At 37.3% G+C, this 144,179-nt stretch overlaps 6 protein-coding genes across 13 annotated transcripts in view; 3 read left to right on the forward strand and 3 right to left on the reverse strand.

Annotated features, from left to right (window-relative positions):
• Positions 1 to 608: 608 nt before the first annotated feature.
• On the reverse strand, positions 609 to 22,364 carry LOC309483611 (uncharacterized protein). The gene is made up of 3 exons (XM_082149512.1): positions 22,100 to 22,364; positions 20,928 to 21,005; positions 609 to 6,172 (listed from the first exon to the last, which is right to left on the reverse strand). The coding sequence occupies exon 3, from the start codon at positions 5,775 to 5,777 to the stop codon at positions 4,041 to 4,043; it is 1,737 nt and encodes a 578-aa protein (XP_082005638.1). The 5' UTR covers positions 5,778 to 6,172; positions 20,928 to 21,005; positions 22,100 to 22,364; the 3' UTR covers positions 609 to 4,040.
• A 2,751-nt stretch (positions 22,365 to 25,115) lies between these two features.
• fpr1 (formyl peptide receptor 1) lies at positions 25,116 to 27,838 on the reverse strand. Its single transcript, XM_082149516.1, has 2 exons — positions 27,735 to 27,838; positions 25,116 to 26,873 (listed from the first exon to the last, which is right to left on the reverse strand). Exon 2 carries the CDS (start codon positions 26,858 to 26,860, stop codon positions 25,742 to 25,744), a length of 1,119 nt encoding a protein of 372 aa, XP_082005642.1. The 5' UTR covers positions 26,861 to 26,873; positions 27,735 to 27,838; the 3' UTR covers positions 25,116 to 25,741.
• Positions 27,839 to 63,932: 36,094 nt separating this feature from the next.
• Positions 63,933 to 67,627, forward strand: has1 (hyaluronan synthase 1). The gene is made up of 5 exons (XM_082149612.1): positions 63,933 to 64,056; positions 64,258 to 64,956; positions 65,080 to 65,305; positions 65,765 to 65,897; positions 66,069 to 67,627. The coding sequence occupies exons 2-5, from the start codon at positions 64,273 to 64,275 to the stop codon at positions 66,742 to 66,744; spliced, it is 1,719 nt and encodes a 572-aa protein (XP_082005738.1). The 5' UTR covers positions 63,933 to 64,056; positions 64,258 to 64,272; the 3' UTR covers positions 66,745 to 67,627.
• Positions 67,628 to 74,124: 6,497 nt separating this feature from the next.
• Positions 74,125 to 114,574, reverse strand: spaca6 (sperm acrosome associated 6). Of its 7 annotated transcripts, XM_082149517.1 has the most exons (13): positions 113,261 to 114,574; positions 108,939 to 109,030; positions 104,557 to 104,660; positions 101,968 to 102,180; positions 99,088 to 99,197; positions 82,998 to 83,084; positions 82,246 to 82,317; positions 81,925 to 81,948; positions 80,404 to 80,481; positions 79,785 to 79,885; positions 78,628 to 78,784; positions 78,349 to 78,529; positions 74,125 to 75,293 (listed from the first exon to the last, which is right to left on the reverse strand). In XM_082149517.1, the coding sequence occupies exons 4-13, from the start codon at positions 101,970 to 101,972 to the stop codon at positions 75,194 to 75,196; spliced, it is 915 nt and encodes a 304-aa protein (XP_082005643.1). In that variant the 5' UTR covers positions 101,973 to 102,180; positions 104,557 to 104,660; positions 108,939 to 109,030; positions 113,261 to 114,574; the 3' UTR covers positions 74,125 to 75,193. The 7 variants fall into 7 exon arrangements, with proteins under 7 accessions (XP_082005643.1, XP_082005646.1, XP_082005645.1 ...); XM_082149520.1 differs by lacking the exons at positions 101,968 to 102,180; positions 104,557 to 104,660 and adding an exon at positions 87,462 to 87,520 and having other exon boundaries at positions 113,261 to 114,571; XM_082149519.1 differs by lacking the exons at positions 101,968 to 102,180; positions 104,557 to 104,660 and having other exon boundaries at positions 113,261 to 114,571.
• Positions 114,575 to 120,024: 5,450 nt separating this feature from the next.
• On the forward strand, positions 120,025 to 125,884 carry LOC309483556 (maternal B9.15 protein). Its single transcript, XM_082149448.1, has 5 exons — positions 120,025 to 120,205; positions 123,126 to 123,306; positions 124,141 to 124,278; positions 125,073 to 125,343; positions 125,591 to 125,884. Exons 2-5 carry the CDS (start codon positions 123,134 to 123,136, stop codon positions 125,783 to 125,785), a joined length of 777 nt encoding a protein of 258 aa, XP_082005574.1. The 5' UTR covers positions 120,025 to 120,205; positions 123,126 to 123,133; the 3' UTR covers positions 125,786 to 125,884.
• Positions 125,885 to 129,318: 3,434 nt separating this feature from the next.
• kcnn4 (potassium intermediate/small conductance calcium-activated channel, subfamily N, member 4) overlaps positions 129,319 to 144,179 on the forward strand; it is a 25,467-nt gene continuing 10,606 nt past the window's right edge. The window contains exons 1-4 of one of the 2 annotated variants that reach the window (XM_082149515.1): positions 129,319 to 130,024; positions 134,395 to 134,490; positions 138,972 to 139,426; positions 139,795 to 139,930. In XM_082149515.1, the coding sequence (XP_082005641.1) occupies positions 129,740 to 130,024; positions 134,395 to 134,490; positions 138,972 to 139,426; positions 139,795 to 139,930 (972 nt within the window). In that variant the 5' untranslated portion in view covers positions 129,319 to 129,739. The remainder of the gene's footprint in view (positions 130,025 to 134,394; positions 134,491 to 138,971; positions 139,427 to 139,794; positions 139,931 to 144,179) is intronic. The other variant, XM_082149514.1, reaches the window with a different exon arrangement.

Here is a 144,179-nt window from a genome sequence, read left to right on the forward strand (position 1 = left end):
CCAAGGTCAAAGAAAGGAAAAACAATATTTGTATGCATAAAAACAATGAATAATTTTGATATGAAAAATAAATTCAACAATTACAAGGCCTTAGAACATAATTATCTTTATTTAAACAAGTGAAACTCGACTTGCAGAAAATTGGTTACTGATGTATGAGAATATTAAAAATGTTTTGCATCACTAACGTTACTTAAAAAAACAAAACAATTTGTACATATAAATTATATTTAGGGTTTCCTCTTGTGTAGAGACTTGGGCTGTTTCTCAATATACGTTCTTAAGAGATCTTGCGTCCTTCTCTCGTACTACATCAACAGCCGTCAAAGTTCAATTCCAATTTTTAAGAACGCAAGTACAGAAAACACATGAAAGTACCCGGATGTGTTCTTGATATCGAGGATGCATTAAAAGCAGACTTGAGAGAATCTAACCGTTAGAAATCCCAGAAGACACTGCGGGCGGTCGTCGTACGGAAACCTGTAAGCTTTAAACTCCTCGTTCTCACTTAAGAGATTCCCACAGCAAACTCGCAAATACGTGTTAACTCGTAAAAGTTAACATATGTTTGTTCCTTTTTAATTTTAATAATGTGATAAAGACCTGAAGAAAGCCGACAGTATTTTTATTGGCATATTAAAAAAATATCTTAACATTGACAAAGGATTGGTAAAATGAAACCTATTCATTTTCACAAATACACGTGGGAAAATGTCTATAATAATAAGAAATAAATGTTTTAATAGGTTATGACACTCTTCTGTAATGTTGTGTTTTTGTGCATTGGCTGCTACTTATAATATGCTGGGACAGTCAGTTGAGCAACAAGATCACAACACATCTTAATTCTCATAAATATGCGTTCTGTGTCCTCGCGTCCTTCAGAGTTTGTTCTTTCAAGGTCGCCTGGCAAGATCAGTCTCTCCATGAGAACGCAAGTCCGTTCTTTGCGTTCTTGGAATTGAGAAACAGCCTTTGACTCCAGTGTGGTGTGGCTTATTAAAATCTAGACTATTGTTATAAAAAATACATAAATACATATTTCCCTAACTGCACCAGAAGTATGCTCTTAAAAAAACTATTAGCAAAGACTGTTTGAATGACATGAGTAATTCCAGATTAAAAAACTTCTGCTTTGTTCTAAATGTTCAAAGTATTTTTTTTTAATTCAGACACCATGGGTTATTATACAGGTCCCTTTGGTTCATGCATGCACATAGCATCAATGCCCATTTTGAAAAAGAATTCAAAGAGCACATCCAAAAATTGGAAAAAGCAAAAGAGAATTTGATGACATTTTTATAAACAACAAATGCAACATACAAAGAAAAAAGTATTCAGTACATCCGAGAAGTCTATAGAATGCTTCTAACGCTATAAAAGTACAACACATGAAGACAAAAAAAAAAACGAAGTGTTAATTACCATTTAAATATGAGCATTCTGATAATGCTGACATACATTATACATCTTCATTATTGACACACTCTTTTAATGAACAGGTTTGGCATTTCTCTGGGTATTCCAGTGTCTTAAAGTGCCCCTATTATGCTATTTTAAAGTTTCGTAATGTTGTTTTGGAGTCTCATTCAACAGGTTTACAAGCATCAAAGGTAAAAAAAAAACTTTAAAAAAGTTAAATTTTTTCATAATATAGGCTACATTTGCACATCAACACATTTTCAATGATTCTCAAACGACTCGTGAGATGAATCAATCTCTCTAAATCCCTCCTTTTTGCGAGCTACTCTGCTCTGCTCTCGTCGAAACCGTGTACGTACATCGCGCGTCGAAAACAAAAACTCCCATTGCCATAACGTCAGCTCTGCTTGTCCTGAGGCTTCTTACACCTTAAACTAAATACAGTAAAGAACAATGATGTCGATTTTACCATATTAATCCGACCGCAAGTGCGATGATGTAACATTTAAAGAACTAGTCATTCAACCCAAACCTCCATCGCAGGGACGACTCGAGCAGGACGATGTTGCAACTGTTTAGACTGATTTATACTTCTGCTACGCGTTGGTTTTCATTTATAGTTTTGCGTTGTTGTTCGCTTTGACGCACAATTACACATGCAGAGGGAGCATGTAAAACCCGAGGGAGGGCTTCTAGCAGACCAATCACAGCGCTTGTGTCCGCGTACAACTGATGCATTGTTAAGGCTGATTTATACTTCTGCGTCGGACCTACGCCGGAGCCTCTACGCTGTAGGCAACGCGTTGGTTTTCATTTATACTTCTGCGTCGCTGTCCGCGATGATGCGCAATTACACTTGCAGAGGGAGCATGTGAAACCCGAGGGAGCGGTCCCAGCAGACCAATCACAGCGCTTGCGTCCGCGTAGAGTTGACGCGTTGTTACATTTTTGGAGAGGTGCACGTCAGGGTACGCGCGCTACACACAGCCTACGACGTAGCTACGGCGTAAGTTCGACGCAGAAGTATAAATTGGGCTTTACATTTTTGCAGAGGTGCACGTCAGGGGACGCGTGCTACACAGCCTACAACGTAGCTATGACGTGAGTTCGACGCAGAAGAATAAATTGGGCTTTATTCCTCACCATCAACAAACTGATTATTTTACTCGTACTTATTTACAGAGTATGTTTCAAATTTATTGCGGTGAACATGTAGAAACTATCAATAACAGTGCATATTTGCCAAGCTCTACGTTGGTAAAACAAATCTTGCTCCATGCTTAATCTTTCCTCAAAGTAGTGAGAACGACAGACAATCTGCATTAATAGACAGTTTTAGTTAATAGTGGCCCACAACTGATTAGCACAAGTATTTCAGTAAGACAGTAATAATGTGAGTTAACCAGTTAGCAGGAGATCTACACAATATAAAACTCAAAACTAAGTATTTTGAACACGATCTTTCAAGAGCAAGCGGTTTGCGAATCCTACACTGAACTCCGAGATTTGAGAAGCAGTCGTCAGTAAAATAAAGGGAACACAGCAACAGTTTAGGATTATACTGCTGTGGTATATTGTGGTAAAGATGAATTTTGACCACTGATTCTTCACATGCTCGTCCTTGGGCAGTGAAAAAAAAAAACTGGCTTAACCTTCACATTGTAGAGCACAGCATCTTCTCAACATGATGCTATCCAGTATCTACCAGAATCAGCTGCAGGTTTGAGGGGGTTCAAGTTTTCCCTGGTGTCTGTGCGCGCAATATGCTAATGTTTCGTCTTGACCTCACAATGAAACGGCTTATGACTCGTTGAAAAACGATTCATTTCATTGACTCTGAGTCGACGCTTACTTTTGAAAGACAACTTTATATACAGTGCATTTTCAGATTTAAAACTTTGCAGGATGTTTTCATTCACTTAGAGCTATGTTACACACTACATGAAAGGTCATTTTCAAAAATTCATAATAGGGGCACTTTAATATCAGAATCTTAATACCATACTATTCAATGATTTTCTACAGAATGCTGTGCTTCCAACTTTGTTGCAACTATGGGAGACCCTTTCCTTTTCCAGAAGTACAGTGCCGGCTTGCATGAAGACCGTAATGCCTTTGTGGTAAATCAGAACAGAAAGACATCTTCCAGCATCAGTCCCTTACCTCTGATGCTCATACATTTAATTTCAAAAGCATGACAAAAAAACATTAATCTCTGCTTTTGGTGCTGTATCAGCCTCCACACTCTTTTGAGAAGGAACATTGCTGAAGAGACTTGCTCCAGAAACAAGAGCATCAAGGAGGTCAGCCAATGACATTAAACAAAAGGGTTCTAAATCCATTTCAGAGGTGTTCGGGGTTAGGTCTGAGATTTGTGCATGTCATTCACATTCTTCAACACCTGAATCAGTAGACCAACGCTTTGTGCAGAGTCATTGCCCTGCTGGAATAGAAAAGAGTCCTCGCTATTGAAACAAAACTGAAAGCACGCAATACTCTAATATAGAATATCACTTTATAGTTGAGAATTAAGATTTGTCTACACCGATGTTACTGGAATAGCCAAACCTGTTAATTAGAAGAGGGTGTCCATATACTTTTGACCATTTTGTACATCTCTAAGTCTGAGAACATTCAGTAGACTCATTCATTATTTCCGATGACATAACATTATCAGCATTTTTATCAGGCTTTTTAGCATCAGCATCTTCCTGTTGATTTTCGGAATCAACTACATTGGTCTCTGGAGCTTTTGTGCCATCATTCTCAGAGTCTCCTTTATGATGATTCTCAAGATGGCTATGTAAAGCAGAGAGGAATGTGAAGCGGCTTGGACAGAGAGGGCAACTGAGCAATACCTTGCAGGGACTTCGCTTGTGGAAATACACATGCCGCTTATAAACACTAAGTAGCCCAAAGACTCTACAACATTCCTTGCATTTGTATTTCATCCTTGGTGTGTAAGTTCTCGTATATCGAGAACCAAATAACCGGTCATCTGCCTTGGACTCGGGCTGATTTTCTTCTTCAAGATCCTCTTGTTCACTATCACTTTTTGTTTGTGTTAAAGCTTTTGCAGGTTCCTGTTCACCGCTTTTAACCTCATGTTCTGTCTTTGACTCCCCAGGAGCCTTAGGTTGAAGCGCTGAACTGTGGTACATGGCCACATGCCTTGTGACATCACATCTTTGTGGAAAGTGTCTTCCACAATAGACACAGGCATGCAGAGTACCCTTATGGTACCGCATATGACGAGAGAGACTGCTTGAGTGCACAAACACACGATGGCAAAGTTTACAGGAGAATATTTTACCACTAAAATTGGCTCTGCTCATTCCTCTATGTCTTCCTCTCAAGCTTGGTCTTAGTGGCTGCTTTTGCTGTTTTGCAACCATTTGTTGCATTACACCATGGTACTGCGGTTTCGTTTTAGCTGGTAAATCTGAAGAGTCCTTTAACTCAACCTCATCTGGATGCTGTGTTTTGTGATGTTCTCTTAAATCTGAAATTTGGTTGAAATGTTCTCCACACAGGCCACAACGACATGGCTCATTAACTGAATCACTGCCATTTTTCTTACTTTCTTCTTCCCCAAGTGATTCATGTTTTTGCATTGCTTCAGTGGTTGGCTTGTTGACACGAGAATGACCGTTTAGGTGGCTTTGCAAGTCAGACAACCAAAAGAAGCGTAAGCCACAGATTTTGCACGGATAAGACCTGTCCATGCTATTTTCTTGATCTTCCCCTGATCTACTAGTCTTGGAACCAATAGATCCATGCCACTGTTTTTGGTGTGACAGTAAGGTCTCTTGTCTTAAGAATCGCTTTCCACAGTGTCCACAGCTGTAAAAGCGTTCATGAGCATGGTTTTGAAGATGGCTCTGCAAACTCTCCCTGTCATTAAACACCTTGCAGCACAGGGTGCATTTGAGCCCCTGCTCAAGAGCACGGTACTGCTGATGCAGTTGTAAGCTTTTTGGGGTTTTGAACACTTGTCCACATCTTTCACATTTAAACTGAGCATACTGCTTCTCTGGCATCTTGGATGAAGTCAAGGCTTCTTGATTAGGGGGTTGGCACCATAATGATTTGGTTGAAGGTTTTCCAAACAAGAAAGTAAAGTTAGATAACACAGATCGATCAACCACAGTAAGCATTCCGTTTTCATGGAGAGCAACCTCAATGGATGCGTTGATACAACTACCATTACTTATGCTTAAACCATCAGAGGAAAATAAGCCATTAAGTCCATGAATGGCCATGTGTTCAACTAGTTTAGGGTACTGACTAAACCCTTCGCCACACTCTGTGCAGATGAAGGCATCTCCTCCACCAAAGTCCATTGAGTACGCCATCCTGACAAAGCCAAATGTAGATTCTTTTGACTAATAAATTTCAATGGTTTAGGAAACTGGGAACATGATTATGCAAGATGTTTAAAAAATATAACTTGGACTATTGGAAATATATTCCAGGAAATAAAATGTTAACATCCAATAAAAAAACAAACAAAACAAACAAACAAATCACAGCATCTCTAAAATGGCAACTCTGCCAACTTCATTAAAACAGAAAATTGCATAAAGGATTAAAAATCGATCCTTAAAAGTCTTTGATTGTCATATCAATCATCATCACTTCTCAAATTCTGTAGGAAAATGTGGTCTTTGAGCATAATGCAATGATGTAAACCTCATTAGATATGGCCTGCCTTGTTTCAGGTGCTGGCGAGCAATTCAGATATTGCCATCTGGAAAAAAAGAAAAGAGGAAAAGTAAGACAAATAAATGTAGTGGCAAGTGATGTTTCTTTAAGAAATTGAAAGTGAAAATGTAAAAAAAAAAAAAAAAAATTCTATGGAAATAGATTTCCCAAATTGTTGTGAATCTAGACTGTCAATAAGGATTAATTTTAGTACATTTCAGTTATAATATTCATTTTACTTACGAAAGAAACTCTCTCTCAGAAAATACTGTAAATTATGCAGAGAAACTTTAAACTTGGCACATTACAAAATGTTAATTTTATAAATTAATAACAGGGCCCAAACTGTTCCATTGCCATTTATATAACAAATATTTATTAACACTAACAATCAAAAACCAAGGCTCCTTAAACACTTCATGTATTCCCCTGAAAAAGTAAACTGTTTCTTTCAAAATAGTGAAAGCAACAGAATTTCTATAGAACAGAGAGCAGAAGCAAGTTCAACACTCATTTTAGAAATACAAATATGAAACAATTTGTTTATATGGTTGAATTTGATCATTAAAGTTAAGTAGCAAAAACAGTGGTAAATAAAGAGAGATTAAATTTGTATTGTTTAACATTTAATTATCATAGATTTGCATAGTTATGCATTTTTGTTTCCCTGTGTTTTTAGTAATTAAGGAATATTGATTCTGTTACTTGCAAATGAGATCAGTAAACAGCACCTGTTGCAGAAATCAACTAATGTCTATGTTTAAGAAACATATTCAGTATATTTCACAAAGATTGTAATATAAATCTATTGTAATATAAATTGTTGAATCAAACTCTTACATACTGTGCAATTAATATATAATAAAACAAAACTTTAAATGAATCACGATTGTGTTAATCTTTTAACCTTATTTTCTCATTTACTACAAAGGAATGTATTGCAAATTCAACAAGATGTAAAAGATTATAAATGTTTAAGCAAAACGTGTAACTATATGCAAAATGGATTAACAAGCTGTCTGCATAAAATATTGAGCAAACATTCACACTTTTGGTTATGTGAGATTAGGGCTGGGTGAAACGGTATCGGTATTTTTTTTTTTACGCTACACCATTGTCGGTAATGATAAAAAAAATGCTATTTATAAAACTATATTTTCATTAAAAAGCGCGTGCATCACCCGTAGATCTTAAACAGCCTATCAGATGTTTTGATAAATCAGCATGCTACCATTGACAAGCAAACAACCAATGAGATCTAAACAGCCAGATTGCATTGCCGCATTGACATCCCAATATCTCTTGCAGTTTTCGAGGTTTGTATTAGGGATAGGCATTCGATTGTTTGTTCGTTTGTTCCAAAATAATAAATAATAATAAAAAAGAATCATGTTAAACAAAAACATAATAATACTTTGATCTGACAGGTTTTGTAAAAATGTAACTCAAAACTATCCAAGGCACGGAATCGAGAAAGAAGGTGAGAGAGATTAGCCTACCTAACAATTAATTAGGCTACTTAAATTAGGCTTAAAGGGACTATGTGTAGCTTTTTAGGTATTTTATTATCTAAAATCAATATTTGTATTCATAAATATGCCCTCAATGGTGTACAAATACCTATGCCAATGATCAGACTAATCCTCGTAAACGAAGAATTTATTATCTTTATATACATGGGACGGGTAGGTCCACGGAGGCTTCCATGTAGTTCCGCCATCTTGAAAAACTATAATAGCAGAGAGGGACAAAAAGTACTAGGCCAACGCGTTTCCACAACGCGTTTTTGTTCAGAACCAGCGTCACGTGACTGAAGTCAGCAGAAGCGGAGGCGCAGAGCAGTGAGAGGCGCTTGTCACTGCACCGGCAAGTTTAAAAGGCTGCACTGCACGGTTATTTATACACCGTTCATTCATACATATGCTGAGTCACAGGATAAGGAGTCCTCGTCGTCGAAAAAGTCCAAAATAGACCGTAAAAGGAAACGTGACCGGAGATTACAAAAACAAGGGTTAATGTCGGGATAGCTAACGCAGGAGAAAGCTTTCAAAAGAGACGCTGAAGTTTCCTGCTTTCTTCTCGACAGGTAAGTCAATGTTACGGCCTTAATTACAAGTAGTGATGGCCAAATGAAGCGTTTCGAAGCATTATTGCTTTCTGATACAATTGTGTCGAAAATGATTCATTACTCGAAGCTTCATTCAGATAGAAATTGCAGCACCATCTCCTGAAGTAAATGTAATGCAACAAAGCTGACAACCATAAAATGCAAGTAGGCTTATTACGTGTTTACCGAGGCGATCAAAGCTGAAACAGTGTTAGTGCTGTGAAACTCATTTATGTAGGTGCATTTTACAGATACTGATGAATTTCATGTGTTCACCTTGATAATAAAACATTAAGCATGATGTGTGTGTGTGTGTGTAATTATTTCTTTAGACAAGGACAGAAGATCAAACCAGCTTAAAAAAAAGTTGGAAACCATCACAGAAATTCTAATGGTTTCTATTAAAATACCAATAGGAACCATTGGCTTTTACTATTTAAACCACTACAGAATTCTTTTTTGTAGTGTGTTTGGGACATATTCCATTAGGATTTAATGCCCTCACCAATAGAACCCAACACATATCAGAGACCACTATAATTCCCATTACAACCAATAAAATTCCCATGAAAACCATTAAATCCAATAGAATTTCTGTAATGGTTTCTATAGTTTTTTTTTTAGCAGGGCAGTATCATGTGTGAAAGCTTTATCTTGTTTAGCTGTGGGAAGCAGAACTCTATAACTTGTTAACTGGTGGGACTGATATTTTTGTATGTTGAAAAGGATGTGCTTGTGTAACTGGTTGTACTTGTATAATGTAGCAGAGGGTTTTTGAAGTTTCTGTCTTTGATGCATGTTTTTATGTAACAATGTTCATATGTTCTCTAATTAATAATAATAATAAAAAAGAAGAAATACAGCCGCCAGGTTTCAAACCTGTCAACACTGGATTGGGCTGTCAAAGCAGTCAGGTGGTTCACTACAGGAGTGAACCAGTGTGTTTGCTTCAGAAGTCATTTTCACGTGACTAGTGACGTAATGATACAAGCTCCGAAGCAGTGGTTCATTGCAAGGACCGTTCGAGTTTGAAGCAGGACACGGAGACTGACAGAATAGACAGAGCAGGTTACTTATGATATAAAAAAATCTCAGCTCTCAGATTCTGTCACTTTTATTACGAAATTCAAACAATATATACTGTTTTGGCGCTTGTAAATGTGACGCGAGTCACGACGGATCCCTAGCGGCACGTGAACCGATCATCTCTAGCTAGATGGACAGGAGCCGCTGTCTAAATTTGTTGATCACCATATTAAGAATTTAGTGCATAACCTGCCCTCGTTTCTAAAAGATACCACCGACTTTTTGGTGAAATTGTCAGGCATTGGAGAGTTGAATCCAACCGATGTGTTGTGTTCCATGGATGTGACCAGCTTGTACACTAATATCCCTCACGATGCAGGCTTAGCAGCCTTGGAATATTATCTACAGATAAATGAAGTACCACATACAGAGTTTATTTTATCATTAGCTAATGAAGTTTTAACGAAAAATTATTTCATGTTTCAAAATAATTTTTTCTTACAAACCCAGGGTACCGCCATGGGTTCTCCCATGGCTCCCAATTATGCAAACTTATTTATGGGCAAATTTGAACAGGATTTTATTCATAACAATAATCCTTTTAAACAACAATTAAAAGTGTGGTACAGATACATAGATGATATTTTTTTTGTGTGGTCAGGTTCAAAAGAGGAATTGTCCGCCTTTCACGGTTTTGCTAATACGAGATTGCCCTCTATCAAATTTACATTGACCCATGACGATACGCTCTTGCCCTTTTTGGATGTTTTAGTGAGGAAAGTAAAGAATGTGTTACACACTGAAATTTATCGTAAAGAAACGGATCGTAACTCTTTTCTGCATTTCCAGAGTTTCCATCCACCTGCTCTCAAACGCAGTTTGCCCTACAGTCAACTATTAAGAGTACGCCGTATTTGTGATGATGATGAGGTGTTTGAGCGACAAGCGAATGAATTATGTCAAAGATTTATTGACAGGGGATACACATATAATTTAGTACGTGACTGTTTGGAGCGCGCACGCAGCATCCAACGTACTGATCTGTTGACCAAACGGACCGATCAGAATAACACTAACACTACAGTGAAATGTGTATCCACTTATGGTCAGATCTCAAAGAGCTTAAAGAATATTGTGCATCGCCATTGGCACATTCTAAGCAGTGACCCGAACTTGGGCGACACGTTCCAAGATCCGCCGCGCAGCTGCTATAAACGTGCACCCAACCTCAGAGATCAGCTAGTGCGCTCGCATCTTCCTGCGCCAACTCACTCGCCTTTTCCCTTTAGAATACCACACGGGAATTTCAAATGTTTGAATTGTGCTGCTTGTAATTTTATGATCACAGAAAATACCTTCACACATCCAAAAACAGGCAGGGTGTATAAAATAAAGGGCAGAATCACATGTCTATCAACTTTTATTGTGTATCTACTAACGTGTCCTTGTGGTTTATTTTATGTGGGCAAAACAAAGCGACAATTGAAAACCCGAATTTTCGAACACAAATGTGCCATCAGAAAGAATGACGATAAATCATCAGTTGCAAGACATTTTAATTCTGTGGGACATAATGCCAACATGCTCAAATTTATGGGCTTGGAGCTGGTTAATCGGCCTCCAAGAGGTGGAGACCGTGAGAACCTCCTCTTGCAGCGAGAGGCTTGGCATATTTTTAATTTGAACACTTGCATCCCGCATGGGATGAATGAAGATCTGACACTAAGCTGCTTCTTATAAATGCAGGTTAATACCACATGTGTATTGAATGTGTTAAAACTCTTTATGTATTATGAGTATTATATTGCAGTATATAGTGACACTATTGGTCCCGGTATCACTTTAATATTATTATTTGATGATGATGACGATGATGGGTGTGTCAATGATAATGGGTGTGGGTATTTAAGATTGGTCACAAGCTTCCCTGATTGCACACTGAAGAAGGCACACGCCGAAACGCGTTTGTGCAAAATAAACGTTTTATATGCATAGTGCGGCCTCTTTACTTTGTTAAAGGGGGAAGGGACATATTTGATCTGTTTTTGTTGTTGTTAAGCTCAGTGTTTTAAGGTGTTCTTGAACATTCCTGTCCTTGTACTGCTGCTTCAGGCAAATTAATTGTGAGTGTCCTAAACATTTGAAATAATATAAACCAGTGGTTCTCAAACTTTTTACACCAAGTACCACCTCAGAAAATATTTGGCTCTCCAAGTACCACCATAATGACCAATATGAAAATACAGTAGCGTAGTAGGCCAAACTATTCAGCTACGGTTATGCACAGCTCAAAAATGAGGCAGCTTAATTTTTAATAAGAATATTTATTATTGTCAGCCACTTTAAACATTGTAAGAACACAGTTTGAACATTAACACTGCACTGTGCTGCTTGCATACAGGTAAATAAAAAACTTGAATAATGATTCAATTCAAATGTATTGCACCTAAAAGTGAAATAAAAACTGTAGCTTACTGTACTTAAAATATTAAGTAAAAAAAAGTACTGTACTTAATAAAAAATAATAAAAAAACACAGGCTGTGTATTGATATTTAAAAATTTTAAACGTACATTTAAAATATTCTGGCTGACCCCTGTGAGTTTTTCAAGGCGATCATTATTTAGAATTTTTTTTTTTTTTGGCGATCATTATTTAGAACTGATCACTTTATTTTTTCCATGGTGACGCGTCATTGCTTGTCACGTGACACACCGCAGCCACAATAGCGCTGAATGACTAATGATCTGCTTTTATTTCATTTTTTTAATTCTAAATATTCACAAATTTGTTAGCTATGGCACGAAATATTTGATATTCTGATTGTCAAATATATGCAAGTGGAAGTGTTATGTTTTTTAAACACCTTTATAACGATCGCGTTAGTTAAGCTATATGTGCGCCGTCATGTTAGTTTGTGCCACTGTTCAGAGAATCGGATCTGTTGGATTTACAGAACGTGAATTCATCCACTTCTCTCATGAAAATACATGAAAGTAAGTGGCCGGTGAACTGGGAAAATAATAGTTAACTTTAAAGTTACTTACACAATTTGATATGAATCAAATGTGTCGTCTAATTATAATGGGAATTATTATTATTTCCGCTTCCATAGACATCAGTGTGTATTTTACAAATTCTAAATGTATTGTTTTTTTTTAATAGTTATGTGAATTTAAATATCTGAAACCTAAAATTAACATTATGTGGTTTAACACTGAATAATTGTGATATTTGACAGCGCCTGAGTGGCGCGCGTCCGTCTGTGGCTCAGCGCCAGCCAACTGCGAAAGCACATTTGAATTTAGCAGTTGATCACGGGATGCACTGGCCGTTCTACTCACACCGGTGTAATCGTATCGTACGCTCCAGGGACCAGCCAAGACTGATCACAAAATAGACAGTAAAAGATCACACCGGTTTGATCTTGCGTGCGAAATTCAGTGATTCCTCTGCGTACCACTAGACGGAGCCTGCGTACCACTAGTGGTACGCGTACCACACTTTGAGAACCACTGATATAAACAATATGATGTTCAAACTTTTGACTGTTTTCTTTAATAACTTCATAACACAATACTTGTACTTTTACTTTCAGTACTTGAGTAGTACATTTTAAAATAAACTACTTGCAATACTTAAGTACAAAAAATGTTGAATACTTTAGTACTTCTACTTAAGTGTTTTGCTTAAAGAGCACTTCAACTTCTACTCAAGTCACTTTTTTGATAGAGCACTTGTACTTTTACTCAAGTCTGGGTCTCTAGTACTTTATACATCTCTGCCTCTTCATGATTCTTCTTTTGAAATTAAAACGGAGTATTGCGTCAAATATTGCCCCTGGGTGGTAAAATGTTTAATTGCTGCCACAGTGAAATTCATTTCATTACTTCAAGACTCACACCGCAACGCAACTTGCATTAGTTTAATTGATAATAAATTAACGTGATCGACGAAATTCTTAATGATCAATTATCGATCGTCGATTAATCATGCCCATCCCTAGTTTGTATTGTCTTAGGGGTGTAACGATACACGTATTCGTATTGAACCGTTCGGTACAAGCTTTCGGTTCGGTATACATTACAAACTGAACGATTAGTTGGACCATTTTTCCTGCTGGTGCGACCAATATTGCCGTTGCCCAAACGTAATGAAAGTGGAACGAAACTGCGCTACTCATTATTTTGTGCTTCACAGACCGTTTATCAGTTTGGACCAATGTCAGAGCAGCGCGTGTCGATCTTGATCAAGCGCCACTGTTACTTCACAGCGCTAAGAGATCCAGTAAAGAACGCATTCGAATTTGCCACTGAAGTAATAACATCGCTGCGAGATCTAGTGAGAAGAATTACAATTTCTCCGTTATTAACGGATCAAACAGCGCTGACGTGGAAACCAGGAGAAACATTGTGCCATGAATGAACCATTTTCGAAGGGGATTACAAACTACTTCCTTGGTTCACGTTTAATCAAGTCTATTATATTCGTATTCTTTACTGTCGTAAAGTAGAAAAACGCTGTAGGATAGATGGTCTACCTTTTTACTTGCACATCAAGTTCTTTTTAAAGGGGTGGTATAATGCACCTTTTTACAATATGTAAAATAAGTCACTGTTGTCCCCAGACTGTGTATGTGAACTTTTAGCTCAAAATACCCCACAGATAAGTTTTTACAGCATGTTAAAATTATCCCTTTTTGAAGGTCAGTAAAAACACGTCGTTTCGTGTGTCCCTTTAAATGCAAATGAGCTGCTGCTCCCAGCACAAAGGGCGGAGCTTCAAGAGCTTGTGTGTGTTTTAGCAGCTCCGATTACCTCAAACAGACAAGCACTAAAATGTCAGAAACTGTTCTGCCTTTTATGTTTAAACTTGAGTCGGACAATGATGGAGAGGCTGACATGTAGAATGCAATGGGACGTTTCTGAATGGTTAGTTAAATTGATGTTGCTGATGTGGTTAACTATCTTCAATTAGCATATTCTGTCATGATAATCTATAAAATCACTCGTGTGGGACCTGTTGTAAGATGCCTACAGAGTGACATGCTATTGCTTTTGTGTTACGTACTGTATTGCATGTGTTACGTACTGTATTTGAATGTGAAAAGATGGATGCGACGGCTTGAGCAGACTCACAAATGTGCTCTACTACAACTACTCTTCTCAACATGGACTGCGTGTTCCCGGGGGGTGGGGTTTATGTAAATTTGAGGGTTAGTGACGTTACTAACCCGGGAGGAATGTCGTGTACTCCCTACAAGCCGTTTGTTGTAGTCCTTAAAAAATGTTTTCTTCAAAAGCAAATATATTCCTTTGCTTTGAACTTTGAGCATTGTAACTTTGCAGATGTTGTTTATGCTCGAACAGCAACATTACACACTAACTAAAGTTAGAAAGTTAGAAAAGTGAAATAATAAATCAACCACCCTTTTAACACAGTTTGTGCTTGTTATTAGATATGGTAAGGCGCGTCAAGTTTATTCGTAAACCGCGTTTCACACACGCGGGTGATTTTTAGTTTCGCCTTCTCTGGCAGCGCAAAATCAAACATACCCTAAATGCCTTGCCCTTGTGGAAGATAAAATTCGCTCTTCAGATCTTTTACAACAAGTAGAAAACATGAAGATATCAGAAGATTGATGGTCTCTTTCCTGCTCGTGTCCCACATCCCTCTCAAAGCGCAGAGCGGTAGGCTTATAGGCTATGACTCATCTTTGTGTGAAATATAATTTCATATTATTATTTATTATTCATATTATTATTTCATATAATTATTTTTAACTATTATATCATTTAAGTTACCATTATTTACTGATATTTTTTTCAATGCTTTACAGGCAAACTGTTTCTTTGACGGAATTGCTCAAATAAACTGTTTGTTGTTACATGTCTGTTACGAAATGGATGTTTAAGCCTTGTTTATTAGGCTATTATATTTTTATTTCTATTTCAAAACAACCCCCCAACCATCACGGGTAGTTGATCTATTACCACCGCGGTGGTAGAAAACTGCCACCATCACAGCCCAAACATTCACCATAGATTTAACGTAGTATTACTAACTGTAACCATGGAAGTTTGGCAGGAATAGTAAAATGCTTTCAAGTATGTCACATATCTTTTTCCAGCACTTCAAACCTCTAATATTATCATATTTAAATGTTATTTTTAATGTGATGACCAAAACATTATTTTATTCATCCTTCAAAGTAGGGCTGGGCGATATGGCCAAAAAGAAATATCACGATAATTTTTTTTATATCAGTCGATATCGATAATTATCACGATAAAAGTCAAATCTTTATTTCTTTAAAGTTTAAAGGCAGATTTTTGCTCCTAAGTGAAAGTTGTAGAAACCAGAGTGTTAACTGTGGTTATAAACTACTCTTTATTGACAGAACATATGACAAACACTTGCCAAACTGGTGAACATTTCACAAATCTGAGGTTGAACATTTAAACATTTGTCATTTTTCCTTAACAAAATAACAATATTTATAGGACAATTTCTTAGTTTCTGCATGTGCACATTTTTTTTTGGTAAAAAAAATTGACTGTTTGAGTTTTATTAAACTTAACCATTGGTCATCCAGTATCATGCATTTAGATCATGACAACCACAGATGAAACCAGGCATAGCCTATAGCACCTCACTATCATGGCAAAAGGTAACTTTATGGTTTCTATGGTATTTGTATGAAAAACAGTAGCCTAAATACATTATTAAATTCTGTAATTATATTCCATTAGTCCTTCAATACATTGTCTACATTAATAATATAATACAATTCAATATGTATATCCCACATTTCATGGTGCAGTTAATATTACTAGGCTAACGTTACAGTAAATCCATGGTAAATGATGGGAATTTGTAGACGGAAAAGCCTTCCGACTGTATCGTTGCGCACAGTGTTGCTCCTGTTTGTCAGCGCTGTTTCATCTGCCTTTAAACTGGTTTAAATCGGTTTAAATCACTGAGACATTTGTGTTCCTCGCTGAATTCAAGCGCTTCTCACTGGATTTCGTGACCGAAACCGATCAGAGTAAACGCATCTGCTCCAGATCTGCTCTAGTGAGTTCGCGCTCGCGCTGCCGTTTGGACTTTGAGCCGAGCGGATTAATGGTCTGTGTGGCGCGCGGTTCAAATGAGTTTAGTTCCGCTTTTGGCGCATAAACATTATCGAACATTTTATCGACCTTGATATCGTTTTATCGAGAAAAATTATATCGCGATAATTATCGTTATCGTTTTATCGCCCAGCCCTACTTCAAAGATAAAACTAAAAGTTTCAAGACGTAGGAAAATGCACACTTCTTGAAATTATTTTTCTTTTAATAAATATATATTATTTTCATTTCATTTATTCATTTAGCTGACGCTTTTATCCAAGGCGACTTACAATTGCTATATATGTCAGAGGTCGCACGCCTCTGGAGCAACTAGGGGTTAAGTGTCTTGCTCAGGGACACATTGGTGTCTCACAGTGGATTCGAACCCGGGTCTCTCACACCAAAGGCATGTGTCTTATCCACTGCGCCACTACCACCCCTTTATTAATTTTTTTTTTTTTAAAGGAACTTTCTCTGGCATACCGAACTGTGTCGTATCGAACCGAACCGTGAATTTTTTGAACCATTACACCCCTACTTATTACAGATGTTGATCTACTGTACCTCAAAGTTTGCCTTGATTGTTCTTCGTTTACACTTTTACATTGCACACATTTTGTAACATTTTATTGAAGTTCAAGAGTTTCTTTAACACTTACTTTTTTATCTTAATATAAGACCAAGATATTTGTTTACTTTTTTTTGACTGCTAAAACTAATATAATTTGTTGTTTGCCTTAATGTAGAAAAAAAAGTGGTTTAAATTCAAACTTTTCTAATTGTCTTTAAAAAAAGAAAAAAAAAGTGGTTATAAAAAAGTCAATACCGAACGATCTGAAACGTTATATCGTGATACATTTTTTAGCTATATCGCACAGCTCTATGTGAGATACAATTTCTCCAATATTCTTGTTACAATTCTGCACTACACTTACATAAATCAAATGGTGAAACACTCTTTTGACACATCTTTTGAAATGTTTTGTTTTTATTAAATTAAAACTAGGACTGTCACAAGATTGAGAAAGTAATTTAATGACTTGTATCATAATTAGCACACAGTACCTTTTAAGATAAGGACAAAATGGAGAAAACTAATTTGAACTAGCAGTACAATATATGCAAAGGCAGATTTCCATGGTGCTCTTTATCATTTTGCTCTTGGTGTGAATGGATCATTTGTCTGCAATTCAGTTATCTTTTTCGCATCACAATTGCTGTGAAAGGGCCTTAAAGGCCCTGATCACAACTGAAAGAAGCATTTTCATCAATCCAATCCCAAGTGGACACCACTTATACAGGTGTAAATGGGGTCTAAAAATGATTTGAGCTTGTCCAATTTATACTACTTCCAGAGGTATTCAAAAACTAATTTGACCGGATTGCTTTTGTATAGACGCTCATGTTGTAGAATGCTTTCGAACAACCACAAAAGACTGCTTCTCCACCTACTGACCTAATGCAAAAACATTATGGGAAGCGCGCTAGCCAGACGGATTTGAACTTTGTCAGCTGAAGATTTAAGTTTGGTTTGAAGATGAAAAACGTACCAAGCACAATGTTTTAACATGCACTTCAAGGCATATCAGAGCAAAAACAAAAGTTGATGCTCTCCATATGTTTTTCCTTCGACTCCTTTCACATTCATATATAAATTGATTAAGCTTACTTCGTCCATTAGATCAAAGAAATCCCATACATTTACCCACCCATAAACCCTCCTCTCAAAGAAATCAGGACAGAAGTGGTTAAAAGTGGACAAAAGAGACAGATTAAAACACCAGGTGTAAACAGGAATGTGTCTTCTTCGGCTTCTTGTGATTCGATCGTCCAAAACACATCTTAATACCAGGTTTAAACAAAGAAAAATATCATTTAAACTATTAAATGCTATAAAGTTAGGCTGCTCTGGAGTCAATGGCCTGTTTACACAATGGGCTTACTCCAGGGTTTTTGCAGTGAGCAGAATTCAGAAGTTTCTGAACCATCATATTAACGAAAAAACTGTTTTCCTTACACCGTTTAAGAGACTAAGAGAAATCAGTTTAACAAACCACGGGCCATATTCACCAAAAAAAAGGCTAAAAGTTGCTCATAATTTTAGGTCCCATACGTTTTTAATCTAAAAGTAATTCACAAAGCATTTTAACGGTAAAAGCAGGGTATCTGCATTTATTTTAATATCAAAATTAAGGCTTTTTAAGACCTGCACAAAAAAATGTATACTGTATGAGAAGGGTAGGGTAATGTATATGGTAACATTAAACAGTAAAATGACAAACTGATTTACAGTAAATGTTTTATAAATAGATTAACCTCACATGTTAGGCTTTAAACCATTTTCTAAGAAAATGATACTTGATGACTTGGCATAAGTCGACTTGCGTAGGCCGTCTGCCGGAAGCTTGTTATTGGGGTTTATAAAGTTTTAAATATGGATATTTTTCTTACACGAACGCATCGCTTTAGAAGGCCTTCTATCAATGTTTTCCACGTTCATTGAGTTAGTTCGTGGAGTAAATATGAAGGCTATAATCTGTGTGCGTACACAACTTTTTTTTAAATGGCGGGTGCTGGTGTTTCGCATACGTGTACACTAACGTCACTGATAGTTCCTATTGTGCTGGGTTAGACCCTACTCTGAAGTAGGAGCTAATTTAGTTCCCCCAAAGGAGTTCCTAGAACTAAAATAGTGATAGAGGTTTTTTTTCCATATCTCACAGCCCTAATGTACATGTGGAACAGGACTGTAATATAAAGTGCAATCAACTTTTCTTGTACCATTTAAGATCAAACTAAATTTGATCAAACTTATTTTAAGACTTTAGGGAATAAGACTTATTTTAAGGACTTGCAGGGACCCTGTAGCTCCTAAACTCAGAAGAACAACTTAGAAGCAGTGATTGACAGATAATCGGTTTTACCAATATTTCTCTCAATATTTAAGCATTTCTCCATTATCGGGTATTGGTTTTGATATACTGTGTGATTTAGCCTACTTTTAGCAAACATCCTGACGTTTAGATGAATATGTAAATATGTGCTGTGCGCTTAGTCAATAACAAAATGAACAAAAATAACAGCGGCGAGAAAACAGCCGTTAAAAAAAGCATCTGATCACATCGACGTGGGTACGTTTGCACGAGCTCTGCAAAACAGCACTCCAAGTCAAGTTACATTTATTTAAATAGTACTTTAACAGATTGCTTAAAATCAACTTTACAGTATTAAATATGAAAAAAATTACAGAATTACAACTTCAGTTTCTACTATAAAGCAGTTCTCCAGTGCGTTCGTGTTTTTACTCGCAGACGTCTGACCTTAACGGAGTGAACTAGGAATGCACCGATAGGATTTTTTTTGGCCGATACAATAACGATTTTAACAAACAATTATTGTCTGATTCCGATATTTGTCACTTGCTCTCTTTTTTGAAAAAATACTATTATAAATTAGGTGAGTGGATGATTCAGCAGCAAAAGTTAATCTAGAAAAATCATGAGTGCACAGTAAATTTATGGAATCTGAACATTTAGTGAAAAAAATTATTTAGTGGGGAACAAATAAAAGGTCAAATGGTCCACATCGATCTTTGTATTATTATAAAATACATTGATGAAAAACAAGTAAATACTATTTATATATACTATAAAATGAAAAGACATTTCTTTTAAATGTATAGCGCAGCTTTTTAATGAGACAACAACATATGATAGCCTATCTTGTTTTGTCCTGTTAATAATCTTTTATTGTGCAAAAGTATTATAATATGAGACAAAGGCACTAATAGACTGGCACTTAGCGCTTATGCACATCCCATGTGCAGAATAATGCGCTTGAAGCAACATGGAGTCACGGCATGCAGCACTTCACACTGGAAAGTTCAAAGCACAAAGGGATGCTTAGTCAGAGTATTATATCTATGCAACAGTTTATAGAGCCTTTTCTTTTAACAGTTTTAAATTTCAGTTATGTTTTCAGTTTCTCGCGTGAAGAAAAATACATTGTGCTCTGCTCTCTACTCCAGCAATGTGATCTAACAGACACACCGTAGAAAGATGATATGGTTTAGAAACAGCAATAAACTCTAGCAAGATAAAACTCTGAATTCTTGATGATACACAAGTTGCTGGGGTGTGACCTTGAAAGGGGCATGCCAATTTGAGACATTGCAGAAACACTATTCTATAATATAGATAGCCTAATGCAATATATAGCCTAATCTCTATAGATTCAGCGAGCAGAAAGCAAGTCTGTAGTGAATGGTGCAAAGTTAATTACTAAACTTTTACTTTTTTTAAAAAAAAGATGGTTGTAATAAATAAGAGATAGAAATGAATAACTTTCATCATTTTAAATTCAGATGTTATTTGGGTTTATGGTTTACAAAATAATTATTTTGTTTTGTTTAGGCTACTTCCTTGTTACATTTCCAATTTGAATGTGTGATGAATGAGTTTAAGCCAGGTACACTGTAATGCAGAATTTCTTCAAATAAAAATAGTTTTATAAAATGTACACAAGTACATAGTACTCAGTTCAACTTTTACTTACTGCAATCCTGATGTTTTTAAAAGCGATCACTCCCTCTTTTTTACAGCCAGGGCGAACACCAAAAACAACACCGTACTTCTAAAGAAAAAAGACAAAACACAAAAATGGTATTAAAGCTGGTATCTAACATAACTTTGTACAGGTTTATGATAGAACACAGAACAAGGGTCTGGCAAATTACCTTACTCTATTTAGAAAACGTTAAAAAAAATTGTGACATCTTACATGATGACAAAGAATTTCATGCACAGAGGAGAAACGCAACATAGCAGTACAGATATAACCTCATAAAGAGCTAAAAAACAATGATAGTTACACAACACAGACAGATGCTGAAAATTACATTAACCTTACATTTATTTAGCAGGCTCTTTTATTCAAAGCAACTTCATAAGCATGTTTGCCATGGTATATTCAAATTAAAACAAATATTACCAATGAGAGAGTGAGAGAATATTCACAAGATGGTTTCTGTAAATACTCGTGGCAAGTTAATCTACTGACCTCGGCTGTCCTACCAAAGTAACATATATTTTATCTAGAACACAGAAACAAACAAAAACAAAAAAACACTTCAAAGTCTTTAACATTGTATTTTTTTCCTAATTTGAGCATAGTTTAGCTAAACCACTCCGTCACAGCCAGAGAGATCAGACTCAACTTCGGTCATAGAATAATTTTGACCAAACGTGTAGTTACTTCGTTTAGATTTTATAACAGCTAATTACATTATTTGAACAGCAACACGTTATTTCTGATGTATTTTATGTTCATTTCATTTAAGGAAGATATTGTGGGCTCTAAATGAGTCAAGCGACCAGCAGCCAGCTTAACTTATCGATCTCAAAATGAAAACATGTAACTTAACGTTAATTTTATCTTAACAAAAGTGATTTGGCGGTAAATGTACACATCTATAAGAACAGGGAGATTATGGGAACATTTACGTCTCTAACCAAATAAAAACAGCAACGATTTAACGTTACAGACGCAACACCGTCACATTACAAGCCTAAACAACACGCTACGTTAGCAAAGTTGATTTAATTGAAGGTATATGCTACCTAAGTAAAACCAAAACTGTTATTTATGCGTAATTTAGAAAAACAATTCCATGCTTTCATAATACAGTATCTACAAATAAAAAAACAACACGTGTTTCCGCGAATTACCTCGTCGAGTAATAGATGTCACTCTGAAGACGTTCAAACGCGAGTAGCAACTTTCCGTTTCCTTTTTGTTTTGTGCTAAGTGAGCTCCTTTGTGAATTTAATGTTTATCGTACATTTGTTTCGTTTTTTGAGCAGTCCACAAGATTATTTGTTTGTATATCCCAAAGAGATCTAAATCCTTGAGAAAGAGGCAACACAAGCGGGTGGGAAAGAATAAACGAAAGCTTCCTTTTAGCCTTCTTCTTCGCGTGAGGTTGGCTTTGCTGCATTACCGCCCCCTACAGGACTGGAGCATAGACCGCCAGCGACTGGGAGCACTTAATGGGAAATCTATAAATCATTGTTGTTGCATATTGGGTGCATGCATGTAATAGGTCTATTTAAACCAGTTTTTTCAGATAACTTGGCTCTGCATTATGTACTTTATAGCATATATGTTTGTCTGTCCTGGAGCACTTTAAGATGATTTTGTAACATGAGGCTAACTAGAATGCACAGCTTTTATTTTCTGTGAAAGCTCAAATCTGTATCTTGCATGTGCTGTCCAGTGTAGGAGGGTAGTTGTCATGAAATAGGATATTTTGGGAAACTAATATGCGATTTGCAGCGTGCAGTCAATTATTTTTGATATATAATTATGCAGCTTTATGAGTTTGTGAGACTAAATTACATATATGTGCTTAACTCGTTTTCAATACAATATAATCATTTGAAATGAAGACAGAAAAATCATGTTTCCACCCATTCTTCTAAACTAAAAAAAAAACAACAACAAAAAACACTGCCAAATGGATTACTGTCATCTACTGGACATGTAGTACAGAACAGCTTTTAGCGGTGAGATAGTCTAATATTCTATCTTGATCAAAATGTAATTCATGATGATCTTGAGGGTCTGTTTAATTGGTAGGCCCAGGGCCAAAAATGTTAAAAGCAAAATGTCCCTGCCAGATCTCTGTGTCTGTATATGTAGTTCAGCAAAATGAGTGCTTCCCTGAAACTTCAGATTTGAATCAAATGATAAAAAAGACATGAATGCATTTTTATATTATGTACCGCCTTAAATTCTGGAAACGTAATCCTGAGGGATAATTTTGGGCATACAAAAAGAACAAGTCATGTACAGGAGGAGAGAACAAAGAATATACTACCATTAAAGCAAGTAAATATCCAATTAAATAATACATTTCATAAAATCAAATATCTTATTAAATATATAATATGAGATATTTCACACTATTCAGATAATGGATTGCCTTCAGTGTGAGTGTTCTCACTGCACTCTGTATTAGTTCATCATTTTTCTTCTTACTATGTGTTTAAAACAAGCAAACAAGTGTTGTGACAGTCTAGACATTGTGTCATAAATTCTCATTTCTCCCATTGTACCTGAATAGCAAAATAGTCAGAGGTAAATTAGAACCTCTTAGTACCCGTTTCAAAAACTGAAATTTAACAGACCATAATTCAACATCATTTCATGAATCTCTTGTGAGAGTTAAGATTTCAGCTAAAAAAAAAACTTACACTTACGGAAATGTTAACAACAGTTTAAGTGATAGCACTTACTTTCTCTTTCTTGGAAATTTAAACAGCAGTATCTCCCATTCTTAAAAAGTATTGTTGCATTTAAATGTTTTGCTTTTGTTTTGCCTGCAGTTTACTTTTTTCATTTTTATTTTACTTTTATTTTATTACTGACCTGTTCTATAATCGAGTTGAACAGAAACAGCATGCATGAGATTACAGCTTTCAATCTAAAATGACAAAATGATTCTTAACCCCTTAGCTGTCACCCCCCTTTTTGAGAATGGACATTAAAATGCACTATTCAAGCTTAAATGGTTGTAATTCAAGAATGCTTTGGAGTATAGACCCAAGTTTGGTCTTGTTTTAAAGGGAACAAAATGCAGATTATTACTGAGGTGAAAGCACTTCAAAAAATTAAAGTATGAAAAAGTTATGGAAGTTTAAATTTACATTAAATCAAATAAAATTTATTTAATATTTTTCTTTTATATAAAATATATATTTTACAAAATATGTTTTACAAAAAAAATTACTATAAAATCAAAGCCATATATCTAACCAAGTTGTGTTCCAAATTTGAAGTTGATATCACAAAAATTGAAGTTCCCATGAGATTTTGTTTAGGCGTATTACCAAAAATAGCCACCGGGTGTCATTGAATTCCATTGAATTTAACTGTATGCATTCTACCATAACAAATTAATACATTTCTGTCCAAATATCACTTTTGTCACAAAATATGCAACTTTGAGACTCAGACCTTTCTGACAATATGTGTTCTGTCAAGATTAGAAAATATTTTGATCATAAATTATGAAACATGACGCCCAAAAGGGGAGGAGCCTGATAAGATAATTTAGAGTACCGTTTCTATGGTAACACAATGTCCAATTTCAAAACAGTTTTCACAGGATGAATTCTGAGATCGTAAGCTTTCAAATGATACCTAATTTATGATATCTACTAAAATATGTGATGTAATAAAAAAGGCAATAAAAAAGATAATATTATATTTTAGAGGATAATATGTATATTATACTTTTTAGAGGATAATATTATTTTATAAAAAAATTTATTGACAAATACTAGATTAAATGTTTTATTATGAACTTTTAGCTTGAAAACCAAAGTTTCAATTATTAAAAGTGTGTGCGTCGACTTTTTGTGACAAACGCCACAGTTACGCCTGTTATGATGTAGATTTTTTGAGGTGCGCTCTTGTCATAAATTCATCTATTACTGTTCCGGCATAAATTGTAACAAAAAACAGTGCTGAAATATCTATTAAGGAGTCTTAGACCTTTCCAACGATATATAGTTTGTCATGACTAGATTAGGATTTAATAGTAATATAGTGAAGTAAATTTAGGTTGCCCGTATACGGGCAGGTGACAGTTAAGGGGTATTCAAAATCTCAATATTGAATTGTATATACAGTATATATTATATTGTCATGTTATGGAGATCCAGAACTTCGTAGACAGTGTAAGCTGTGACAGTGTAAGAAGTTTATTCATCTTCAGCTTTATTTAATCTTTGAAATACATCAATAAACTTAATACTATTTTTTTTATATGAAATAAAAGATGCTTTATAAAAAAATATGTGCAGACAATACAGTAAAGAAATAACAAAAAAAGCTACTTGCATCACATGCATAATTCATGAAAAACTTTTTAAATTGCTCATATATGGCATACAATACCAAGTTCAATTTATGTGTGTCAAATACTTCATGGGTATACTTCATGCTGGAAACCTATTGTATTTAAAAGGAGGATTTGGGAGTTTCTGTCAGGTTTAACTCACGTCTGGGTACAAATTTGTCTCCAAAATACAGTTAAGTAGGTACACACACAAATGTAAATAATAATTCTGCATTAAATAATTATTTCCCCATAACAGCAATTAAGGCAGTGTTTTGATTTAAAGCTTCAAACTATAGTTATATAGTTATAACTGACTATAACTGACAAAATTCAGTTATAACTGAATTTCTTTTGGTCCAGTTTCTTCAGGTTAATGTGTCTCACTTCTATTTATGATGACGCTAAATCCACATGAGACACTCTGTAAAGTCCTTCTTTAGAAAAAGTGCTTCATGTTATACGGTTATACTTCCGCATCAGAGAAGGACTTGCTCCCGTTCTCTTTGTTACGAATGGTGGGCATTGAATTTGTGCAGGTATTTGTGCGTGAAACTTCCTCTGTGAAAGCGGTTTCCAAAACCTTCAGGATAGACTTGCGCACCTTGTCTTTAAAGTCTTGTCCCATGAAAACATACAGCAATGGGTTCAGGCAGCTGTTTAGGAAAGCCAAACTGGTCGCAATGGGAATTCCAACAGTGGTGACATATTGCAGGCTGGAGCTGAATTCAGCTCTCATGTGGTGTACCATCTCAATAAGCACCAGGATATGGTACGGAGCCCAGCACAGGAAGAAGGCAGTGATCACAGCAGCAATGATCTTGAAGGGACGTCCAGTTCGGCCAGACATTGAGCGGTTTCTTCTGAGACGATGGATGATGACCGCATAGCAGGAAACAATGATCACAAAAGGCAGCACAAAGCCTATGAGGAAACGGGTTATGATCATGGCTCTATGCCGTAGAGTACGGAGCGCCACTACCTCTGGTTTCTCATAGTCATCAGAAAATGCAAAGTTGTTGAAGCAGTTAATTTTGTTTGGGCTGTCGTGGTCGGGTGCAATGTCCTTGAAGACGAAGTAGGGTGAGCTCAACACCAGGGCGAATAACCAAACTCCAAAGCTCACCACAGAAGCACGGCTCACATTCCGATGATTCTGTGCCCATATCGGACGCACCACAGATACACAGCGGTCAACACTGATCACAACCAAGATGTACACACTGGCAAACATGTTGAGGAAACTGAGAGTGCTGTTGAATTTACACATGAACTGGCCAAAAGGCCAGTGGAAGCCCATAGCCGTGTAAGCCACGCTGAGTGGGAGGAAGGCAGTGAAGAGGAAGTCTGCTACAGCAAGGTTCAAAAACCAGACCGTGTTGACTGTCCTTTTCATTTTGAATCCAGTTACCCAAATTACAATGCCATTTCCCACCACTCCAAGTACAAAAGCCAGACTGTAGACTATGAGTGACATGATGTTAAGAGATTTTCCGAGCGGCGTATCCTCATAATCATAGTCATATTCATCTTCAGATAAGTTGTAACCGGGTGAGGTCTCTGTAAAATTGGATTGATCCATCATTGTACCTTCAAACCTGGATTGACAGAATGAATATGGTATTTAGTAAATAATTATAAGCCATCAGATATAGATAGACCGCATCTAGTAAAAGGAATGTACAACTAACATGTAATTCTGATTTGGTCCACTGGAGGCCAGAATTTGAGTAGTAAAGTAATGCTTTGCCATTCAGAACATCATCTGAAAGCACTTTCTCTATTCTGCCTTCTCAGATGTAACATTTTACATGTGAATTCTCCATCAATAAAAATCGAAAGTATATTAAAATATGTCTGTATTTTAGTGTTGTACGGCGAAGATGTGGCATCTGTCTTTACAGTGAATTAAACTGAGCTCATTCAAAAAGGTCAAAATAGGTCAATACAATTTTTTCTGTTTGTAAATTAGCTCATTCTTTGGCCAGTATAACAGACATCAAGGGCGTGTCATTTTTGCATAACACAGTTTTCCTTTAAGAATATGAACAAAATCAAATTGTGTAATATTAGGCTACATGAAAAAAAAAAAAAAACAACGTAAAACTGTGATCCATGAAACAATTATTCGTTGCTTAGCTGTCTACAAAATGCTGCTGTATGTAGACCAGATTTATTCGTCATATAAAAGCACAATAGACCATTTACTTTTAAAACATATTCCCTAGACCTAAACGGTTAGGCTACAAACATGAACAATACAAACGATAGACCATGATAACTTAAGTTTTGCTTTGATCTCTGTTGTAACAGACATCTCAGTTGATAACTACAAAAAGGTGCTCAAATGACTAAAATATTCATACATTTGAGATTTAAAGACATTAAAAAATGTGAGTTAATGACTCCTAAAAGTTGCATTTAACAATAAGATAATCATATGAAAGCGTGATGCTTACCTAGTGTTGCCTAATAAATGGCTTCCACAAAATCATAAAGAAAATAGCTCACACCTGTGACTCGCGAGAGAGCAAAACTGCAATAATCTCTCTTGTTTGTTGTCGGGAAAATCATTGAGATGGTCCTGGCTGCAGCCTGCAGATCGGGGCGGGGCTGCACTTGGGGAGGGGCTGCACGTGTCGCCCCGCCCCATACATACTCTGATTGGTTCCATCGTCTTTCATAGGCATAAATGATAGAAAATGTGTTCGTAGTTGGTGTAGGAAGGAGTAGGCTATATGTCATTTAAAAAACTAGAAAAGCTGTGCTGTTTCACAAGGCCTTCATTATAATGCACAGAAGGGAAAAAAAATAATTAGCCTAACTTGTATGCCTGAAATGACTGTTTTGCTAAATTAAGCTGTTTTTTAGGCTAACGCACCCCATAACATAAAAAAAAAAAAAAGGTTTATTATCCATAGCAAGAGGGTCAGGTCTTCAGGTAGAGGAATGAATTATGAATTAAATGACTTATGATATTTTGATTATTTCATATCACCATAGTATGAGAAAGGAAATGAATCATTAACATGACAAGACGTTACAGAAAGTGTTTTTGGTCATGCAGTTGTATGATAACTAAATTAGTCTGCCGTGTTATTGTTATGTATTTATGTGTGTGTATGAAACTTTCATTTTCTTCACAAAATTGCAAAGCAAAATATCAGACTTTTTTCTATTTCAGGAAAACAATCTTTTAAGTGACGAAATCGAGAACTTTAAATATGTAGGGGAGACCAGGGATGGTTGCAATACTTTTTGCATTTCTCTCAGTTACTCAGAGACTATTTGAACTAGACCAACCAAATTTGTATGTATTAAACTTGCATCTGTCTGCTAATTACCCATGCCATTTAAAGATGATTACATATTATGGCATATGGGACGTCACTATTGGAAGACAGGGGGGGCTTAGCCCCCAGGGTATTTGTAACTTGCGTTTATAGAAAATCTTACCGTGAATTTGAGTAAAAAACAACTATGTATATGTTAAGCTGTATTTGTCTCTTCAACCCTGTTACCCTAGTCTCAACCCCGTCACACCTACATTTTTATTAATTATTTTTTTTAAGTTTATGAATAAGTAGCCTAATTTAATGTTTGTTGAACTTAGTCAGAAATGTTCAGAGCAATCATAAGAAGTTAAGCCACATATTTGATCAAAAATGATGAGGTTGCTGTCGCAAAAAATGCCCATTTCAGTATTGCATAAGTGTAAAATTATATGTAAATGTTATGGTGCATGGTACAATTTCTGGTAAGCTACGCTTTTTTATTATTTCAATTCAAATATTGTGATTTGATTTAATATTGACTCATTTGGATAAATATTAGGAAGCCTACTCAAGATAGGCGTTAATTTTTCTCAAGAAAGAAACAACTCACCTAATGCTGTAAACATACAGAGAGCCCTATCAGCTGGTAGTATTATTTAAGGTTAAAAATAACTCAAATTAAATATAATGCGTTTTTTTATTATAATAACAACTTTATTTAATGATATAAGTAAAAATATAATAAATATGTAATATAGAACACATATTTAGCAAAATACTCTCTATAGCTCTTTTTTTCTTGCCAACTATATACGTGCTATTATTATGTTCATTAAATGGCTTTCCTAAGGTAAATGTGACATAATTGTTCTCCAGCTATGTTATTGACCTCTTCACGCTGATAAAAAACACTGATTGATCGATATTATGAATGAGCCATGAGGAATTTCGGTAAGTTGTTGTAGCCTACTACTGTATTTTTCAACAGTGTTCGTGTTTTTTTTTACTATTAGCTAGTAGAGATGATCGGTTCACGTGCGCTAGGGATCTGTCACGTCACATTTACAAACGCCAAAACGGTAATTATTGTTTGAATTTCGTAATAAAATTGACAGAATCTGAGAGTTGAGATTCTTTTATAACATCAGTAACCTGGGCTGCGTTTCCCAAAAGCATCGTAAGCCTAAGTTGATCGTAAAAATGATCGTACGACTGATCTTAATATTACGGTCTGTTTCCCAAAAGCATCGTAGCTTAAGTAGCACTTGAAAATCTTCGTAGATCTACGAGTGCTCTGGAGTAATCGTACATCACCAAGTTCATCGTAAGAAGACAGATTTATGAGGACACCTGCAGGACAACCGACAGATTACACCTTTAACTTTATTCAAATGCAATGTGATTATAATATAAGGTTTGATTGTACTTTATTGTACACTTTATTACTCTTTTTTTTGTTGTTGGTTAAATTAATGTATAAATTAAATAATTAAAAAGGTCAGAAAACAAAACAAAAAATAGAAATAATTTAATCTAATAATTTTAATCAAAATTAAATGAATGAACAAAAAATAAATAAAATAAATCCTTTTAATCTGTTAAAAATTACATCTTTGTTTCACTCTATCTCGTCTAAAAGGACATTAATTTCATCTTTTTGAAAGGAATCTTTATTTTTTATTTTATTTTTTAGCTATTTTGTCAGTGCCTCCGCCTGTAGGTGCTTTATATAGACTTGTCTTGATTGCTAATCCACAACAGATGACAATTATTAGGTTAAACGTTCCATATAAGGTTATGTTTCAGCACTTCACGAATGGACAGCGACTCTTAAGTAGCACGTAGAGCGCATTCTCGCGCGTTCATGTTAAGTGCATTTTTGGGAAACGCTCGTGGAATTGCTGCGAGCGTTCGTAACCTTGCACGTAGAAAGCGCTCTTAAGAGCTAAGATACATCGTTATCGGGAAACCCGGCCCTGCTCTGTCTAGTCTGTCGGTGTTCTCTTTTCTTCGCGGTTTTTCTGTGCGTGAGAAAATGGATGTGTGGCGTGAGAGCGTGTGAAAAGTGTCAATCGCGTGAGTCTCACAGTGAATGCGTGAGAGAGTTGGCAGCTCTTACGACTCTTTGTACTTCTGTCCAACTATTTTTTGTAGCTGGATATATATCATTTGTTGCGTCTAAATATGAATGAGGATACGGTTATTGATAAATCGAATTGTTATTGTTGTTCTTATTATCATTTAGGGGGGCTTAGGAACATTTTGGGGTAGCTTCAGCCCCCCTAAAATAGGCCTAAAGACGTCCCTGGGCATATCGTTCACAGTATTTATGGAAGAAGCCTTGAATGGAAGAAGCCAGATGTTGCAACTGACCCCAACCCAGGGGACAGTTGCAACACAACCATGGGACGGTTGCAACATGTTAAAAAATACCTTAAATTTAATTAATTCACTTTAGCTTTTTGTCTCAATGAGCAAGCATTCTGAAAATATTAACTGTTTAAGGCCTACTATAATATTATAGGATTATTTATTTATACAATAATATTATTGTAGCCTATTATTTATTTATTTAGTCATATTTATCAAATAACAGTTATTGAGTTTTGTTTGTTTATGTGTAGAACATAGGCCTACATAGACTCAGTGTGCAGGTGTTACAGATGCATCAATCTCTCCATATTTCAGTGTCAGACAGGAAGAATTGAACAATTTGCAATGCCACAAACTTTTATTAAACATGCAATTTATAACTTGTTTCAACCGTCCCCAACCCTATCAGCCATGACAGAACATCATATGCCTGCTAGACACACTGATTTTGACACATGCTAACCATGTCAGAAGTCAATAAAACAATTATTCAAAATAAGTTTTGATTAATTCATACAAAATGTCAGGACAGTATGACAAAAATACATCTCATGAAAAAAAAAATTACTTTCATACCTCCAAAACAAGTTTTGTTCAATAAATGCAGCAGCAGATGTTGAATATGTCTTCTGTCTTCTTGGTGGGGGGAGGGTCTAACTGTGCATGTGCAGTATGAGTGTTATCACGCTAGCTTGTTTCTGATTGGAGAAAAATATTGCAACCATCCCCTGTTGCAACTGTCCTTGGTCTCCCCTAGCCTAGTTAAGTTGGCAAACACATGCACCTGAAATTGTCTCAGATTCTCAGAATAAGTGTGCTCAGTCTAGAATATTATTTGTGTGGCATTAGACACTTGCGACACTCTTTTACATAACTGGACTGATGACATTCGCTTATCAATCCATGCATTACTCTGACCTACACCAACTACGCCTATTAAAGATGAATGAACCAATCAGAGTAAGAGTGGGGCAGGATGACAAGTGCAGCCCCGCCCCGATCTGCATGCTGCAGCCAGGTGTATTTTTATTTCTTTTATCATTGAAAAAAATGGAAGGTTCAACACAAAAAGAAATAAACAATAACAAAATTAAACAATAATAGTAAAAAAAAAAATATATATATATATATATATATATATATAATTATTATTTATTTTTTACTATTATTGTATATATATAAAACTACAACAGATTGTATATTACAAACAAATTATACACTTTTATTGCATTTTGGGGTTTTTTATTACTGAGGGCATCTGAGAAGTATGAGCCAAGTGTAGGCTACTCTTTTTTTTTTATTTGTTTATAAATTTTTTCAGCAAAGTGTACTTTAAAAAAAAATGTTTTATTGAATTTTCAAAATTACAGAATTAAATATCAAGTTTTTGTCACATTTCTTTTACACATTTTGTAAGTATAACTTGAAACACAACAATAATTTAAATAAAAAGGAACAAACCAAAAAAAAACGTACAAATAAAGGGCATCACAAACATATGTTAAATTAATTTAAGAGAAATATAGTTATTTGGGCTTTTCGATTTTTTAAAAACTTTACAGCCTACATTTTGAAGGCTGCTTTAAAATGAGCAAATATGGGTTTTGAGTATTAGGCCTACTCCATTTAGTTTGATGAATATAACATTTTCCTAATAACAAAAACAAATCGATAACATATATTTTTCTTTTGGAAAAGTCATATTCATTTGTATGAAGAAAAACAGATGACAAATCTAAGTGTAGGCTACTTGAACTCAATCCCCGTTTGGGGTGACGTCACACCACCACAACCTCGTTTTATTCAGTTGTTGTTGTTGTTGTTGTTGTTGCTGCTGCTCCTTGATTTAGGCTATCACAGTTTTATACTATTTTTCTCGTTGGTTTTCTCTAAAGCGGTGTGTTAATGTCCACAGATTTGATAATGTCAGGCTAATCATTATTGAAGATCACAAGTTTCTTATACGGGTTATAACTTGCCGAATATTTCCAGCATTTGAGAGCCATGCATGGAATGAGTGTGGTTTCCCGAATGCGGTAACGCAAGCTGCCATTCCTTGACACAACAGCAAGTTTGGAGTAACGAGTGAGGCGAGCTCTCATGTGAAATATCGAACCACACGACGATGTTCAACAATTTTAACGGCTTAGAATAGATCTTTTAGATCTATACACTGGCAATTTACAGTGGCTATACAAAATATCCACATTCAAAATAAATCGATATATTTATATAGAGTAACAGAGTGGTCAATGTGCATTTACTTTACCTTAGGAACAATGTGCATTTAGGCCTACTTTTAAATTGTAACATATGTAGGCTAGCTATAAGTTTAGCATTATGATGCATCAGCCATGCCAAGGTATTATGAAATGAATAGACACATTTGCTAAATAGTTGTTATAGAACAAAATGTAAAATGATCCAAAGAGGCCATCACTTCTGCAGTTGACCCCCAACCTGGGGCAAGAAGCCCCTACAACTAAACGTTTACAGAATGTATAAATTACTTTTGATATAATTCTTATTAATATTTATATATTTTTAAGTGCCATTAATGTAAAATAGTAAATCAACTATTCTATTTAAAATACAATTTTGACAATTTAGTTGAACATTTGAATAACTGATGTCAGACAAAGCAGAATACCAGTAAAAGATATATCTGAGAAGTAAAATTATATGACATATATACAGTCATAAAAATATTTACATATCTAATTGCCCATATTTTAACTGAAGAAATGTCATAGTAGCAACACTGCGAATGTAAATGTAATGATTTCACTCAATTAAATGTCTGAAATGTGCATCTAATTCATGGAAATACTGAATAATAACAGCATTATTAACAATAATTATTAAATTAAAAAAATAATAACACTAGTAATATGTCATCCTGGGCCTTCTGTGCCAATTCTGGGGGAACTTCTAAGCAAGCTGCCATGTATTTAAATTATGCAGTAGCAGCCTATAATGAGTATACATGTACATGTGTATGGACAGTAAAGGATTGTTGTCTTAAACAAACCATAACATCACATAAACTTACATAAATAGTCAAGACAAGGGATGTTTATGGAATACATTTTTTTTATGGCATTCACGCGCTAACTTCTCTCTGTCCCGTTCACTCGGATGTGCGTCATTGCTTATTGCACGAGTGCCCACTACTGGCGGAACTCGTGCATAAGTTTAAACGGAACGCACTAAGCCCTCGATCACTTGGAATTCACAATGGAGCTGATTTATTATTTAAACCCCTTTTTACTTATGAATTTGTTTTATGCACCATTCTATATGCATGTAAGTTGTTGGAGAAAATATGTAAATATGAGCTGTTGGAGAAAAAAAAAAAAAGTCAATAGCATAAACTTTGACTGTGAACATAAGGTAGCTACAAGTAATATGCGATTAAATCTCAGCATAATTAATAAATTATACACTATTATGAGATTAATTCTCAAAATAATGAATATATCATACACTTTACTGTTAAGCGCGATCTGCTGTGACGTCACAATCAGGTTGAATTGTGTTGAATTGACATAGAGCTGCTTGAAGTGTACATCGGAGTAGACTCTCTCCCTCTGCCATAATCGAGGGGACGAGAGCCTATCCACATAAACTTCCCTCACCCACTTGACAAAAGTGGAACTCACTTCAAAATGGCGGCAATGATTCCCCTGAGGGGAAGTGCTTAGGGAAGTTCACGAGTGTATGTCTATAAGCGAAGTGGAACGCACACTTGGTACATGAAACATGACAACGGTAACCAGATTCAGATTCAGATAACTTTATTAGTCCCCAAGGGGGCCATCAACAGACCAACAGACTAATTAACAAATTAATTAGGCCCCTATCCATTCCCCCATGCATGCTGGGAAGAGTGTGAATGGGACTGAACCACAAAACCATTTTTGTTTTATAAAGGTTGCATTAAGATGCACATTGCTTCCTGAAAGCAGTAAGTTGATTGAAACTTCTAAGTAATCACAAAAAAATACAATAATCAAGTAAATCATTTTAGCATGTTTTACTTTTCTAATATGCTTCAGGTGATCTAGTGACAAATGACATACATGTAGTGAGTGACACAGTCAAATCCAAAACTGATTGGAATCCTCCAAACGATTATTCTTCCAGAATTCCATCACCCAACAAATGTAGTATGCATTGTCTCTCTTTATTTGGTTTTCCCGAAATGTTTCGTGTTTTCTTCACTGAGCAAATCAAATTTGTGCTTGAGGTTCAAATGCAGACCTATTGACTGGTTAATGAGTGAATATTATGCACGTGTCTATTTTATTCTTCTCAACAGGACATATGACAAGTCAGTCGCTGCATCTGTTGGCGATTTACTGTGGTCACAGCTGCCCTGTGTCATGGTGTCTCCCTTTATTTGTCTTATTGTATTCAAGGCAAAACATGACCAGCAGCTTGTAAATATAATTATTATTATTATTATTTTATTTTTTTGAGTGGGCATGGTTCCCAAGAGGCTTGAGATTATTTATATGACAGATACATTAAACATATAATTTTTGGTAATCATGTCAAGATAAATGCTAAATCAGATCCACATAATACAGGCCAAATATTTATGTGTTTTCAAAGAGGTTCTGGAAACAGTCAATGCTGACACAACCTACAATAGGGTTTCTGTCAAAACTGGTCCTTTTGGCCAAACTAAACACTGAGATGAGCAGACAGTTTTGTGTTCTGCTTATTTTGGAATGCAAACAATATGTTTATGCCATATCCCAAAGAGTATTGAGTGAATATGTGAAAATATTATTTAAATGTGCTTCTCAAATAGGCTACAAGCTTAATAAATAGCTACATTTATGCTCTTATGCCCAAAGTTTAAAAGAGGTTGTTTTACTTTAAGCGTTTTACCTTTTCGTTTTTGTAAGTGTTAAAGTTCCCTTTCGAAGTAGAACTTCAAAGCTGCATCATGGAGTTGATGCTATGGGAAACACCCTCAGTGTGTCCGGTGTCTGAATACGTGTAACAGATGACAATTTATTGGCCGACGGCAGTCCATGACGTCACAAGATTAGCGCCTGTGAGTATAAGAGGGCGCCTGCAAGACACGTCATCAGCTTTTTTGTCTACAGGAGCCACTTTGTTTGTATGCACGTGTAAGAGAATCTGTTTAAGCATGTTTGAATTTTAAGAGAGCTGGATGCGCTCATTGTGATGCTTTCGCCTAGAGCCTAGATTAAAATTGGTTCTTTGTTTTTCGACACCCAAAGCACCAGCTCTGAACCAGGAAAAGTGGTTCTTAAGTAGCACCAAAACATTGCTCGTCTAGAAGTAAGAACTGCTTGCGTCAGGGGCTGGGGTTACCGTGACCAACAAGACAAATAGAAACTTGTGATTGCCATTTTTTAAATAGCAGCTAATCAAGCTAATAGCAGCTCGATTGTAATCTACGTCTATGCAAGTTACGGCGAGCTGCACGAACGCATTGGATTCGCCGTGTTTGGATGCCGATGTAGGTTCGCAAAGCCATGAACAACAACAGTAACACAACAACCGCCATTGTCGATGGAAGGCTTGTTCGAGATGCATCAGAGCGGCGCGGACCGATCGGAGCTGCGGGAGTGTTTGGAGAGCATATGACTCCTTGTGCTTTTGGATTGCTTTCGCAGTGCTTTGATGTCATGTGCCGATCGCTCTGCGAGAAGCTGAATCATCTCGAACAAGCCTGGTGTGTTTGTGTTTGGCGATGCCGCGCTAGCGCTGCTGGGCAACATGAGATACAGTGACGTAAGATCTGGCTCTGTGGTGGCTCTCTGGCCTGTGGAAAGGCAAACCGGTTCTTAGAAAGCTTGTCAGTCGAATCAACTCCGAACTGGCAATAGCTCTGGCTCTGAACTAGCACCCGGTTCTTGCTGGTGGAAGAGGGGTATTAGAGAATCAAGTGTTTGCACAGAGCTTGTTTGGCTCTCGAGGGAGCTGAATACATTCACTGTGATTTGTTCGCTGTGGGAAGCTCCACCTATGTTTAATTCTCTATTGAGAGATGAGAGTTGAGCGTCTGTACCTTCTACCGTGGCGGCAGGGCTGGAACGATCGTGGCAGAGCTTGGAAGTCTGACTTTTTTTTCCCCTTTTGGGCTTCTCTTGATAGCTGTATAAGCTTGATTGTTCTCAAATCCCATTTTGGTTTTGGAAGCTTGCTGTAAAAATAGAGCGAATTTTCCCAATCCAAATGGAGATTTATAAACACTATTGGTCTCATGTCAGTTTAGGATGCTGCTCTATGGCCGCTTCCGACCTGGCTGAGCGCATATTCAGGTGCCATGTCTAGTTCTGAATAATTTGATAATGGAGAGAGAGTTGAGGCGGGTGTTATTTATAATCTGCCTCCTTCCGCTGCCCTTGATTTAAGTCTGTGAGCCTTTAATTTCTCCTAGATCTCCACATTGAGGTGTCAAGGTCATGTGGGTGGTCGTGTCTAGTGTCTCCAATGTAGCGAACTATTCGCGTGTGGAGGGGCTGTGTGAACAGCAATTTGCAAGTATGCACCAATTGATGAGCTGCATCGGCTGTTCAGTGGTTGCTATAGTTGCCATGGTGAGGGATCTGTGATAAGGAGAAAACCTTTCTCCATGACACTCTGTTCTCACACTCTTGCTTCTTCAGACTCAGCTTATGCTGAGGTTGGGGTCTGCTGTCATGAACTTGTGGTGTTATTCTATGAAGAAGTGGCAAGAGGCAGACAGAGTGAAATACATCCAGCTCGGTTGCCCTCTCCAGCTTGGAGATTAAAGTGGACTACTGAGTCACCATTTCTCACTAGGTAAACTAAATTTACTTTTATGAAACTAGCTTACTTCCTGCGCAGCAAATGTCCTCTAAATGCTTTAATCACGGCCGGAGGATCTCTCGAGCAGTTCTTAGAGAATCTTCCCCAAGAAGAAGCAAGGCCGGAGGATCTCAGACAAATTCCATTGAGAATCCCACCAGCTAACACGAATACAACAGTTTTTATAGAATAGGGAGGTATTGCAAAATTATATGAATTTGATTGGTTCTTCATATGCAAACCCTTCTGTTACTAGGTAAAGCAAACTTTGTTTTAATGATGACTTCATTGTTAATCACAAGGTTCAAACTTAGTCTAGTTTCATTTCCTATATTTGTTATTTTTATACTCACACATTTTTACCAAAGTAAAAGGGGCATGGCAACATACAACATTCAAAAACAGAGGACAGAACTTTTTAGTACATTGTGTTTCAAAGTGTTATCATGGTAGGCCTAAAAAGAGAAATAAGGTTAGATGTTAGATAGAAAATCTGATGCGTATCACAGCATTTCAATATAAAGTTAATTCAGTATTATCAGCAGCTTTATTGCACTGCTCAGGAGCTTAATACCCTCCACCATCCCCAGCATTCTGATATTGCTCTTCGAATTGCACTCATTTATCTCGAATTATGCTGTTACATTATTGTCATTAAGAACATTAATGATATCTGCAAACCATTCATGTTGGTTCTGCTCTCAACTCCAGGTTACATATGTAACTCTAATTCCCTGAGAAGGGGAACGAGATGCTGCATCTCGTTGCATGCATCAGGTTTGCCTGCATGTCTCCTTCAGACAAAATAATTGATGACGTGTCTAGCAGGCACCCTCTTATACTCACGGGGCTCGGCTCATGACGTCATGGACTGCTGTCGGCCAATAAATTGACATGTTTGTTACTCGTATTCAGACACCGGTCACGTGGTCATGCTGAGGGCGTTCCCCATAACGTCAACTCCATGACGCGCGTCTCGTTCCCCTGCTTATGCTGGGTACACAGTACAAGATATTCAGGGTGATTCTCGCCTTACGACAATCCTAGGTAAAGTCCTGATTATCTTGATGGTTCTACAGATTATCTTTTTCTTTTTTTTTTTTCTTTTTTTGCAAATTAACCAATCAGTATCTTATACAAGGTAAGAAATCGCTGACACACATACATAAGAGTGAAAAACAAAAACAAAACAAAAACAAAGAGAGCGAAAACAGCTAAATATATAAAAATATATATAGTGGTGTATGCAGGTATATTGGTAAGAAATTTTATATTTTAATGATATAGATATAGATAGAGGCAATTTAAGACAATCATAGTAATAGTAATAGAGTTTAAGTGGAAGTAGTAAACTTACTACTAATAATAATAATAATAGTAGTGGTAGTAGTTGTAGTAGTAACAATAATAATATTCATGATAATAATAGCATTAATAATAATAATAAAAATTAAAGCTGCAAGCAGCATTTATCGGGGTTCAAGCAATTAAGGCCTTTAAGGCCTTTAAGCACAAAAGCATCAAAAGTTATTAAGTTTTATTTGGCAAGCATGTAACCACTGACATAATAGATGGAAAAGACCATTTACAGCCAATACAGGCAATTTACCATAGGAATATGGTTTTAACGCGTTTTTACAGTTATAGCAGAGTTATAGAGTCTTCTTACAGTCTTGCCTAATCTCCACCACTTTTATTAGTAGTACTCAAAGTGTGCCCATACATATGTGTCAAATTTGTTGTAAATATGTAATTTTGATAAGGAGTTTAGACAATTATATTCAGTGGTGTAACGAGCCAACACCGGGCCCTTAAGTAGGATTATCAAGGCGGGCCCCTTGATGGAGCAATTGATGACATTGATGACGCAATGTCCGCGAGTAGGCTACCATGAATAGGGCAGGATATGATCATACACAGCATATAAGAGATGAGATGACTAACAAAATCAGGAGTAGCCTACGCTCACAACCCCCCCCAAAAAACACCAAAAAAACCACTGGTGACAGCGCACCATAACACATTGTTAGGCCTAGGTCCAAATACATAAAAAAAGATGCTCTCTTACATTATAGCGGGATTTTCCAGGCTTTCCTATGTGCAACTGCAAAGTTGTCGATTAGATCAGGATTGTGCGCACGGGCATTCTCAATTGACCCTTCGCAGGGAGTTTGATTGACAGGTGATCTGACTGATCATAATCCGCCATTTTGTCCAACAAAGCAGTCAGGAGAGTTGGAGGATTTAAATTTGGAGGATTTAAATTTGAAAAACAAAGTGTACTGACATCTTAGCACTTTAAAACAACATTCCTTTTATGTTCATTCATGTTTATTTTAATGCTATAAATTAACTAGAAGGAAGAGATGATAGGTTTACGAGCAGCTTTAACTGAGCCTCGAGTCTACAGTGATCTGTCAGACACATTAAAGAGTCACAAAACGGTATTTATTGTTTAAATGTCTCTAAAAAATTACTACATTTGAAAGGTGAGACTTTGTTTCATATCAAAAGTACTTGTCTGTCAGCGCGCAGTCTCCTATCTGATCCGCAATGTATTTTTCACTGCATTAGAACTTGGTGTGGTGTGAGATTGGCGTCTCTTGTCAGACATAGCAACAGTAACTAAAGTGGGCGGGTCTTTGCAAACGGTCATTGACAGTATGGACGGGGATTCGCCAGACCCAATTCAAAACAAATTTCATCCATCATCAATAAATCCATCATTGTTTGTTTCAAACATGTGAGAGCATCAAAATGATCCATGGGTGAAATTGATTGGATTAAAAAAAAAATTGTCAGTTTCTATCATAATTTTATCATTTTGGCTTTATTGTTTAGCTATTTACCTATGTTTTCAATTTTCCTTTGTTTTTTTGTTGTTGTCTCAATCGGACTAACGGCTTTGAAGATAACCACAATTTTTTAAAGCTCTAAATGACACTTACAAAAACCATAAGGCAAAACCTGGCATGTTTGGTATTGTTGGACTCGGCAAGGATTCAGGAGTCTTAGTTGGTCACTCTTGTGAAAAAACACTGGCTTTAAACTTCTAAGGCTCCTTCAAGGCATTGTGCCAATGACGTATACTGAGTTTTTTTAGATACACCAATGTTCTCATAGACTATCATGGCACCCTGGACAAAGACACGTGCCAATTTTCAGTAGACTAACGGTTGGGTGCGCTTATAGCTATTTTCATGATTTTTTCACTGTTATAGCGCCACCAAGTGGCCAATTGTCACGATTTTTTTTCATGTCAACTCAGATTGAGTTTATGAACATGTGTCCCAAGTTTAGCAAAAATATCTCTTTCCGCTCACAAGTTATAACCATTTTATAGCACCACCAAGTGGCCAATTGTCATGATTTTTTTCGCGTGACCTCAGAATGAGCTCATGAACATGTGTCCCAAGTTTTGCGAAAATATCTCTTTCCGTTCACAAGTTATAACCGTTTTATAGTGCCACCAAGTGGCCAATTGTTGCGATTTTTTTTCAAGTGATCTCAGATTGAGCTCAGGAAGATGTATCCCAAGTTTAGCAAAAAAATCTCTTTCCGTTCACAATTTATAACCGGTTTAGTAAAAGTGGCCCTGGTGCCATCAAATATTTTGGTTCCCCTTATCGACCGTTAATTGAAATTTTAAATTTTTTGAATGATTATTGATTGTCAGACTCCAGAGAATATTCGCAAAAATATGTTTTTCAAAAAAATGCAATTTACTCGAAATTGGCACCTGAAGGGCAAGCAAATCCGAGGCATGCATCTGGTCCGCCTCGAGCCAAGGAATCCAACGATATAAGACACTTGAGCCTAGGCCTAACGGTTGATGAGTTATGCGCCATTTCGTACTTTTGAGCGCTGTAGCGCCCCCGTCTGGCCGACCGGGGCGGGCCTTGGTGACGCTGTAGGCGGTGTGAGTACTACCAGCGCCCAAAGTTTCAAGTCTTCACGACTTACGGTTTGGTCTGCCTGATCAGTTTTATGTCTGATGTTGCATCAATGTGAAAATTAACAATAACAATAGGGTTTCAGCACTTCGTGCTTGAACCCCTAATAAGTGCCTAAAAAAGGGCCACAAAAAGGCCTCTAAAAAAAAACTATAGGGTCTAGGCACTTGCCGCTTGCGCTGCTGCGTTCCAAAAACTTTATCAAGCCTTTTAACATGTGCCTCGAAGAGGAAAAAGTATGTTTTTTGCCCTTTTAGCTCATTTATCATGGAAATGTGGTGAATTTTTTTTTTTACCTTTTAAACTGTGACACCTCCACGGGCCCGATCGCCATAAAAGTTTGCACGCTTCTTTAGAATAATATGGCGCATGTGCTCAGCTAATTTAGTGAAGTTCTGCTCTTTCCCCCCCCCCCATTTTTCAGTCATTTAAATGTCATTTTGCATAGGATAATACAGAGGCCTTCTCACCTTTATGACAGTTAAAGCGCGACCAATGGCCCGACGTCCATGAAAGTTTTCAAGCTTCTTTAGGATCACGTGACGCATGCGCATGCCCAATTTTGTGAGGTTGTATGCAAATCAGACAGCAAGATGGCCGCTTTCAGCCATTTCATGGGATTTGCCATAGAAATACAGCATTTTGACACATTTTTAACAGTTACAGCGCCACCAAGTGGCCAGTCGCCGCATCCTTTTTCACGCGACCACAGAATGAGCTTGTACATACGTGTGGTGAGTTTGGTGCAAAAATCTTGTTCCGTTCACGAGTTATAGCCAATTAAGCAAAATGGGATCCTCCCACTTCGAACGTTTTGGCGGCCCATAGAGACCGTGAACCGAAATTTTCACTTTTTTTTTGACAATTATTGACATTCGGACTCGGTTCCAATCGGGCCAAAAACCAGGGACTAGTTCGCAAAAGTAGGTTTTGGACAAAATGCGACACAGCAGAAATTTTTTCCTGCCTAAATCGAAATTGGAGATAGCCATTTTATGAGTGATTTAGTAGGCTACTTTTGGTTGCTGTAGCGCCACCTATGGGCCAATTGGGGTCATACTCTGATATGTTGTCCCCAAATTGAGGCCTACCATCTGACCAGGTTTCACGTCTCTAGGCCAGCCTTTCTCAAAGTGGGTGCCGCGGCACACTGGGGTGCCCCCTGACTGTGTCAGGGGTGCCGCCAAAGTAGGCTAAAAAAAAAATGTTTTTATTTTTATTTTTTAAATCGGACATTTCATATATAAATATATTTGAATTTACATAAATACATTCTTCTTCTTTTTAACCCTTTCGCACGTATGCTCACACCGGTGTGATCAGTCTAGGCTGGTCCCTGGAGCACCGGTGTGATTAGAACGGTCAGTGCATGACGTGATCAACTGCTAAATTCAAATGTGCTTTCGCACGTTGGCTGGAGCTGAGCCTTCATCCACATAATGTTTGTTTTAGGTTTCAGACATAAGTACTAAAAAAAAACAATACATTTAGAGTTTGTAAAATACACACTGATGTCAAAGGAAGAGGCAATAATAATCCTTTCCATTATAATTAGTTTTATTCATATCAGATACACATTGTGTAAGTAACTTTAAAGTTTACTCTATTCTTCTCCCAGTTCACCTGCCACTTACTTGTATGTATTTCGGGAGAAGTGGATGAATTCACTTGTTGTAAATCCAACAGATCCGATTCTCTGAACTGCGTCTGCGGCACAAACTAACATGGCGGCGCCCATCGCGCATACAGCTCAACTAACGCGATCGTTATAATTGTGTTCAAAAAACAAAACACTTCCACTTGCATATATTTGACAATCGGAATATCAGATATTTCATGCCATATCTAACAAATTTGTGAATATTTTGAATAAAAAAGGAAAAATGACATAAAAGCAGATCATCATTCATTCAGCTCTGTTGTTGCTGCGGTGTGTCACGTGACAAGCAATGACACGTCACCATGGAAACCATAAAGTGACACATTCTAAATAACGGTCACCTTGAAAAACTCACGCTGGCGGGTCAGCCAGAATATTTTTGATTTACGTGTGAAAGGGTTAAACATATGATCGGATTAATACAATTGTAAATTCATTTTAGATAAATATATATATAAAATTTGCATTTACATTTGGGTTATGCAGTGTTTTTAAATTATATTTTACACTGGGGTGCCTTGAGATTTTATGCACTTTTGAAAGGTGCCCTGACTGAAAAAAGTTTGAGAAAGGCTGCTCTAGGCCTTACGGTTTGGCCTGCACGATGCGTTTTACGAATCCTTACAATTACAAGGGTTTCAGCATTTCATGCTTGAACCCCTAATAATAATAATACATTTAGATCAGTCAATAAAATTATTGTAGATATACACTATTCTCTAGGTCTGGGAGCCGCTCGACAACTGCCAGTGAGCACAACCAACAGAACCTCCCGAAATAGACACCTCCTTCCGATTCACCGATCCACCTGGGCCCCGCGCCTTTTTCTACCTGGTATTCAAGGTGCTCTAAGCGAAGTTTGGGTGACGTCACTTCTTGTTGATGTTCGAAGTATTGTCAAACAAAATGGAGGCTAGCTCGACCCTCCCTCCTCCTCATTCCGTCCCCTCCCCCTCCCTTCCGTGCTTCCTGAAACAGTCATGAACCATTTAGAAAAAACAAACTGGGTTTACCCACCTGTCCAGCAAAAACACCTGAATGTTGGATTGGAAGCCCTTCTGCCGGCGGAGTTCTCGCTACCTTTTGAACGCATTTCTGATGTAAATTCAGGACTTCGTGTTCCTTCTCCTTCTCCTTTTCCCTATTCTTTGTTATTTGTTCTTCAGGACATCGTCTCTTTGGTCGTGTGTCGGCCATATAAAATATTATAGCGGATAGTGAGGAGATGTTTGTTGGATGTGAAAAAAAAATTTTCGCCCTAAAAAACGCCTGACATCGCTTAGAGCACCTTTAAAATGCGTTTTTGGTGATCCGATCATAAGTGGTAAGTGGCGAAATGCGGGTTGAAATGGGGTCTCAAATCTCTGGTGTTTATAAATCTCTGAAAACATATGAAGAAAAACGTGTGTGACCACATCGCATTTGCAGTGGAAAAAACTATTCAAATATGTGATTGAAAGACACCTTTTGAGGAAGCGCACCATGCATGTTTTGTTGTATCAAAACAGACAGATGACAATCGAAATCGGAGTTTCTCACTTTACACTTACATTTCTTTGAATTAGCCTCTTTTCTCGTTCGTTTGGAACATGGCTTTGTCCATTCAGTCGTATTAGTGCACAGCACTTCGCACTCTTGCGAAAGTGACTTTGGGTGTGAGGAAAAAAGTAGGGGTCTTAACAAAATCCAATCACAAGGAGTCCCAGGCAATGCATGTTAATACTAGGTGGAAATGACACATCTCAGCAGATCGCTTGTAATCAGATCACAGAAAACGCAACTAATACCATGGCCTAAGCTTGTGTAAAGAATAATTATAAATAATCGGTGACAATCAAAGAATGATTAATAAATTATATGCCTAAATAATAAACGTAGCTTTAAACACTAAACGCAACTTGTTAGACCTGTTATTATGAAAGTTTTCCAGTTAAATCTGTTCTTGTCACCTGGAATGGATATAAATTCGTCCGATGGTTTATAGAACTTTTTAACATTACAAACTCACAAAATCTAGTGGTTTTCTAGCTGTCTTTAATGCACAATATACATCTGCAATAACTTAAAATAATGTGTAACAATGGTTAATCTTAAAAAAAAAGAAACTTGTTTGGACAATATATCCACATTGGTCAAAAACTGCAAACACAGCTGACTGTGTAACATGAGAAAATCATAATCAGTCCAAGCTGTAGAAGGGTACTGTGTAGGTGGATGAGTGCTATGAGATTACAGTTCCCCTTCCACCCCTGCTTTCCATGGAGGTTACAGAAACCGGACGGCTTCTTCTAAGACACACCCAACCTACAGAGATGAGGACGGGCCCTGGAACCCCCTACGTGCCTTAATTTATTATACGCCCTCGTAGCAGAGACATACATGTTGCTATGTGGGTGTATTGTGAATATTGGCAGTAAGTGTGTGAACCTTTTTCTGTGTTTAGAGTTCTCTGGGGTTCAGGATGAAGTGTTTGACCTGGACAGCTGTGAAAATTAAGCAATGGTAGGAAATCATTATTACCAGCGGTCACGAACCCTTTGGAATATGGTTTGAAATATTTCTGTATTTAATTATAAATGTGAACCCACAAAGAACCTATATATTGGACAATTCATATGTTGCAAGAGGCATGTTTGAATGTTTAGGTCATAGGCTATAAATCTAAACTTCAAGAAAATGCACACTGAATAATGGGGAATAGGAAAAGATGATATTTTTAACATGCATACTGTCCAAGGGATCTAACAATAGTTACAATTCTGCCCTAAAACCTTTTAAGACAACATATACCAACTATATGACCTCCTTAATCCTTGTTGTATAATATCATAGGCCTACTAAATGTTTATTATTAATTTAGCCTATTTACTTTATTGGGAAATAATTCTTTAAGAAATAGGATCATCTCTCAAGGGGAGCTCTCAAGGCACCCGTTTGCATAAAGATTTCCAGTTCACAATCTGTCTTGCAAATGGCTTATTATAAGGTGCACAAAAGACGTTCAATTTGATCCCACAACCTAAATGACATGAATCAGAGACAGGGATTGTGCAATAGTCTATTCAAAGCTGGCTTTGTATACAAACATGCACAAGTAAAGTTGTCAGTTGCAAACTCGCAATAAACCCCTTAAGTTAACAAAACCCTTAGTTATAATTTGAAGTGTATTATCACTAACACCCTGTTATAGCCTACCGGACGTGACCATCGCATTGCGTCAAATAAACACAATAATTGATGTTGTCTACAGTGGATGCATAGTGCCGACAGTAGACTGATGTCCTGTTCTATTTCTGACGTAAGACACACACTTGTCCTACTTCTAAAATCAAGACAAATAGTAAAAGTAAGGCATTGAGCTGATCATGTTGGGACGCTCACTTTGTAGACAGTGTAGATAGCCGTGCCAATGGACACACCCGGTTCAGACAGTGTGTAAGGATTTTCTTAACCTTCCCACTTTGGGGTTTACTGCAACCGGCTGCAGAACATTACTGATGAACACTTTTTTCCTTCACAGAAGTTTTAAATTCCTCTGACTTTAAAATTGATTGCACCCGTCTAGTCCTGAAAGAGCATAAGCAACCAATTTAAAAGGCATGTAGGCTACAATGCCAATATGTGCGGAGGAAGATGAAGTTATTGAACAAAAAAAAAAGGCAGGAAGAGGGGAGAGGAGGAATGGGGGATAGAAGGGCGTGGAAGCTTAAGTGATTAAATGCATCATTCGTTTTGCAATAGTGAAGATCACCACCCAAACACTAATAAAACTGAATGTATATTTTCCTTATCATGTTATTTCTATCGTGACTAATGCTGAGTGTTTTCATACTGGACGACAGGGAAAACATGTGTTGAGAATGAATCTTTTACAATCTCCAAGTGAGATTAGGAGACTGCACAATCTTTCCTATTTCATCTATGCTTTTATTTTACAATAGGTTGAAGTATTTTAAATGTTGCTGATTCATATTTTTAAAGTTATGAAATCCGAGCATGAATAATATTAATTCCTGTTTTTGTACTGAAAAAATTTCGATACGTTTTGCTTTTTTAATTGATTGTCCTAAGTTTTCCCATAAAGCTGTTATGAGTCATTCATAATGATGGTGTCTGCATGGGATATTAATAGATCCTATAGTTTGCGGGCACCCAGGTCTCTCAAACGTGCAATTTGGTCAGCCAACATAAATACCAATTTGGGTGTGTAAAACAACTAGTGGGACTACGGGGCAGAGAGTAGGTTTGTGCCTGGGCTGGGGGCTTGGTTGGAGTAGATTGTTTTGCGCAGATGAAGCTAGGGTGTGGTCATGAAATAAACAGAGCCAAAGGGTTGAAAATGAACTTGCTCTGCTCTCATTTTGTGGCAGTGAAAAATCTAATGAGGCACTGTACAGACTTCCACCCTGTGTTTATGTAGCTGTTAGGGGAAAATCCTCACAACCCTATTCTAGTTCCAGCCCTCATTTTAGAAAACAGAACAGAAACGATTTTGAAACTTTATGTTTTTGCTGCAACCAACTGGATTTATTTTGGAAAGTAACTGACCAGAAACCTCTTTACCCGCTTTCTTTCTAAAATGAACACGGTTGTGCACTCGCATTTATTACTCATTACACATACATGCTCCATTTTACTATTTGATTCTTAGGTCCTTATTTCAAAATACTTTTTTTACTATACATTGGATCAACTAAATCGATCAATCAATGTATTGAATGAGAGAGTTGCAGGATGCAGTTGCTGTTGAAACTGTAACCACCAAAAGCCCTGTGCATTTCCCATTCATGTCAACTTCAGGATTTTGTGTGGATGGGGAAGGCAGTGTGGGAGTGAAAACTGTGGTGCATTACAGCTGAGAGGTCAGGAATTTTGTTATTGAGTCAAAGATTTTCTCCCCACTTTTGCTTTGCCTGTCCGACCAAAAATCAACAGAGGGAATGGTGGAGCTCCCCTGCCAGACCCACATCCTATTACTTGTTTCAACTCCCAACCACAGTGTTTGTAACCAGCGACACAAATATATAAGACTTCACCGCAATGGCAGCAAACCGGCAGACCGGTGTATATATACAACACTCTGTAAGAAAATCTGAAAGGCTTTCTGTCTAAAACATTGGGATGTACATAGATAGTGTCCCTTAGTGATAATAAAGACTGAATGAAGAATAAAGGCTCTTTGTTTTTCACATGAACACAACCACAAGAAACCACATGAGAAATGCACATATGCATTTTAGGGAGTGGAAAATCTGAGCCAGGCAACTGGCATATGGACAAAGTCAATAAACCTTGCCGTATACACACAAGAGAGGACAGTGAAATTTTGTCTTCCCACTTTTTTTTTTTTTTTTTTTTACATCCTCCATTGACCACATTCAGCAAACACTGTTTAATCATCTGAAAGAGGCATCTGTTGGGCACATGCTGCTTTTTTGTGGGAGCACTGAGCCATATTCCAATTTCAGTTTCACATCTGTGACACACAGTGTGGATATTAAAAAAAGTCACTCGAGAGAGAAATGTTGAAGCTTCTTCTTTTACACAGCATGAGACTTTTAGAATATCAGCAACTTTAAAATGTCCCAACAAATGCCCATGTGGAATTTTGTTGTGGTTTTCATGTGCATCTGTCCTGTTGCCTATAGTTCTTGTTTCCTGCCACTTAATTTTCCTACTTGTTTCTTGTTTCCACAAATGGCCCATTCGTATGTTGTTTCTAAACTTTTTGTCAGGTACAGTAGTTGTGATATGGTTGATTTTTGAGTTTATCATGTTAATCTTTTGCATTATTTGGTATAGAAAATTACCTATTTTGAGTTTACTCAACTTCAGGGTGAATTAACTTTTTAAATTTCAGTTGATCTAGTGTCAGTGAACACAATACATAAATACAATGATTTTTTTTTTTTTCATAATTGTTACATAATTAATTTTTTTTGCAAAATACTATTTCTGATATAAAACAGGACTTTCATCTCCACTAAACTTCACCAAAGGCAACCCTGCTTTTTGTAACAAAACATAATAATAAAAAAAAACTTAATAGAGGTCAAACATATATTCATTAATAAGTCCTCATGCTTTGACCAAACACATTTTTCAAAATTGCAGGGGCTTATATTCCCCTGTTTTTCCATGCTATAGCAGATGCAAAGGTATGAAATTCACTTTTGCCTCAATAGCTTTATAGCTTAATAGCTTGTTTTTGTTGTTTGTTATATTTTGTTTTGGTTCTGTTTCCCTGCCATGTGTATCCTGACCCAGTTTCCTAGTTTCCTGTTAGTCTAAGTTCATCTTTTGATCATGAGTTTCTTCATTTACCTCTGTGTATTTAAGTCCTCAGTTTCCCTTGTTCATTTGTCCATTCTATGTCTATATTGGTTAGTTGTTCTGTTCCTGTGTGCTAATAATCTCCTTTGATTGATTAGGGCCCAAGCACCTATGGTGTGAGGACCCTTGGAATTGCTCCGTTTATTGTTTATTAAAGTTTTACTGCTGCAACTTGATCCTGCATCTACCCATCCTTGCTGCAACCATTTGTGACAGATTCCCACAATTTATTATTATTATTATTATTATTATTATTATCATAAAAACACTCTAACAGGTCAAAAGTTTAATGTTCATTGGTTCATTTATGAAATCACTTCCTCATGGCATCATGAGCAATCCTCTTCCCATTTTCTGTTACTCACAGTGTTGAGAGTAATGCATTACAAAAGTAATTATATTACAGTAATATATTACTTTTTGCTGTAACGCAGTAATATAATGCATTAGGCCTACTAATAAAATGTGGGTAATTATACCTGTTACAACAATGAATTTTAACCCAATATGAAGTGGTTAGTTTATGTATATATTTTTTAGAGAATTTACCAACAACACGAGACATTCAAACAACAGAATGAGAAAAAATTCAGCGGGTAAAATACGTCTATTTGCTGTAACTGGAATTCGATGGTTGAGATGACTGCAGAGACAGAATCTACATTTATGAGATGGACATATTCCCATTATTTTCAGTTCGTCAGAGAAAAGGACAAGACTGTAGTCAATTGCAATCTATGTGTGACACCGAGGGAACTTTCTACATTGAAAATTATAAAGCATGAGTAACTTGAATATGTAACACAGAACAGATAACGTCAAAGACGTCAGTTCAACTTTAATTTTTGAACTATTTTCCAACCATGCTTCCATCTCCTTTTCTCTCGCCTCGTCTGTCTTACCCCCAGGTGCTGCGGCCACCGTGACCATTGCTAAAAGGAGGAGCGACGACAGTGAAGGCCAAGAGAGGACAAAGCCTGGGACATTAGTGTGTGGCAGTCGTCTGTGAGGGGCTGCCACTTTATTTTCTTTTTCTGTTTGTTTATTTGTGACCCTGGATCAAAAACCAGTCACGTGTCGCACTGGTATATTGGTGGCAATAGCCAACAATACATTATACGAGTCAAAATTATGGATTTTTCTTTTATGCCAAAAATCATTAGGATATTAAGTAAAGATCATGTTCCATGAAGATATTTTGTACATTTCCTACCGTAAATATATAAAACATTTATTTTTGTGAGTGAATGCAGCACAATCACCAACATAAATAGACAACTTTAAAGGTGATTTTCTCAATGTTTCGATTTTTCTGCACCCTCAGATTCCAGATGTTCAAATAGTTGTATCTCGACCAAATATTGTCATATCCTAACAAATCATACATCAACGGAAAGCTTATTTATTCAGCTTTCAGACAATGTATAAATCTAAATTTCAGAAAATGTACCCATGTGACTGGTTTTGCGGTCCAGGGTCACATTTTATGATTATTAACGTTTTGTTGAAAGTTCGCCGGTTCCCACCTCCTTCTTCCCTGAACTATCAACCTTTTTACACGAGCATTGTTAGCCGTTGGTTGTGCCGAACCCTGTCAAATGCTTTAGTGAAATCAATGAAGCATAAATAGTGGCTCGTTTCTATCCTTCGCTTTTTCAAGGATGATCCGCAGATTCGTAATCTGATTTTACGTGCCCCTTCTTAGTCTAAAGCCAGCTTGTTCAGGAGCAATTTCAATTGATTAAATTCGACTAATTTAGATTGTATTTTGTTGTTTGACATGACGTCACTGCAGTGGCGTGAAATGCAGATGGAGGGCAGGAAGCGATTTTCTACATAGGAAGTACTATCACAAACGTACTCGGTTAGCCTACCTAACGTAACCTCGGTTCTCTCTAGAGGAGGGAACGAGTATTGCGTAAGTTGCTTACGCTACGGGTAAAGTTGTCTTTTCTCGAGATCTGAAGCCAAAAATGATCCTTAATTTTGTATTTATTGTCAACGCAGTGCGGCAGACAGCAGACCATGGCAGGCTGTATGAGCGTGCTCATTGGCTGTCCTGCGGCAACTGCAGCAGCCTACCAGTGAACCCTGCGTGACGTCACGCCCAATGAGGGCGCTTCGCGCCCTCCACGCGCCTGGCCCGCCAGAATGGGTGTGGCTAGCGTGTATAAAAGAGGGGCTCACAGGCTGGAATTCTGGTTTTCATAGACTGAAGCGAATAAGCTCGTGGCGCGACACGGCAGGTTACGCAATACTCGTTCCCTCTTCTAGAGAGAACCGAGGTTACGTTAGGTAACCGAGTACGTTCTCTTACGAGAGGTTCTCTCGTATTGCGTAAGTTGCTTACGCTACGGGAACCCCTTGTCAACGCCGTGCGCGCCGAGCATCAATGCATGATTCCCAGGGAACCCGGGGAAAGTAACATGCGAGAACAGGCGGCCAGCAACGCGGGCCAGCACATGTCATAAGCACTTCATAAGGGTACAGAGCAGCACTGCCGGTCTGTGTATAAACCCGAGGTGAGTGCGGCCAGTAACGCGGGCCAGCACAGTACACAAGCACATCACAGGGAAAATATATAGAGCGGCCTCGCCGGTCCATGTATGAAAAGTGTAAGCCCTAGCGCCACAAGTGAAGACTAGGCGGCCAGCAACGCGGGCCCGCACTAATACATCAGCGCATGATGGGGAAAAATACAGAGCGGAACCACCGGTCTGTATAAAGAGACTTTTATCCCTAGTGCAGCTTACCAGAAAAGCTAGTAATACATAGGAGTAGTCTGCGCATAATAGATGGGCAGAACATACATCCCACTTAGACTGATAACAGTTTAGCCTGCAAGGCGGGGACTTCCAGATTATAAAATCTCACGAATGTGGAGGGGGAGGCCCAGCCTGCCGCCATACATATGTCGTGAATAGAAATCCCGCTAGACCAAGCCCACGAAGTGGAATGGGCTCTGATGCCCGTAGGGCACTGCAGGTGTTTGGATGCATATGCAGCTGCGATTGAGTCCACTATCCATCTGGACAGACTCTGTTTCGAGGCGGCGAGACCCTTGGTGCGCCCACCAAACGAAACGAAAAGCTGCTCGGAACGCCTGAAGGCGGCGGAGCGTGTGATGTACACTCTCAGCGCCCTGACGGGGCATAGGAGGTTATCACTATCATCACTGTCGGATGCAGGCAGAGCCGACAGGGAGATGATCTGCGCCCTAAAGGGAGTGTCAATCGCTTTTGGGATGTAACCATGTCTCGGTTTGAGGATGACTTTAGAGTCATTAGGTCCGAACTCGAGACACGCAGGGCTGACAGACAGCGCGTGTAAATCCCCCACTCGTTTTACTGATGCCAGAGCTATCAGAAAAACGGTTTTAAGCGAAAGGTATTTCAAATCCACGGAATCTAATGGTTCAAAGGGAAAAGCTTTCAGGGCCTCCAAGACCAAAGAAAGATCCCAGATAGGAACCGAGGGGGGCCGCGGGGGGTTTATCCTCCTGGCTCCCCTAAGGAAGCGGATAATGAGCTCATTTCTTCCTATTGCATGGCTGCGCGTCGTCTCAGCCAACGCTGCGATAGCCGCAACATATACTTTGAGCGTGGAGGGACCTGCCCTTGTCCAACAGCTCTTGTAGGAAGGAGAGCACCCGCGAAACCCCGCATGTGCGTGGATCCAGGCTCCTAGTGGCGCACCATTTAGTGAACACTGACCATTTAGACGCGTAGAGTCTCCTCGTGGAAGGGGCTCTAGACTGCGTTATCGTGTTTATGACCCCTTCTGACAGTTCAACGGGTATCTCTGCACGAAGTAGGTGTGCTACTTCCCCATTCACTCTCGTCTCGGTTCGCGCTCGAAAGCGCGGGGGACGGCGAGCGAACTGCAGTGAATAGCCTTCTCTCACTGTGCTCAGCACCCATTCTGAAACGCCTGGAATAGCTTCCCATGCTTTCACATGTATAGCTAAGGGCAGAATGGCCTCCGGGTTCCGATAGCCGTGATGTACGGGCTCGAGAACCTGATTCGGAGGCGCGGGCGCGGTGCGCGCGCTCTCGGTGCTTGAATACGGCGGCTCGCATACAGAGATGGCTGGCCGTTTCACACACATTAACCCGGTGGCTTTGGACGGGGAACATATTGTGTGATGGACAGCGCGCGATAGCGGCGCTGGGGGTGCAGTGTTCGTTAGTATGTGTGAGCGCTCGGGGGCGGGCACAGGACTTACACGCCGCGGGTGACCGGTAGTGAGGGGCCGTTTAACAGAGCGGGCAGTGGGTAGGTGTGGGCACGAGTTTGTGGACACGTGACCTACATTCAACACTCGAGCGGCTTTTGTCCGCTTTATGAGAGTGGGCTCTGATAGAGACACGGGGTTTATAGTGCTTGTGAGTAGGGGTGAACACAGAAACGCGGGCACATTTCCTACACTTGAAACACATGCGGCGTGAGCCGAATAACCAGACATTGAGCTCTTTTTGAGATTTCTCTGGGTCGCCGTGAAAACGGCGGTTGAGTGCAGGCGAGAAGGACGATTTACCGGCTGCTAGATAAGCGTCTGCAGTAGCCATGACGACGGGGACTGACAGCGCGTGAAGCTTTGACGGTGGTCCGGCCGCAGCGGGACTTAACCGTCTTTTCCTCCCTAGTGCTGCTAGGAGGACTTCGCTGGCTCGGGTTTCAGCGCGATCTTAGGCCGAGGTCCCCGTGAGGGAGGCGGCCTGTTGCGGCTGGTCGAGCGCGATCCAGGGCGGCCGCCCTGTCGTCGCTGCGAAGACGGAGGTCGAGCTGGACGCTGTGTGGAGCTTTGTGCTGGCTGGTCACGTGGACGGCGTGCGGCTGAGCTCGAGCGTCGAGGCAGGAAGAGGTTCATAGCCTGCGTGGTCTTTTGTACCTCCGAGAAGCGGTCAACGATCCCGTTAACCGCTGGGCCGAAGAGGCCGGTGGGGGAGAGCGGGGCGTTGAGAAACACGTTGCGCTCAGCATCCCTCATGTCGGCGAGCGTCAACCAGAGGTGCCTCTCTGTGACGGTCAGCGAAGACATGCACCTTCCAAGAGCCTGGGCAGCGGATTTCGTGGCGTGAAGGGAAAGGTCCGTCGCGCTGCGTAGATCCGTTATGGAGACAGGGTCCGAGCCTTTCTCGTCCAAAACACGGAGGAGATCGGCTTGGAGGATCTGTAATATCGCCATAGAATGCAGGGCTGATGCAGCTTGTCCGGCGGCAGTGAAAGCGCGGCCGACAAGGGCAGAAGTGGTCCTGCAGGCTTTAGACGGGAGGGCAGCCTTTGAACGCCATCCAGAGGGCGGTCAAAGGTGCGCTGCGACGCCTCTTCCACGGGTGGAATGGCATTGTACCCCTTCTCGGCGGCGCCGTCAACCTGTGAGAGCGCCGCGGAGGAATGGGAGGAAACTCTCGCGGAGAATGGAGTGTTCCACGATTTTGAGAGTTCCGTGTGAAGCTCTGGAAGGAAAGGTGCAGTCCTTGAAGCGGGTGCTCGGCGGCGGCGGTGGAGAAAGCAGCCGTCGAGCCTGTTCGGCGCTGGTTCCTCAGGCGGCGACCACTTGAGGCCAAGCTGGTCAACGGCCTTGGTGAGAAGGCGCAGAAGCTCCGCATCCTCGCCGGCTCGAGTACGGCCGGATTCCTGGACTGACGAGGAGGCAGTGGACTCCGCCTCCTCGCTGTCAGAGGCCAGGATAGAACAGCTGTCAGCGGCGGCGTCCTCGTCCAGTTCATCCGCCTCATACCCTGAAGCGGCGGCGGCGCGGGCGAGAGCCGGCGGCTGCGCGGCCGAGAGGGGGGGCGGAGAGGGAGAAAGAGAAGCTCGAGGGAACGGATCCGGCGAGCTTCTCATTGCCGCGGGTGACTCCGGTGGTCTCTGGGAGCGGCGCTTCTTTCTGCGCGGCCCCGCAGGGACAGGCGGAGTGACAGCTTCGTCGTTAAAAGCTTCAAGTCGAGCCCGCAGGGTCGACAATGAAAGCTCCTCGCACTCAGGGCAGCCGCCCGAAGAGAGTGCGGTGGCGGCGTGCTCGCGGCCCAGGCAGAGAGCGCAGATGACGTGGCGGTCTCCATGACTGAGCGGGGCTTTGCACGAACCGCAGGAAATGCGAGGCATTTTGATAAAAACGCCTCACGCTCTTTTAGGAGAGAAAGTGTGTGTCGCGGGGCGAACACACACAGCAGTGAAAAGGATATGTCGGCGGATGGCGTAGCAGGCACGGAGGGCTGAAGGCGGCGAAGACGGTCGGCTTCCTCAGACGCTTCCTAGGCTTGCTGGTCGCTTGTTTCAACGGCGGCGGCTCTCAAGATCCAGTGATGCGAAGAGCTTCGCTGAAGACATGAAAATCAGAATTCCAGCCTGTGAGCCCCTCTTTTATACACGCTAGCCACACCCATTCTGGCGGGCCAGGCGCGTGGATGGTGCGAAGCGCCCTCATTGGGCGTGACGTCACGCAGGGTTCACTGGTAGGCTGCTGCAGTTGCCGCAGGACAGCCAATGAGCACACTCATATAGCCTGCCATGGTCTGCTGTCTGCCGCACTGCGTTGACAATAAATACAAAATTAAGGATAATTTTTGGCTTCAGATCTCGAGAAAAGACAACTTTACCCGTAGAACTCAACATGCCTATGTTTTGCATCATTTATGGCTGCGTCAGCCATCATATGGTAGAAATGTCCAAATAAAAAATGTGACAGAAGTCGATATATTTCTTTGTTGGAAAGGTGAAATTTAACTGAAGGTTTATTGTTGTCATTGTAAATATTCACTTTCCCATGGGACCACGGAGGAGATTCGGACAGCCACTGACACACTGTATTTTTTGTATTTATTTCAACAAATGACAACCAAAATCGAATCCATAGAAGCCTGTGAACAGTTTTAAAGTGGCTGCATGCATGTTCTGCTAACTCACAAGCAAAGTGAGAGTCATACTTGCAAATGTAATGTTAATTTTATTAAACCAAACAAAATACAAAACATTCAAAAACACTCAGCAATGTGATTATTTTATTGAGTGATAAGGTTTAATCAGTGACATTATTACTAGATTTGCTATCCAGGGTCTTCCCGTCACCTCCTCAACCTGCTTCCCTTAGTGTTTTTACACGTAGACAAGGCGAAAATTGTATAACACTGTCCAGTTTTCTCCCTGAACGATGATGTGAGTTCCTATGGCAATTCTCGATTCAGCATGAATGACCTACAATGGTGACATTTTTCACAATCACGACAGAAAATCAAAATGCTGCCCTAAACTCACTAGCAGAAAGGCAGCGCGATATAAACAAACTAGACCAGAACTCAACATAGTGTGGCGGTTATCTTACTCTGCACTAAGACATGTACGTGCATTGTTAACTGAATGTTTCCACTGTTCACTGATCAAAATGTAGTCAATCTGGGCTCTGGTGACCCTAGCTGGACTTCTCAATGTGTGTCTTTGTTTATAATGTAGACAGAAAAGGGTGTTGGTGATCATTGGACGGTGCTCAGCACAGAAGTTTACCAATGCAATACCTGACCCCGTTCATTTTTGTCGCCATGCCCATTCTTTCCTAGAACACGCTTTCTTCATTTTCTCCAACTCTGGCATTGAAGTCACCTGTAATTACCAATAAATTCTGTTTGGGAGTCTCTGCAAGTAATTTCTCGATCTCATTATAAAACTGTTCATCAAGTTTGTCAGCTGATGGAGCATAGCACTGTATTGCCGTTACATTTCTTGGTTTTGAGGCAAATGTAGCAGAGATTAATCTGCTAATCACTGTCCAACACGGGGTAGTGGCATTATTGACCCATATGGCAACTTAACATGTGATTTGTGTTGTTTTGTTTTTTTTACAATAGGCCTGCACACACAAAAAACTTTCCCCTAAAGTTTTCACATTTTTGAACAGTAAATGACCATGCAGTTCTAAAGACAGAGGGGACCATTAAAGAAAAAGAAAACGCATTTATTTTCATCATTATTCCAGTGCCCAGAACTTCTTACCATGTCCTTTGAAGTTCAACAAATAAAAGCAAGTCAGCTGTGACTTAAAGAGCGAAGAGAAGAGAACTTGCCCATACTGAATGGGAATGCGTTATATTTAAAAGTTAAGTACATATAATCATGGGGTTAGTGAAATGTAACCTTACATCTATTTTTCTGTCTGCCACTGATAAACACCTTGGCACATGTGTCTATATAGAGTGCCTGACAATCTGCTGCCTGAAATCTACAGTCATTACTTAATACATGTATTAACAATTGTACACACAAGAGTGACTAACTAATGTATTTTCCACTGCTATTAGGAAATACAGAGGAAGAAAAATATTTCTAGAAATGTCTAAAATTAATTAAAATTGCACTGTTGCACTTGAGTTGAACTACATGGTTCTCAACTTGTTATTAAGGATTTAACATTTCATGAAAGTTCTCAAGAGCACCGGTTTCTGTTTTTTTATAGAAATTAAGTGAATTTGAAAAAAAAATTTGTTTCTGAGAGCTCTTGAAGTGTTGTACATCCACATAAGTCTTACACTAATAACCACCTGCTGTATTCATAGGCTATACAATTATTGTAATTTGCCACAAATTAGTGTTTTGAAAGATATATTATTATGACATAATGAGATCACATTTAGAAAAAAGAGGCATGATTTACCATAAAGATGAAAAGATTGACACTTCCTCAGTTCCCATTTATATATTTTCATGCTGGCAAAAACATCTGGAAACCACTTTTGGCTTTCATATGACTTTCAACCATCTGTGAAACTGCTGTATGTCAGTGAGCTGTCTTTACCACGTGGATTTGACAGTGAAGTGTTTTGCAATATATAAAAAACATAATTTTTAACCTTAAACATTTGAGGCTGCACAACATTCGTCAGAATTAAGTGTATATAAAAAGCTATAGTTTATTACTTCATGCTAAAATCATCAACCTTAAAACATAAGTATAGACAACACCAAATAACAAACAGCTCCTTAAGGTAACAATTGCAGGTTACCATACACAGACATTATCATTATCTATCTGATTTCTGTTAATTTACCCTAAAATATTACATAAATAGCACAATGTTGTTGTTTCATCGTATCAATTATTCATTTATCAATTATCTTTAACATTCATTTATTCTCTTTAACATCTTCCTTTTCTTAGAACATGTCACGTTATAGTTTTCACAATCTTATTACTTCCTCATTCAGTTTAAGTCAGCCTTAACTATTAATATTATTTGTATGCATACAACTATTTATACTTATTAACGCCCATATCTTACACAACACAAGCACAAACATTGCAAAATATTATCTTAGTGAGTGGCTTTTATTCTAAAATAACATATCTTGCATATTCCTTGGAATAGAACAGCATGTTTTGAAATAGTTTTTACAATCTGTGCATGATCACTCCTGATCAAAAACCACATCTTGGCCTGGGTGCCTTTTAGATCCTATGGTATAAGCACTTTCTATAATACCTTAAGTTGAGGAACAAGACTGCAATGTTTCATTTTCTTTATAGTCTTGTTTGTACACGAATAGAAAAGCAATCAGAAATGGAACGATAGGGGGCGACCGAGTCACCGAGAAAACAAGATGATGTGGTGCTGCCCTCTGCTGGTATAATATGGTGATGAGAAAAACGGGATTGTTCTAAAACAATTTTTAAGACCATTTGTATAAACTTAAACCGACAACTTTCATACCTATCCATCTAAAAAAAAAACTCATCTTTGGAACTTCAAAAGCCAAAATTCGGGTTGTCCAGATAAACCATAGTCTATATAAAGATTTTAATCTCTGACACTCAGAACTCTAACGCCAATGGTCAATTCAACTGAGCAAGATTTCTCCTGCCTCTTAGGCTATTTCGCTTCGGGAACATTCCAGAAAGAAACAATGGTAGTTAATGAGTACATAGGCCTAACGTTATTGAATAATGTGGCAGAAACCCTGTGCACATGTATGACTTGCTCGATTAATTAAAACTACGTTTATAAAATATAACCTGTGCTAGTCAAATGACAAGTGAAAAATTCACACTGATCTCAGGAGATCACAACACTGTAGGCTACAAGAGGTCGGTATTCTGTTTTCTTAAATAGAAATGCATGCAGGGGAGTCGTGGGATATAAGATAAAGCTGTGAAGCTATACACATTATGCTCTTTACGACTATTTTATTTACAAAACAAACTAAACAGAAAAAGCCATAATTATCTCAGATAAATGGACAGTAGGGGGTGAGCGGGGCACACAGTTACGTGGGCCGTGGGCTAGTTTTAGCACACTTGTTTAAAATTCTTCCACACATGCTAGCATGACGAAACTTAGTGTATTTACTAGTTGCCATATAAACACTTTATGAGAAAACATTGCGCCAAAATTCAGGAAATCTTTGGAAGATATCACTGAACATTTATTTACTTATAGCAAAAGTAAATTTCTTACTTATGCTAATTTTTCATCTCTATTTGTTGTGTTTATTTAAAATTAGACAAATCTGATATTATTTTAATATTATAGGCTATCTGTTATTTAACAGTTGACATGGTTCTTTCATGCTGATCTAACCAGCAGATGACAGGCTAACCAGGCTTAAATCGCTGTATAGTTGTGTTTTTCTGTGTGTTTGTTGTCAAACTCAAATATTAGTTTATTTTCAATTATTAAAAAATGCCATTATTTTATATGAAAAAGTTAATAATTGTATTTTTTTGGAGAAAACATTTTAGATTGTTCTACACTCTAAAAAAAAGATGGTTCTTTCTCTAAAAAAAAGATGGTTCTTTAAAGGTTCTTTACACGTAGTAACAGTTCTATTTAGTACTGTATCGTCCTGAAGACGATTTGTTGAAAATGGTTATTCGAGTTAGTTTAGGGTTCTTTATTTCCGCCTTTTTGTTTTTCAAATCTGTAACTGTCAAAGCCTCCTCATTACTGATTTTCTGAAGCTCAGCTACAACTACAGTTACTACACAGACTGTCAACATATTCTCAACAGGTTGTGATTTCTTTCTTAAAATGTCTATAAATTATATAGTATAAATTAAATAACTTAAAAAATTGTAACAATCATTTCCTACCAATCATGTCTTTTTCTCTTTTTAGTTTAATAGAACATGTAAGTGTGAGCAGTTCAGTTAAAGATACTCATCTTCTTTTCTCCACAAAGTAAATAACAGAGATATGGAATTTATGATGTATATTGTTTTATTATTTTTATTATGATCTTATGCCTGAACATACCCAGTCACAAAAAAACATTAAAGGGTTAGTTCACCCAAAAATGAAAATTCTGTCAGTAATTACTCACCCTCATGTTGTTCCAACCGCGTAAGACCTTCGTTCATCTTCGGAACACAAATTAAGATATTTTTTATGAAATCTGAGAGCTGATCACTTCTCCGTAGGCTGCTAGGTGGCCCAAACTTGCTGGCCCAGAAAAGTTATTAAAGAGATCGTTAATATAGTCCAAGTGACTACAGTGGCTCAATCTTAAGTATATCAAGCGACGAGAATACTTTTTGTGCGCAAAAACAAACAAAAATAACTGACTTTATTCCACTATTCATTTCATTCTCTCTGGGCCTCGAGTTAGTTTCCGTAGTGTTTTTGCGCAGCGCGTCTGTGTTACACGTCACCACGTAGGCTCACTATTGGCCGACGCTTGTCATGTGTGTGATGCGTGATGACTTATAACACAGACGCGCTGCGCAAAAACACTACGAGGCCCAGAGAGAAGGAAATGAATAGTGGAATAAAGTCGTTATTTTTGTTTGTTTTTGCGCACAAAAAGTATTCTCGTCGCTTGATATACTTAAGATTGAGCCACTGTAGTCACTTGGACTATATTAACGATCTCTTTAATAACTTTTCTGGGCCAGCAAGTTTGGGCCACCTAGCAGCCTATGGAGAAGTGATCAGCTCTCAGATTTCATCAAAAATATCTTAATTTGTGTTCCGAAGATGAACGAAGGTCTTACGCGGTTGGAACAACATGAGGGTGAGTAATTACTGACAGAATTTTCATTTTTGGGTGAACTAACCCTTTAAAGCTATACCATGACTTTATATCACCTTTTCCTTTTAAGCTCACTTTTTCTTCCCATTTTTGCTAATTGAGGCTTTCATGAACATAATTGTTTTTACATAATCAAATGGAAGAGACACAATGTAACTCTAAACTCAATTGTGTATTTCAGATACTGTCACATCCCATAAACTCATCATCTGCAGAGAGAAACTGCCACTCAGAATACACACATAATGAAGGACGTGAAGACATCATAGAGGATTGTGAAGATATTTCACTGGAACTTGGTCTTCATTACATCTATATTGTGTTCAATGTCAATTGTTATTTATTATTTATTTATTATATGTATTCAGCTAACCTCTGTTGTTATAGAGCACTGTCATTTTTGCTACAATCTGCCATGTCAATAAAAAATAAAAGTACTTAATTGACACAACATGCAGTTTTTAAAACCCAAATAGAGGCAACAAGATATAAGAGCAGGCAGATAGAAAAAAAAACTAATTTCATAAATAATTGATACAAAAAGAATAGTAGGCTAATAATAATATGAATATACTAATATTTATGAAAATAAATATTGTTGAAAAGGTTATTTATAACACCATTAAGGTTCTATATAGCACTTTAAAAGCATGGTTCTTTATGGAACCTTATAAAAAGGGTTATATTTAGCACCAAAAAGGGTTCTGCTATTGTTACAAGCCGAAGAACCCTAATTTGGTATACTGTTTAGAACCATTTTTCTTAAGATGTAGACATGTGTGAAATTAATGCAGGTGGAAAAAAATACTCTGAACCGGTAGGTTTACACACACCGAGAAAGTCAAAAAGCGTTAGGTTGTGCCCCGTTCTAGTTTCTATGGAAAAACTTATCTAATGAGGAGAAGGGGTAGCTTTTCTTTCTTATTATAGCCTACACCCTCTTGTTTCCTTGATAAGATACCACAACACTGAACAATTACATCACTGACAGGTCCAGAAAGCATTCATTGTGTCCAAAATACGAACATCTAGAAGACGAAAAAAGAAAAAAAAAATACGGAAGAAGAAGAAAAGAGAAACTTTGAAATCTGTTAGGGAAAACAGTTCACAAGTCTTGTTTGCATAACTCCAATGATTCAGATAAAAACATCTATGTTGAAAGCATCAACTTGAACATAGGTCTAGCCTACTGTATATTGAACACACAAACACACACACACACACATTTATACAGATACATATACTCTTGCACTGTCAAAACAAGATCTTGACCAAAAATGTATCCAAATGTTGTAATGTTATTTTTGGTCAAGATCTTGTACTGACAATGCAAGAGTTGAGCATTCTGTAAATTCTACTCAAAAACATCCCAAAGACTTTTAAGGTCTGGACTCAGATGTGCCAATTCATGTTTGAAAATGATTATTCATGCTCCCTCCCAGCCATTCTTTCAGAATTTGAGTCTGATAAATCTTGGCTTTTTCATCCTGGAATATGGCCATGATGTGTCTTCCTACATAGTTGTTTAAGAAATGAAAAGCTACACATTCCCTCAATTAGGGTTAGAAGAACTATTGTCAAACATAAAACATGCTAGAAACATGCTGCAATAATGATCCAGTCACAGACTCGAAGCATTTGCCTATTTAAATCCAAACGTATATATTCCTAACCCTAAACCTACCCATCACAGAAATCTTTCTGCATTTTTAGATTTTCAAAAAACATCATTTAATGTGATTTATAAGCTGTTTTCCTCACGGGACCAAAAAATGTCTGCACAACGATTACAGATATTGCCATCTTTGTTGGGACATTTTGTCCCCATAATGTAGGGTTTACCTTAACCACACACACACACACACACTGGGCTTTCATGTTTTATGGGGACTTTCCATAATGATTTTTATTCTGTATATTTTATCCCAGATATAAATATAAACCTAAAAAGGGAAAATAGTGCAAAAAATAGCGTGATAAATTATCAGGAGCATGCACACCCTGTGAACCATGACTATTCCCTAAGATACTTTGAACTTTAACCAAGATATTAAAACCTTAAATTGATGACGATCGTCCATCATCTGTAAGCCTCACATACCCAACAGTAAATGCAATAAGAAGAGTCGAGTTGTGACGTATATTTTGTGTGAGTCATGGATGGAAGCCCTGTGAGTGAGGCGTGCTCTGAGTAAAGGCGCATTTGCAGCTCATTACACATTTGCAGAAAGGGTGTTCCCTGAGCTCAGAGACAGCCTATAAGTTTGAGGTCCTGAATGAACAGTTAGATCTGGAGGAGAGCAGGTTAAGGAAAGGGTGAATAAACCTGGGTAAAGATTTGTCCGAATAGGTATGTTAAAAACAGCTTATTTATTTTAATTCTATACTATTTATTATATGTGTAATTTTACACATTATATTATGTGTAATTAAAAAAAAAATGATATTCGAGTAACTTTACCTGATGTTTTTTCAGTACCAATTTTTTATGATGATGATTAAAGTGTTTATCCTTCAAAAGTAAATACTTTTCTTTTTTCATTATTTCTAGCAATTTGATAATAAAATGGACATCAAGCCAGTATTAAGGAGTTTTGGCTCTCTGATCCGAGCCATTCTTACATTTCTTTTTGCTCTCCTGGTCCTTGGGGTGATGTTATGGGCGTACATTTATGGTTTTTTGATAGTTACATCTCCATATAACATCATCTCATTTGGTTTCTATGGACTGCTGCTAAGCTTCCATGTCCTGATTCAGAGCCTTTTTGCCTTCGTGGAGCATCGGCGCATGCATGCAAGACGCAAACCTTGCTCTTACACAAAATCCATTGGCTTTACTATATCAGCCTTTCAGGAGGACCCTGCCTATCTCCGTGAGTGCCTTCTTTCAGTACGGGCTCTGCAGTACCCAACTGAGCTGCTACGCATTGTCATGGTGGTGGACGGAAACTCTGAAGATGACCGCTACATGATGGAGATGTTCCGGGAGGTCTTTGCAGACCAGGATCCTGGCTGTTATATATGGCAAAACAACTACCACTCTTGGAACCCCACTGGCCAAGTTAGAGATGCTGAAGCTGATGGTACAGAAGAAAATGATGGGGTGATGTTTGAAGACCCCCAGCGCTTGGAGGTTGAAGAACTCATTAGGACCAAGAAGTGTGTTTGCATCATGCAAAAATGGGGAGGAAAGAGGGAAGTGATGTATACAGCATTCAAGGCACTAGGATCCTCTGTGGATTATATACAGGTTAGTGATATTTACAAGTACTTATACTAAGAACAAATTAAGCATTGCATTTTAGGGTAACAAATATGTAAGAAATACTCCATCACTCTTCCATTTTCTTCATATTCTACTTTTTGTAATCAGGTATGTGACTCGGACACAAAATTAGACCCTCTGGCCACAATGGAGCTCTGCAAGGTGCTGGAGAGTAACCAGAAATACGGTGCCGTGGGAGGCGACGTGATGATCCTTAACCTTAAAGACTCCTATATCAGCTTCATGAGCAGCCTGCGCTACTGGATGGCGTTTAACATTGAGAGGTCCTGCCAGTCCTTCTTTGACTGTGTCTCCTGTATCAGTGGCCCCTTAGGTATGTAATAAAAAATCTTTTTAAACCAAAAGTTTACATGAAACAAAATTGACCCTATGTACTATAAATGCATGTTCTTGGTCTTATACTGCATGAGTCATCGGTGCAGCTTATTTCAAATAAAAAAGTTTGTCTTCATAATTTGTCTTCATAACACTATAAGAAAAAAAGTGGTTCTTTTAAAAACTGTTCACTGACAGATGTGACAGGTTCTTTGGGGAACCAAATATGGTTCTTATGTGGCATCTCTGCGAAAACCTCCTTTTGGAACCTTTATTTTTAAGAGTGTAGAACAAAATACGTTTTTTAAATAAGTATTTAAACTATCTTTGGTCCACTCAGAGCACTGATTACTCAGTTCTAATCTGATCTAACCAAGTAGGCATATTTTTGTTACTCTGATCTAAGTTTTAATATTTTGTCTGTATGAATAAATGCGTTTGATTATCTTCGCTTCAGGTCTTTATAGGAATGACCTCCTCCAGCAGTTTTTGGAATCCTGGTACAACCAGAAGTTTCTTGGTACCCACTGCACTTTTGGGGATGACCGCCATCTCACCAATCGAATGCTAAGCATGGGCTATGCTACAAAGTAAGTAGTTACTGTATGGCCAAATATGATTCACTATTGATGATTTAGAAGTAAAATTGCTAAGAGATCGTCCTCTATAATGAGCATAACATTTTTCTCCTGTCAAGTACTTCTAAACTGTATTTAATTTCAAACAGACATGTTTTAACTGTGAGTTTCTGTTCCTATAAGGTATACTGCCCGTTCTAAGTGCTATACAGAGACTCCCGCTCAGTTTCTGCGCTGGCTCAATCAGCAGACGCGTTGGACCAAATCCTACTTTCGTGAATGGCTCTATAATGCTATGTGGTGGCACAAGCATAACCTGTGGATGACCTACGAATCCATTGTCTCAGGCATCTTTCCTTTTTTTGTCACTGCCACCATTATCAAGCTCTTTTGGACAGGCACTCTATGGGACATTTTGTGGGTTTTGTGCTGCATCCAGTTGATTGGTCTGATAAAGGCAGCCTATGCCTGCATCCTACGACAAAATGCAGTGATGCTCTTCATGTCCTTATACTCTGCCCTCTACATGACCAGCCTCCTGCCTGCCAAATACTTTGCCATTATCACCATGAATAAAAGCAGCTGGGGGACATCGGGTCGTCGTAAGATGGTGGGGAACTATATTCCCCTAGCACCCCTTTCAGTGTGGGCAGCCATCTTGTTGGGAGGCCTGGGGTACACGATCTACAGGGAATGCAATGAGAAGTGGACAACAGATGGAAAAAAAGAAGAGATCAAGTTTTTGATATATGGATCTGCAGCTTATGTGTGCTACTGGCTTGTAATGATCTGCCTCTATTGGATGTGGTTTCGGAGACTATTACGAAAACGCTCACAGAGTTACACTGTGAATGTATAAGACAATTATTTGGGCACATTTTTATTTATTTAAGAAAACTTGAACTTTTTCATGGTCTTCATGCAATTTTATTTATAGATTGTTTTTAAACTTGCAATATTATTTGTGATTTTTTTAATGTATATATTAGTATTGCACATGATATGATGTCCATTAATACCATGTATTTAGAAATCAGAAATTATGTGGAAACTACTTGTCTTTATGAAATACAATGACTGTATTAAATGTGCAGAAAACAGTAGTCAACATTTGATGCTGTAAGGTTTTAAATTAAACAAATATAGCCTAAAAGTGAACCTCAATATTACAGATGTTATTTTTATTGAGGGAATTGTAACATAGCACTTTACATCATTGAGCTTACTGAAGTGATATTGATTGATTGTTGAGATAACTGAGGAAACACTAAGACATGCTGTTACAACACTTGTTGACACATTATTTAAAGAATGCTGATAAAAATATACATACCTGACACAGTGAACAGCAATGATTATGTGCTGCTGAAGATGTATTAGCATTTGTTATTATCAGAATGACTACTTACACAAATATGATGAGTTATTTATCAATAAATGTATTAATTATTAACACAAATATTTTATGAGAAGGAATTGTGATGTGTGCTGATTGCTGATGTGTGCGGATTTACAATGCTTGTAATTCTTTCTGATGTAATGTGACAGGGCATTTTGTTGTCTTTTAGCTCTTGAAGAGAGTATGTTGAGTTAGTATATTTATTGCCAGCAATATTTTGTAAATATATATATTTGTTATTTAAACAACACAAGAGAATAAATTATTTTTTAAAGGAAACTTATTTCAACCATTGCTTTGACATTTGTTGAAAAATTGTTTTGTTATACTTTGATGGACAAAAAATATAAAAGTATAGCTGCAAGCAGCAATTAATAGAGTTCAAGTGCTTTAATACCTTTAAGCATCTGCATAAAAAGGTATTATGTTTTATTTAGCAAGCCTGTAACCACCTAGATCATAGATGGAAAATACAATTTACAGCCAAAACAGGCAATTTACTAAGGAAAGATAAGTTTTATAGCTCTGAGAGCGTGGGCGGGTATAGATATATACAATAGAAGTCGCATTGGCTACTGCAGTTCATTGGAACGAAACCGTAGCCAATGCGACATCTAGTGTATATATCTATACCCGCCCGCGCTCTCAGATCACTTGGACGTGGCTGTGTACAAGAGGTAAAAACGATATAAATACTGTTCGTTTTCTCACACAAACCGCTCGTTTCGTGTCTTGGGCCATCAATGTGTATTTACGATGGGGGAATTGTTTAATTTGGACGATGGGGAATTGTTTTAATTTGGACTCTGTGCATGCTCTTTGAGACAGTGACCATCGACCTGCATTATATGACTGACAGACAAGAACAGTTTGACCTAAAAATATCAAAATTGAAACTACTGCGGAAAAAAAGACACCTACATCTTGGATGCCCTTGAGGTAAGCTAAAACATACCAAAATTTAATTTCAAAGTGAACTATCCCTTTTAAAGGTATTTTTGGATGCCCTTGAGGTAAGCTAAAACATACCAAAATTTTATTTCAAAGTGAACTATCCCTTTAAAGGTATTTTTGTGCTTGACGGACTTGTTTTGCTGTTGCACCCGCGTCTCGCACGCAAATTAAAGAATTCTAAACATTCTAAAAACACTTCGCTCAAGTTAAAAGAAGTTCAACTTGCGTCTCATTACCTTGAGTTATTATTTCCCATTCCACTGCCACAGACGCATCCTTTATGAACAGCCGCTTAGGACTAGCGATGTGTTCGCTGGTCCTTCATTGAGCAAGATCTTGGGTCCTTGGCTGATCTTGGCTGATCTTGGGTCCTTCAAACCCAAGATCAGCCATGCCCTCTGGGGGTGAGTGCTTATTCCACTTGGAGTGTTGCTCCCTCCTGGGTGTTGGCACCTGGTGCCTCACTAGCAGATATTTGTAGAGCTGCGGGATGGGCAACACCCAACACATTTGTGAGGTTTTACAATACGTGCACTTATTTGCTCCACAGGTGAGTTCCCCAACTGGCGAACCCTGTATGGAGTTCCTCCAGCACCCTCGGCAGTCAGACGTAGCGGAGACATCCAATGCTAGGCCTAGCACTCGTGAGTATGCACAGTTAGTTAGCCCCTGTGCTAGGCTAGGTGCCCATATGTTGTGATTCCTACGTCGATCCCATATGTGTATTCTTTCACGATATGGCTTCTCTGTCGGCGAGCCCCGTGTCTTTCCCTGGCAGAGCCCACTCTGCCGTCTCTCCCGATATTGACTCCCCCCTAACTAAGCTGGAGCTACCCCAGAGACGTTCCATATGTACTACTGCCCAGTTGGCCAGTTTATATGCGTAATCCCCACATGATAACTCCCTACTGACAGGATGTGGTCTCTGTAGCGTCCCTTTCCATAGGTACGCTTCCCCAGTGTTATCCAATAGTCTCACTGAGTGGGTCAGAAGGAACAGCAGTGATAGACCTTCTCTGAGTAAGGCCCTGTCCCATCTTCCGTCCTAGTAGGTGCGGGGGGATTAGGTGGCTTGAGTGGAGCGCTGGAAGGGAGCCCAATTTGTCAGTCGTTCTGATGTAATGTTAAATGTAACTGACTGAAAGTGAATGTCTGGGTTATTGTAACCCCCAATCCCACAGACCAAGGCCATACTATACCGAGTTTGGTGAAATTATCTCATTCCTTTCAAGAGGGATATCCGTTTTAGTAAAAGTGGCCATGCTCATTTAGAAAGTTTTGGCATGCTGTCGTGGACGTGAATCAAAATTTTGACTTTTTTTGTGATAATTATTGACAATCAGACTCCAGATAATCTTTCTGCACTGGTTTGGTTCTGATCAGGCGAAAAACCTAGGACTAGTTTGCCAAAGTAGGTTTTTTGAAAAATCCAAAATACCCGAAAATTTCGTCAAACACAAAACATGCGTTTTGTTTGTCTTGAGCCAAGGATTCCAACGATATAAGACACTTGAGCCTGTGACGAACGGTTTAGGTTATTTTAGGTTATGAGCCATTACGTACTTTTGATCGCTGTAGCGCCACCATCAAGCCGATTGGTCTGAGCTTTGCTGACGTTGTAGACGGGTGGGTACTACCATCCCTCAAAGTTTCAAGTCTCTACGACTTACGGTTTGGTCTGCCCTATCACTTTTTTTGGGGGGGGGGGGGGGGGGGGGGGGATGCTGATCCTTGGAAATTCTAACAATTACAATAGGGTTTCAGCGCTGTGCTTGAACTCCTAATTAAACAAAACTGATTTGAATTTGACTACATTTTTAAACACAACATTTCCAGCAATGTAGGATGTGGACTGAGGTGCACCTCTAAATACAGTTTTGCAATATATCTGAACAAAATACAGTATAAGGGAGGATTCCCTGACATTTGTACATCCAGACCAGAGCTGACATAAATCAGTTTGAGTGTCATTTACAGCAAAATCAATAACACTGTAGGATAACATGATATGCATGATCAATTCAAAGCAAATGATTTACCCTTTTGTGTGATTTAAGGCATCTAGTCACACAAGAACACAGGGTGAATCAGAGTAGGGTGGGTGCCATTTGGGGGTAATTGTCTCATGGAAAACATTTTATGAAGAACATTTGAGTGTTATAGCATGTTTAGACTGTTACTAAAGGCAACCGAGGTGGATCACAACAATAGGAGGTTAATTTTTTTAATTTGTTTTAAATACAACCATAAACAAAAAACATAAATTACCTCCATTTACAGTAACAGGGTGTCAAAAATGATTACAATGCAATTTTCATTCCTATCATGTTCATGACTTGAAAACAAATATGACAAAAAACGACACTTACACTCCACTGATGACATCAGCATTTTGCTTTAAAATGGGTGGAGCTACTCAGACACGTCACAATGCACGAAAGAGTGATGTAACTGGTGACAATGACCCCCTAATGTCGTAATTATCATGGGAGGGTTTGGTAAATAATTATCAAAGTCATTTAATAAACCATTTATCATTGTAAGAAAAATACCTGCAAATATACAAGTCAACCATGTATGTGTTTTAGGTCATACAGTATGTTGCAAGGTATGCAAGGTACATGCAAGGTATTTGTAGTTTTTAAACAGCCTATAAAAATAGATTAAAGGACAGTTAAAATACGTGGAAGCAAATGATCTTGACTGAGTAGGTCTAAATATAATAAACCATTTATCATTGTAAGAAAATCACCTGAAAATATACAAGTTGACCACGTATGTGTTTTAGGTCATACAGTATGTTTAAACATGCAAGGTATTGTAGTTTTCAAACAGCCTATAAAAATAGATTAAAGGACATAACACGTGGAAGCAAATGGTCTTGACTTGAGTAGGTCTACATCTTAAACATCCAACTTCACTACAGCAAGAACCCTTTGCTGGCAAAAAAGGTCCATTGTCCATTGTCAATAGTGTAGTGATACATGAAGCACAGCTGACACAGAAGTCACTTTCAAACTAAGCAGCATTCTTTTGGTCAGTGCTCCAAATTCGTGTGGAGAACTTGAACCCAGTGTGAACTGTGCATGGGGAAATGTTTCATCCTTAAGCAAAGTCAAAGCAAATAATCTGAGTGGGGAACTTTTTTTGCTCTCACACGGAACTCCCAATCCCACTGAATAAGCTGTTCAAACTAGATTTTGAGGATGTAAAATTTCTACGGACACTGCAACGGTTGCACTATGATGTCACACGCTGTGGCCTATTTTTTTAAAACATACATTTAAAAAATTAAAATAAAAAATACTCAAAAATACTCAAAATAGACGCGGAGCAGCAGAGAGCAGCAAAACACGGCATCAGATAGCCTCGAGGAACAAGCCTCTGACAATGAAGACTCACATCTTACAGCATTTGACTGAACAAGCTCTGGCCCTAGGCCCTTCTCTCTTCCCGCCAAACACTAGCGGATCATACCATCTGTAGGGGTCGATTAACTCCCATGACAACGGAAACACATTTAGTTCAATGTCAGTGCTATTATATATGCATTTGAACCGATAACATGATCACAAATAATATCATTAATCAAAGGTAAACAATATGAAAACATACTCATAACATATTAAACAATAAATCAATGTATACAATAACACTGTGAACTGATGTTCATGTGATGATAACCCCCAGGTTGATCATTACAGCTACAAATCCAGCAGATTTAAAGTTTGTGTTCTTTTAATTCAGCTAAGAGGTCACGCTATGGGATATAAATCTTCTATTGGCCGCATCCCTTCTTGTGATACCAATTCACAGGTGTGAATTTGAACTTTAGAATGTAGCAAAATGCGACACTTCTTCGCTTGAGCTTCCTGTCTCCCACATTCGCATTTAAATGGAAGTCAATGGAATGTAAAGTGTAGTGTGACCGCCTCCTTTAGTATTGAAATTACTTTAAATGTGCAACATTATATGTGACCGCATCTTTAGGCATTTAAAACACATATTCTCTGTGGAGTGACTCAGATTAACTTGCGCTTTTCAGTAATGCAATGAAGTTCTTACGTTATTCTTTGTTTAAATAGTGAAATTCCAGTAATAGCCCTGCCCTGTACCATTCTTACTCATTCAACTTTATCAAGAGGTCGATAAAGCGGTTATACTGACATCAACCAGCGTTTTTCCAACCGGTGGTTTCCATTTTGGTTAGTCAATGTTTTATTTGGCCAGATATACAGATTGAAGCTGATATAAAGATGGAATGACCTAAATACGCAACACTCATCGTGATTACGCTTGAGAAAAATGAAGAAACCTCGTTCTGTTACTGGCAGTCAAGCCATGGTAAAAATGATGCTTCACCCTCAACAAATGTTTGCAATTATTCCGGTCCTGCCCACCCTGTTTCTTCTTCCCTCCTTGCGTCAGAGGGTCTACAGACCCAGACTGCACATCTGGGAATGATTAAAAGAGGAAACAGAGTTCTCTGAGTAAGAGTAGCTATGTAGGCCTCAAACGGCATGTTCATGCGCCTGTCATTTCTGTTTTGTTCTCACACACTACACTCACCACAACAAAGCTACACCACAACAGCAACCACAAATGAATCAGCTTCATTGATAAAAAAATGCCTGTAACGGCCACCATTCACTGTACTGATATTCATATGCTACAACTATACAACAAATAATGATAACACTTTATTTTGAAGGTCCCTTTTGTACATTCTGTTGCCACTACATGTCAACTAACTCTCAGTTTTAGTCTGCTTAATATCTGCTAACTCTATATTGTGTTGGTCCTCCAACAGACATTCTACTACCTATAAGTAACTTTTCAAGTACATGCAAACTTATTCTAACCCTAATCCTACCAGTCTACTAATACTCTAGTAACATTGGACATGTAGGTGCAATGTTACTTATAGACAACAGAATATGTTAAAGGGACCATCAAAATAAAGTGAAACCCAAATAATTGATAATGTGTGATCTTGTATTTAGGTTTTGCAGTTGGTTGTTTGGTTTTTGCTTAATTCAAAACTTAAAGTTATAATACACACAAACATGAAAAATGATCATTTACTCATCCTCACGTTGTTCCAAACCTGAATTACCCTTTTCTCCCATAAAGAAGACATTTAGCCAAATACTTAATTGTTTTTTTGTCCACATGTGGGGTCCAATGTTTTGGAGCCAATTGACTTTCATTGTATGGACAAAACATCTGAAACATTGTTCAAAATATCTTCTTTTTTATTTCACAAAAGAAAGTAAGTTATACAAGTTTGGAACAATATGAAGGTGATTCATGAGTTTTGAATCCTTTCTTTTTATCAGTTTACAATAGACAACCTTAAATAGATCTCCCTAAATAAGTCGTTTTAGTTTAGAGTATATAATAATTTTGTTCTGAATGTAATAAATACATTGTTAAATTAAACATGGAGGAAAATATTTATATATTATTTCTAAATACTGAAGTGGCATGATGATCAACAATTACTTGCATGTATGGCCATTTAAACCCCTTTTTACAAGGCATTCACATTACTTTTCAAACACCATTGTAAAAAATGAAATATGCTCAGAATATGGGATACATATATACGCAAACTAGCAAAGCAATTAAAAAACTTCTTAGGTGGTGTCAAGTGTTTATATTATCTTGTTACTTAATGTCAAATAATTGTTTAAATCCTATGTTTGTCCATTTTTATCAATATGCTCTTGATATTGCTGCCTAGTTGGCAGATAGTTTGTTTTCACAGGATTGGCAGTTTACATATATATTACATTGACATCCAATTACAGACACATTCTGCTGGACTCCAACAGTGTTTTATTTATTAAAAATAAAAAAAAGTTTGTAACCAGTCATTTCATGTTGAATGTCATCAAACATTTAGCAGTTTTTTAAACTTTGGAACAAACCGATCTCAGCAACATCTTGAAGACATTTTAGTCAAGTTTCAAAAACAAGTTTTAAAGTCCCATCTGATATCTGATAGTTATCACAGCTGATAGTAATGATAGTTCTCTCAGGGAAACTCTTTGTAAGAGAGTAATTCCAAATCGGACATATTTATTTAGCACTTTCATAACTTTGTAATGGTTCCATCAAGGGCAAGATAATAAAAGCTAAACAGCCAGTGAATAGAGAAGAATTTCATGTTCCGAGTTCCGAGATCCATGTTCAAAGTTCCATGTTCCATGTCTTTGTTTTATGTTTGATCATATTTTGAATAAAGCTGCACTTTGGTTCTCCAAGCTTGCCTCCACTGGATGTTGATTACAGATTGCATTCTTTGAATTAAAATAAACTATTTTCCACTTTACGTTTACACTATGTAGTCTTTTATTTTGGGTGGTTTCTCTGTCATGACCTCAGCATTGAGTTGGCGGACATCTTATCTCAAAGAAGATTAGGAAGTGCCAAAGGAGACGAGAAGCAGAAATATGACCAGTGGTAATGATGATGATAATCAACAAGCAGGGTTTTAGGGATGACTTTTATTTAAATATATTTGTAATTTATGAAAAAAAGTTATTTAAATCTGAAGAACTGCAATAAAATCCAGACATTGTAATCAAATTTGCAGCTTTAAAATACACTGTCCTAACAAACATTATGGAAAATTGTAGTGCTGTACAAAGAAATATTCCCCAGTTTGGACTTAATTGGTTGTTGGGACAACAGCAGCAAAACACAGAGTAAAGACTGTAAAACGAGTAACGCCTTGAGTCACGTCTGGCTATATTTAGTAGCATAAAGTAGACTTTATAACATGAGGTAGTGGTACAGCCTCACTCATATGCACAGATTTACTGCCTCGCCTATGTTCTCCCAGTCATTTTCAAAAACTCACTTCTATATAATATTTAAAGTATGTTGTTCTCAAATAATTTGGTCCTAAATCATTTGGGAATTGCCTTATTTATTGTTTTTCTCATATTTAACAGTGAATCAAATATTTCTTCTTTTCTGTGGATTTTGTTTCTTGGGCTGGATCAGAATGATTGGTCCCAATCTGATTGGATAACCAATACAGCACCCTATGGACACGGAGAGATAAAATAAAACAAGAAGTGAAAAATTAGATTAAACATAAATTAATCACATTGTGCATAAAGATGTTTAGATGTCTAATGTTAGGACCACTAAGATTTTTTTGCATAGTGACATAAATTTCATGACAATATCACAGGCACATTTTCATTACTGTAATGCAGGGTAATAACTAGGTAAAGCTAATAACTGATTAAAGAATAAAAAGTCAAATTAAAATACTTTTTAAAAATAAAAACAACAGTAGTAGAACACACATAAACACGATGATGAAGGGAAACAGGCAGTCTTTAAAGGGAAACTCTCGCCAAAATGCAACCTAGGCTCTTTTTGTTAATCTACCCGAGGCAAACTTTCGTTTAAAAGCATAATTAGAATGGAAACGCCACTTTTAAGTTTGACCGTATTTTCGTTTTAGGTTAAAATGCCTTGTGAATGGGGGCACTTTTATGATAGCATCAAAAATCACTATTAAAACACTAAGGAGGCTCGATACAACATTAAACTTTGCTTGAAGTATCACCAGGGGCTCTACACATGAACTCGAGCATTGAGAACATTGTTTGTGTACACAGAGTTTACTAAAAAGAAAGCTTTTTTAATCAGTTTACTTGTGTTAAAATTGTGTTATTTGCTGACGATACCAACATATTTTATTCTAACGATAACTATAATAGATTTATAAAAGATGTAAATCTGGAATTAGCTAAATTTAAAACACGGCTGGATTTAAACAAATGATCACTCAATCTAAACAAAACAAAAATGATCATGTTTGGCAATTATGAGGAAAATCCTGAACTACTGATAAGTATAAATGGTATTAAAATAGAAAAAGTAACAGAAATCTAATTCTTGGGAATCACGATAGACAACAAACTGAGCTGGAAATCACACATTGGACACATACAAAGGAAGATATCAAAAAATATTGCAATTATAAACAAAGCTAAGTACGTTTTAAATTACAAGGCGCTGTATATATTGTATTCCAGTCTTATTTTGTCATACTTAACTTATGGAATTGAGGTCTGGGGTAATAATTATAAAAGTCCTCTACATCCCCTTGTAATACTCCAAAAACGAGCAATCAGAGTTATTCACAAGGTAGGATACCTCGAACATACAAATATACTGTTTTTACAAAGTAACATGCTTAAATTCATGGACTTATTTGATTTTTATACAGCACAATTAGTGTATAAAGCAAATCGGGTCCTACTACCAGCAAATATTCAAAAACTATTCATAAAAAGAGATAGCTGTTACAATTTGAGAGGTTATGGCCAACTTAAAGTATCGGCTTTCAGAACTACGAGGAAAATATGTGTGTGTCTGTGTGTGGTGTCAGGCTCTGGAATAACATGAGAGCCCAACTCAAGCAGTGCCCATTCATTTATCAATTCAAATCAAAGTATAAACAAGTCATACTGTCTAAGTACAGGACGGAAGAATGTCCTTAAGTGTTGAAATGGAAATGGAATGCAGAGCAATCTATTTATGTTGTATTTTTGTGACTGGCAAACTAAGATAATATAAGATAATAAAGATAATATAATTAAACTATTTATAATTATAAACAATTGTGGCCATTAAATGCATTGAATTCATAATAATAAGGAACAAAAGATCAAATTAAAAGATTGGTGACTAGTAGTTACTGGCAATGATGCACTGTAAAAAATGTGGCTGCGATTAGTTATAACAAATTAAAATTTGTTGAGATAACTTAAATATCCAACTTAACTAAACTTAACTAAAGTAGACTTAATATTTTAAGTCAAGCATGAACACATACTTTTTAAAGTAGAAACAATGTTGTATTTTAAGTTGTGATAAATAATCGCAGCAATTTTTTTACAGTGTGGGTTTTTGTACTTATTGAAGAGTCTTCTTTCCTTGTCTTGGAATCAGCAGAATGGTTGTGAGTTAATATTGTTGATTGTATAGTCACTGGAATAGGACGACATAAATATGTGTCAATTGTCTTCTTGATTATAGTAAATGTATCTACTGCTCAAATGTATAAAAGGGGATAGGCGTCAATAAGCTTAAGCTTCTGCCTACTCCTTTTGAGCATCATATCCACGTTTTTATTTATTTACTTACTTGTTCATTTGCGCATGTATCCTTCTTTAGTTTTGCCTACTGTGCTGAACCTTGTTACTATGTAGAACTTTGTGGAACTCAGATGCTCAAATAAATAAAGATGATGAATGTGAGCATTCAGTATTCCTCAAAATGAATCAAAACAGTGAAACGCAAACTCAGAATATTATGCAAACCTGCAATTAAATGTTAAATAACACAAATATTCTTGATGTAATTAATCTCACTTTGCTGCTGACATTCGATGATCCAATTCAACCATACCAATAAACAAAAAAATGACTTCCCATAACCAAACATCACATTTGTGTTTTATTTTTTGATCTTCCTATTCTTCTGAAATCCAGATTCCAGAATGGCAGCACAGCTGAAAGGTTTGTTTGACTTGCGCCCTCTACTGCACAAGCGTGAATTTGCGTTTCCTTCAGCCTGAGGATTATTCAATTCATTTTTGGTGTGCAGGGCCTTTGGCAAAAATGTAACTTTTTGTGGGTTTTGTTATTAAAAAACAAACATGCAAATCCAGGCCAGGTGAGAAAGTAATGCAAAAGCAACCTAAGACATTACTTTTCGTAAAAAGTAATCAAGTAATGCAATTAGCTATGTTTTTACAAAGTAATGTAATATTTAACACAATGATTTTAAAAGTAACTTTCCCCATAACTAGTGGCCCTTAATTGATATATGAGAACCGTGAACAAGCGAATGTGTTATAATATTTGAAATATTAACTTACAGGGTATACTTCAAGGAAATATTTTAGGGGATCAGCTGACAAAACATTTTTGGGAATCCCTGCTTTAAGAATGCTCTAATGTTTTACTTTACTTTTCAATCAAATGAAATATAAAATAAATACAATTTAATAAAAAAAAAATTCAAAATGAAATATAAATAGGAATTACACTGTATAATTATAGTGAAAATTATTACCCTAGCATAAGGAAGACCAGCAGAAACATTGCAGTCAGACAGGTGGTGAGAAGGGCGGGACTGGGCACCCACAAGGTGAATGGATCCTTAGGGGACAGGGGAGGGAACTGGCCTCCTGGGAGGAGAGCCTGTTCAAATACATCCTGTAGTTCTGCATGGCCTAATTGTGCCAGAGGGACGACTGAGGTGGAAACCACAGACATTTGGTATATAGGAAGTGAGATCAGTAAGAGCAACAGTACAGGAATGTCATTATTTATTTCATACGTGCTTGGTTACCTGTGAGGTAGTAGTAGATCCGGACGAGAGAGTGCTCCTGAGAGAATATTTCACACTGGTAGGTGCCTGAGTGCTCTGGCCGGGCAGAGGAGATAAAGTAAAGTGGATCCACTCCAACCGTGACCTCATCAAACCGATCCATCAACATCGTTATCTCCTGAAGGTCAAGATCAGCGTTTGTAAGTACAAAAAAGAATAAGATTAAAAATTCTGATCATAAAGTACTATAATATTTAGCAAGTGGGACTATATAAAAAATATAAAAATTATAAAATTATAATTACAGTATGTGTCCTGCAGAATTTACCAAAATTAGAGGGGGCTATATTATTTATATATATTGGTTAATTCTGCAGGAAACGTATTGTAATTTTGTCTGCATTTGAATAAAAACAAATAAATAAATAATAAAAATAAAAAAACAAGATGAATTAATTAATTTATGACATACTGTAATTTTGTCTGCATAATAAAAAAAAAAAAAATTATTATTGCTACATTCCGCTCAAATTTTCAGTAGCACCTCACTGCAGTACACGAGATCCAGGGGACGGAGTTGGATCCAGATCTAAGGGGTGGAGATTGGTAGGTTTAGGGGTGGGTTTAGGGATCAGGGGGTGGAGATGGGTAAGTTTAGGGGTGGGTTTAGGGATCAGGGGGTGGAGATTGGTAGGTAGGTTTAGGGGTGGGTTTAGGGATCAGGGGGTGGAGATGGGTAAGTTTAGGGGTGGGTTTAGGGATCAGGGGGTGGAGATTGGTAGGTAGGTTTAGGGGTGGGTTTAGGGATCAGGGGGTGGAGATGGGTAAGTTTAGGGGTGGGTTTAGGGATCAGGGGGTGGAGATTGGTAGGTTTAGGTATATGTAATTAGGATTTCGTGTTCCACAGTGAGGACCATCTCCAAATTTTGGTAAATTCTACAGCAAACATACCACACTTTTGTGCATTTGAATATAAAAAATAAATAAATGGAATGGATGGATAGCCAGCCAGCAAGAAACTTACAATAATTTTGTCTGGATAAAAAGAAAAAAAAAGAAAAAAGGGGAATGCATGAATGAATTAATGTTTTTTTAATTTTTTTTATAGTAATTAATATTTGTTTTGCTCATTGGTCATTTTAAACTTTGTCAGCTATTCATGGTGATCAACTCCTCACCATTGCATATCTCCAGATAATCTCTGCACCTGTGGGCAGCGGGAAAGGGACCTTACACCACATCTGAGTCCTGTTGTTCTCCTGTACAGTGATTTTCTTCACTGTAAAAGCATGCGTACACACAAAGAAATACATTGGACACAGATCTGTATCACTTCACCTTGTAACTGAATGCCTTTTGTCAACAGAAGGACAGAGGCAGCACAGTCTGCCCACCATTCACCTAATTATAATATTTAAACAGAGCCTCTGGTGAGAGCAGCTAAGGAAAAGATACGTTGAGCAGTAATTGTAGCTGTACTGAGTGGAAATGAATACCACAGTGTGTGGGAGAAGGCCTGCCATCTTAGGTGACCCACATGTGTGAAAATGTGTCAAGGCCCAAGGTTTCGTTTAACAACTTCGCTGTGCACTTAAGTAGAGATAAAAGCTATAGATGTCTGCGCTGTGTAAATGCCGTTACATAATTACAGAGGTGGTTCTGTCAGGTTGAGTTATAACATATCCATCATGTCAAGTGTGGAGAGAGTGGGTGGGTGGGTGGGGGGCTGCATAGAATTACATATCATCGTCGATTGAACAGAAAACTGTGCAGATGTAAAGGAGCCTGTCAACTCACCGGGGCAATCCAGCGGGAACTCACAGGAGTCGTACTGACAGGTCACGCAGTTATAAACAGCACCTTGCGCCTGGAAACCTAAACAACACATTTTATCCCATTTATATTATAATTATTATACATATATACTGTATATATATATATATATATATATACATAGTTATATTATAATAATTTCTTTTTTAAACTATATTTGAAAATCAAAAGGCATGTATGTTAGGAGAAGAAGCGTATGGAAGAGCTTGAACATTGCTATCAATGAAAAGATCACCACAGTGGTGGAACCCTTTGGAGTTTCAAACTTTTTGGTGCCATGCCACCTTAAAGTCTGCGTGAACCGGAAGTTGCAAACGACTTTTCTCCAGTGTTGTGACGTATTTCCCAGTGAAAAGGAATATTGAACAGAGGGCAGGGTTTTATTCTAGCGCTCCTCCTCTCCGTCTCTCACTCATAGCAGACTAACGGTTTGAGGGGAGTGGTTAAGCGTTTCCCAACCAAAGCCTTCAAACCTACATCATCAGAGAAGGAACGCCATTCCAGACCGGAAGTAACTTTTCAGACTTTGATTAAAGATTACGACGGCAAACAATTTTTTTCTGTGTATTAACTTGCACGGATACATTTTTCACCACAAGACTAGTAATATGCGCTAACAAAGTAAATAGGGTCAATTTTGATTTCAGTTGGACTTTAAATGCCTAAAGATTCTCCAAAGGTTCCTGACAGTCTAGCAATCTGAGGCCTTGTCCATACTAATATGTTTTTGTTTGAAAAGCATCTTTTCTTTTCTTTCACATTTTGGCCTTCCGTCTACACTGAAGGTGTGTTCGCATTTTTAGCAACGAAAATAAAGCTTTTTGAAAACGCTCTCCAAAGTGGATACATTTAAAAACGGCGTTGTAGCGTGGACTGTGAAAACGGAGATATTTGAAAACAATGACACAAGTATAGTCATGTGACACATATTGAACCCATAGATATTAATGTTTATACTGGTATTGTGCCTGTTATGTGTTATTCACTTTCACACAGTTGCTTAAATATGTTACTTTGCACACTCTTGATATCACAGTCCTGCAAAGATGACAGAAAATTCACTCGCATTTGCTGTTCTGCGGCAAAAAATTCGAGCAGTTGCGTTTTAGACAAAACATAATAATGGTGAGTGAGAGCGACCTGGACGCATCAGAGAATGGTGAGATATTTTGCTAAATAAAATGATCCTGCCAGAAGTATAGCGTGATAACTTGATAATGTCTTGTTCTGTCTGTATCATCTCAGTGAGCTTTTATGAGGGTTTACGCATGCGCTGTAGGGTGATTTTAGCGTTTTTCGACGTTTCAGTGTGGATGAGAAACTTTTGGAAAACGCTCGAAAACGCTAGTGTGGACGGAGAGCGTTTTTAAACGAAAACTCAGTTTTCAAATCTATCCGGATTAATGTAGACGTAGCCCGAGAGACCACAAAATACACCACAAGAAATGTTTTCATCAGGAGGATCATCACATAGATGTCACTCACCACAAGGGGGAAAACATCCAGAGGCTGCAAGAAAAAGAAAAAAGAAAAAAAGAAAACATGGTTAGCCTACTGCAATAACCATGTACAAGGAATGCACAGTTTAATAGTTATTGATACTGAGATGGCTGGGTGAATCAAGTTTTAAGGCTGGAGAAATGATGAAGATAAGAGAGAAATAAGAGGAAATTGTGATGAAACTTATAGCGAAAAGTAAGAGCTGCAGGTTTGAAGATAAAGGCTCAGGCCCAGTTTTTCATGGTTTAGGTCCAGTTTTTCATGGTTTAGCAAGCAAAAGAAATGAAGTGATAATGTAAGTCTCACCTCTGGGCAGCCTTGAGGCTGCTTCAATGAAATTGTTTGCTGCTGCCTGTAACCTGAACTCATACACTGTATCTGAAAAAAGGGAGGAGAGGGGAGAAGGACAGAACCATTTATCTCAATTTCACTTGAAGTGTGCATGTCAATGATTATATGTCTGTTCTATCAGGCTCTCTCACTGATATTTCATGTCAGTCTCTGTCTGTCTTTTCTCCTTTCCTCTGTGTGAAAGAAAGATGGGCTCTCTGATGCTGCATCAACAACTTAATTATTGAACAATTAGAAATAACCTAAAACAAGCAATTATTTTTGAAAAGTTTGACTGAAAAAAAAAAATCTGTATTTTCTCTCTATTTTGTCCTTGTATTATGTAAAACTTGTAATCAAACCAATGGAACTGACAGGTTTACAGCTTTACAACACCCAAATTCTCATAAAAAATGCACTGCGTTTCTGGGTGCGGAAAGTGCAAGCAATCACTTCACATTTGTACACATCAGTTTTCAGAATACGTTATGTAAGAAACTGAGACTCGCCTGTTTATCCTCTGTAATCTAGTTACTGTTGGAGTGCACTGATAAGAGTACACACATTTGCCATTTCAAATGAATCATGTCTGAAAGTAAATATTTACTCTGTTGTTACCAGGTAAATCCTATAGGTTGTTGGTTATAGCCTAATTAATTGTCACAGGTCTGGGCTCAAACAAACAGTTATCACTTTGCTGGATATATTTAGATGAATTAATCTGTTACCATTATTTGTCTGCTCGTCGAATTCCTCCACTATAGGCATAATTTCAGCCATCAAGATATTATTCAGCATCACGTCATAGCCTCTCCCTGAGAACCAAATACAAAACAATATCTGTAACGTTACAAGAACATGAACTGTAAAAAAATTCATAAAGGAACGAGCTAAGTTTACTTGTTGTCTTAGTTTTTAAGTAAAATGTACCCCCATGTTGAATTTAATTTGGCAACTGATTAAGAAAACCTCTAGCTGAAATTCGTAAAACAGAGTAAAAATGACATAAGTTAACGTTAAATAGGACCCATTTTAATCTCATGAAGAAAACAATGTAGCCTACGGAGTGGAAAAACGTGAATGTGACCACTTCTTCGATCCAAACGATGCACATCTATGACATTTTTTCTTCAACATTTTTATATAATAAAAAAAACAAACAAACAGATAAACCTAGTCCTGGATTTCAATAACGTGAACTCCAGTAAGAAATATCATTGCAAATGCACCTCCGGTAACGTTAACGTTAGCTTTGTTTTACGTTAACGTAGGCCTAGCATACGTAACGTAAACCAGCGGAATTTATTTACTTAGCAAAACATCTTAATAAAACAACATTAATAGTAATAATTCGTTTGTTAATATTTTCATTATAAAAATAACGTTAACCGTTTTTATAAAAAGCAAAAAGCGATCACATCACGCTATGGTATTTTTTTAGTCTATGGTCGGTAACGTTACCCACATAGCCTAATGTTAGCTAATGTATAGCACAACACCTCGTACGGTTTGGCAATGCTTAGTAGCATAATACTAAAATGTGACTTCTTAATTCTTACCTACTTTCCCTGCATCAATTACCCTCGGTTCATTGTTGAATATGCGATCCAGTGTTTTGAAACAAGAGTCTACATTCCTTACATTGTATTGTTTAAGCATATGGCCCCAACACATACGAAGACTGTCATCGACATCGATAAAGCACTGATAACAATTCAAAGCTGTGCTAATAATCGAGCTGAAAAACAATAGCTTCACAATCAACACAAACATTTCTGTTATTAGGCTACTAGAACTGTTATTGTGTTATTTCTCAACCTGCTTGAGGAGATAATATGAAACTAAACATCTTTAGAAAATTCAGTTGAATGATTACATCATCATGATGAAATAGCCAGAGCCGTTGAAAAACGGGTTTCAACGGCTCTGCGTTAGCCCAGCAATACAGATATGATGGTGATTATTTGTTACAATTAAAAAATAGCTCAAAATAATAAAAATACATAAATAAATAGAAATAAAAAGCAAAACTCAAAAACCCTTGATTATAGGCTTCTGTAGCTTTCTTAGAGGGATAGGCTAGTCCACCCAAAATAGAAAATTCTGTCATCTCACTACTAGGCCAGTGGGCCTACCTTGTGCGGCATTCAAGTCTATGGGAACCGAAACTGTTTGGTTACCAACATTCTTAAAAATAATCTCCTTTTGTGTTCCACATAAAAAAAGAAAGTCATTAATGATATGAACGACATGAGAGTGAGCAAATAATGGCATAATTTTCATTTTTGGGTGATCTATCCCTTTAACCTAGGTGAGGCTATTTTTTCTTGATCATGCAATGTCTCCAGACAAAAGCAATATATGCATGTGTTGTTCATGGTGGTCTTGTGTAGTGTTTCCCCGCTAATTCTTGTTCCTAATTTACTCCATTGTCTTTTCAACCCTCTTTCTGCTCCCATTATGCACCATTTTGCTGCAAAGTGAAGAGATTGGGAGTGTGTGTGTGTGTGTGTGTGTGTGTGTGTGTGTGTGTGTGTGTGTGTGTGTGTGTGTGAAAGAGAGAGGGGGAGAGAGAAGGAAAAAGGGAGGGAGAGGGTGATGCCTGTGTGCCTGTTGATGATAGTGGTGGGGTGCCGTGATATTGCAAATTATCCAAATTGACCGGAACAACGGGAAAAGAGCAGCCGACATCTGAGCAGCAGACGAAAGAAAGGAAAAAAGACAAAACATAAAATTACAATAATGAGACATATACTTGAGACATAATTGCCATTTAAAATAGATCAATATAAAGGTTGAAACATACACACATAAAAAAATAAAATAAAAGATGGTAGGATGGGGAAGGACTCCCAACATTGTCAATGTGTGTGTGTCTGAGAAATAGAGAGACTACCAATCAAGCCCACAAGCTCATTGCATCCCATATCCCACACCCCTCCCCCCCATTCCATCACCCCCAAACACCCTCTCCTCCCTCCACCCCGTCTTTTCCAAAGTGTCGCCATGGTAACGAGACAGGGTGCCTAATACATGAAGTTAATATATTTCCAGTGGCAGGAGCGACTTGGGTACTAATGCATTCATCTGTCTCTGCAAAGACAAGGCAATCAATAGTGAGCAGGAGCCCCACCGCAGGCCTGCCAGAAAAAAGACGTTGTAGTCAGTCAGTCGGGCTATAAGCAATGATCAGAAGACAGGTAGCATTGCGCCGCACTGTCCTGAGATGCTTATTCTACAGCTGGCCCTCCAACAGGAGGCCAGCAAGTCACAGAGGGTGTGCTGAAAAATTTACATATCATGGAGTGCCGGTGTCTTTTTTTCCAGGGTTCATTTTTCATTTGTGATTTCGAATGTGCATCACATGTGGGACAGTGACATTTTTCTACAATTTGAAATATTATATTTTGGATTTATTGACAGCCATGATAGAAACCTTTGAGTCTAACATGTTCCGATGACGCTTTGTGGGGTTTAATTTGGATTCAATTCACGTTTTATTTGTATAATGCTTTTCACAATACATATTGTTTTACAGCAGCTTTACAGAAAATGCTTGTTTCAATATAAAAATTAGTTTGCCAAAGAAATGTCCATATGACAGTAGTATACAGCTATAATATAATACATGAATAAAGCCATGTCTTCGTTTAAGCTGACACAACAAACATGTTAAGCAGCAATTACAACTTGTGCTTGGAATGATTACATTATGAGGATTATATTTGACAGTTTTGTATGTTGATTCAAAGTTGGCATCATCTGAAATCCCCATAAATTTCTTCTGCATCAATTTAAAAGAGGACCATTGATAAGTATTACAAATTATACCTGGAAAAAAGGGGGTAGGGCTGCATTGCGCTGCTCAGATTCAGTTCAATTTTCATGCTCACTTCTTTCAAGCTGTCAGTAAACGCGTAATAATTGCACCAAACAACAAAACATTCTCCATTGATACTTTGTGGAATATTAAATTTCTCTTTAATTAATGGATTTATTTTTTAATAGCTCCATTGATAAGTATCAACAAATTATGCACACATTAATGTAAGAAAACTCACCGATATTTAGAAACAAGTTACTATGAGAGAATCAGACATAGGGGAGAAGAGATGCGTATTGACATATGAATAAACAACTCTGTACAGTATGTCCATAAATATATCTGTCTTGTCTTGTATGTACTGAATGATAGTATGAGTGTTGATAATATTATGGGGTCACCACCCTTGGCTGTCTTCTCATTGGATCATTTCTTTGTGTAGAACACAAAGCCAGCCAATAGGGTGTGTCCCCAATAGTAACTACCTCAACTGGAGTACAATATAATAATATACAGTATAAAAACTCTAAATCTAAACATAAAACTGCTCTTTTTCATCATGTGTTTAAACGGGATCTGTAAATACAACTAAGACAATTTAAAGACGCAATAAAAAGCCAAATGTTTCTCCTTTGTTTGACTTTTTGGGATGATGGCGCATGCAGCCCTGTTCCTGAGGACCTCACCTGTGACCTAGTTTGACCTCACAGGTTAAGGGTCTCAGGGACAAAGAGACATACTGTGAAAAAACAGGACCATGTTGCTGGAATGAATGAACAATTACGTCGCTTTCAAAGACGCTTTCTTTTTACTGATGTCTTCAAAACCTCAAACATTTAAAGCACCTGGAAAAAGGGTCTCCGACTGCATTGCGCTGTTCAGATTTTCATCCTCACTTTGTTCAGACAGTGAGGGCACACAGAGAGCAGTAAACACATAATGTTTGCACCAAACTGTGTTGTGTCAGTCATAATAAAACCATGGGGTGTTGTTGATGGGTACTTTTACTGCAATATGTTTCACCGCAGAGGCTGTAAGAAGTGGCATCATCCTCTGCAAGATTCTACCAGGAGCGTTAGTAAAACCTCATCTGCTTGAGGAGCTTTTCCCTTGAAAAAAACCCCAAAAAGGTACATTCGCCGACTCCTGAGACAAAGATAGGGGATTTCTCCGCAATATTACATAACAACCAGGAGAAAAACCATGATCAAATAAAATGAACTTACAGTGTAAAGTAATTCTTAATAAATCATTAAACAAAAAGCCATAAATCATCAACAAAAACAGCCAGAACCATGTTAATACTTGAACGGGACCTTCAGCTGAAGTCACCAGGTAACCTGAGGACAGGGCTAAATGGAATACCTACAGCAACAGTATGGGGAGGTTATCCAATTTCCCCCAAATGTCCAGGTGTTTGGATGAAACCTGTTAAGATAAAAATAATACAAATATGAATATATACAATGTAATCATTTTAGGAGGCTAAACAAGTGCTTAACTTAATATTAGATGTATTCATGTTACACAGTGCACAAACTGCAAACGGGGACCCGAGGAAGGTAAAATGGTGCAATAGTGCCCCTTCTAGGCAGACAGCTGGTACAACTGACACAGTGACTGAGTGAGTAGACACCAAACTGTTCTTCAAATTCTTCATCCTGACTACCACCAAATGGGGAAAGATTATCAATAATAAAAATGATTCTTGTGCGAGTTGACAAACTGATTGAGACTAGACGGTTGTAGACATGCAATACTACAGACTGTACACAGACTCGAAAATACTATGACGATAAAATATTTCTCAAACATCAGTGTCATGAATTATGAAAACGACTGCAGCAGTAGTTAGACCCACAGTCTTTTTAAAACATACCAAAAAACACGCTTTTAATAAACCAAACAGGCGTACTTCAAAGCATCACTCCATCTCGCCGTTAGAGAAACATCATCTGTCTTGCAATAAATGCATGTGCACAGGTGTGTCAATCACAAGCGCTACAATAAACTGTCTACGACAAATACAAGCCTCTGCTGTGCCAAAAAGAAACGCATGATGATGTAGCAGGGCGAATGGTAAAAATCCAAAAGGAGATACACTACCTTATCGCGGCATCTGGAACATGCAGACTTAGACAATGTCAACCTTTGCGGCGACAAAAAAGTCTGTCGAAAACTAAGCAAATAAGACGAAAAACCAGCTTACGTGCAGCATGAAGGATGCGGAAATGTGTCTGACTCGGAAAAGTTAAACCTGATGAGACAAAGACAAAGTGAAAGAAAACGGAAAACGAGAAAACGTCCATCCTTTCCACTCTAGATTGTCCAATCTAAGTGTCTGGTCATCTCTCCCTCTTTCTCTGGAAAGACAAAAAACAGTCAGGCAGCCAGTCAGACACACAGACAATGAGCTCACAGGCAGGTAGAGCAAAGACAATCACACCGATCCCATAGGTAGCACACAACCTACCTCCCCTACAGCAATCCTATAGTCTACAGCACCATGAGCCCCCAGACTGTGTCCTCCCTGTCAGACAGACACTCTCTCTCTCACACACACTTTCTGCCTTTGAGTCTTCCATCACTCTGTCTCTCTTCTCAGCATCTCAAGCACTCACATCCCTTGTCCCCAATCTCAAACTCTCGCTTTTTTCCTCTCAATCCCTCTCTAGCCTACAACATCCCTATTCTCTCTCTCTCTCTCTCTCTCTCTCTCTCTCGCTTTCCCTCGCTCACGTTTTTTCAGGCATCGTGTCTCCGTTACTACCCCTGCCCCCCCTTCTTTCGCAGTCTGTGCGCTCGTGTATGCATGCGTCTGAGAGAGGAAATGTGTGTGAGAGACAGAGGGAGCAGGGAGGGGGCAAAGGGGAGAGGAGAAGAGAGTCGAGAGTAGGAAGGAATGGGAAACGAAGGGGGAGGGTCAGAATCTCAAACAGGGTGAAAAGCCACAGAGCATCAGGCTAGCAAAATGATAAAGCGCTGGAAAATATTACTCCCCGCGTTTGCCGCAATCTTGTGTTAATCAATCTGCGGGTACGCCTCATCAGATTACGCTCCGTCTCCCTGACGTGCTGCACGGCTACATCAGCAAGTCGGCTATAGCTACTTGTGCACTGATGTGTTCACACAGTACTACATATATTTTTCAGCACCCAAAGCATTACATTTGGTGCATTTGAATCCACTCGTAGCAGGTTAAAAGGACAGTTCATGCAAAAAATTATAATTCTGTCCTCATTTCCAAACCTGTATGACTTTCTTTCTTCTGCGGAACACAAAAAAGAAGATACTTGAATAAAAGAAAAATGCCTTTTGTTCATTTATTGAAAGTCAATGGGGTCCAATGTTGTAGGGTCCAACAACACTTGAACCCCACTGACTTTCAATGCATGTACAAAACATGCTTCAAAATAAAAATGTTTTGCATGTTTGCAGAAGCAAGTCAAAAAGGTTTGGAACATGAGGGTGAGTAAAAATGACAGAATTAAACATTTTGGGTAAACTATCCTTTTAAAAAACAAACAGAAGAATATTTTCAGGGATTTTGTGCCTAAAACTGTATTATCCTACACTTAATGTGGCGTGCAATATGTAAGATTGGTATCCTTTGGAAAATAATACTACTGTATATTCTTTTCATGTGTCTCAGTGTATATGTGTATAATCTCACATTTATAGATATACACACTTTCATACATGAGAGCATGATGGCAAAATCATACCACATCAACAGTTAGCTGGAAAAAAATCAAGATAGAAACAATTTTATCTGATTAAAACACCAATTTCTACGACTAAATGCTGCATTGTCCTCTCATGGCCTCTTTAGCCAGCCACACTCCAGTCCCACAGCCTCAGTGGAGGTGTAGCGTTTAAATATGATTTATGACATGCTGGTACAGTGAGTGGGGGTGGCTACTCATTTTGCTTTGAGAGCGAACAGTAACAAAGACAAAGATAGGCGCAAATAGCTAAGAGGGAATAACCCCTTTCTCGTGCCATCGCAACCAGCGAGTACGAAAGCCCCTTGTTCTGGAGCCAAAATGTCTGCTGAAGACATCATTATTAGTACAGTCTGGGATAAAGACGTTCAGACATTGATGCCCTGGAACATGAAAGGGCCCACTAGCATGGATCGGCTGTACATTAGCTTTACAGCAGCTTATTCAAAGGGAATGCTTAATAGCCTCCATTTCCACCACACAGAGGGATGGCAACAGCTGTTATTAGTGTTGCTGACTGCAGGCAGTCTAGGAGACATTTGCAAAAGCTTGTGCTTTATCTGGTTTTCTTTCTTGTTCATTTCTATGCATATCTCCTCTCCTCTTTATTTTCTTACCCCTCCGTCTCCTTTCGCCTTTAAATTTTCAAATGTTTTCCCCGTGCTTCTATTGTATTGTTTTACATCTCTTCTTTTACTTTGGACTGCTTTCTGTCTGAGTGTGCACGGATGCTCCAATGCTGTCCTGTGTACTGCATGCCTGCAGTAAGGGAGCACAATGAGACAAAGCGCTGAGGTTCTTGCTGGAGGAATGACGTCACCGTGCTCGGTGCAGGTCTCCCCATTTCAGGGCCCGGATGGCCACACTTTAAAGTCACTCTCTCTCAACTGAACCGCTCATCACGTGGCAAGACATCTGCTTCCTCGAGTCACCAGACAAATGTCAGGAAAATTTCCACTCAGGTTTAAGTTGAAGGAGGATGATTGTGCTACAGTATAGGAAAGAATGGGGCTAGTTAGGACTCAAGGTAACATTAACATTTTCATTAATATTTTCAAGGTAGGTTCTAGGTTTATACACATATAGCAAGTTTATTCATTTGTGGTTGTTAAATTTTTTCATGTTTTTGAAAGAAGTTTTGAAATGTTATGCTCACCAAGGTTGAATTTAATTGATAAAGACAACAGTAAAAAGCATAATATTGTAAAATATTATAACAATTAAGAAAAAAAATTTTTTTTAACACATTTAAAAATGTAATTTACTCCTGTGATGGCAAAGCTGAATTTTCAGCATCATTACTCCAGTCTTCAGTGTCCATTTGAATGATCCTGCAGAAATCATTCTAATATGCTGATTTGCTGCTCAAGAAACATTTCTTATTATCAATGTTGAAAAAAGCTGTGCTGCTTAAATATTTTTTTTGTGGAAACTGTGGAATTTATTTTTCAGGATTCTTTGATAGATAGAAAGTTCAATGAACAACATTTATTTGAAATATAAATCTTTTGTAACATTAAAAATGTTTTATTGTCACTTTTGAATAAAAGTACTTTTTATAATAACTCAACCCAAACTTTTGAAAGGTAGTGCATGAAAAGTGATGAATATATAGCCTAGAAATAAAATTTTAAATGCACCATTTAAAAACATCAGCAATTATTTGAATATTGTCTAAAACAAAAATGAATTAATAAATTGGGTATAAAAGTATAACATTTAAAATATGAGATAACCAGCTCCAATAAAACGTTTTAAAAACAAAACAAAAAACAATGTGCTGAAAACAGTTCAAATCTACCTTATAATTATAAACTATGTATAGTGTGGTTAAATTGTGTATATTGAAGCTAATACAATTATAAATTAAATGCATAAAAATAACAAGTTTGAAACAAACATACAAAACCACTGCTGGAAAAACACATTTCAGAAACTGGATTTTGGACTCAAACAATATAGTTAAAGATATATCCATTGAGACAACTTCCTGGTGTGAAAACTTGCTCTGGTTTCCCCTGGCCCATACCAATAATTTTACGAGTGCAGCTGATCTGAGCAGCAGTAATAGAGCAGTGAAAGTGGGTGAAGGATAGGAAAATTAAAGCAGAATATGAAGGCAGAACTGGTCCAGTCTGTCGCAGGCACACAGCAATGGAGAACAGACAACTGAAACATATCATTTTAACACATACCATTATGGTGTGTGAACTGAACACTGAATCCTCAATATACAACAGAAACTATCGACATCTGACCACAGAACAACCTCTCAGCACACCTCCAGAAGGATAAATGCTGATACATGCCCTTTTTCCCACCCTATAGAGGTGAAAGAGGGAGAAAGAGAATAAAAAGAAAGAGAGAGAGAGACAGAGGGGGAGTAAAAGAGAGCTACAACGCAATGCGGATGCTGGCTGTCTGAGCCACCAGCCAGACACACAGGGGGAGATGGGGAGGAGGAGGACGAGGAGGAGGAGGAGGAGGAGGATGGGGGTGACTTGGATGGTGATGCAGAGATAGGAGGCACAAACAAATAAACACACAAACAAGCAGCAAAAGCTTTCTGCTTTGTTAAATGTTTCTGCAGTTTCTGAGTAAAAAATAAATAAATAATTCACTCATAATTTCATATTAGTATTCTTCAGTTAGAAATTACTTGGTTAATTTAGAAAATACATTAGAGAAAATAAATCATCCGTCTGATATAAAATATGTAATCTAATAAACGTTTAATTATAAAATATAAAAAAAAGCACGATCTGAAAGGCTTGGGTATCAGACATATTTTATCTAATTGGATGCCAGTGGCAATAAATCAGAACTAAAATGTCCTCAGCATTTCTATAGAGCTGATACATACGCAACGCCGCATACCATTGGTCTGAGAAAAATTCATTTTTATAAATGTGTTGCTTTTCATCATCTAAATATGATACAGAAGGGCTGCTGCTTTTGTGTCGTTTACATTCCTCAGCCACCACCAGACAAAACAATGACTTTGACTTCACAACATGCATTGATACTACCTTAAAATACCTGCTGCTGAAGTTTCCAATATATGATAAAAAAGCTTGTCTTTGGTAGTGCATGCAGTTATAGAGATTTGAGCGTCATATGTTGCATGATGTACAGTGGGATCCAGGAGTTGGAGACCATTTCAAATTTGAAATGTAAAATTAACATTCCACAAGTAAAACCTGATGATCATGTTCTTGTGCATGATTTGACAATGATCCAAAGACCATCTTGAGCTTCAGGCTGTACAAAAGAGTTCATATTTGTGACCTAAAAATAGTGCAGATTCTTTAAAGTTTCTGATTCATTCTAGATCACATTGTTTTGTTGTATTACATTTTTCAACATCCTACAACTTGTTTACTTCCTGATTTTAAATGAGAGTTTGAATCCATGATGCTCAATCTGGGACTCCCAGCAGGTCTTTAACAAGTCACATATCCACTACATAAGCCTAACTGAAGCATTGCTCCTGGCTGTCCACATGAGCTCATCCCATGCTGCTTCTGCCGTCATAGTGGGTTCAGATAGCCGTAAGCGTGCAGCCGCAGGGAAAGCTAGAAGGTTGTACAGTTATCTCCGGGCTGTTTATTATGCGAAACCATACAACCAACTACCTCACACCGCAACGCACATGCAGGGCCACATACTTCTCCGCGAAAAGCCCAGTAGAGATTGCAGAGGACCTTATTACTCCGTTGCCAGATAAACTGGTGCATCTTTTTCTGTTACCATCTTTACCATTACCAATTTTTCCCCCCACAGTCATCTCTTCAATTTCGATGTTTCCAAGGCACTTATATGCATAACAATCCTCAAAATGGGTTCTGCCAGAGTATGCAGTATGTATGACCAGTGGTGCTAATTGGAAACATGAGAGGTAAAACTTAAAAATAAATAAAAATTCAAAAGGTATTCAAGTGGTTAAAGATAAAAAGACTAAAAATAAAAAAATCAGGATCAAATCATTAAAATTGATTTTTAAAGGTACACTAGTATAAACAATTATTCCGCAAACATTGTTTTGGTTGTTCTTAGGCTTTGAGTGACTGTGTGGATGAATTTGATCCTTCACAATAGACAATAATGCTTTGCAATCAACTCGGTTACATATGGCAATTTATCCATTCAGTAAAATACCCTACTCACCTCATTCAAATCCTTCAGATCATTCCATTTCCCAAAAAGCAAATCCAATGTTGATTCTGGTTTTATTACGAGCTCTGTCGCAATCTCTTTTTGTCAGCTGACACTCCTCTGTTCAGCGTTTAAAAACTGGTGATTCCCTGGAGGTTTGAGATTTAGCGTGCTCCATGTCAACCTTTCTCGCTTGTTGTGACAACTAACCTATAGAGTGGTGCAGATATGACATCACTTTATAGGCCAAAACGCGGAAATGAGTTATCATTTTAGCACTTCCGGTTCCCTTGTCCCAAAGGGATTTTGGTTAAATGGCTGAAATAAGGTCGGTGGCGAACAAGCTCAAGACACTTTCACATTTTATTCTACAACATAAAATACATCAGTATTACTCCACTTGTGATTTTTTTAAAGCTGTTACGTGTCTTGAAAAAGGCGGTTGCTAACAAGTGGCTAAATGGGACCACAGAGGCTATCGAGGAGATTAAACGTCATCACGCTGAACATGTAAACTCAGTCTGCGTTTACAGCATCGTTATGCTTATAATTGTGCTCTTATATACTATTCTAATTCGACCGGTCTGGGGAAAAGTCTTTTAGATAAAAACTGAAAGAGTTGTCGGAAGCCTAAAATCGATGTTAAAATCGCGGGACCGTGGTGTAGTAGTAAAGCCTACCGTTAACTTTTTTTTGCTTCTGGTGACTGCATTTAGTCTTCAAAATTCATAAAAGTAGTGTTCATCTGTGAAAATGATCTTGATGGACAAAGCGTAAAAGTATCATAACCTTTTGTTAATCTCAGAGCTTGTTTTTTTGCGATAATCCAAAAGCCTATTGGAAAATCCTATTGGGTTTTTGTCGAGGGAACCAGTGTGATGCTAACTGCCGGTTGGCCTACACAGTGACATCATACCTGCACCACTCTATTTCACTCCCACAAATACAAGCGTCAAAGTAGCCGGAGCAACTTTCCCCATTTACAGATATGACGACGAGACACACGGTTGAGTGACGTATATGTGATTTCACGCAAAAACCATCCCGTCGGGTCTAAAATATAAACGCTTATAATGGGCTTACATAATGAATCAGGGTAAGACAAAAACAAGTTTTGGAAGAGGGATTTATTATGACGCATTGACATGATTTATTTATTTTTCCCCCACAATTTTTAACAAAAACAACAAGTTATTTAGGCTCGAATTAGTAAAGGTTTTTTTCGTAAAACCACTTGAATTCCTTGAAATTTTCTAGTTTTCTCCTAATATATGTTCACTATTCTATTCAAAACCACTATAATGGTAACCTAAAATGATCTATTTAATAATAATGTTTGGTTACACAATACATACAGGCAGACAACACAAACACCAAAAGCACCATCAACAAACTCTCTAGCATATTTAGCAAACTCTATAAGCAGAGTTTACCCTCATCTAAAGCCCTTTGCCAATCATTGTTGTGGCATTGTTGCCCTCTGCTGGTGATATTGCGCACTGAACCGACTCAGCCCTGCCTCCTGCATTGTCTCTGCTCATTAGTGGCTTCACATATAATACACACAAACTCACACAGCAAACACACACACACACAAACACACACACACAAACATAATCTGACCTCCTTGGTGAAACCACCCACTCTCTGCAACTACTAAAATATTTATGCTGCCCTGATAATGTTTTCTTTTATCATCATCAACCCCTCATAAACTAATTTATCTCTCGCGCACACACACTGTTCAAGAAAAATCTACTTATTAATTTTATTTAATGACAATAAAATGCTACAAAATCCCTAAATGAACACATAAAAGTGTGTGTGTGTGTGTGTGTGTGTGTTTGTGTGTGTGTGTGTGTGTGTGTGTGAGAGTGTGTGTGTGTGTGTGTGTGTGTGTGTGTGTGTGTGTGTGTGTGTGTGTGTGTGTGTGTGTGTGTGTGTGTGTGTGTGTGTGTGTGTGTGTGTGTGTGTGTGTGTGTGTGTGTGTGTGTGTGTGTGTGTGTGTGTGTGTGTGTGTGTGTGTGTGTGTGTGTGTATGTGTGAAGAGTGCTGGGTAAATCACGCTCGTATTCCATCAGTCTAGACTGATTCTGCAGTCCTGGCAATATAGAGGCAGGAGTCTGTCTGCTAACAGAGAAGCTAGTGCTTATTCAGCAGGAAAGCAGTGGAGTAGCGCTCCTCTGAGACCTCTCATTTTCACACACAGACACCAAAGGACTACGAGAGCCATAGGTTAAAGCCGTATCACTTTGCATGCCGACGTTTCACAGATGGCATACATGCAAAGGAATGCAAATGTGTTTATCTACACTAGCATAAGCTGCTCTGTCTACAGCCTGGCTTCTTTGTGTTTGTTCTCTACATTTGTTTACAGTGGTGTGAATTCATCCAAGAGGTTTTAGCTTAATGAGTGTATAGGTTCAGCTAATGATTTTACGACTTTCTGTGTGGTTACAGATATGAATTCCGGTTGAAAAACCAGGCCTAGCACGATTTCTTTGCTCTTTCATAAGAAGCAAGAAATTATTCTATTTTAGAAAATGTATGTGTGGGTCTCTCTCTGTGTTATATGTGAATGTGTTAGTTGGTGTGGTTTAAAGCTGAAATGTATAATTTCTGCACCACTAGCGTTACCAAACGGGTATCATTGATATACTATTTTAGTTTTGTCAATATTTTGAAATAGATTTTTTTATATTTTGTTTTCTTTTTAAATTTTGTTAAAATTTGATTCATTTTGTTCTTTATTCTTATTTTTTTAATATACATTTTCTTTTTCTTTTAATGTGTTTTAGTTTTTAGTTTATTTTGGTACTTCAGCTAGCTGAAATAAAATGTAAAAAATGTTTATACTTAATTTTTTTCAGTTAATGCTTATTTTATTTCAAGTAATGAAAATGTTGTTTTCAATGGTTTTAGTTTTAGTTAACAATAATAACCCAGGTGGCGATTGTTTTTAAAGAAAGCAAAATATTTCAAGCCAAATTTTGCAAAAATCATTTTGTTAGGTTTTAAATTATAAAACTACATATGTATATATTTTCTGGTTGTTTTATATTAGTGGAATATGTTCATAGTAATAAAAAAAAACGAAAAAAATAAAAAAATAAAAAAACCTGTGGTTAATCTGCTGTCACCTGTGTTATATATTGGTGTGAAAGGTGAAATGTGCAATTTCTGTGGCACTACAAAAAAATTACCGTTTTCAAACCGATATCCCTGAATAATCTCCCTGTCTGCCATTGGATAATAATCAGCTGGTTGCTCTGCATATTAAGGAGGTTTAGGAGGAAGTAATTTAAAGGGATAGTTCACTCAAACATAAAAATTCTGTCATAATTTCTGTCATCATCCTCATGTCGTCACAAAACCTCTATAACTCTCTGTCTTTCATGGAACATAAAATAATACATTCTGAATATTTTGTCCATACGATAAAACCCAGTTTGGTTACCAACATTCTTCAAAATATCTTTTTGTGTGTGTGTTTCACAGAGAGCAGGTCAAACTACACAAAATTTTCACAAAAAATCCACAATTTGTCAACACCTGCATGTACCTCTTGCGATTATGTATTTTTGCACGGAATAGAAAAAGATGAGCGACACGTCAAAAACCTGTGACAATCCTGTGGCAAGTTACCATGGCAATACTTGGGCCTCCTTTACCAGTTGCCAGGTAAATTATTTGGTCCTGTCCTTTTCGTCTCCAGACTCCTGCCCTTTTTAACTTTCCTCTCACACCACCATGAATGTCATCAAGTTCTCTCCCTATTTCCTCCCCCAGCCCACTGCCCCTCTTTCTGTCCCACTACTTTTGGACCACCTATCCGGTTCTCATTCTTAACACCTTGCCTTTCTTCATTCATCCAATCGCTTTATTTTCCCTTCCTCTGTTGACCTCTGCCCCCCCTTGTTCTCTTTCAAATCAAAACGTCAAAAACTCAGCATCCTCCTCTCAAGATGCATTCCTGCTTTAATAACATCCCCTCTTCCAATTTGTATTTTTTAAAATCATCTCTCCCCATCCGTCTTTTCCTTCCTTCCTTCCCTGCACTCTCACTCATGCTTTCCAGAACCCTTACGGACACTTTCCATATAAAACTGGATGCAGTAAACCTGAACACATTTGTGTTCTCTGAGTGTTAATGTGTAAATGTGCGGCTCAAACGCATATGTATGAATTTGAACTTGATAAACTAAATGATAAACCATGAAATGAACAGGGATATTAAAGCTGGGAGTTTAATATTGATCTCTGATTTTAAATCAGTTTTTCATACTCTTGTATGCACTGTTTGACTAAATGTAAGCCAGTAATGGGCTCTTTCTCCACCATAAAGGCAAAATTAGATTTAGTTAAATCTACTTAGTCTTACAAAAACGGCAACAACAAAAAATCCTTTGGCACTAGCAGCACAGCTCCACAAAAACTTTAAAAACAAATATAAAAATTAAATACAATTCTCAAAAATCATATCACCTTTCCACACATTTTCTTCCACGGCAAATTTCAGCAGTAATCCCTTTCTGCCTCTTTGCAAAACCTTTGCTACATTTCAAGGTGGCAAATAAAGTGGTTAAACGTGTTGCTATGGGAACACATTCCCTGGCAACCCTGGGCAGCCCGGCAACGGTTGCTAGGGCAGAGTTGTCAATCACGTCAGAGGGGTTAGTGTGTATGCCAGGCATGTTGGTGGGACTGAGAAAACAGAGAGATATACACACGCAGCCCTGGTCAGCTGCAAAATATTGAAGGTCAGCTGGCATTGTAAGTGCACAATGGAATGCCAATGACATTCAGGAACAATCAGAAATATTCAGAGCAACTTGACGTCAAATGAAGCTGCTTCGCCCGACAATGTAAGAAACGAGCGAGAAGCAAAAGACGAATGTGAGGTGGTTCAAAAAATATTTTTATGATAAAAGCTGACTCATAAAGAGACCTACAATCCATGGCAGAAATATGAGAGATATGCAGAGGAACATGCAATAGTCATAAAGGAGCTGATAATAAACAATAACAAAAATTACTATTTGGAGCCGCCACACAAAAGGCTGAGAACAGCACTGTAGGTTTAGATAACATGGGCGGAGAGAAAAGTGTGGTTACCTGATCTCTGACCAGCTGGTCTGCTTTGAGCTGTATATGTCGCATGAGGAGTGAACACCTGAAGTCCTGGAGGAGGACCAGAGCGGATCTCAGGTGATGCCTCCCTACTTCTGAAAGACAATTGAGCGAAGGTTCAAAATATATAACAAATACACAAATTAATAGCATTGTACATACAGTGGCCACAGAAACTGTTTGAACACTTTTGGACAAAAACTCAAAAATGTTGCATTCGATTTCAAAACAACAAACCAACTGTTCATTTTCATAACTTTTTTCTCAGAACTACACAACCATTCAGAAGCTAGGGGTCATTACAATTTTGGAAACACTTCAGTTTAGGGTCCAATTCTCACTATTAACTAGTTGCTTATTAGTATGTATATTACCAGGATATTGGTTGTTTATTAGTACTTATAAAGCACATATTAATGCCTTATTCTGCATGACCATATTCTACATCCCTTAATCCTACCCAATACATAAATTGAACAACTACCTTACTAACTATTAATAAGCAGTAATTAGGAGTTTATTGAGGCAAAAGTCATAGTTAACAATTAGTTAATAGTGAGAATAAAAAAATAAAGAAATTAATACTTTTATTCAGTAAGGATGTCAATAAATTGGTCAAAAGTACATTTATAATGTTACAAAAGATTTCTATATAAAATAAATGCTGTTCTTTTGAACTTGATCCATTCACCAAAGAATCCTGAAAAAAAAGGCTCATGGTTTACACAAAAAGTTTCACAACTTTCATAACAATAATAAGAGATGTTTCTTGAGCAGCAAATCAGCATATTAGAATGATTTCTGAAGGATCATGTGACACTGAAGACTGGAGTGAGTAATGATGCTGAAAATTCAGCTTTGCCATCACATAAATAAGTTATAAAGTAAAATCACGTGTAATTTTTTTGTGGATAGTTTTGTTCGAAAATAGTCTTTCTTTAAAAACAATCCACCTTTGTTTTATAATTCAAAGGCATTCATATTTTTTTTTTTACATTTTGGAACCACAGTAAATTTGAATGATTAAATAAATAATTCTTATGCAACAAAATTGGTTTGAAGTTATTTTCTGCTCTTTTGCTTGCACGCATGTGTTCTCATTTTTCATTTTTATCCAGACACCCAGGGTTTTCCCCTGACGCATCATCTTACCCAGATAATTGTGACATCATGCCAAGAATGCACATAACTGTTTAAATATAGACAAACTCCAGCCCCAGATCTCTGGTATGTAATTCATATTTTATGTCTGTTTTGACAGGCTTCTATGTTCATCTGCATGAGAAAAAAAATGAACCCTTCCGCCTGGCAATAATCTTATCTGCACACAGCATATTAAACAGGTCACATACAGGTCAACGCTCACGACGGAAATAAACTGAAATGAAAGGAGCCGTCAGAAACCAAAGTTAGTTCGTTTTCATCACCCATTATCTTCATTTATGCGGCTATCAGGGAGAGAAAACCAAACAAATTCTCTGTTCCAGGCCAATTTCATAGTCTGAAGCATAACGTATCTAACGCCATTAAACAGAGCAACATAAATTCCCATGAGCTGTTATTCTGTTCCACATACTGTGTGTCCTAGGGTGAGAACAGAACCCACGCTAATCTTATCAGTCCTGACGAGGACTCACAGCGAGTCATAACAATTCTCCGAGGAGAGGAGGAATCATGCTGCAGTTCTGGCTAGAAAGGATTAATTTCAAAGGCTTGTCAGGCCTTAGTTCACTGGAGTCAAGTGAAAATAGGACTTATGTTATGCTTGATAGTCCTTTTACTAACCATGATTGCCAAAGTGGTCCTTCTATACACATATTTATATGATTATGTTAATAGGTTTGGTGGTATCTTTAGGGATCAGACGGCAGATCGCAGTTGCACTGTCAAAATAAACCACTGAAACAAAATGGTCTGTAATCACTTTTCCTGCCTTTTGATTGGTGGAATATTATTCTGTTTTTCTCTATTATTAAAATTTTACCAAAACTGAAATCTACAAAAAATTACAATTACCTTCTAAAACTAGAAATAATATCCATTGATCAATGCTTTACTCATCTACAATTAATAATTCAGCATATATAATGTCTATATTCACTATCATTAAAGTTTTTATACTTTAATTAAAAGAGGATGCATTAAATTGATCAAAAGTGACAGCAAAGACATTTATAATATTACAAAATATTTATATTTCCAATAATAAATGCTTTTCTTTTGAACTTTCAAATCATTAGAAAATCTTGGAATTTTTTTGTATCAATGCATCAACGAAAATATTAAGCAGCACAACTGTTTTCAACATTGATAATAATAAATGTTTCTTGAGCAGCAAATCAGCATTAGAATGATTTCTGAAGGATCATGTGACACTGAAGACTGGAGTAATGATGCTGAAAATTCAGCTTTGATCACAGGAGTAAATTACATTTTAAAATACATTAAAATAGAAATGTTTTTTAATGGTATTTTTTAAATGATTTTTTTATTAAATAAAATAAATTATATGTTTTTATCCAAATACATTTTAATCAATTAGCATCATTAATTTAAAGCCAAGTAAAATAACGTGCTTTAATTTTCTCTAAAAGCCCATTTTTAAGTGACTATTCTTATAATCAAATTGTGCAGTTCTATTCTTTCCACTAAGCATTCATCTGAAAATCTGCTGGTAGCTGCTCTTATCACGAGCACAAGCCCCGTATACACAAGGGACCTCATAGATCCTTTCATTTTTTTTCCAAGGCAGAACTGTGCCACGGATACATTCATCTGTGCCTTTTGTTTGTGTGTGTGCGCCTGTGCCTCCCCATAACTGTGCCGGTACCCCAGCATACAACGGATGTATAGAACCTTTTGTACCTCATTTTTAGAGAGGAAATGTCGCTCCATCTTTCCCCCCTCGGTTGGCCCCTCACGGGTAATGCCTGATTGACCAAAGCACCTCTTAAAGGGTCAAAGGGCAGACAAAACAGTCTGGTGTCATGGCAACCTGACTCTCGGCAACCAGAATGATAGGGTAGGCAGGGAGGGCTTTGAACAGGCTGTCCGTCAAATTATTCTCAAATCCCTCTGCTGGTTTTCAGATAGGAACACACAGACAAACAGCAAAGTTTGATGATTGACAAGCATTTTTTAAAGCATTAAGATAATAAACAAAATAAATATAGTAAATATAATATTTAAAAATCATACAACCATCATACATCGAAAGTATATAAGTTAGTCACAATGCACAGATTTCTGAAAATAATATCAGCTCATTTCACTTTATGTAAAGAAAGTGCAAAACGGTCAAATTTTCAGTATATGTTTGTTTGGAATACCATTTTTCCAGCAGCAAATATTGTGTATGTGGCTCCTTTAACTCACACAGCCAATTGCATCATTTAATTAAAAAAAATTCTCTCACACTCACCACTGCATGATATACAGATTTCCCATTTCCTGAATGTTAATATCTTATGCTTGAATATTGACTTTTATTATCTAATTTTTGTTTCTCTGCTGGTTTGCAGCAATTTGTAACTTTGTATCATGCTGCCAAATAATGTGACCTCACAACACAAGACCAACAGTATGCGAGATGTTGTCAATTAATGCGGGGGGAAAAAAGCAGGAAAAAAGAAAAACAGGCAAAAGCTGTTGCGGAGTACATTTCCATTGACTAACGCTTACCCTAAACCTATTTATGCATGTCTTTGGCAAGCAAGTGATCCCTCCCTAGATGGATTTGGGCACAGTACTGGGTGAGTTCACAGTTCTTTGTGTTCAGTGGATAAATGGAAGGCAAATGCATTCAGATCAATACTATGCCATGAGAGGGGCCCATGAGTGTGTGAGAGAGGAGGGGGAATTGGTGGAATTGGACAATGGAGCCACTGATTAATCATTCCTGTGCTGTTATTGACTTTTTGTTAAAGGGGTGAGTCAGAACCGAATTTATGTGAATGCGTGTGTGTGTGTGTGTGTGTGTGTGTTTACTTTCCAATACTTTAAGTACCAATTTGTTTGCAGTGTGCAAAATATGATAAAACCTTTAAGGATGCCCTCAGAAAAAAATATGCATACATATAGTAAATAATATACAGTATATACACACAAACTACCATAAAAAGTTTAGGGTCCGTAAGATTTTGTACAGTAATATTGGGAAATATTATTACAATTTAAAATAACTTTTATATTATAATATGTCATTTATTCCTATAATATCAAAGCTGAATATTCAGCATCATTGCACAGTCTTCGGTGTCACATGATCCTTCAGAAATCATTTTAATATGCTGTTGTGCTGCTCAAGAATTTTGTAATTTTTTATTATCAATGTTGAAAACAGTTGTGCTGCTTAATATTTTTGTGGACACATTGATAAAAAGAAATTGCAAGAATTTTTGATGAATTGAAAGTTCAAAAGCATTTATTATTGGAAATATAAATATTTGTAATATCTTTTGTAATATTATAAATAATGTCTTATTAACAGTCCCTTTTGATCAAATCAGTGCATCCTTTCTAAATTAAAAAGACTTTCAAATGATAGTCTATTTTAAAAATAAGAATATAAACATTATATATGCTGAATTATTCATTGTTTATAAGTGCATATCAGTATTTGTTGAGAAAAGCCTGCAAATTAAGATAATTTAAAGACATTGAATTATTGTGGCAGATGAGTAAAGCATTGATCAATGGATATTATTTCTAGTTTTAGAAGGTAGTTGTAATTTTTAGTAGATTTCAGTTTTGGTAAAGTTTTAATAATAGAGAAAAACAGAATAATATTCCACCAATCAAAAGGCAGGAAAAGTGATTACAGACCATTTTGTTTCAGTGGTTTATTTTGACAGTGCAACTGCGATCTGCCGTCTGATCCCTAAAGATACCACCAAACCTATTAACATAATCATATAAATATGTGTATAGAAGGACCACTTTGGCAATCATGGATAGAAAAAGGACTATCAAACATTACACAAGTCCTATTTTCACTTGACTCCAGTGAACTAACCACTGATTTGCTGTTCAAGAAACATTTCTTATTATTATAAATTTTGATAACATTTGTGATGCATTATTACTTCTTATTTTTGTGGAACTATGATATTTTTTCAGGATTCTTTGCTGAAAATGAAAAAGGAACAGCATTTTTGTTGTTGTAATATTATAAATGTCTTCACTGTGACTCCTTGCTGAATAGTATTAACTTCTTTAAAAAAAAATCTTACTGACCACTTTTGAATGGTAGTGTGTATATATCATTTTTATGTAAAAATGTTTTTGAAAAATAAATATAAAAATTAAATATATAATTCATTTTCCTGTAATTTTTATGTGATATTTTGGAAGGCGTCTGAATGGTTTTTCACACAGGATGAAGAGTTTGTGTGTTAACAGCACATGATAATGGGCATCCCATGAGGGGTTAAATACAGACACATATCAGCCTACCAGACACAACACAGGAGGTCGTCGGTCAAGAGTTGGGGGGAAGGGACGTGTCACATTTCCCTGGCTTTGACATCTGACCTTCCGGCTGTGACCTTGAACATTGTCTGAAAGGGCAGACGTAGCACAGCTGAGCACAAAAAAAAGATATCTATTAAAAAGTTAAAATTGCAATTGAATTACTTCTAGCTTCTGGCCAAGGCTGCATCTCAATACTAGTTTTACTTGATCTTAGTGATGCGTTTGACACTATTGATACTATGGATCATGACATACTCTTATATCGATTGCAAAATTACACCGGTATTCAGGGACAGGCATTAGGATGGTAAAAATCGTACCTATCTGACGTTACCATTTTGTTTAGTCAAACGTGGAAATCATCCAAGTTAACATCTGTAAATTCTGGAGTGCCGCAAGGGTCTGTTCTAGACCCTCTGCTATTTTCAATATACATACTGCCTCTGTAATATTATTATAAAACATGGAATGAGTTTCCACTGTTATGCCGATGATACTCAATTTAGAGATTTCATCTAGTCGTGATGAAATATATAACTATCCAAGTTGAGTGTGATATAAAAAAGTGGATGACCAGTAATTTTCTTCTGTTAAATTCGGATAAGACTGAGGTATTTATTGGACCAAAAACCTCTACACAGAATCTCTTCAAATACATTTTGCATCTAAGGATGTACTGTTACTTCATTCTATACAGTTAAAGACCTGGGTGTTATATTAGACAGCAACTTTCGTTAATCATATTTCAAATGTTACAAAAACAGCCTTCTTCCACCTCAAAAACATTGCTAAGCTATGGAACATGCTATCGGTTTCTGATGGAGAAAAGACAGTTCATGCATTCATGACCTCTAGACTGGATTAGTGCAATGCTCTAGGTGGTTGACCGGCATGCATCCTCAATAAACAAACTACAGTTAGTCCAAAATGCAGCTGCTAGACTTCTTTCCAGGTCAAGAAAATATGATCATATAACTCCAATTTTATAATCTCTACATTGGCTACCTATTAAGTTTCGTATCGATTACAAAGTATTGCTACTGACCTAAGGCCCTAAATGGTTTAGCTACTGGGCAATTCCACGCAAAACTGTCACATCCATAACGCCAACTAAATACCATGGCATTGTGTTGGCGTTATGGATGTGACAGTTTTGCGTGGAATTGCCCTACTGTGTATTTAACCAATCTTCTATCACCCTACAATCCATAATGCTCAAGGTCACAAAACTTTTGGTAGTACCTAGAATATCTGGTAACACTTTATTTTGATGGTCCCTTTTGTACATTCTGTTCACTATAAGTAACTTTGCAACTACATGTGAACTAACTCTCACTGAAGTATTAGTAGACTGTCTGCTTAATATCTGCTAACACTTTATTGTGTTGGTCCTCCAACAGACATTCTACTGACTATAAGTAACTTTGCAAGTACATGTCAACTTATTCTAACCCTAACCCTACCAGTCTACTAATACTCTACTAACACTCTAATGAGAGTTAGTAGACATGTACAGTAGGTGCAACGTTACTTATATGCCCTAGTCAATAGTATGTGTTACACGGACCACCAAAATAAAGTGAAACTGGATATCTAAGTCCACTAAAGGAGGGAGAGCGTTTTCACATTTGGCTCCTAAACTCCTGAATAGACTTCCTGATAATGTTCCTCAGACACACTCTACCAGTATAAATCTAGATTAAAGACACATCTCTTTAGCCAAGTATTAACATAATGCTCCTCATAACATTGTACTCCAGTTATATCAGATGAAATCTTTTGCTTGAAATGTTATTAACAGTAGCTATGCTAATTATTTTCCACTTGCTTTTCTGTTTTCTACCTCAGGATGCCAAGGTAACTAGAGAGTATGCCAGATCCAGTTTGAATCCAGCCTCTTACAAAGATTTCAGATGCCCCACCACCTGTGAAGTGAAGACAGCAACCCCTGTGAGGATTTCAGATGATGCCAACTCTGAATCAACATGCACCCGTGCCAAATTTTCTATATATTGTAATCATGATGATCACAACTTGTAATAATTGCTTTAATGAGAATTTTTTTTTTCTGCCTAAATTAATACATATTAGCTAACTGCATGTTTTACCTGAGAACTGTACATTTTTGACATATGGACATTACTTTGACAGAGTCACCTCTGATAACAGATCACTCTGAATTGTAATGTAGAAACATGCATTTTTCTGTAAAGCTGCTTTGAAACAATATGTATGAAAAGCGCTATACAAATAAATGTATTGTTCTCTGTTTTTCTGATAAACATCAATCATGTCAACTTTAACCGGTTAACTTTACATAACCATCAGAATCCACTGGCAGAAAGGGTCAGGCTGAAATCTACAGCTTGGTATAAAGCCAAAAAACTAAGTTCACAGAGTAACTCTTTTTCCAGTATTCAAGTCATTAATGCACAAAAATTGTCATCATATTAATTAGGAAATACTACAGCTGAAGTGCAATCAAAAATAATTTAGCCAAACATGCTCTCACTGTGACTAAACCAAACAGTAAAACTGAATACATCATGCTACAGCGCAAATCTACTTATCTTATACAGTTTTTACTACCATGTTTTCTATTAAACTTCTCCTTGAACTTGAACAATGCACAAGTGTTTGCGCTTGATCTGTTTCCTGACCTCTCTTTGCTAAAAGCAAACATCTTGAGGAGGGGAACCATGGTTACGGCTTTCATCTTAAAGTGTAGTTCCTCAACACTCCATGTACTCAAAAGCCACAGCTGCTTTTTCACCAACCATCTCTTTTATTGCCACTGGACCAGTCAAAAATAGTCATTTTCCTTATCAATTCCTCCACAGCAAACAAAAATGTCTAATAACCCCAAGACGGAAGACACAAGCGATTACAATTTAACTTATGACAATATGAAGGTCTAATAAAACTTGGTTTTACAAGAATGAAATGTATTGGACTAGCTGTCTAAGCTGTAAGTTCTCCAAGAAGGAAACAGCATAAATCTCAATAATTTCAAACATTTCAAAACCATTAAGGAAACTGTTAAGAGTGTCTTCTCATGTAATGAAGCTCAAATCTTCAGTCCTAGATTTTGATATTGCAACAATAAATGCAATGTAGTTGATTAGACAAATCTAAATATAACGATTTATCATTAATTCAGATGTCAAAATAAACCTAGTTTCTCATTTGTTTAATTTTTTCTAAATGGACTAAAATATCATTCAAATCCTTTGAAACTCTGCCTCTCTTTTCCCTGATTCCGAGAAGAGCATAAAGACACATATTGAGCTTTGGGGACAGAGTGTGACATAAATAAAAATTTTTGGGAGCACACACACAAACACACACACACACACACACACACACACACACCAAGAAATAAGAGCAGGATAACAGCCTGGACAGTGTAGGATTAGAGGATAAGATAGCAGAGACAGGCAGGAGATAGGGATGCAGAAATGAACAAGGAGCAGACACAGATGGGAGAGAGAGGCAGAAAAGAGAAAGGTATCTCCACAAGAAAGACAGGGATATAACACAAATAAAAGAGCACCGAGGACACAGGAACAAAGGTACAATTGAAAAGCGGGTCGACCCTGAAGCTGCAGGCCATATGTTCAACTGAATTTCTAAAGTTAAAACCAAATATTGCCCTGCTTTCGCTGGTGAATGTGTACATAATACCCCAGTTTGTATATCTGCACGCTTTTGAATCAGTGCACATGGCTTACCTGTGAGCGTTAATGAGAGCACATGTTGTGCGTGGCTTATGTCGTTGCCGCCTGGGTTATGTTTCCCTATTTTACTTAAGAAATCCTAAGAGAATAGTTCACTCAATAAAAACAATCATAAAGTTTTAAAAAAGACATAATGACGAGTGAGTACATTTTTCATTTTTGGGTGCTAGATACTTTTGAATGAGCAGAGCACATTTGGGGTCGATAAGATGTTTAATGTTTTTGAAACAACGCCTACAAAGGATGCATGTATTTGATCAAAAATACACTGTAAACAGTAATATTGTGAAATATTGTTACAATTTAAAATAACTATTTTCTATTTGAATATATTTTAAAATGTAATTTATTTCTGTGATGCAACGCTGAATTTTCAGCATCATTACGCCAATCTTCAGTGTCACATGATCCTTCAGAAATCATTCTAGTATGTGATTTGGTGATCAAGAAACATTTCTTATTATCGTCAATGTTGAAAACAGTTGTGCCACTTAATATTAAGTTATTGAAACCATGATAAAAAATTGTCAGCGTTCTTTGATGAATAAAAAGTTTAAGGAGCAGCATTAATCAGTTTATAACTGTGTTTACGGACACATCCTAAATAAAATAATAAATCTTACTGACCTCAAATGGTAATGTATAGGTACTCCCTCTTTACTTTATCAGAGCTGAGTGAAATGGGCATCTGGTAATAAGAAAGATCTTCAACATAAATCCTACACAAACACAAGCACCAGACGGCAAGAGTGAATAGTGCATGTGGCTAGATTTATATAACACAAACACACACATACAGCTTTTCCTCATTTTCACCCAACCCCCAACACCTCAGTCGTCTTAGCAGGAGAGAGGGGAAACAAAGAAAGAATGAGAGGATGCGAAACAATTTCATGTCGGAAAAGTGAAGGTTGAAAAATGAAAATCAGACCTAGCTAAAGGAAAAGAAGGGAAGTGGAGAAGGTGAGAAAACAAGAGAGAAGTCTGCCAGTGAGGGAGTTTGCTGAGGCAAGCAGCAGCGCTGTGACCTACTAATGCAGAACTGAGGAATTCTCATTGCTGACCCGAAACACATTCCTCTGGACTGCAGATATTAACCCCCACGCGACCACTGTACGCACGCACACACACCGGCGATCGCTTTACACACACTAGCAAACCTCACATGCAATTATACAGTCACTCAAGACATAATATAATTGTCACTTGGTCATGCATATTAACACTTCTATGTCACCTTGAGTAAACCAGCATAGCGCACACACACTGAACACACAATAGCCACGGTACCATTTCTTCTCCAGCAATTTGTAAGTCAGCACTCCAGGTAAAAACACAGTATTACAGCAGTCAGGCAACTGTTAATTAGCCCCATACTGTCAGCACATTTGATTATGCAGGTGCAGAATATCACATGAAAAACAGCTCCACAGGAAATACTGCCTCTGAAATAAAATATATATTATTCTTAAAGGGATAGTTCTCAAAAAACTAAAAAACTAAAACTCTGTCGTCTTTTACTCATCCTCAAAAGAAGATATTTAGAAAATTGTCTTAGTGTATTTTTGGCCACAAAAAGGAAGTAAGTGGGGTCCAATGTTTTGTTTTGGACCCCATTTACTTTCATTGTGGTGGCAAAAATAGCTAAAACGTTCTTAAAGAAAGTCATACAGATTGGAATGATATCAGTATTATTTATATACTGTTATAGTATTCATTCATTTTTCAATCTTCATTTAAATTGATTTATTTCTGTTAGTTGTCAAGGCAAAATTTCTAAGTTTTATAAGTTTTTCATTCAATACTAAATTATATCAAATTCAATTCAATTACCTTTATTAAATACTTTTAATAGTTATATGATTTAATAGTTAGATGACAAAATTTTTATTTTTTTTGGTAACTATCCATTAAAATTTAGGAATACATTTGATGAAATGAAGTGACTGAAACACTAAACTGAAAAAAACATATACTTAATTAGGGTTTGCAGTTATGATCAGCATCTCAGGAATCAAATTAATTAGATGAGAGCAGTAGCATTGAATACTTTTTTCCAAGCAAGAATACAAGCCTTTTAAAGAAAAAAGAAATGTTTGCTAACTAAACGTTAGACCGGATCATTTTTCAGAAATGTTATATAGATGCATTTTTTGCTCAATTTAACTTACTGCACATCCACCTGTCATTTAAAAAAAGCATCAGCTCTCCAACAAATGTCTTAATTCAGCCTAATTTGGATGGTGAAGTGGGTTGAGATTTGATGAAAGAGCTATTTAGATATGAGTCACATAAGGTTACCTAAAATGTGTACACAATATCTAGTCACCACTACAATTTAGGCCAATTAGAAGTGTTTGCAGACACATCTGATACCAGAAGAACGAGGCAAATTGTCATTTATGTTCCATTATGTAGACATGATATATTTATACAGAGAGGAATATAGTTTTTTCTTCACAATAACAAATGCACATGGCAATATATCAGTCATGAAAACATGAGCATTGGAGGTCCACTGTATGTCTCTGTTAGTATTGTTTTTTTGTATTCAGAGCTAAATAAATTTTCCACATTCTATTCCACAGCCAGAAATTGTAAGAGAGGAGGCAGTGCTGATGTTCAACCTATTGATTTCCTGAGCACTTCAGTAAGGGCGGGCTCAAGCAATCTGAGACACTTGAACATATGGAGAGTCAATGGCCATTATACTGTTTTGTACTGGTAGTAGTATTCAAGACTGGAGGGAGGCTCAAGTGTATATGTAGTGTATAAATGCAGTTGTGGGCCAATGAAGAATGCCATATCAACTGAGAGCCAAAATTCAAGAAAAATAAAGAAAACAGAGATGGAATAGAGATTTCGAAACACAAAATAATAAAGAAATAAAACAGGCTACAGTACATTCTTTTTTTTATAAAAAAAAAAAAAAAAGCATATTTGGTATTTAACTAGCTCTTCTCCCATTACTTTTTATGGACTTATATATACAAAATATATATACAGAATAGTATAGTATAGTATAGTATAACTAAGTAATGGGAGAGAGTTAGTATACAAACTGGAAAATCCAAATTGGAACATTCATTCCTTTGAGGTTTGCTTGAGCATGAGCATGAGAATCATGAGTGAATCAGGGATGGTCAAATATAATCCATATTGGGTATGAAACTATAACCTATAACAGACAGTTGAACAAATTCAACAATTTCCCCCCTTACTGGTGCCTAGCTAACTCCCTTTGTGATGCTGTACATAAATGACAGACATTTGACCAGTGGTTCTCAACATTTTTGACTCAACAATGTTCAAAGGCCAGTTGTCTTCCAGTTGTTCATGATGGATTAAGGATAAGGACATTTTAAAATATTTTAGAGCTTAGCATAAATAGAAAAAAAAAAATGCATATTCAATATAAAAATGGCCATGGCATAGCAAGATTTTATTCCTTTACATTTTCCAGGTCTAGAAATCACACTTTTAAAATGAGGCTTCCTCATATATTCAGCTTTTCCATAACATTAGAAACCTGGTTCTTAAAAGACAAAGATTGAATTAAAATAAGAAATATATTGTTTTTTATTTGTATATTATTATTTTAATGTATCCTTATAACTTATCTTGAGGCTCCCCTAGAAGGTTGCTGAGGCCCCCTAGTGGGCCCTGGACCCCTAGTAGACAATTGGACTTCGTTCACTCCGAAAGTTTTTTACATTCTCTCATTTCTTACATGGATTTATGGTGCAGATTGAGGAATAAAATGTAAGCATCTGTTCAAGCATCTTTCCCATTATTTTCTACCTCTATCACTAAACCGAATTGTCATCTGTGATTTTTAAACTTTAATGCAGTAAAAGCAATGCACATTTGCGATTAAATGATACACTGTAAAAAGTTAAAGAAAATCTCATAGTACTTACAAAAATACACCGTTTTTAAGAACATAAAACAAACAAAAAAAGTCACTGGATAGGGAACTAAAAATAAGAGTGCCAAAACCTAAAAGCTCTTAAATTCATCTCCATAGATTTATGTTGAAAGCAAACATCATTTTAGGGCTGTTTTTGACTGCTAAACTGCCATTACGCTTTTATATGTCGGCGGGTTAGCAGGAACCATCAGGTTAAGGGCAGTAGAGGATAATCACCGTGGAGACAGGTATGCAGTCAGACATGAGATATAAAACACATTGGACAGACAGAGGATAGGATAGCATGCTGTTACAAAATTATAAGAGCAGAGGATTTATAAAGAAAGAGAGAAACTGTTCACTTTTGTCGTTACAGCGGTAAACCTTCTCGCAAGGGCGCAGACGGAGGAAGACAGACAGCGGGGATGAGGGGTGATGGGAGGAGCGTGGTACGGAGAGAGAAGAGGGGACACCCCAATAAAGGGATTACGCTACATTTCAAACCGATTCAGATGAAACAAAAGTGCCACAAACCAAGAAGGCCAGGATTGACTTTGCATAAAGATCGCACTCTCTACAAGTGCATCAGTGCAGAACTAATTTAACTGATGCAAACTGTGAGTACTAAACCTTTTATGCGATCAACTTGACCGGGCCTCATTTTAGCCTTTTGGAGAAGTCATGGATATTAGTCTATGATACTAGCAATAAATACTCGAACAGACATACACAACCAAAGCTAATACGTGTCGCACAAGAAAACAGAGTGAACATGATCGCTGCAGGGATGAAAATGTGATGGAAGAGGAAGGAAAAGTAAAGTCTCCAAACAAACACATGGTTAATTTTGCACACAAAGAAGCAGAAAGGGCAGTTATAAGCTAACAAAACACCTGAGAAAGATATTGGAACATATTAGCATAAAAAAAAAAAAAAACATTTAGAAGAAGATTTTAGATAAATTAGAAGAAGCAGAATAAGACAGATGAAAAAAAGAAGGCAAGAAATGACCAAAAGTGAAAAGTGAAAAGCAAATTACCAGCAAGTGTTGGAAAAGAACGGTGGCTTCCTTTCCCCCGATTTTGCCCACTTCCAGGTCAGCCATCCCTCATTTCTCCTCTTACAGGTTCCTCTCCTACTTTACTCTTCTCCCTCTCGTATTTCACGTTTCTGCCAGTCCACTCTCCTCAGTCCTGCTCTCTTCGTTTACCCCCTCCTTCCTTCTCTCTCTCTCTTTCTCTCTCTCTCTCTCTGCCTTTTCATCATTCCTCCTCACAGACACCACTCTCTTCCGCTTCCTTCCTTTCTTTACGGATAAGTGTAGAGAAGAGGGAAGGGGGAGGGAAACCTGCACCGTAAAGAGAGCAAGACTCGTGTGTTACAAGTAAAAAAAGGGCCTCTCAATGAGAAACAGGCTATCTCAGTGTGTGAGAAACAGCTGAGAGAGAGAGAGAGAGAGAGAGAGAGAGAGAGAGAGAGAGAGAGAGAGAGAGAGAGAGAGCCGCATTGAGCCGGTTTCTCCACCCGTTGGGAGAAACAGAAATACTAGATGCTCTTAAAGCGGTGCGTTAAAAGAAGACCTGATGAGAGACGAGCTAGGAAAAAAAGAACAGTGGTGTTTAATAGTATGTGCATGTGCAGGAGAGAGTGAAGGATAGGAATACAGGACAGAGCGAGATGGAGCGAGAGAGAAAGGGGGGTGGCTTCAGACAGAATATCTTAGTGGGAGGGAAAGAGGAGGAGAGTAGCAGTGAAGAGAAATCAAAGGAGTGGATTTTACTCCCCGTCTTCTCTTGTTCACTTTTTCTCTCATTCGGAATCAATGTGCAGTTAAGAAGCATACAGATGACTCCTCTCGGCTTAGTTACCGCACATTTTTTTCTCAGCTCTTCCACTTGCTCAGGAACATGCAATCTTGCACATGAACTTGAAACTCTCTCCCTGGTCTGCAAGCTGCAATCCCATCCTGGCCTCTCTCTGCTTGAGAACCTCCTGCAAGAGAAACACACTGAACTGAGTCTGGGGAACAAGAAAAGGAAAGTGAACATTGATATGCAGAGCAGCGAGGTGCAGGACAGCCAGGACAATATCCTGACATGGCAGGTTCCATTGTGACAAAATACCTCATATACTGTGAGAACATGACCCGCTTTTGGTTTAATTTTTTTTGTTATAGCCTATTTGCCTACATACAGTGTGAGAAACATTCACTGGAGTAAAAAGTGAGACAACCAGCCCCGATCTTCACTATATATATGATTATACTCCTTCCTCACCGCTTCGTTTTGTGCAGAAAGGTCACATGTGTAAATAGAGTGGTTCATAGGTGATGCTGCCTGGCCGTCATTCCAACACAATTGAATAAAACATTCAGTTGTTTCGCGGCTTGTTTGTTTTTTAAAGTTTTGATTTGATGTAGGATCTTGAAAACGCTGCGATTGTGGCTCAAAGCTGAAAAAATTACGTCACACGTCAACAATTTAAACAGATCAAATAATTAGCCAAGTGAATTCTGTCGTCATCAACTTCATGGTGGTTGTAAAGATGAAAACAAGATGGAAATGGGGTTTATTAACATAAAATGACCAAGTAAAGGTAAGGAAGACAATTTTTTAAATACTGATTGAAACTCTCTTCACATCCTGATAGCAATCAATAACAGAAGTAGTCTAAAAATTCTAAATATTAAAACAAGTAGCCTACATATATCTTCTGTGGAAGTCCCAGGACCAAAAAATATTTGTCCAATCATTGCATTCGGCCCAAATGCAATGATATGATGTCCTTCCTGCCTGTCAACATTCCGCACACCCTGCTCGTGCAGACATCATACGTCATCAGCGCGTTACGTAATGCCTGGTACACATTGTACGATTTTGAGCTGTCCCAGACGTAAGATGACCAATCGTGGTATAGCTAATAAAAATGCAACATGAAATGGCATATTGATCAATGTGACATGGCGCTAAAAATACAACCTCAAGTTCCATTTGCTAAATTGGCATGCCAAGTTGGCTTCTTTTTACCTAGCCACGACCGCATCCATATTCCCCTTTCGCTTCCTCCTCTTTTTTTCAGCGCACATAAAAACCACAATTGCCAAAGTGCAGTTTCATTTGTAATGATCTTATAAGATTGCAGAAATCATACAGTCTGTAGCAGCCATGAGGCTGTGCAGAGTTGTGTGCAGAGCTGTAGACAGACAGTCACTGAGCAACACAAACAGCAGCCGCGCACATTGCATTGCATTTCTATGTTAACACTATCAACGCTGAAATGAATATGCAGCATTCAGTTGGTACAGGTAAGAGCACTGTAAGTTGTTTACGTTCGTTATTATTGTAATGTTATATACTAAGTTTGAGACATGAGGTAAAAAAACGTATGCTTTGCAGACTCTGTGCTCGTTGATGTGTTTTGAAGGAGGCGTGGCTTCCAAATTTTCTAACCCTATCTTTAACTGAAATTGCATGCCTATATAGTTAAAAACAAAGTAAACCATTACATCATGTCAAAATAACTCACTTGAATCTCTTACACTTACCTAGATGACAATGTCAAATAAATGGGTGCTCCTCATTTCTTGTGAATCCGTTTCCTTTCCTCGCGTCTAGCTCCACCTCCCATGAGAGGGAGCTCGCTACAACCGAAATTGCATACTTCCATTATTAGTACAACATTATGTGACGAAAGAAGAATGTCTGAATTCACATCACTCATAAAATAGTAGGCAAAAAGTACCCGGATGACTTCCAGCGAGATTCTGTAGTGTAAATACGATCGACAGTTTACTATCCATGAAGCCACGGAAGAGGATTATGAATTTGAATGGCAGTGAAGCAACGCAACTGACGCTGGTAGGTCACATGATGATAATGACAACATGGCGGATGTAGTTCATCCGGATTACATTCATACAAAAAAACATTAATGAGTAATTATTTGTTCAAAACACCTTGCATTAAAATTCCATTTTACAAATATAAGTGGACTGCACACAAATTAACATTCAATAATGGTTTCATAATGGTTTCAGTATCTAATTTTAATTAAGTAAATTGAACAAGACTCAAAAACATTTTGAGAGAAATCTGCTCTTTTCCATACAATGAAATGCATGGTGATTAATGGCTGTCATGTCAGTTGGTGAATGAAGCACCTCGCTTTGTGGGTCTTCTCTCAATTATTTTGGTTTTCTATAGAGAACTAGGTGCTTGATGGTTGCACAATTAACTGATTATGCTGTTCTGTTATTTGAACTTTTGCCGAAATGTCACAACCCATCACAACTGGAACTGATTTGACTTGCCAAAATAACAATTATTCCAAGCAATTTCACAAAATACTTGCATTTCAGCACATGTAGTAGTATTATACAGTACACAATGTAAAGACCAACAGAGCTTTGCACTGTTGATGACATTGAGCAACCATTCAAAAGTAATCAAAATCACAGTCTCACCTCTTTTGATTGCCCTCACCCAGAGTAACAAGGACAGATCACACCAAACATTATCTCCACACAACCAACGAGGCAGATCTTTGAGCACACTGCAAACCTAAACAACTATCGATCTGCTTCAGAATTGGTGAGAGGTGGGATCACTGGGATGGAAGGAAGGGGGAGAAAAGACAGGGTAGATAACAGAGGTCAAAGAGAAGTGTGCTGCAATCTCTTTCACCTTCATTACAGAAAGTAAACTGGCCCTTCATACATAACATCATTACCAGAGTGGGAGAACAATCCCATTAGGAACACTTCACTCCTAATGCAGACAAACTGTTCTTTTGCCCAAGGACAATCATTACCTGGGGGTGTGAGGGGGATACAAAGGAAGTGTGTTTGTGTGTGTGTGTGGCTGTGTAGAGGTAACTGTGCATGAGAGGATGGTATGCTTATACTGATGCTGATCTTGAAAGGCCATCGCTATCGATTGCATTAAGCTTGCTGGGAGCCCGGGAAATCGATACATTTTTAAAGGTGAAGCAACTAGCAGACAGCATTTGTGTTTGAGGACTTCAATGATACAAAATGGATTCTGAAGTGGTTATTTTCAAGATATAAAAATACATATAATCAAATAAATTATGAAAAATATAACATTTTAAAATATTATTATTAAAATATACTACTGTACATTCAGCTGTAATCATATTGCAAAAAAAAAAAAAAAAATCAATCTATAGCAATTTACAATGCAAATCTTTATTTTAATATTTTTTTAATAGTTATTTAGTTTTTATATTTTTATACACTACCTTCAGATATTATGTGCCGGTGTAGAAGTCATTTATTGCTGCAAAGCTCAAGCTGGGCAACAAAGAATAGACTTGATAATTTCCCATGGCTACGAACGAAGCACCTGTGGTTTCTAATATGAGTAATATGATCCATTTTGCCTTGGTAGCAATACGTGAAAGAAAATAACCATCAAGCTACTTTTCAACCTCTGTAATTGTTGTGGATAATTATGGAGTAACTTTGTATCAATTTGTGTCTTTTTTATGCAATCAAATATACTGTGTTTGAGAGCGAAAATCTATTATAGTCTTCTTAAGACTGTTTTTAATGACAAAAAGAAAGTAATTGATAACAAAACTCTTTGCATTTCAAATAAATATTCTCTTTCCTTAATGCAGTTCCTTTGCTTTTCTACCATACATTTTGCTCTCTGTTCTGGTGTCATTTTTCTTTGCTTGCAAGTTGAACAGTTTTGCTTGCAAATGAAGCTGCATCTTAAAACATTTGCAATCTTTTTTATTTTATTTATTGCAATATAATTAGTTTTGCTCTAAAATGCAGTATGTTTGATTGCATAAAAAAGACACAAAAGTAACTCCATAGATAATAAGCCAAGTACTTTTGGGCATCTGGGACACGGGACTAACACGGGACTAAAACAAAAAAGTACTTTCAGAAATTAAAGGTGGAGTGACTAAAACTTCCACGGCATTTTAGTCAAACAGGCACAAATTCTTACCAAACTAAATAATTATTTCATAAAATGGGCAAAAAAATTTAAATAAATGACAGAATACTCCCCGCTTCTGCAATTGGTCAATCAAACAGATTGCCCTGCCCCAAACTCACGCCATTGGTGCTGAGCCACTGTTGCTGGGCTGTTTGGGGTGCACAAACAAATACAATATTTTGATAAGAGACACAATGTTTGTGGAAATCATCAATCGAATGGCTAAAATGTCACATTCAAGACGTAATTCATATTGGAAACAAATATGAATCATATGCAAATGAACCAAGTATGATTTCCTTCCTTATAATTCACATAACACCAACATCTCAAGGGCCGATCGAGGTGCCAGGTCAAAGGAATGCATCACACTCTTAATTCAAGTGGGATGCCAAATCACCCATGGCTCTTTGACCAAATTAATTGCTTGTTCAAATGCATCCAGGAAAAATCCAATCAGTCCACCAGCTGAGGACCGGAATCACCCACTGACAAGGATTCTGGAGCCAAGAATGTATTCAGGAAAAGACAATGGAAGAAGGTGAAAATGAGGAGAAATCACACTGTTTACCCATTTTGTTCTTGAATTCCAGTTACAGCATGGAGGCAGATTGATTATTCCCCTAACTGCACTGCCAGTAAAAAAATCTTATTGAATACTGGTTATGACCATCTGATCCTCTTTCTCTTTTTAAATTGTTTTCCACCTCCCTTTCTTTTAGTTATAATTTCCTCATCATTTAGCATCTGGGAAATTCTGTAGTATCTATCCGACAGTGTAAAAGTGACTGATAGTGATTAGGAAGCAATGATATCAATGATACCATTTATCTCATGCTGTTTTCTATAGGCTGTTTGAGCAAGTTGATCTAACATGTAGCCTAATGAACCCACTCTAACATAATATCCTTACCCAGAGGGCAATAGAAGAGAAAGCAGCAGAAGTGAGAGAAAAAAGAAGGGATCAATTCTGCCATCTGCTGCACATCAGGAGAAGTTCAAGCTCCATCAACAGTTGATCAGTCCTGAAGTCATTCAATTCTATTCCAAACCGATATTGCTTTTTATATAGTGCCGGTTCAATGGTAGGCTACTATATAATAGTTAGGCCTATATAATACTGTATTATTGAAGAGACTCTTTACTTACACACCTCACTTTCTTTTTATGAACTAGTTTAATGAACTTGATTATTTAGTAGGCTAATTTCATCATAATTTATTAATCGCATTATAACTTCTAAATATGTTTTTAATTTTTTTTTATTAACTGTATATTTTTCTGGTTTTGATGATTGGTGTAGCCATATGTTTATTTTGTTTTTGTGTTTGGTAGGCTATGTATACTTATCTATATTATTTTAAGCCTTTCTTACAATTCTTATGTACAAATCATAATTTAACACACTTCAAAAATCAGGTTTAGCAATAATAAAAAATATATAGATATATTATTAAACTAATCTAACCTATTTGGCAACAGACATACTCAACACACACAACAGAAAAAAAAAACTATACGCTTAATAGATAATATTTTACAATGTCTTCTTAAAATCATCATAAGCCTTTTTTTCATTTATTTTGTATTAAACACCAAGAACAAAAACAAAATGTACATCTACAATGGCATTGATAAATACAGATTAAAAATCATGCTAAACCTTAATCTTACTTCCTAGTACACTAGCAATGACCATATTTGGGTTTGAAGTGAATCAGCGCCATAATAACAGACATGACTGGTGGTAGTAAAAAAAGTGTGTAAAGCTGTATTGTATGGACAAGGAAGTGAGTCATAATGCTAATCACTGACGGTAAAATGACGTGTTTGTTGGTCGACCGACCCCAACACGAATGAAGAAACGTGGAGCACTGGTGTACTACAATAACCGACTACAACAAGGAAGCAACGTGCTTACTAAGGTTGTCAGCCTATTTGAACATAACAGTTTTGAGGAAGTAGAACTAAAAGAACGAAACATCGAGTCATTTTGGATTCATCTTATATCGGTAAGGAATTGCCTTAAGAATCATATTATTAAAATACTTGTTGACGTTTTTCTTTCTTATTTGTTCTTAAGAGATCGAGTTAAGGGATCAAGTTGTAAAATGGATCAAGTTGTAAAATTGCCAAAACATAAATGTGATGTAGGCTATGTAAAATGTTAAACTCCGATTATCTTGATCGTAGGATAGCCTACTACTTGTTACAGCAATTGTTTAGCACCATTATTATCATTATATTAATATTAAAAAAAGTCTGAAAATGATAATTACACTATGACTATTATTATTACACTATAGCCTATATAGGCTCTATATAACATACATACATACACACGCGGACGCATATGATTTTGGGGGTTTTCGTTGGGAATTTCCGATGATGCACTTTCCCAGCCGCTTGCTTGAACATCTTTAGTATTGCATGTGGTGCGTGTAGCACGTGACTGAAGAGCAGTTCTTTGGTGCGCTCCTATACTTTATACAGTAATGGGCTCATAATAACCTTACTTTTTAATAGACATATCAGTTTTAATAGACTGTAATAATAGAGCAGAATTTGATTATTGTTTGTAAACAACACCCCGCGTCACTACATAGGACAAGTGGTTTGGAAAATGGATGGATGGAGATAGATAGGGGCTCAACCGAACGCTTTTTGACTTTCTCAGTTTGTGTAAATCTGCTTTGGGTTCAGAGTATTTTTTTTTTTTTTTTTTATTAATTTCACACATGTCTAGTACAATTACATGTCTAGTGTATACTTTGTTCTTATACAAAGCCTAAAGGATGGAAGTGAAATGTGACAACAAAGGCCCATAGGTGCGGTAGCCTACATTGTAACATGTGAGGGGCACATTGTAATGTAACATGACCATATGACAGCTTAAAATGCTATCTGAACTACTCAAAAAATATACAAGACAAACTAAAATATTTTCTCAATAAAATATAATTATTAACTTTTTCATATAAAATAATGACATTTTTAAAATAATTAAAAATACAATAATTTTTTAGTTTGACAAGGAACACACCAGAAAACAGCTATACAACACAGTTCAAAACATAATAATAATGAATCATTTCTGAACATTGACTCTCAGTCTTTATTCACCGTTTTCTCATGTTTTCTCAATAGAATTCATGAAAGTATAGAAAATAATAGCATAGTTCTAATAGGGGCACATTGTAACGCAGTGTTACAACATGCCCCACCTGCACAACTGGGATTTAAACCCTGCTAGTGTCTTCTGCTAGTTAGCGAAGCATTAAAGAACCATGTCAACTGTTAAATAACATACATATTTGTCTAATTTAAAATAAACACCAAAAATACAGATGAAAAATGAACATAAGTAAGAAATTTACTTTTGCTATGGTTAAGTAAATGTTCAGTGATATCTTCCAAAGATTTCAGATTTTTTTTCTCATATAGTGTTGATATGGCTGGCAACTAGTAAATACACTAAGTTTCGTCATGCTAGCATGTGTGGAAGTATTTAAAACAAGTGTATTACAACTAGCCCCACATTAATTTGTGCCCCGCTCTCCCTATTGTCTGGAACTTTGCCTTTTGAGAACACATGCCTAAAATGATCTACACTGAGTTTGTAACGTGCGATTCACAATTTCTCCTTTCATTTGACTGTTACTGGATTATAAACTTTAATATAGCCTAGACAAAACTTTCAGAACCTGCTGACCTGCTCACGACTCACCCATCTAAACCCATGCACATGACACTAAGACATTCTGCTTTACTTGAGTTTGCAGATTCCGTCACAAGTAGCCCAAGAGTTTGAGGTGTAGTTGGAAAATCGAATTAATCTGAGCTCTATGAGCCCCTTGTGCAGACTTACTCTTGAATGACGTATTATTGTGTAACTTAAATCAGCATTCTGACTAATGTCTGAGTAGGCTCATGGCATGTTCCTCAAAGGTTGCATAATCCAACAACCTAAGTCAGCAAATGAGTCAGCAGATATTTGTCAATTTGGTTTAATTAGTGTGATATAAATATTATATGTAAATCCGATTTTTTCTTCTTCTTGGAATTAACAAAGACTTATGAATTGTCATAAGTAGGCCAGCATGTTTCGCAAAGTAAACTGAATTGAATAATAAAAAGTTGAATAATTTAAACATAACTTACACATGGTTTAATTTACTCAGAAAAAAGTTAAAATATTTACACATTTTATTTTTCTTAGTGAGAGTTTAGGCGAAAGAACATCAGTATATGACCGCATATTAATCTCTTGGAAATAAAAGGATAATAACTTAATAGCACGATGATAACATTAATTTGCATTGTGAGTCCAAAGGATGCATGTTTATTTTGCACTTTTATTTATCTTAATTTGCAACTGTAAACCTTTTTTTAGCAATATTCTGTTGGAAGAAGAGCAACTCTATTTCCTTATTTGCATCTTTTTTGCCTTTAATGCAAATTATGGCGGTGGCATTCTGTCAGTATAACAAGTCTTCTGACAGCTGACACAGTTTCAGCAGGTGTCAGAGGAAAGAGAAACCCTTGCTTAGGGAAGTTCCCCTATCAGAGATGCTTATAGAGATGACCTATACAAACGGGTAGATGTTTCAGGTGGTGGTTAAACATGGGAATTTATTAATTTGACAAGACATGTTTTTTTGGCTAGTGACTGAAAACTAATATGCTTTTATTAGAACCCTAAAAAAGCCAAGAAGAACGTGCTTTTTTCAGGCCTGCATATTTGCTTTATATGTCTAGTCTTTTTGCGTAGTTCACTTTTACACTGAATGCACTATTCTTAATAAGAAGTTTTCGTCTTAACTAACGGATGTCAATCAGAGATTATTATGTCCTAACTTTGTGGTTTCTGAATATATTAGTCCCAAAGAGGAATTTCAGCTTTTCATGTTTTTTTCTTCCATTTTTTTTCAGTGGCGAGAATGAAGAGAGAAGTGAGTGCTGGAGTAAACTTTCTGAAAGGTTTGGCAGTGGAGCGTGGAGGTGTGGATCAAATTAAAGCCAAACTTTTCGCAACTAAATTACAAGAGCTTCTGCTTGAAAAGTTCTCAGACCATTGGTACCCAGACAACCCCAGCAAAGGACAGGCGTACAGGTAACCCTAGCCATGTCTTAATGTCGCATTGTTATTCTTAATTCAAAATAAAAGTAAAAAAAATGTATTACCTCCATAATGCCAGGTTGTTCTGGCAAGTTTGTTTAAGTATTAAAGTCATGGCCACGACAAAACTAAGTGACCCAAACATGTCCCATCCTTTATTGTAGTAATGCACTGATCAAAGGAATATTAAATAAATACGATGTAAAATAGCTTTGTCAGCATTATCTCAATATACACTATAATTCAAAATTAGGGGTTGGTAAGATTTTTTTCATGTTTTTATGCTCTTATGCTTAATACGGCTGCATTTATTGGATCAACAAACAGTAATATTGTGAAATATTATTACAATTTAAAATAAATGTTTTCTTTTTTAATAGCCTATATTTTAAAATGTAATTTATTCTGTGCTGGCAATTTTCAGCATCATTACTCCAGTCTTCAGTGTCACATGATCCTTCAGAAATCATTTTAATATGCTGATTTGATGCTCAAGAAACATTTCTAATTATTATCAAAGTTGAAAACAGCTGTGCTGCGTAATATTTGTCTGGAAACAGCGATGGATTTTTCAGGATTCTTTAATTATCAGAAAGTTCAAAGAAGCATTTATTTGCAATAGAAATTTCCTTTAAAAAAAAATCTTACTGGCCACAAACTTTTGCATGCTCAAGCCTGCTTTCAGTCAAAAAATTGAAGAAATCATTTAATTTGTGGTCAAAGTGGAAATTATTCATACTCTACATAAGGTAATATCTGAAAGACCTACAAACCTACATAGCAACCATTTACATTATGAACTTATTTACCCTCTCCTGGATTTCTCAGATGCATCAGAATAAATGGCACAATTCCCTGGGATGAATCAGTATCACAAGCATGCATGGAGAGCGGTTTAAAGCCAAATGAGTTGGGCTTTCCTCGGGAGATCACAATTTGGATCGACCCATTGGAGGTGTGTGTGCGGTAAGTTGAATGATATTTTAATGAAATACTTGTTGTTTGATAAATTAAAGTACTGTTTCTATTGGCCTTTTTATGAATATGATATTTTTTGTGAAGTGCGATCTAAGGGTGTGTTCACACTTGTAGTTTGGTTCGCTTGGTTTGGACATTTAGTCCTAGTCCGCTTAGCGTCCAAAACGATCTGTGTGCTGGGATAATATGTGCGTAGCCTACATATTTTGACCAGCTGAGAACTCGTGAAGAGCTTATAAAATGTGTAAAGGAGTTAAAATTACGGCAGGAATCCCTCTGTCACACACACAAACAATCTGCTGCGAAGAGATGCAGTTCTGATGCCTGCACCAAACTGATGGACAACATCGCGACTACGACGAGAAAAAACAGGTATGCTTGAGCATTCGGTCCTTTTTAGGGTCGCATCTTGTGACATCATGTCCTGTTTTTGGTTCGTTTACATGTATTTGGCTCGTGTTGCGAACTGCACCAGAGTTGTTTGGAAGCGGGCCGAGGCCGCTGAAAGATGGGTCTCGATCCGCTTCCAAACAACTCTGGTGCAGTTCGAATGATATGAACGCAACACGAACCAAATACATGTAAACGAACCAAAAACAGGACATGATTTAGTGGACTTGTTTTAGTGAGCACCAGGGTTCGGATAGCAGCGTTCACACTTATTCAAATGAACCGCACTAACAGAGCAATCGAACTAGGGTTCGTTTTAATCGAATCAAGTGTGAACACACCCTAATACTAGTTATATTAAAGTAATGGTTTACATTCATATGTTCCCACAGGTCTGGGGAGAACGGCAGATATTTTACAGTGGCTCAGTTTGCTAAAGTCGAGGATGAGGTAAAGCACTCGAATAAGGATGACACTTTTAGCCAAGTGGATACATCGGACTACCACTCAGCGACCTCATCTGACTGTGGCTCAGCAGTCTCAAGTGATACAGAAGAGGACGAAACAAAAAAAGTGGAGAAGAGAACAGTGGGGAACAGAGTTTATACAACGAGATTTAAAGCAAGGGAGCCAAAAGGGCAACACAAGTTTCCCACAGCTCAGGTAAATACCATGATGCATTGTTACAAGCTCACTTCAGCAAACTACACTCAAGTTGAGTGAGGAAGAGCAAGAGCAAAAAACCCATCCACCTCTGCCTCTATTTTAGAAACCAACTGTTTTTATGTTCACTTCTTGCTAGATTTGTTTTCTCTGCACTTTTTGAACACGAACTACGATACCTTTGAATAAAAGGCCTAAGACAAGTCTTAAAACTGACATTGTAAAATATTTTCTCTGTCATTAACAGATCCCTGGCCCGCAGTACTTTTACAACCCTGCACCGATGTGGCCTCAGTACAAGAAAAAGAGAGGCATGTTCTTCACGACCGTATGCCCACCGGCACCTTCTCCTTTGTTCGCTTACTATGTTGTACCCAAAGCCCCTCCTCACTTCATTGTGCCTCACGCTACCCTGCAAACCTGGGGGACAGTGAAAGGGTGAAGAGCTCGAAACCAATTAGCACATACACCTAGTACGTTAGAGTATATTTATAATGTATCTGCTATTCTGCAGGGAACTTTATAGCTTATCATAATGAAATCGTAAGCATGAGATATAGTGACAAGCATGCCAACTATTAAACTTTTTATTGATATTAGTCATATATTTTTTAAACCTTTTCTATTTTTACCTATTTCATAGTTATTCATTGTCAATATATTCAAACTGCTCTTGCACAAAACACTCAATCTGTTATTACTTGATCAAAAACTTTACAGGAATTTTTTCTCAACTCTGCGAAAGTTGATTGCTGCATACTTGAAATTTTATATTCATCTAAATGGAAATCACAGCTTTTCCACCCACTTCTGTATTGAAAGTTTAGATGTTTTGGGAACTTTTTAATCAAAGAATGTTTGAGAGGTATTTCATGTAATAGAACATCTTGAGCGATTGAAGAAAGATTGATGAAATCAATTTGAATTCTATGAGTATTCAATGAATATTCACAAAATATTACCAGCAGTTCAGCTCAGGACTGATAGTTGATAGACTGACAGTTGTCAGCAATACCTCTGAAGACACCAAGCATCCCTTTTCTATAAAAAAAAGGGGGGAAAAATCATCTCATACTGAAGCCAAATAGTGCTGTGTGGATGAGGTTTCAAATGTGCTGCATTTAGATACAATTCCTGACTAATGTGAATGAACATTTTTCACTTTCACTAAGAATAATCATATCTGCTCAGGATGTAGAGAGGACTGCATTAATAATAATAAATGTTATTTAATTAATTATAGTAGATTCTGTGCACAATTTTACTTTTGTTAAATGGTAATGATAATTTTATTGTAATTTATTCCAATACCACTAGGGGGTAGTATACATTGCCTTAAGCCATATTTCCACATTTCATTATATTTTATTTGCTGCAGTTTTCATTGTAAATAATTGATTTTCTTCTGGTACTGTTTTGTAAAACTGCATGTAAAAGTGTACAGTGTCCTCATCTCACCAGTGCTGTTATACGTTTCAAAAGAAATTATTTAAAAATGTTTTGTTTTTATAATCTACCTTTTTTTTAGTTTTCGAACTATGACTAATTGAGACTATTATAACTGTATTATAACTAAACTGAGACTATTATGTCTTTCAACACTGGAATTTTACTTTTGCTTTGTTTATTATTTTGTATAAATTAATCGTGTGCAGTTTTGTATGTTAAACTTATAACACCTTTACTACTTTTACAAACTTTTGCCTGTTTTCTTTGTTCGGTCTTCAAATGCATATTTATTTGTGATTTCTTTCTCTGTATTCTTTTAAATAATGTTTTGTTGCTATGCAATCAATGTAAATATTGCTTCTGTTTAAACAAAAAAGTAATGAGATGTTTTAAAGCGATCTCCAACTGATTTGTTACAAATATATATTTTATTATTTAAACAGTAACAAGAGTTGTCTATTTGTATTTGTTTAGGGTAAAGTATAAATATTTACATGAATCATAATTTACATTAAATGTTTTTAAACTTTTTGTTGAAACTTTCCATAAAGTACCCTTGATGGGCTAGTTGATGAATTTGGAGTTAGGGGAGTCTTAAGTCAAATCAAGTCACCTGTATTTACATTGTGCTTTATACAAAACAAATTGTTTCAAAGTAGCTTTACAGTGATAACAGGAAAATGATTCAACAATGGATTTCGACTGTACAGCAGCTCTTTAAGAACATAGTCATTATTCAGCTGAAGTCAGTTTAGTGTTGATTCAAGTTATAAAGATTGTCATTAAATTAGTTAATTTAATCTATAAAGCAGTTCTGCAGAAAACAGTGATGCCATCTCAGTTCAGTTCTCAAACAATAGTGTCAGTGCAGTTAAATCAATAATATTGTTGAATATTAAGTAGCCTACTGTGATGGCTAAATGTTGGATCTCTGTAACCTCTCTTAAGACCTTCTAACCTCTGAAATCAGGCCAAATATGGTAAAAACTTCCTAGAAATGTATTACTCTTCATGGGCTCCTAGAGTGAGTTGGACTAAACACTTATTGGGATTGTTGTTGTAAGTTCTGTGCTACAGGATGCCCTGGCGGAAGGATCCACATAGGGTGAGTGCGTCACATGGCCCAAGGTCATAACGTCATTCCTAAAGGAAGACAGGCAAGGACTTGAGCATAGAAATAGAATCTGCTTCAGTTCATTGCGTTTGAAGGAGTGGGATTGTAAACGAAGAGGAGAGGCCAACAAACTTTGTGGCCATGCTTGTCTGGTTTCTGAGTTCCTGTCCCTCCTTTGTTCATAATGGAAGTGGCAGTTTAATATTTCATCTTCCAAATGGTCTATCTGCTCATTTCAGGACAAGGGAATCTCATTTTCAAATGCTTTAAATCAGCTGTCTGACTTAAAAAATTGTTTACCTTTTTTTTATATAAATCTCAGGCTATGAGAACTCGTGGAACTGCATCAACTGTTGTGGGCAGTAGTTGGATAAAGGGATAGTTCACCCAAAAAGTAAAATTCCCAAAATTGTTCCAAACCTGTTTTAATTTCTTTCTTCTTCTGAACACAAAAGAATATATTTTAAAGAAGGTCAGAAAACAAGCAGGTGTTGGACCCCATTGACTTCCATTGTATTTTTTCTGCCTGCAAGCAAATTATGGGGGTCTGACCTCGATTTTGAGGAACTCAAGTATATAATTTAGGTCAAATGTTTCAACCAAAATTATTGCAACTTGGTAACCATAGTCTTACGCTACTTTACGCTTTCCGTTACAATCACTATTGGACGGTACACTAACAAACATGTCAAATGCTGTAAGGATTAGTGTTAGCGTTGGTTGCAGTTGCAGCAGAGATGAAACAGGATCTAAGTGCAGCAGTCTTCATTTAGATATAAACTCAAAACTTCACAAAACAGAATCACAGGAACAAGGATCAGGAACTGAACAACCAACATAAAAATAAGTAGAACTGGCCGAGAACTGAAAGAAACACAGGCCTTAAATAGACAGCAAACGAGAGGGGCTAATGAACTAAACACACTTGAACAGAACTAAACTAATCAGTGACCATGGTGACAAACAGGCTGGGAAACTGAGAGTTAACTGAACTAGTTAACAAACTGAAAACCAACATAGAAACACAGACATGAGCAAAACAGATCAAAAACAAACTCTAAACTTGAACAAACAAACACAAAACGTTACAATTAGCTATGACTTCGTTACAAACTTACCTAACAAAAATATATTTTGTTACCTCTAAAACAAAATACCTCTAAAATAAATTTTAAAACGTCTGGCATGGTAGAGCACTAGGCAGTTAAGAAACATTTAGTCTTGCACTACTACAAGTCTCCCACTAGAGGTACCCAGTGGCTATGTTGAATGTATTTATAGCTTTGCTGAGAGAACAAATATGTGATTAAAAAATTAATTCTAACATAATGTATGGTGATTTGTTTGGAGCTTCATATAATTCCTATAACTTCCTTTTAGTCGCATGTTGTCATGATCTTGAACTGTAGCTAACTCTTAGCCTACTGTAGGCCTATATAAAACTTTGCCAAACGTGAGAACGACTGATTTTTTAGGGGAAAATATTACAATTGCAACAAACAAAGAATAAATGCACGTCACATTCATCATATGAGGCAACACTACTTCAAGATGAAGTTGCTGTTGTCCATCCACAGCATACGTAAGAGCGCTACTTCATAGTGAAGAGTTTCAGAGCGCCTACCCACAGACCCGTGTGGCTGCAGTCAAATGTTGAGGCGCGTACAGTGTGAGTGAAAGATCGCAGGTAGGAGCGCGCACTTCACTTTGTGCTTCTTAATACTGCTCGAGTCCAACGTGCTATGCCTTCCGAAATTTTGGTTGGAGAGGGGGAAGGATAGGATGGAGAACAAGGCGACTGAGGTCTGTGTGGACTGAAGACAAGAGCGCGCTATGGAGATGACCGCTCGCCTCGCGCACTTGGACACCAAGGTGGATGGCAGAAACTGTGATGGGCTTGTCAACCATAACGGAGAGACGACGGAGATAAGAGTACCGCTCTCTCACACGGGGAAAAGACTCAGTCCGATCGAGGGGGGAAATCTTTACAGACTGCGTGACAGAAAGTTCCTTTTGGAGGACAAGAAGCGCCTCTGCGCGTGGGCACTGGGAACCGCGTTGTTAGGCATTCTGCTGATGGTATTACATGCTGAGCTGTGCCCAGTAGTGTATCAACCAGTAAGTATACAGCTATAATTAAATACTGGTAACGGTAGCGCGCTTGAGACAAGTGGTGCAATTTATGGATGGACGACTTTGAAGGGTAAAATTATATTTAATAAGAGGAAATATCACCCAGATTTAAAAAGAAAATGATTTTCTTGGTTATTTAGAGTAATTTATTTAGGCGTAAAAAAAAAAAAAAAAAAAAAAACAGGTCTAAAAAGTTCCAAAATTACGCATGGCTGGAATGTTCAACTTTAGTTGTAGTAGGGAACTAAAATGTTATTGCTCAAGTAATATCTTAAAGAGAAATAGTTTTATGCGTTACACTGTAAAAAGTGGAAAAATGTTATTACCTTAATGTACTATTCCAACCTGGGTTGATTTAGTGATATATCTATTAAATTTTGACTTTTAACAATTTAAATGTCAGCACATGATTCCCAAGTCATATTCCCAGGGTAGCAGGTTGATCAAAAGAGAGTAAACATCTCCAAATGACAATCTTGACTTTTATATAGCAGGTCTGTTTGGTCATATATGTTTATATCTTCACAAGAAAGAGATTAATAATAGCATTAATAATGTTAAGTTGAAAACAGAACATACAGTTAAAGCACAACGCAACAAGAGTTCCCATGTAAAACCGCCCCTGTTAAATTCAGAGCTGATGTCTTTATCAAAACGCATCCCCAAATAGTCCATCTCAACTTTGGCACACAAAATGACCTGTTGGTCAGTGAGGTCCAATTAACACTAGGAATCAGTTAGTCTGTGCTCTGCAGTCACTTATTACCTGTTGTGTCCCAAAGTAGTATTTTTATTGTCTGACATTTAGCAGGAAATTTTAGCCAAAGCGAATTACAGTGTATTCAGAGTTTGCATTGTATCCGTTCATGCATTCCTTGAGATTTGAACCCATGACCTTGGCATCGCTGGCACCATGCTCTAATACTGTCTGAGCTACAGAAATACATGATTATGAAGTTTTTATATACGATATAGACAAATATATTTTGGATTTTAAAAAATGCATTTAAACAATGAATTACTATATCTTGTCGTGATTTCTTTTTGATAAATGTATGAAAACTAAAACTAATTAAATGTACTTTATATTATTGTGAGAAAAAAACTCATCTGAAAACATCACCTTATTTTAAAAACAACTCTTTACTCATATTTACAGTGTAACGTGTGTCCAATAGAAAATTAAAACAAAAGTCATTTATGATTGCTAACATTATAAAGCTTCTACATGTTCTACATTTAAACCTTTAAACCTAGTATTAATATTTTATTTTTTAAAAATTATAAAACAATGTTCATTACATAACACATAATCTCTATATTAATCTATTTTTGCAGTCTCTCCCTGAAATTGGTCAACATGAGTGACTGAAGAGTTTTTACTCCCTGATTGACAACTAATCAGTGTTTTCATCATTGTTTTCTTGATTTGCTGTAGGAAGTTTCCTATAATTATTTTTTGGTCATACTCCCTAAAACATATATATATATATATATATATATATATATATATATATTAGACAATTTAGAGAAAGAATTAATTTGCACCTCCAAAGCATAGCCTACTTCTGCAACCGTGACGACTTACCATTCTCATGGAAACCAAATTATACAGGAAAAGCAGCTATTTATGCAAGTTTTTCCACATTTTGTCCCCCCTCCCTTTGTGCTGCTCAGACTGCCTATTGCATCTTTCCACACCATTTAGTGCATAATTAGCGCCTGTTTGAATAATGGATTTAAGTGTTGACCTCAAACGGGACATAAGCACTATGCTGATTTTCACGTGTTATCCTGTCCACATACCGTGGTGGTTGGAGCGGTCAAAACAAACTTCAACTCTACCCCCGTAAGCTTTACCTACTGTTTCCTCAATGTTGCTGTTGCATTCATACACATTAACATGAACACTACACAAAGAAATCATTCTTTTTTTCTTCCAAAAACTATATTTGTGAATAGCTTTTATAACACTATATGTGCAATCCATACCTACAAAGCAACTTTATCTATTCAGTATCTATAAATTGTTTCTATAGATGCTTATCACGGTTATGTAGGTTTAGACTGTATTTAAGACAAATTGAGCTTAACTGTGTTCAAGAAGTTGCCAAGTCTTTATACAACCAAAAGCATTCATTGATTGGTGATATAAGCTACAATGAAAGTTTCCACTTGAGTTATATACCTGATCTATGCTAGATTTTCCCCTATGAAATTTGTTTTCTCGTATTGTATTCACAGTTGATATCTTTATCAATATACGCTGTAAACTGGCTCAACTTTAGTGCATAACATGATCTGTTGGCCACAGAGATGACTCACAGAATTACACCTAAAGCAGGACATCAGATATCCTGTTGGTCATTTAGCAGATGCTTTTCTTCCAAAGAAACTTGAAGTGTACAACAAGCTCCTCAGAGTTATCTGAAGTTAACTTCCTTGCTCAACGTAACACAGCAAAACACAAAAGTGGTGGGATTCTCTTCGGTTTTTAGGTCACCCCCTATCTGCGATTTAAAGGTATTTCTTTAGTATTTACACTGTAAAAAGTGGCTGCTACCTTAAAGGAACACTCCACCGTTTTTTGAAATAGGGCTTATTCACCTTCTTTCCTACATTTAGATAGGTGGGCAAATGCATTTTTGTCTCAGTGCATGCATTGTTTTAGTTTGACAGGGTCGGCGCTTGCTTAGCTTAGCATAATGAATGGAATCCTTTGTTGCCAGCTAGCATGTCCTGAGTAAAAGTGATATAAAAAAATGTTGTGGCCTGCGTATTCACAACAAGTACAAATAGCGATGCAGATTAACACTAGACGATTTCCTATGCAGATATTGACTTGGGACTATATTAGGGGGAAGCACAGGTGAAGCACTGCTACTTGGGCACAGAGATATCACGCCCAAGTAGCAGTGCTTCGCCTGTGCTTCCCCCTAATATAGTCCTTAATATATAAGTCAATATCTGCCTAGGAAATCGCCTAGTGTTAATCTGCATCACTATTGGTACTTGTTGTGAATACGTAGGCCACAAGAAGTAATTAGGTGGGTTTTTAAAATTGTTTATATCACTTTTACTCAGGACATGCTAGCTGGCAACAAAGGATTTCATTCATTGTGCTAAGCTAAGCTAGCGCCGACCCTGTCAAACTAAAACAATGCATGCACTGAGACAAAAATGCATTTGCCCACCTATCTAAATGTAGGAAAGAAAGTGAATAAGCCCTATTTAAAAAAACGGTGGAGTGTTCCTTTAAGGAGCTGTTTCTACCTGATCAAACTCTGAAATGTAGTTTTGTTGATGTAACTCAATGTATTTAAGTTTTTTACAGTAACCACATTTTTCAGGGTAATATATTTGTAAATGCAGTATTTTTGAATTTAAAACTGCTCAGAAAACTGACAAGAAACCCGATCTATGGAACTATCATACTATAATTTTTTTCAGAATGGGAATAATGATGTAATTTTTGCCCATTTTCTTCTGGAAATGTAATGACATTTGTTCTTGAATTTGCATGCATATATTTGTTTTATGGCATTTTAGTGGCATTTGTATGGAGAAGGACCACATGCTAACAGAACGATCTTCCAGGCACGATCATTTATTTAAGCCCACCATTCTCTTGGAAAACAGGTTATGCAGGAAAATTGGCTATTTATGCAAGTTTTTCCACATTTTGTCTCCCTCCCTTTTGTGTTGCTCACACTGCCTAAGGTCATATTGCATCTTTCCACATCATTTAGTGCATAATTAGCACCAGTTTGCATAATGGATTTGAGTTTTGACCTCTAATGGCATATAAGCTTGATGCCGATTTTCACATCTTATACAAAACAAAGCAAAACAATCTTCCTTTTGCTGTCAAAAAAAACATCCGATCTTGAATAAGATTAGAAAATTGTTTAATTGTTGATCGTGTTCTACAAAGAAAGCACCTGCATCATACGTAACATGTAATGATTAAACAGCAGAAATTACAGTGAAATACAGGGTGGGCCATTTATATGGATACACCGCAACAACATGGGAATGGCTGGTGACACCAAAGTCCCGTTTGTGGCACACCAGTACATGTGAGGGGGCAAACTCCTCAAGATGGGTGGTGACCATGACATATACTAATGTGCCACAAACAGGACCTCAATATCACCAACCACTCCCATGCCACCACGGTGTATCCATATAAATGGCCCACCCTGTACTTTAACTTTAGGCTAGTATAGTTATTAAATGTATATCTTTTGTATTTAAGTAAAAATGTTCAGTTCTCACATTGACAAATAGTACCACACTGTAACCTGTATAGCATAATTCACTGTCATTCTCTGTGTTTTGTCTGTTCTCTCCAGGGATCCATATATGCCCTCTCCATAAACGGTCTCATCAGTTTCTCCACTGGGTGTCTGCTCATTCTCATCATCGCCTTCCATTATAAAGACACCAGAGTGAGTGTTTTTGTCCAATCTGAATCCGTTGAATTGCCTCTTCTTAATCTCTTAATGTCTGAAGATATTACTCTTAAAGGGACAGTCACCCATGATCATGATTTACAAACCCTAGATCCAAACGCGTATGACTCATTTTGTTCTGTGGAAAACAAAAGAAATTTTTTTGTCCATACAATGAACGTTGACTTTCATAAACAATTTGAATGTTCAGTCAGAATTTTCATATTTGGGAGAACTTTCAACCTCATTTATTGTCAGCTCCGTTTCTACTAGTTTATTTTATTGCGGTGTTACTTATTTGAATAAAATGCCTCTTGATGTTATCTTGACTGCTTCAAAAGAGACCATATGAGCACACACATGGCATAAAATTCTTGCTAGCAATAAGATACAGATGAGACTTCACACAGATGGGATATGTTTATCTTATGATATGTAATGTCATATCCCAATGAGAGTTGTTAAAGTACAGGATTAAATAGTGTAACCCAATACATTCAAAGATTCCTACCCTTAATCAGTGGCGGATCCTGGCATAGGCAAAGGGTGGCAAAGCGCTTAGAGGCGTCATGGGGCGCCGCTCGCGTACGCAGCATTTAGACACGACTTTCTACTCGTCTTTATAGTTCATTTGAGGCAGTTTCTAAATGACAAGTGTTGAGAGCACATAATTGTAACGCAAGAACACATCCATGTAATGCACGAGCACAAATTTCTCCGCTTGCAAGCGGATTCACTTGAGCACAAAACTGGACGCACACTTTCAATATACAGTGGTCTCATGGCTGTGCGTTCGCTCAGATATTGCATGTGCAATATCTATAGTATTTTTTTGGAAGTCAGTGGGGTACATCAACTGTCTGGTTACCGATTCAAAATATCTTCCTTTGTGTTCAGCAGAAGAGAGAAATTCATACAGGTTTGAAACAACTTGAGGGTGAGTAAATGATGACAGAATTTTCATTTTGACGTGAACTATTCCTTTAACCATTATTAACTCAACTTTATACTGGAAAATACTCATGTGGTTGTGTGACTACAGTTCCTAACTGTGGTGTATGTCACATTGGGTAAAACAAGAAATAACATTTATGGAGGCCAGTTAAAGAAACCTGAGTAAATTTAAACAGTGTCAAATTTAGAAAACGTTTCATAGCATCTACAAGTGCAGTGTAGAGATAAGAAGGGAAGTGTGAGGAGCAGGTGGGGCTTATCTGAACTCCTCACACTGAGTCAGCAATATGGGGGCCAAAGGGACCTCAGGGTTTTTAAAGTAAATTTATTTTGGTACAGACAAGTCAGTTACACTTCACTATGTGTTTCTTTGTGTGACTCATTTGGTTAAAGGAACTTAAATGAAAGCAAAAAAGAAGAGGAACAGAAGAATTGAGGAAGATAAAACAGGAGAAATGAGAAAGTAAAAAAAAGGGTGATAGATGATAGGGTCTTCCAAAATTGTGTGTCAAATAAACGTCTGTGTCAAATAAACAAAATCTGATGTACTTTGAGAAAGCATGTCATTTGGCTAAAAGCCCCCTGCTAGTCTTAAGTACCTCAGCACATGTCTCCATCAGCCCACTCTGCCAAGACATCACCTGCTTTTACATGATCTCACATCTCCCTCAATTCACCCCAACCCCCACCCTATTCCCTGTGCCTGGCAAACCCTTAACTGTGTTCCCATGGGACTCATATCGCACCCCTCATCGTCACTGTAAAGACCTCATTCAAGGGACAAAATCTCTGTCTGTAGCAAAAAATATACAGGATATCTATTTAATATCATAAAATAAAAAAATGTTTTTCAAAGAAAGACTACTCAAAGTCACTGTTGAATATTGTTAATTCTTTTAGTTGCGATTCCTATCAAAGCAGGAACTTATGCAACCATGTGTTGCATGTGTTATCAGTAGTGTGCAAAAGGCTAAAAATATCATTTAAGCCGCAGTCCGTAACTCTTTGTTGTGTTCAAAATTTACAAAATTTGTATACATTTTAGTATAAAATTATAAGCGAATTTTTTTTTTATGTAAGCGAGTACATCATGAATCTATTATCCAAATCGTGTTTTTGTCTTATCCTGAATCACTACGATACACCTACAATAAGTGTTTATATTCTGACTATTTTAGACTGGTTTGGGTCGTACCACTGCCAGTAGCACCTCAATGCAGAACACGAGATCCGGGGGGCCGAGTTGGATCCAGATAAAGGGGTGGAGATTGGTAGGTTTAGGGGTGGGTTTAGGGATTAAGGGGTGGAGATGGGTAGGTTTAGGGGTAGGTTTAGGGATCAGGGGGTGGAGATGGGTAGGTTTAGGTATATGTAAGGTGGGAGGAGTTGGATCTAGATCCAACTCCTCCCCGTGGATTTCATGTTCTGCAGTGAGGACCATCTCACCACTGCGGACTAGCCCAGTACCTGCGTGACTCGTCATAGACATAAACTGAGAGAAGGAGCTCCGATGTTCTTCCGCAATATATATTTATAATGCTCACAAATCTGTCTTTTTATAACAGTAAAAGCTATTTTTATGTAGTCGCGATGTTATATTGTGTCATGTTTATCAAAAAATAAAACGGATAAAAAACGTAGACCCCACTTTATTGGTATTTAAATAGAGTAAGCTTATGTTGAACTTTATTATTGTACAAACAGACGCTGTATTAAGCAGTACATAAAGTACTAAATGAAAATGTTTCTGAAACATCTGTGTAGGCCTATTTGACAAATATTGCATTTATTTAACTTGAGCTGTGTAAGGCTGGAAGCTTACGCTGCTATTTTGAACCAGTAACCGCAACAAAAGGCAGGTGAAGGATGACGTGTATAATTCAAAGATTTCTCTGACTCCATTAAAGTTGTTGCTATTCTTTAACCTCTTATTCTTTAAAGGTAAAGGTCTTTCTTAGAACTTAGAACGTAGGATTTAACCTGAACGTTTAGATAACGAAAGTTATAATCACTTTAGCTTTAAACATCATCAGTGATAAAAGGAAAGATTCTCAAAGCCTTTAAAGCAGGCAAAGTTATTTATTAAGTTACGTTTAAATATACAGACAGTAGAATGGAACAACATACTGTATAGAAAACTTAGTTGTAACAAATAATGCACTGTTGTGCAAAACAAGGCCGTAAAAGCCTTTCTCATAGTATGAGGTTACGCACCGGTGCGCAGGAGTGGGGGGGTTAAAGCCTTTCTCCTAGATCAACAGTTACCTTTCCTTCTTATACCCTGAGCAAAGAATTGTTAAACATGAGTGGAATACCAACACCGAAAACCGGCCGATAGAAATCCAAAAGATGAGGCGAATAGGTTGTGATCAAGAGGGGGAGAAGAACATTAACATAATTCATTCTCCTCAATGCACGTTTAACCAATAGTACCTAGATTGTACATTAGGATACTTTAATATCTCTATTAAGTTCACCACCACCATTAATTTCAGTTTATAAGCTGTCAGATGAGACCAAACATGACATTGCCTGGAGTGTCCCAACAGTCCTCAATCAGCATAGTGATGAAATCCCTTGCACTAGATAGGCATTAGCATACTGTGATGATGAAGGCCATTGTGCCATGTTTAATTCACATGTATACCTTTAAAAGGCTTTTTGAAGTACTAGGGCAGTAAAGAGTTCTGCCCATATTTGCTCAGCCCTACAGCTGTGATAAAGTATCCAAGCGTCACAACAGGAAGCAGAAAGTGTCCGACTTCACGTATCCGTGTTCACCTCCTCCCCAACTCTCGCCGATCAATTACATCCAGTCACAGCCGAAGTCGAACGCGCCTGAACTGAAAACTAGGACACTAAACGTGAAAACCCACCCAAACATACAAAGAACATAGAAACACTGACTATCCTTTACCCTATTGTGATTAGATTAAGGTATGATAATTTATGTTATTTATATTTATCTTATTTGGTGCAGTTCAAGTAGGCCTATTATGAATTTTCCTTTTTTTTGGTGCCATTTATTTTATTATTTACTTTAAAATGGTTAAATCTATTAATTTAACAGACAAACTTTTTCAGATTTGACAGCAGCTGGAACTGGTAAAATAAGTGTAGCGGTTGTACACTTACAACCAAATTCTGGTCCATGTACTTTTCAAACTGTCTGATGTAATCAAGACGGCTGTTGATTAATATGGTGTTACTCATTTTAAGCTCTAAGTCATGTTTGATATTTTTTGTGTCATGTAATTAATGAGGCATTCACTTGTGATTTATGGTTTTGAGTAGTTTCACTGACACACTTGTCCTTCACAAGTAAAACAGTTTACAGCTGGACGTCCTATCAGGGAGGGCAGGGCTGTGTTTATTTTGGCACTGTTCTCACAGTGAATCAAGAACGTCTTGCTCACTTTCTCGTCTTTGCCATACTTTGTTAATCATTGCTTCCTTATGAGATCAATCAAGTGATTCTCTTGTTGATACACATCCTGCCTCTGTTTTTCTTTCCTTTCTTCAAGCTTTTCATCATTGACCACAACCAGGTGGACTGGCGGATTGCCATGACCAGTAACCGAGTGCTTGGCATCTCCCTGGAACTCATTGTCTGTGCTATCCATCCTGTGGCCATCTACCTGAGGCCAGATATGGGGGGCAGACTTGGGGGGAAGCCGGAGCAAAATTCCTCTACCCCCCTCTGCTTGTCCTCCAGTCACAAAGAAGTCATGCTCGATGTGGAACTGCTTCTGTCGGCCCTCATGTTCCTGAGACTGTATCTCGTGCACAGAGCCGTCCTGTTACACAGCAAGGTGCTCCTCAGCGCCTCTTACAGGAGCATCGGCTCCCTCAACAACATCAACTTCAGCTTCCGCTTTGTGCTCAAGGTGTTAATGAACAAGTATCCGGCCCGAACGCTGCTGGTCTTCATTATGTTCTTCTGGCTCTCCGCTGCTTGGATGCTGCGGCTGTGTGAAAGGTATACAGAACGTGCAATTACTAGTAAAGAAAAACACATACGCAACAGTATTTATTATAGTTTTTTCATTCGCTTCCTCTTGCTCGACTCGTTACAGCTCATCAAGTGTTATCATGCTGATTCTGATGTTGATGGTCAATTTGAGTTGTGGTCATTTGTTACAAATAGATTTATTTCAGGAACAAACATGTTGTTCTTCTGCACTCAGAACTCATTTTTCAATGTCAAATTTCAAACCAAACATTCTAGTGTGTTATTTCAGAGTCATTCATTAACAGTGTTGTCTTTTCGTTCAGTTTAAGTAGATGTTCTGAGTTTTTCTTTTGTTCTGAGTAATTTACACAGCTGCTCTCTGTCTCCACCTATAGGCAGAAGCAGGTCGAGACAGGTGGCATGGACACAGCACTGTGGCTCATAGCTATCACCTTCCTCACAGTGGGCTATGGAGATGTGTCCCCTCACACCAGCTGTGGGAAGTTGGTGTGTCTCTTCACAGGCGTCATGGTAAATATAATTCATTTTGAGACAAATGCAATAAATGATGAATTTATTGGCAACATAATTTCCTTTTGTTTTATTTATGAAAGTGCGGTATTTGTTAGAGCATTAAACATGTTCAGTAATGATGTTTGCTCATAAAAGACAAAGAGTACTAATTATTCAATGAGCTCCATATTTTTGGTTTAATAAAGTAATAGAAGATGTTTAGCATTATCATATGACTTTATGATAGCTGAACTTTTTACGTTAGCTGAACACTTTACAGGACTCCCGACTACGACTAGTCGTAAATGCGACAATAATTTGTGTGTCTAAATGTGGTTTAGTCAGCTATATCTGCATACCATGAATATGTTATATTGTCACAGCAACAAAAACAGCACGAGCCGTGATGTCGTGAAAAACGACTCTTATGCACAGGTTCATTTTAATGACCGAGTCAAAAAGATTCACGAACTCCCTCGTGAACTAGGGACTATCACAGACTATCACTGTCTGTGAATCGTTCAGAGCCGTTTACAGCTCACTCCATGTGAACCATGAGTCGTTTTTTGGTTAGGTTATGTCCTATTCAAAACGAACCAGAAACTGTGTTACTTCAGATTCATTACATTTACATATTCACTTAATCATTGTTCATGTGAACATGAATAATGTGAACATTACAGTTATTCAATAAATGAATTACGGTTTTCTTAAAAACAAGCAAGCGGGTATGTTGTTTGTAAGTCGTTTGCCTCCTACATGACACACACCTCTTTTTTTAAATGTAAATAAGTGTCTGTAGTTGTCATATAGCATATAGCATATAGCACCTTAACCACCCCAAAGAACCGCTAAAGAACCGCTGAAGAAACAAACTGGGCTTAACAGGTTCTTTAAATGGTAGTGGTGCTATATAGCACCTTAACCACCGCAAAGAACCCCTGAAGAACCGCTGAAGAACCATTTTTTTTTAGTGTGTGGGGTCTGACTATGATGCTGTGCTGACAGTTTATAATTTTAAATAGAATCATGGTCTGTGACATCTCACATACAGAGGCTGTTCAATCATGATTAAAGGGATGGTTCGGAGTAATTTCAACCTAGGGTCCTTTGCACCATGTCCTTGAGCAAAACTCACAAGTGTAAGGCAAAAGTGGAAAACTTTTCAGAAGTGTTGACAACTAAGTGTTAACTAATAATTGTTGCAAACTGCTACTAACAACAAAATATTAGTGCATTCCTGGAACTGGGCGTGGTTACATTACTTCCTTATGCATCACTTTCTGCCAGGACTTTTACAAGTTTTTTTCCAAATCACGGAAGTGACCTCGACGTCCGGGTTAGCGGTAGCATAAGCCATCAAGCAAGTGTTATTTAAATAAACTCCTGATGTACTTATAAACTTTCCAATGCCTCGTTTTATGAGTACAGAACCTATTTGTACTACTGTAGAAATTTAGTACCATTCTGGGCATTATTAGTGGGGTAATTTACGAGATACAACCTTGGATCCGTTAGCGCCTGCACTTAGGCTGATATCTCTAAATAAGCTCTAACTTTAATAATGTTTGACCAAGGGAAAAAAAGCTTCTGGGGGGGGTGGGGTGGCTCGAGGTCATGGTGCAAAGGACCCTAGGTTGAAATGACTCCAAACCATCCCTTTAACAAACAAGTATTGAGAGGTGATCTGAATGAATGCGTTGCATTTTAACAAATATCCAATAATATATATATTTTTTTTCAATTTGTCTTATGTTGGATAATGTTGAAATCATATCTTTAAGGCATTATGAAGGTTTTAAAAAATGGATTAAATATAAACTCTCAGGGTTTGTGTGCATCAGGGTGTATCTGAACATAGAGTTCAGTAAGTGAAGGAGGGAGGGAACGATTTAGCAATACGATACACAGATTGTTTTGTCTGTAAACCAAGTACTTTGGTTACACCCGTACAAGATCATTTCAGACCGAATGACTGAAAATATAGACGATACATATGAATTTCATGTCAAAAGTTTACAACAAGAAGCTTATTATATAATAATATTATTATTTTTTAAATATTAATATAAGTATTAAATATAGTTTTTATTACATCATTAAAATTGAAGTAGTTTAAAAATAAGGTAATTTTGGTTAAGGTTACATTAATTAATGCATTTCCTAACATTAATTAAGAATGAGAAATACATTTGTAACAGTATTAATTACTCATTGTTAATGTTAGTAAATAAAAATACAACTGTCTTTGTTAGTTCATGTTAGCTTAGGTCCATTAAATAATATCAACCGATGTTGATTTTAATAATGTATTACTACATTTTTTAATTAACATAAACCGAGATTAATAATGCTTTAGAAGTATTCTTCATTATAAATCAATGTTAACAAAAGGAACCTTATTGTAACATTTTAGCGAATGTTTACAGTGACGTAAGAGCCTGTGCCAGTATGTGTTGGGAATTTGTGGTGTATGTTCCTGAGTGTTGGGTTTCCAGCCATACTCTGACTCAGGCAGCTGCATCTGCACCGGACTGTCCGCCCTTCTCTTCTCTCCATCCCTCATTTCCGATCAGGGCAGATAAGCCGGCAGGATAGGAGCATGGGGCTCACACGACAGGAGCATGGGGCTAAAGCCAAACCCAGACACCTCCCTGACACAGTGGAAAATAATCCTTCACTCTTCTTTCTCTCCCTCGCTCAGTGTTTTTATAAGCTTTCCCCTTTTTTTAGGGAAAACTTTCCACCATTGCCATTTTTAGGTGGTTTATAGCATTTGGCGCCACTAGATCAGGAGGGTGTGCCAACCTGTGCCTAAGACTTGGAAAACCAGAAAAAAAAAGTTTCCTAATCCAGTTGGAACAGTATACCAACAGTTCATTAGGGATTGCCTCTCACCTGTAGTTCATTCAAGCGTAGTGTTCAACATGACTGGTTGCCTCATGTAAAAGCCTCCTATCACTTTCTCCACATAAAGACGAGACTTTAACGACTTTCCAATGGTATGATCAGCTTCCATCATCACCTGTTACCCATTAACTGGAAGTATGAAGGAGCGTCTGTGTGTTTGTCTTGCATACCTGCACTGCAAAAAAAAAAAAAAAAAAAAAAAAAAAATTTTTTTATATATATATATATTAATCAGTATTTTTCTTATTCCCCAAAAAGATAAATATAATTACGCAATTTTTTTTTATTGTTCTGGTTATAAATGACTAGTTGTTTTTTTTACCTTGCTTTAAGCTTAAACCTCATTAATTCTAATGAGCTATAACAAACAATAAGAAAACAGCCAATTGTATGAGAAACTTAATTCTCTTATAAGATATATTCTCTGAAAACATGCTGTTTTGTGTCCCAAGTAATCTTGGTTTAAATATGTAAAAAAAAAAATTATATAGAAAAAAAACAAGAAAAAAAATACTAATTAAGAATTTTATAGTAGTGTATCTTTTTGCATCTTGCATGAATTCCAGACAATTCTGCTTATAGGGTGGGGACAGTTCAAAAGATGAATGTGTAATCTCCATATTTTAGAATATAACACAGGAATTCACATCGTCTGCCAGCAGAGTAAAAGAGCATTGAGGGAGAAACTGAGTGAAAAAATATGGTTGTATTAAAGATTTTGCTCGTTGAATTGATTAATTCTGGCTTACTGAGATGATTGACTAAGGGGAGTTCTGTGATTATACTTTACCATATTCCTTGACTGCTGTGAATAATCAACTATGGAAAAACTGTAGGCCTTTGTGTTTTCAGACCTTTTAGTCAATACCGTGAAGCAACCTTAAAGCGAACTGATTAAATTATTGCTAGCTAACTATTATTTCTTTCCATGACAACTAACTGGCTCTCTCTCTGTCTCCCTTTCTTTATCTCTCAATTATTTTTTTCTCTAATGCAACAAATTAAGGAGCTCAGGTAAATGAACTGTTTAGTGTAAAATTACATGGAAACATTCTATGGAATCTCGTTTCCGTCACAGAATTTTTTTTTTTTTTAAGAAAATTGCGTCTTTTTATCTCACAATTACGAGTTTACATCTCACAATTCTAACTTTATTTTGCGAGATATAAAGTCAGAATTGCGTGATATAAAGTCACAATTGCAATTGTGAGTTTATATCTCGCAATTGCGAGTTTATATCTCGCAATTCTGACTTATAACCCACAATTGCGACTTTATATCACGCAGCTGTGACTTTATAACTCGCAATTGTGACTCTATATCAGGCAATTGTGAGATAAAAGTCGCAATTACCTTT

This window comes from Leuciscus leuciscus (genome assembly GCF_965113295.1).
Source record: "Leuciscus leuciscus genome assembly, chromosome: 20".
In the NCBI taxonomy this organism is placed as follows: Eukaryota; Metazoa; Chordata; class Actinopteri; order Cypriniformes; family Leuciscidae; genus Leuciscus; species Leuciscus leuciscus.

Bases quoted from the DNA above. Each gene is read 5' to 3' on its own strand.
- LOC309483611 (XM_082149512.1), bottom strand. From the start codon at position 5,777: ATGGCGTACTCAATGGACTTTGGTGGAGGAGATGCCTTCATCTGCACA.
- fpr1 (XM_082149516.1), bottom strand. From the start codon at position 26,860: ATGATGGATCAATCCAATTTTACAGAGACCTCACCCGGTTACAACTTA.
- has1 (XM_082149612.1), top strand. From the start codon at position 64,273: ATGGACATCAAGCCAGTATTAAGGAGTTTTGGCTCTCTGATCCGAGCC. The intron at 64,957-65,079 runs GTTAGTGATATT...TTTTGTAATCAG, and splicing joins CCTCTGTGGATTATATACAG to GTATGTGACTCGGACACAAA. The intron at 65,898-66,068 runs GTAAGTAGTTAC...TGTTCCTATAAG, and splicing joins AGCATGGGCTATGCTACAAA to GTATACTGCCCGTTCTAAGT.
- spaca6 (XM_082149517.1), bottom strand. The intron at 83,085-99,087 runs GTAACCACACTT...TTTGGTTCTCAG, and splicing joins ACCAGCTGGTCAGAGATCAG to GGAGAGGCTATGACGTGATG. The intron at 82,318-82,997 runs GTAACAGATTAA...CCCTTTTTTCAG, and splicing joins CGACGAGCAGACAAATAATG to ATACAGTGTATGAGTTCAGG.
- LOC309483556 (XM_082149448.1), top strand. From the start codon at position 123,134: ATGAAGAGAGAAGTGAGTGCTGGAGTAAACTTTCTGAAAGGTTTGGCA. The intron at 123,307-124,140 runs GTAACCCTAGCC...TGGATTTCTCAG, and splicing joins AGCAAAGGACAGGCGTACAG to ATGCATCAGAATAAATGGCA. The intron at 125,344-125,590 runs GTAAATACCATG...TGTCATTAACAG, and splicing joins ACAAGTTTCCCACAGCTCAG to ATCCCTGGCCCGCAGTACTT.